This window comes from Leguminivora glycinivorella, chromosome 5 (assembly GCF_023078275.1).
Source record: "Leguminivora glycinivorella isolate SPB_JAAS2020 chromosome 5, LegGlyc_1.1, whole genome shotgun sequence".
In the NCBI taxonomy this organism is placed as follows: Eukaryota; Metazoa; Arthropoda; class Insecta; order Lepidoptera; family Tortricidae; genus Leguminivora; species Leguminivora glycinivorella.
In genome coordinates, this window is record NC_062975.1 from 8,195,932 (window position 1) to 8,340,110 (window position 144,179).

Here is a 144,179-nt window from a genome sequence, read left to right on the forward strand (position 1 = left end):
GGCGTAGTGGATGATTACTAAAATATTTTTTATATTATTTACCATTTATAAACCAAAATTATGAATAAAATGTCTGGCGCCTATAGGTTTTTTCCTGTTCAAGTTCGTATGTTACTTTGCTCGCACATCTTTCACAGGCGTTATTTAGCGTTAACATAATCTCCACGTCTTTTGCCTATTCGTCCAAGTTAACGTAATTTTCACAAAATTATGCTGAGTTTTAATTAGTGGGTTAAGTTATAATTAATCATATGAGTCCAATAGTCGTATCTACTTCGCATTAAAGAGTTTGGGTTGCTATGGTTCATATCGAGGGGTCCTTCTACTACCATTAGACGATCACAAGGCCAAATCTACGGGGTATTTTTAAAGGATGGTTAGTTGTAAGAATGTTTAGTCAAGTAAGTAAGTAAATAAGCGAGTGGGTGCAGAAGTTCGGTACAGAAGCCAACTGATCATGAATAATGTATTACTACCATTGAGGAATACTGTCGTATGCGTCACTGTCTCCCACACACACTTACAGCGTTCTATTCCTGCGAGAGAATACGCCAGTTCCCGTGATCATCGACAGCTGGCCGAGCCGAAGTGATAATAGTTGACGCTACGTGGAAATCGAAACGCAGTTTGACTCTTTCGAGCAACTACAGAAGAGCAATTGGCACGAAGCGTTAGCGATTGTGACGATGGCTAGATACCCTGGGTACGTAGCCAAATGCGCAAACGCTCACGATAATGCCTGTTTTATAGATAACTATCTCTATTGCTCTTGCGTATTGGCGCGACAGAGCCAGACTGCATTTCTGTCGGCGTCTGGCGTCGACGATTGCCATTCGGCTACGCCGGCTGATCACCTTAACATTAAACCAAGCGAGTTTACACTTTCTAACCATGATAAAAAGTATGTTTTTATTAACATGTTAGTTTCACATGTTACCGATAGATAATGTTGCATCTCAATTGACGCCTCGAATGAATTTTCATTTCTGAATTTAGAATGCTGTAGCGTAAAATGTGTGATTATTTAAATTTTCTTGTTAGGAAGTTATCATTCAAGGAATAGGTATTACATTATACTAAATTTGAAATTACAGAACCGGGCAGTAACATCGCGCCTTCACATTTTAAACAGTAATATTATTATTAAATAAATATTATTAGGACATTCTTACACAGATTAACTGAGTCCGACGGTAAGCTCAAGATGGCTTGTGTTGCAGGTACTCAGACAACGATATATTATAATATACAAATATTTATATACACAGAAAACATCCATGACTCAGGAACAAATATCTGTGTGCTCATCACACAAATTATGCCCTTACCGGGATTCGAACCCGGGACCGCGGCGTAGCAGGCAGGGTCACTACCGACTGCGCCAGACCGGTCGTCAAAGTAATACAAAATATAATACAAATTTTTTTTTATGTATGACAACACCTAAGTAATGATACTTACTCACGAAAAATTAACACGTTAATAACAGCCGTGCAGGGATGGATAATGGATATGTACGCTTTCATATTTAAATCAACAAGCGAAATTAGTATACCAGCGGGATTTATTTAGACATTAAAATGCAAATTATACGCATTTGTACATTTGTTCCACAGAATATTTTAAGTATGCGTTATTATAAAAGGCAATTTATTAAATATTATTTATAATGGTTCAATCAGGTAGGTGATGTCGCATTCAAATTATTTTAATTATTTATAAACGAATAGATTTGTATTTGCTATGGTTTTTATGTAGGTACCTATGCTTCGATTCTTTAAAACCTGGTTAACATTCGATTCGTTTCTTAAATAATCCCTTACGGTGATCCCCCGAGAGATCTCAGAAACTCATTCGACAACCAGAGTATGTCGCAAAAGGAATTTCTTCTGATGCTTGCTTGTATAATAGCTTAATAGGTATACTGGTAAATTGTGTATACTTGTTATTGGAGTTTCTGTCCCTCTAATATTATTTATGTAACAATATAACATTTGATTGAATTATGCTTAGTTTTAACAACATAACATAACTAGGTACTAATTATGACTCCAAAGTCAAACTTACCGTAGTTTTGTGGAGCACTGTATATTTACACTATATGTTACCTATAGTAAATCTACATCTTGTAGAGCAGCCATTCTCAAAGTATGCTCCGCGGACCCCTAGGGCTCCGCAAAGCCTCTCTGAGGGCTCCGTGTGAATTTTGGGTACCTGATATGCAACTTCAAATCCATAAAACCAAATATTCACCAATTGTTAAAAAATAAAAAACAGTTCCATGTAATACCTCATTAGGATTAGTTTAGATTTGATGATTGCTTATTAAAATAAAGATTGCAATAAAAATAAAAAAATTAAGGGTTCCGTCAGATGTTTTACTTTCTAAAAGGGTTTCATGGGAAAATAAGTTTGAGAACCGCTGTTGTAGAGGGATAATTCGAAAATAATTTTAAGTACAAATTAGGGACACCTACAAATTTAGATAGTTATAAAATGTAAACAAAAGTAGAAATAGCGTTCACAAATTCTATGTCTAGACAGACAAAAACCAATCTTTTTAAAGATTTACCAACTCTTGGCTACCTAACTCAAAATAACGTACGGTATCTATTACTCTCACTCTCACATTTATTGTATTTTTTCGTACAGTTACTTTGCTTTTTAGGGTTCCGTAGTCAACTAGGAACCCTTATAGTTTCGCCATGTCTGTCTGTCCGTCCGTCCGTCCGCGCATAATCTCAGTGACCTTAGCACTAGAAAGAAGAAATTTGGTACCAATATGTATGAATCAATCACGCCGACAAAGTGGTAGGTAAAATAAAAAGTTTTTTTTTTTATAAAAATAATGGTGATTTTTTTTTCCTTCCAATCCTAACGTGTAATATATTGTTGGATAGGTATTTAAAGATGAATAGGGGTTTCCAAAAGTGATTTTTTGATATGTTCATATTTTCGGAAATAATCGCTTAAAAGTTTAAAAAAATGTGTCCCTCCCCTCTCTAACTTTTGAACCATAAGTTTAAAAAATATGAAAAAAATCACAAAAGTACCTACACTGAGCGTGGCCCGACATGCTCTTGGCCGGTGTTTTTCTTATCCATTTAAGAAAAGGTTCCGATTAATAACGTTAGGTAAACAAGTTTATGGTACTTCGAATTCTAAGTCACGGAGACAAGGTTTTCACTAGCTACCTACCTCAAGTTCAGTGTGAAGCATCTGTCGTGACGCTGCATGATCACCTGCACCTGACTTCACATGCATTATTCATCGGATCACAGACAAGTGGTGAGCCGAGTTGTATGCACCTACTTGACGTACTCAAATCAGAACATCAAAGCATGAATGCAAAATTTCAATGACACAGAAGTTTAAAACGATGACGCCCAGCCGGCGTATCATGCTGCCAATTTTATCACTTATCCACGTGGATAAAGCATCCGTCACGCTTCAGCAAGTATGTTAGTGTGAGAGTGACAGATGTCTTATCCACGTGGATAAGTGATAAAATTGGCAACATGATACTCCGGTAGATTCGTCAAATCGAAACTTTAGTTCATTTTCACATTATCCGATCCGATATCGGATGTCGGAAGGATTTCAATGGAAATAACCTAACCACAAAATTAAAATTTTGAAAAAACCCCCGACCGCGACATAGTGGACCGATTTTCATGAAACATGGCTAAGAACACTCCCGACTAACTACTCAGCTTTCAGACAAAAAAAACTAAATCAAAATCGGTTCATCCGTTCGAGAGCTACGATGCCACAGACAGACACACACAGACAGACAGACAGACAAACAGACAGACAGACAGACATACACACAGACACGTCAAACTTATAACACCCCGTCGTTTTTGCGTCGGGGGTTAAAAATTGGGGTTAAAAATGCAAGATGGCGCCTGTAATGTATGGGATATCGGTCCTACATCCGATATCGGATCGGATAATGTGAAAACGCACTTAGGGCTGCTTTAGTTTCCAATGCGATTTACGAGATCTTAGATGTGAGTTTGATTACAATGCGTCATTTGACCGGCCAGCTTTGATTACAAATGCGTCATTTTTGACCGGCGTTCAGCTGAAAATAATGGCATGTCACCGGTATTTTAGTGACAGTGCAGGTCCCGTAGACAAATGGCATTTCGTCACTACTTTTAAAAAATCTCGTATCTCACGCTGTTTCTCAAAGTTAAAACGCAGTAAGTTCCCATACATACTTACTACAATTTTATTTTCATTGACAGACGAAAATACAACTTTTTTTAAAAGTAGTGACGATTTCTACGATGTGAAACGAAAACGAAACGCCGCGAAAGGTAGTCTTCTCTTTTGTCGTCGTCTACACAACAATATACCTACTACAACTACATGTTCTACAAATTATACTATATCGATACCTCTGGGTTCAATTGGCGTAAAGGACATTTTGGCCAAAATGAGTTATATATACAGTTTTGTTCAGAATTTCAAGCGCTATCGATCTGTGTAGTTAAAATTTCGATATCTCTTAAAAAGTTGCCTTTACGACCAAGATTTTCTACTATGGACTTGCAAAAATAGCTTTTCTGAAGGGGCGTAAATATCAAGTCATTAATTATAAATTATTATTTGTGTCGTAAAGGAAATCTACAAATAAAAATATAGTCGTAAGTCACCTTTATATATATTGTTGCCCTTTAAGCCCTTACTTTCTAAGGATCACTTTCTATAGTAGTGTGATAAAGTTGGGCGTAAAGGACAAGTTTTTTTTTCTTCGTCCTTTACGCCCAGCACTAAAAATATTTTATCCGCAACTGTAATCGATATCTTTGGGTTCAATTGTCGTAAAGGACATATAATGCAGGTTTCCAAGACAAAGATAAACCACTTTTTTTGTTTTTTTGACCTGTATTTGTGACGTGTATAAGAAAAATATGCAGATTACGAGTATCTTTAACCTAGTGTAGCAACCGTAGTGATAAACTAAACGATTTAGAAGATAGATGGTTGTAAAGGACACGTCCAAATGTTATAACGTCCTTTACACCCATGACTTGATAGGGTCGTAAATGACGGTCTTAGATGATTTTTATACAAAGTCGGGGCGTAATTGTAACCGAAATGGTACAAATGTTGTGCTAAGTTTACAATTAAAAACTGGAAAAATGTATCAAAACGTACTTAATATGGCATAGAATAGCTACATTAGTATAATGCAGTGTATTATTTATCTATGCTATCTTAGCAACAAAAAAGAACAAGACTATTTTATATCCAGTTTTGTAACAAAGAAACAATATTTGCTTAAAAACTATCTAATACTTTGGCAACAAATTCAAAGTTATTTTTTTAGTATTCGCCGCTGTCTGAATAGTTAGTAGGTTACGCATTCAGTCTTTAATTCTAGCAGGGAAACGCTTTCGTAGTATTATTATACTGCGGCGAGATGTAGGTAATTAAAAAAAACATTATGGTTATCAGGGTACGTGCCCAAATGCACAAACGCTCACGATAATATCTATTTCGTAGCTAAGTATATATACTTAGCTACGAAATAGATATTATCGTGAGCTAAGTATATATACTTAGCTACGAAATAGATATTATCGTGAGCGTTTGTGCATTTGGGCACGTACCCTGATAACCATAATGTTTTTTTTAATTACCTACATCTCGCATATATAGGTACTTAGCTCATCTCAGTATATATACTTAGCTACGAAATAGATATTATCGTGAGCGCTTGTCTTTATCGCTCTTGCGTATTGCACCAGACTGCATTTTTGTCGGCGTCTGGCGTCGACGATTGCCATTCAGCTACGCCGGCAGTAAACTTTAACAGTAGACTATACTAACATTTAGTGCGACAATAACAGGTGCGTTTCGCTAGCGAATGAGCGTTAGCGTTTGGTGACTTGGCTATGTACTCAGGTACTTAAAGCATTGACTGTAATATTTCTAGGATTGAACTCATAATTAAGATTATTCTTATTTAACAGGTTTAAGACTAAATAACAATCTTCTGTTTTAAATTATCAAAAATATGAATCAACATAGTAGGTAGTTTTGACTACAGTTTGTATACGCGTCCTAACTTGCGTTTATAAATAAGTACTTAACTCTTAGTTATTCTTAGAACTTCTTTCTACTTTAGACTTAAAATTACTGTCGTATTAATATATTCACAGTTGCTGATTAAAGATTTACGTGATTACCATTAGTGTTTTTATATTTACTTAAACTACGAAAGCGTTTCCCTGCTAGAATTAAATACTGAATGCGTAACTTATTGAGACAGCGGCGAGTACTAAAATAATAACTTTCCAAAATATGAGATACTTAGTTTTTAAGCAAATGTTGTTTCTTTATTGCATAACTGGATATAAAATAGTCTTGTTCTTTGTCTTTGCTAAATATTTAGATAAATATACACTGTAACACTAATGTGGCTATTCTACGCCATATTAATTACGTTTTGATACATTTTTCAAGTTTCTCAATTGTAAACTAAGCTAAAAACAGTTGCCATTTGTACCATTCTGGTTACATTTACGCCCCGAATTTGTATAAAAATCATCTAAGACCGTCATTTACGACCCTATCGACTCTAATTGTTCAAAAAAATCGTGGGTGTAAAGGACGTCCATAGCATTTTGACATGTCCTTTACAACCATCTAACTTCTAAACCGTTTAGTTTATCACTACGGTTGCTACACTAGGTGAAGGATACTAAAAATCTACATATTTTTCTATATACGTCACAAATATAGGTCAAAAAACAAAAAAGATATAAACATTTTTCTAAAAAAAAAGTTGTTTTTTGCTTCTCCTGAAAACCTGCATTTTGTCCTTTACGCCAATTGAACCCAAAGGTATCGATATATTGTACAATATACTATACGCAATAGGTACGTCTTACATCCAATAACGCGTACACAGCATTCCTACATCATGATCATTAGAGTGTATAGGGATAGATAAGTAAACACGCCGTTGTATCGAAGCTTAATTAAAATTTAATTGTAGCTTGATTTGACTATAATAGTTTCATTAGATGTGTTCATTAGGGCATTTTCAGAATTTGGACCCCCCAATTAGCGAAAGATGTTAACAAAAATTAACTCTCTGTCAGTTTTGTGACGATAATTAAACATGAAATTTCAAAGAAAATATTGTTTTTGTGTTAATTACATAAACTTTAAGCGATAATCTACATTCAGAATGTAAAAAAAGTAAATTTTTAGACAAATTTTATGCTTAATTGTCGTCACAAAACTGACAATGAGTTAATTTTTGTTAACAAGTTTTGCTAATTGGGGGGACCCAAATTATGAAAATGCCCATTAACCTTTTACATTAGTTAGCAAAATTTAGATAAGTAATAAAATTAAATTTATTTTGGAACACATCTCAAAATTGAAATTAATTACGTCGTGGCTTGCGTGGGCGACGGTCGCGCGATGGTCGCGCGACGGCGATGCGAACGCATACGAAATCAAAACCTTATCGATATGAAAGTAGACGATGCGATAAGACGCGACGGCGACCGTCGCCCACGCAAGACACGGCGTTAGCATTTTTAATTAAACTTTAATGTAATCTAAAATTTGTGACACCATCTGTCTTATAGTTAAAGAACTCGATACTATAAAGGTCGCATATTTATCGTCAAAAGTGCAAAAGTAAAGAGGCGTACAGAGTACTAGCTTTTTTTTTTGACATTCTTAATACTGATTGACTGAGTCCCACGGTAAGCTTGTGTTGCAGGTACTCAGACAACGATAGGTATATATAACACAAATGGAAACAGCGCGAAAAATTGACAGGCTACCCTAAAAACAGTTAGGCGATTTTGGTGCTGTTAGGGTGCGCGCCCACGGGCGACAAAATCGCTCGACGACTTACGTATTTATATGAAAAGTTGCGCACTTTCATACTAGCCCATGGTCGCGACAAAAAAGTCGCTCCGAAAAAGTCGACCGTGGGCACACCCTCTTAGGCAATACAGCTCACGCAATGCATATAATCATGGAACGTCATGAAAAATAATAATGTGCTTACCGCAGCTCAAAAAAGGTCAATAACGGGGTTCAATGAACATAAGCTTTCTTTGACAGAAATTCTTCCTGACCCCGAAAAACGACGGGGTGTTATAAGTTTGACGTGTCTGTATGTCTGTTTGTCTGTCTGTGTGTGCGTCTGTCTGTGGCATCGTAGCTCCCAAACGGATGAACCGATTTAGATTTTTTTTGTTTGAAAGCTAAGTTAGTCGGGAAAATCGGTTTCATGAAAATCGGTCCACTATATCGCGGTCGGGGGTCTTTTCAAAATTATAATTTTGTGGTTAGGTTAGTTCCGATTTAAATATATAAGTTGAGTCAGGCCCCCGTCACTCGCTCAAGGTTGCGCGGCGAGTACCTACGCGCTCCTGTTAAATGACTGGCAAGGGCCATATATTTCAGAAAAGGTACGAGTTACGCGATGAAAGAGACGCACTTCTACTTTGATAAAATTGTAGGCATTTAGCGTTGCGCAGTCGGAATTTGACGCAAAGTATAGTAGCATGAGTCGTTATTTCTTTAAACGGGTTTTTAGATGTGTGGTCTGTCTTTTTAATATTTATTCTGTGGTTGAGTTCTAAAGACCAAGACCAATCCTGTTAAATAAAGGAAATCTTTTGTTTACGGCACGCCGTATTTTTATAAGTTTGACATGCTGGTCTAGTCTGTGTGTGTGTCTGTCTGTGGCATCGTAGCTTCCGGATGGATGAACCGATTTTGATTTAGTTTTTTTTTGTTTGAAAGCGTTCGGAAGTGTTCTTAGCCATGTTTAGAATTTTAATTTTGTGGTTAGGTTATTGATGTAAAATAGTGCACTATAATATAATATGCTAGTTTCCTACTAGTCAAATCAGCTTCTTCTTATGAACTGTCAAAACGATTTGCTAATATGGAATTACTATGAAATAACTACTGAGGAGTGACGTCACGGTCAATTCATTTACTTTATATCTTTCTCTTTGACTTATTAAATAGAAATTATGTTTAAAACTAACTACTGTCCATATTTTTCTTCTAATTATGTGGTGCTTTATTTCGTGCACTGCATAAAATATTTTATTTCAAGTATAGGAAACTAGCCTATTGTCTTTACATTTAATCGCAAGCGTTCAACGCTGAGTAAATACATAAAAAATCGCGCGTTTTACGCCTGTGTGTGCGGGTAAATAATAAATTGAATCAAATAACGGGTTTCCCTTCCGTTTCCATACTGCGAAACCGCTGACGTATGTAATTGTAATTATTTTGCAGCATTGTTTTGGCTTGTTTGTTAAAACGCCATTCCATTTAACTGGGTTTTCAAGTTACACGACAGTTCAAAGGTTATTGACTAAACAAATAAAATGCTTTCAAATTGACGTGATGTTATTTTGCCAAAGTCAGCGCCATATTATATAAAAATAAAATACCTGTATCTACTTATATGTAATCGTTTGCTTTGATTTTGATGATAATACGTAAGGTGATTTGGTACAGTTTTAGATGTATGCACGTACATATTTGAAAAATATATTTTTCAGTACAGATGGTGTTTTTTTTACGCACTAGTGCGAGAAGTGGTTCATTATATGCTAGGTCGAAACTTCGGAGGCTCATCTGTACTGAAAAACGTCGTACGATACACGTGCGAAAAGGATATTCGTAACTCGTGTCGATTTAAAACACTCCCTTCGGTCGTGTTTTAATTTATCGCCACTCGTTTCGAACTTCCTTTTTTTCGCACTTGTATCGTAATGTACTATTTCAGTACAGATGGTGTTTTTTTTACGCACTAGTGCGAGAAGTGATTCATTATATGCCAGGTCGAAACTTCGGAAGCTCATCTGTACTCAAAACGTCGTACGTACGTCGTAATATACTATTAAGTAGTTGGATAACCTCTTTTTTTTTTTTTTTCTTAGCCTATTGGAGTGTCCCACTGCTGGGCAAAGGCCTCTCCCCTGGATAACCTCTTAGACCTGTAAATTCATATAATTATTTTAATTAAATAAAAGCTATGCAGCGTTATAAAACAAATAAATCCCGACGTTGAAACGTGAACAAACAAATTATTCTAAAAAATGCTTCCAGCGCACTGAATGGGTTTTGAATGGCGAAACTCGCAGCGTCCCCTACAAAATTACGTTAATTTACTAAAACGGTCCCACCCGCCCATCCTCTTAACCTAATTTATATTGTAAACGGACTAGCATGTACTTGCGTTACTTAAAGTAGCTGAAGTGGATTTTGCTACAATCTCATTTATGTCAATTTCGGAGATGAGCCTAATAGGCCTAGCAATGTATACATATACTCAGTTGGAGCGATCGTCAACTGTTGAGAATATCGCGCAGTACATCCTAATATTATTAAAGAGAACGTTCTCAATGGCAGCTTGCATGAGAATTTTCTCCTGAATATTTCCAGTAGGTAGGTAGGTAATTGTAAGAAATTTTGAGAATGTTCTGCAACTTGTACATTGGTAAGTAAGTCTTACTTACAGTGATATCATTAGGGTAGTGACCGACCAAAGGTTCGGTTTCGGCCAGTTTCGGCCAAAAAATCATGTTTCAGCCGTAGTTTCGGTTTCGTCCAAAAAACGGCTGAATCTTTCGGCCAGGCCGAAACTTACGGAAGACTTCCTTTTTTCCCAACGTAGAAGTCTTCCTTCCGCAGAAGTCTTCCGCAGAAGTCTTCCGCGACCACGGCCAGTGCAACCTGGCCGAAACGTTGGGAAAAAAGGTAAAAATAATGTTAATTAATCGCGTTCGACCCGTATGTGACTTTAAATATGTGTACAAAGCGCGAGAACTTAAAGCGAAACTCACACAATTGTACAGTTGGGATGGGATCTTTGTTCCAGGATTTTAAAAGTTCCTGATAAGGTGATAAGAATTCAAAAAATAACAAATGACAAATAGTGAACTCAAAAAATAAAAAATACAAAATACTTACAAAACTATGAGTAGGGTCTAGTTAAGATGAGCATAAAAACGGTTTTATACATTTTTTTTGGCGATTTTAACAAATCTTCTAAAGTTTCGGTTTCGGCCGACACTAGAGTTCGTTTTCGATTTCGGCCAGAAAACATGTTTCGGCCGGACACTACATTAGGGTTATCTGAAGATGTCACACAGATCTTGCTATCCGCTTGTGCTTGCCCGAAGCTGTATTAGCGCTGGCGAGATGCACGATAACTGTTTTACATCTTTCGACCTCAGTGTAAAAAACTTATTTGTCAAGAACCTTCTAAAGTATAAAGTTGGGCCCAATTGTATGGAAGATTGAAACTAAAGCTGCTCATTTTTAAGGGCTAGGTAAAGTGACGCTCAACTTATTGGACAATCAAAGAGAAATATTAGTTTCATTGAGTGGGTGGACGTGGCTGTGGGCAATTGAATTGAAATAAAACTGTTTTTTTGTTATCGAGGGTCTGCTTTCAATTTTCCGAAATGACTTTCAATTATTTATCCGTTTTAAATGCACTTGCTTGTTGTAGGTGGTTTTTAAAGACAATTGGTACGCCCCGGGTAGAACATTAGGTACCTACATATAAATACTTAATATATTTAGATATATTTGTTGTTTTCGATTATTCTACCATTGTAATTTTTCCTTCTCCTTGCACCATTTTTACATGTCTCTGTTTAGCCCGATGGTTGATTGGTAGAGAATGCCATTAGTAAAAGTCCGCCATTTGTACATTTTTGTTTTATTTGTGCAATAAAGTTTAAATAAATTTTTTTTTCAAATTATAAAATTATTTTTTTGAATGAAAAACAAACCCAAGTCGCTGCCACCGGGCAGTGTGCCCAGAAGGCTGGCCGCATTGCCACGTTGGATGGCAATGCTTATACATATACGTTGAGCAAAATATTGACCAGCCCTCTGGTCACCTGTGACGTCAATTAGGCGCGCCGCTAGCTCTTTGTATAGCTGACGCGCGCTTGGCCCCCATGGCCCCGGTGTTTCCACACCAAACGCCGCAAAAATGAAACTGCTGCCAAGGGTGGCATATAGATTGGTTTCTAGAATTTAGACTTATATTGACCGGGAATAGACCGTGAAAACCTTTTTGATTTTTGTCGAGTTCCCGATATTTCGACGCAGTTAAGACCATTGTCGTGGATAGGCCGTTACATGCATCATGATCACGGAAAAACTGATGATGATCACGCCCATAGGCAAAACACAGAGGCTCTCTGTTTACCTCTGTGTTATAGAGGTACAAATATATCTTATTCTTTTTCTATTCTTATTCATAAATGTTTCACTATCCTAGGAAACAAGCGCAACATGTTACCAAACATAGAAAATGCTATTTGTAACAAACCTGAGTATAGTCACCGGCATAGAGAAGTGATGATGAATGAAGTAACATTTCAAACAAGACGTTAATATGACAAGGTACAGAAATCATCACTTATTTATGCCGGTGACTGTATTCAGCAATCATATTTATGTAAATTGGTAGGTTGGTTGCTTTATACTCGTAAAGTAGGTATACTGAGTCGAGAGCCGGGCGAATTCAAGTAAAACTTTGGAGGAGTTCAGGAGTTCCTCTTCTGAGGCAATCTTAACTCAAGAGTAAAGTATTCTTTAATGTTTATATATTATTTAGCTCTTAATTATTATTTTATGACATGTATCTCGTCTGTTACATTTTTATGTTATTTATTTGCCCTACCTACGAGTATACCTACCCAATGTAAATGTGCTTAACCACAGATATAGAAAAAAAGATATAGAATCATTATATCTATGTTCTAAGGTTAATACGTATTTATTTTATGTTTGTAGATAATTCAAGGCACTTAAAAAGGCACTTCAGTCTGTAATAAATGGTCTGAAAAAAGTACAGAATCAAAAATTTACTTTATCCATGATTGGACTTAAACAACAAACACAAAAACTAAATTTATAATAGCAGAACCTCATATAGTTTAACGAAATTTTGTGATGCCGTTCAAGTTGGATGGGTCAATATTATCGCATAATCCTTTCACCGATCTAATCCATATTGAACATACTTTTGCTAAACATATTTTGACGGCGCTCGGCCGCCCAATTTCAATTTCCGGCCGGTAATATCGCCGGCACGCCAGCGCCATCCGGCGGCTTCATCTGATATTACCATCTAGCACAGACGAGAAAATTATAGAGAGTTGTGTCATAAAATCTACGGTGTTTGTGGTTCAAGTTGTTGCAGAAAGAGAATAGAATATGGAATGTAAGGGACCAGGGACTCGATACATTTACGCCTCTTCTCTTTCCGCATAGGTTACAAAATAAAATTAATGGTAAGTCGGAAAGAAAAAACGGCCAAGGCATTGGGCTGGAAACAAACCATCAACGGTGAATCGTCAAACCCGATAAATCGAAATTATTTTTCATTGAAATAGGAACGTTGTAAAAATTGCACATGTTTCGAATTTCGAAACCAAAACTCAACTTATTGGATTTGACTTACCCCGTGCATGGTGCTCTGCTATCGCGGCAGGTGCCTAGGGCCATCGGCCACCCGAGTTACGGCAGCATAAATAAATAAATATTGGGGACACCTTACACAGATCAACTTAGCCCCAAACTAAGCAAAGCTTGTACTATGGGTGCTAGGCGACGATATACATACTTAAATAGATAAATACATACTTATATGCAAATATCTGTGCTCATCACACAAATAAATGCCCTTACCGGGATTCGAACCCAAGACCGCGGCTTAGCAGGCAGGGTCACTACCGACTGAGCCAGACCGGTCGTCGGTCGGCATAGGTAGATTTTATCTGTTAATTTTCATAACATTTATTTTTCCGTATTACTACTTCAAATAACATTAATTAGTTTATTTAAAATTATGTTTCTCATACTATTTTATCTTACGCTTTCGCATCCCTCAGATCGTCTTTGATCATCCGTCAGTAGCCTCAGGACTATAATATGATAACAGGGTACGTAGCCGAAAGGCACAAACGCTTACGAAACGCTCGTAGATATCCATCTCTATCGCTCTTGCGTATTAGTGCGACAAAGCCAGACTTCCTTTCGCGGCGTTTCGTTTACGTTTCGCGTCGCAGAAATGCCTTTGCCAACGGTAGCCCGTATTATTCACGCATCTCTGCATCTACTAAAATGGTTGACATGCCCATAGATATTCAGCATTAGTACGGATACACCCTTTCGCATTAAAGAGGCTGAGTCTGTATAATGTAAACGTTTGAGGGTAAGGCTATCTGTTCAGTACTATCGCACCCGATTATGAGCCATACAGTTTTGTACTTTTGGGTTCTTTTGCAACATACACTTTGAGAAAAATATTTTCCCATTTTATAAGAATAAAAACCGAATGCGTTTTGACCGAGACATTTCAATGCGTAGAAGACAAATGTTTTCACTTTGCATCATCCCTGATATGATAATCCTGATCCCAGGGTATATTATAACTTTAGGGAATGGCATTATTACTTGCACGCATAGCACACATTTAGCAGAATATTGTTTTACCGAATATTACTTTGGTCGAATTTGATTTAGCATAATTTTATGTAGCATATTAATCGTATAGCATACTATTACAAGAGCAGAATGATTACACGCTATCAAAGAGATACTGTCCCAGAGTCACCGTTAGGTATGACGACGAGCGAAGCGAGGAGGAGTGTTAGGTATCTTGCATCCCCAACTCATCCGACTCACTATCAAAAAGCAAATTGCAACTTTATGCTGCCTAAATATTATGCACAAATAATAATCTGCGAAAGTACTGTTCGACTAGAAGACTATTATGCTCATCAACTTTATGACAACAGACGATTCGGTATTACAAAAATCTGCGAAATGATTTATGCCAAAGCATATTCTGCTGCGTAAGGTGTTTCTGCCAAACGTGACTTCTGCCAAGAACTATTATACGAACCAAATATACACGAAAAAAGTTTCTGCAAGACAATAGTGAACCAAGCTGTTGTCATATACCTACTATATTCGCATGAGCTGACTTTAGAACCAGTAGATTTACAACCAATTGAACCACAAACATGGTAGGCTTTACCAAACAGATCATATAAATAATACCTAGGCATAAGTCTAACGAATAAAGCAGATAGGTATTTTGATGACAAAATGTTGGAGGAATCATGTGACATTTTTTTGTTGAAAAGTGATAAGTGTCGATCAGTCTGGTTACTTTTAGAAAGTCGTATAGGAATCTGATCTACCTGACTTTTTCTGAAAGAGTCTTTACATGAATAAGACAGTAGTGGATTTTGCATTGTAATAATAAAAATATATAACTAGACTTGGCTTACGAGATAACCGCCATGTGGGATGTTGATTCGACGATCATTGTTCCGATAGTCGTTTCAGCGAACGGTCTCATAGCGAAGAGTCTCGACCAACATCTTAAGAGACTCTCGCTAGATGGCTGGATCAAGAGCCAGGTGCAGAAGGCGGTGATCTTGGACACGGCGCGTATAGTCCGACGGTTCCTCTCTCTGCAGCTCTAACCACCGGCTGCTTGGGCCCTGTCCCACTGCTGGCGGCACCCTAGGTTAGATTGGTTATAATGTGTTTATATATTTTGTATTGTTTTCTAAGTGGATTTGTATTTTACTTTTATAATCATATTATAAAATAGCCTAACTTAAGAAGGAAAATAAATAAAAGAAAATATATAAAAAAAAACATATTTATAGTTACTAGTCTGTAACCACCCTAAGATACAAACGAGAGCTATATCGTATTCTCTCACAGTGAGATTCTGTAACTAAAGAGCAGTAATTGTATCGATCAATTTGTAGTAGACTAGGAGCCAAATGCGATCCGATTGCACTCCAATCAGGCTGCGCCCTGGGGTATTGTCACAACAGCAGAGCTTACCGAGCAAGGGCTGCTCAATCAATACGTCTAGCAAACCAGGGTACGTAGCCGAATGGCACAAACGCTCACAAAACGAAACGCTCGTAGATATCTGTCTCTATCGCTCTTGCGTATTGGCGCGACGAGCCAGACTACCTTTCGCGGCGTTTCGTTTTCGTTTCGCGTCGGAGAACTGCCATTCGGCTACGGGGCCAGACCTGCGGGTCTAGCACACCAGCGTGATAATGATAAACCTTCTCACAGCAGCCGGCCTACCATGCTTCCAATTTTATCACTAATCCACGTGGATAAGACATCTGTCACTCTCACACTGACATACTTGCTAAAGCGAGACAGACGTCTTATCCACGTGGATAAGTGATAAAATTAGAAGCATGATACGCCGGCTGGCCGCGCGTCCTTTTCTCACATTTCGTGAGCGCGATAGGGACGCACCGATGCGATATTTATTATTTCCCTTACTAGCACGGAAACACGTGTTTTATCCTTTAATTCTAGCGGGTAAAAACGCATTAGTGGATAAAGTAATTTGACTTTGAATATAGTACTTGCTTTAAATTGATAAAACTGGGTGAATCTAGTGCTGAAGATGATATTTACCATCTGTCGAACTACTGGAAGCAGTGATACTCGGTTTTTGCGTTGTACTTTCCTCGCTACAGTGAGGGGAAAAGTTTTGTGTGACACATGGGTGCAAATGTATTTTACTTCTCGTGTGTTGAAAAACTCGCCAAGTCTAGGATCTCGCTTCGCTCGTGGTTCAACTATAGAATCCTTTCACTTGCTCGTTTTTCAATTCCACGTTAAAATACAGTTTTGCACCCTTGTATAACAAATAACTAACTATTCACTAGTGTGCTACGCCCGCTGAGCGTCTCGTCTACCAAGAGTTTTTAACTCGATAGCATAGTCACGGAAATTAACAATCATTGAATGGAAGTAAACAGCGTCCGTAAATTGTTACTCATTAGAACCAAATATTCCTCAAACCTCACCTATAGATTATGGACAGTAAATCTCTAGAGAAAAGGAAAATCCTAAAAAATGAGCTCATAAAGGCACGCCGTGCAGGAAACTATGCCATAATAAGAAACAATAGACTGTTCATAAACGGGAAAGAATCGACACCGAACGAAGAGGGCATTAAATCGACCAACCAACTAAACCACTCGCTCAACCAGTGCACCTACACTACAACGGACTCGATTGAAACAAAAAACATTGAAGAAAAAATCACAACAAATTTAAAACACAACATAACAACTACAGCAAACATGATGGACAACAATCATTCCTTTCGTACAAATATTCATCCAGAACACACAGAGCCTAAAAAATAAAACCTATATTATGGAATCGTTCTTACAAGAAAACAATATCCAAGTAGCCTGCCTATCAGAGACTTGGATCTCAGACAACCAAAAAGACTTGATTACAGTGGACGGATACAACTTTGCAGCCGCTTATCACCGACAACACCACCAAGGAGGCGGAGTAGCTATATTAACACAACAACATATAAATTTTGTAGAACTACCTGATATCGCTGACTTGTCATATGAATGTAAAGTAGAGTGCTGCGGTATAGAAATTCCTGAGCAAAATATGATAATTATAAATATATACAGACCAGATAGAGATATTAACGCATTTTTTGACTGTATAAACCAGATACTCTCTAAAGTTAAGCAAAAAGAACAAAAAAGTAATGTACTCATTGTTGGCGATTTCAATATTAATATGTCCTCAAATTCTTTAATTGCAAAAAGACTTTCTGATTTAATGTTAAGCTACAATTTATTGCAAATAGTCAACAAGCCCACCCGAGAATCAAATAACACACAATCATGTATCGATCTTGTGTTTACGAACTCTAAAGATTATACTATTGAAGTGGCGAACCACGGCATATCGGACCATAACGGCATCCTGTATAAGGTTCAGACTCAAACCGCGCGAAAAAAACAAAATAAAAAAACAATATGCTTCACAACAAAAAGAATATTTAGTGAAAAAAATATGGATATCTTTAAGCATGCATTGCTCAACATAAATTGGAATAACATACTTTCTGATAAAAACGATACAAATACCAATTTTAATTTATTTAGTACCACATTACAACAATTGTTAAATAAATACATACCTAAACAACGATTAAAATTAATAATATCAAACCGCGTAAAATCTTGGCTTACAAAAGGTCTACGCTTGTCGTGTCGGCATAAAAGGCAACTAAAAGTCATACTTAATAAAACTAACAATGAAGTAATTCGAAACCATTACAGAAAATATGACAAAATCCTTAAAAAATGTATCAAAGTGTCTTGTCGGAAAATAGGTTATGCAAAAAAGATGAAAATGTCTAAGAACAAAATGAAAACAATGTGGACCCTCATAAATAATATCACAAACAGGCAAAAGGATCGCGCGCATAAGAATATGTCATTAAAATTAGCCGATACAACCGTAACGGCCCCGGAACAAGTAGCAAACATTTTTAATGAACACTTCGCGTCGGTAGGCGAGACGGGCCCCGCGGCCGGCGGCGCGATAACGCGCGCGAGCCGAGTGCATACCCCCGCTACGAACTCAATATTTATCCAACCAGTCTCCGAAACCGAAACTATAAAAATTATTAAACAACTTAAAAATAAAAATAGTTTCGGTATCGACGAAATGCCGCCCGTTCTTATAAAACGCTGTGCAGCTGAGTTAGCGAAGCCACTAACGCAACTGATTAACCAGTCATTTAATCAAGGCACATTCCCGGACTCGCTAAAAATATCTATTATTAAACCCATATTTAAAAACGGGGACGTAACAAATCCAAACCAATATCGACCTATAGCACTTTTACCAACCGTGTCGAAAATATTCGAAAAATGTATGACCAACCGTGTATATAATTTTTTCGAAAAGTTCAACATCTTGGATAAGAACCAATACGGGTTTAGGAAACACCGCTCAACAACATTAGCTGTTTATCAATATGTGCTAAACATTTTAAGCCACATAAACAACAGAACTTATAGTATAGGACTTTTACTAGATATGACGAAAGCGTATGAAAAAGTATCACATCCAATTCTACTCAGTAAATTGTACGGGATGGGAATACGCGGTATTGCATATAATTGGTTCAAATCGTACCTCCAGAACCGTAAACAATGCGTGCAAATAAACTATTTTGATAAGGACCGCGAGGAGTTAAATATCGTGACGTCAAATATGCGCGACACTACGTGCTCAATACCCCAGGGAAGTGTTTGTGGATGCCTACTATTCCTGGCATATATAAATGATTTACCAAAAATACTCAACACTGACACAACCTGCGTTATGTTTGCTGACGACATTTCTCTTTTATTTAGTTCCAATAACACCGAAGAATGTAACACACAACTTTGCAACATTTTTAATTCCGTACAGGGATGGCTCGGGGAACATAATTTAGAAATTAACATTAAAAAGACAAACATTATTCAATTTAAACCTTCTCAAAAAAAACCCCTAGAGCTAAGTTTGGATACTAATACAAATATTATAGAAGAAGTCGAGGAATTCAACTTGTTAGGTATAACTATAGATTCTAGCATGAATTGGAAGGCCCACATACAAAATATTAAAACAAAAATGGCGAAATTTGTATATGCCCTAGGAATACTCAAGACTAACACAGACCTTGAATGTGCATTATCAGCATATTATTCATATGCCTACGCGTGGCTTAGGTACGCTGTAATCCTTTGGGGAGACAGTGTTGAGGCCGAGCAGCTTTTTATAATGCAAAAAAAGTGCGTTCGAATTTTGGCAAATGTGCGTATACCAGCCAGCTGTCGCCCACACTTCGTTAGGTACAAACTATTAACGCTGCCCTGTATCTATATACTACAAGCCGCTCTCTTTGTTCGCGAAAATCCTCATTTATTCGAACAAAAACAGGATAAGCCAACAACTAGAGCACAGTACAGAAACAAACTGCAACTACCCAAAACGAACTTACAAATGTATAAAAATAGCCCTCACTACAAATGTATATTAATAACCAATAAAATTCCAGACTCAATTAAACAAATACCTCAATATGCGATATTTAAGACTAAACTGCAAAATTTGTTATTAGATAAATGTTATTACTCAGTTAAAGATTTCTTTGATGATAACCTATGATTATTATTTTATTCTTTTAAACTATATTTTTTTAAATAATTATTAATATCTTAATTGTGAAATTTTAATTCTTTCTTTTTAATTAATCTTAATAATTTATTGATTCTGACTATGATTTATTTTTTAACTTTTATAAAATGAAATTTACTATTATTGACCAATTTATTGCACTAGATTTAGAAAAAAACATTGTATATTTTTTATTTTTAACCTAGATTAGTTAAGATAAGCTTGTTGTATGCCCTCACAGGGCGTCGTGGACTGACCTACCTACTGCATTACACCTGCATTTTAATGTATGTACATGACTTTACAGTGAATAAATGAAATGAAATGAAATGAAAATAGATAGAAGCTTACTTAATTAACCTCTAGTAAAAATTGCATTCTAAATAAGCCTCACTTTGTGCGGAATTTTTAACAGCGCGCCTAGTAGAAAGTTTTGGAAACACGGCTTATCTAAAAAAACGTTCAAAACGAGAACTTATAATGTTTTCGAAGCAATTTTACATTGGTATACCTAATTTGCGTTCCGGCGATCGAAATACATCTTCATTATTATATCAGCCTTTTATGAGCCATTTTTTAAAGTTGTCCACCCCACTTTTTTTGTAACATGGGTATTTTTTACGTGATTCATACTCAGAATCGAGAGCTCTTTCGATCCTGATAGGAGAAAAAAAATGTCCCAAGATTTCCATACATTTTTTCGAACCTTCAATTTTTTTTTATGGGATAGGAGGCAAACGAGCAGACAAGGTCGCCTGATGGTAAGCGATCACTGCCGCCCATGGACACCAGAAACACCAGAGGTGTTGGAGGTGCGTTGCCGGCCTTTAAGATGGGTGTACGCTCTTCTCTTGAACCCATACAAAACCATACAAAATGAGACTGCCATACAAAATGTATGAAAAAATGTTAACGGAATGGGAAAAAAACCTTGGGACACTTTTTTCTCCTATTAGGATTGAAATAGCTCGCGATTCTGAGTGGAATACACATAAAAATTTCCAAATCCAAAAAAAAAGTGGGGTGGACAAGTTTGAAAAAAATGGCCCTTATAGTCCACTGTTGAGCATTACCTTTCTTCTAAAAAGTTCGCTACTTATTTATTGAAATATAACTTTCGTGACTTCAACTAAAAACTCGCGCACGAGAACGTAACTCATACGAGACAGGTCAGGACAAAGGTCGACACAATGGAATTGCGATTATTCAGCGTAAACTGTCAGAAAAAGGTGGCTACTTAATATTTGTCGCCTTAGACACGTTCAGATCGGAATATCCCACTTACAATAGAGGTATTAGAGGTATTTACATACATTTTTTTTTATATATGTATTTACTTAAAGGGTTTGCAAAGCACATGACACTGCTCAAGTTTCAGTGCTACTCTTAGCAAGTAAGGAATAGAATTGTAAATATTACTATTTGTAATATTACAGTGATAGGTTGCCAGCCTATCGCACCCACAACAATTGAACACATTAGAACACACCGGCTGAACAGTTAGTTGTTAACTAATTGGGAATCACTCGACCGGTCCTCCCCAAACTTGTTGACCCGATTACCGATCAACACAAATTCTATTTAACTAACGTTGCGATAACTTGCTACACTATTCTCAAGCGACTAGATGGTTTCCTGCACAGCCGTTTCTGATAGTGCAGAACTAATTGTTGCATCTCGTGGATAATCTAATTAATACTGACTGCCTCCAATTCAGACGTGAAATGATGAGTTATTCTCACCACCTGAGCTCTCATGGGTGTCGTAGAAATCGACTGTGGGAATGGTATCCATTGTGGTATAGGTGGCAAGCCGTCAAGGTATATCACTTCTGCTGATTCAATCAAATATCTTTTAACAAAATTGACCTGATTGTTCGAACAAATTCGTCCTGTATCATCAATAATATTGGGTTTTATTCCGTTTACTAAAATACTTTTGTTTCAAACGGATAAACCCGCAACAAGTCGAACTTGTTAAATTCAGAATGCAAATTTCTCTCAGTGTACCCAGGAATACAGACGTCAGGGTTATGTTAATGAGGGTGGTCAGTGTTTGTAATTCGGGCATGTTTTTGTATCTGCTAGTTTTAATTATTTATAACCAGACAAAAATATCATCAACTACCATAATACATATAATACACGTACCTACCAGAGTGATGGCAGGAGGACCAAAATGTTGACCGTGGCCCAGCTATCGGATGTAAGTAGCGCTCGTTGGCTCGTTGGGTGGACGACTTTCGGAAAACTGTGGGGCACTTCTGGATGAGATTAACCCAGGACCAGGATAAGTGGCGTACACGAAGGGGGCGTATGCTCAGCAGTGCGATTAACGGCTGAAATGATGACGCTGATGGATACATATAATTATACTTACCTTTTGAGAGACAAGACCAAATAACGCTTTACAAAAATAACATCTTAGTTAGCTCATTAACATCTCTTAAGGGCCGGACCCTCAAATATTCCCAAGTATTATCAAACTAATTACATGGTCACTTAACGCAGCCCAAATCCAATTAGAATTTCATCAACCACGAGAAAATCCTCATTTTCCGAAACGCCACTTAGCAAAGCTAAATTGATAAAGGGTTCAGTGGCAAAATAATACGGGGAAGATAAAAAAACATTTCTGCGAGACAGCGGAGCACAAAGGGCTTTTGTAAAATAATTCTATTTGCTACAATGATACAGGCTATCTGATGGTTCAACTAGTGATGGTAGTTTTGCTCTCTAAGTACGTTCAAGATGATTAATATGGACACGGACAGGGTACAAAATATATGCATATAGCTACACTACAACCTGGCAGGCAATTATGGTCGCGCGATAAGTGATAAAATAGCAGGCACTATTTGTAAGTGCGATAGGGACGGCCTGATATTATATCGTCTATCGCGCGACCATGCTTCCCGTGCTGGTCGTGTAGGAATAAAGACGTTTAAACACAGTTTTCAGTACAGATGGTGTTTTTTATGCACTAGTGCGAGAAGCGGTTTATTTCTTGTCAGATCAAACATCGGAGGACCACCTGTACTGAAAAACGTCGTACGATACACGTGCCAAAAGGAAATTCGTAACTCGTGTCGATTTAAAACACTCCTTCGGGTCGTATTTTAATTTATCGCCACTCTTTTCGAACTTCCTTTTTTCGCACTTGTATCGTAATGTACTATTAGGCACTTAATCAGTGTCCATACTTATTACGTACCTCAAGCTCACAGTGACGCTGATTATTCTAAACGTTGGGATTCAGAGGCGGCGTATGGCGTGGGCGTCGTGGCCACGGCCTCGCGATTCAAGGGGCCTCGCGCCTCGAAAGCCCTAGACCTAAACACCTGAAATATATCTACATATAATATAATAAATCATCTAGCAAATAATAGAAAAACAGCTAGCAAGTAACTGGCACTAGTATCAGGGGGCCTCGCCAACTGTATCTTGCCCGCATCAAATTTAGGTCTTGCCCCGCCACTGGTTGGGAAGTGGTGGTAATAGCACACTAGAGAGAAAATAATTGAGCGGCCGCAGGGTCTCACGGATGAAGTTACGGAGCGGTGGATTGTCCCAATTTTATAAACCGCCTTTGGATATTTCTTTGGGTATCTATCAATGGTTATTGTTAAAGGGCTGATAATACGAATAGAAACGGATTCTACTTCGAGGCCTTGACTGATAACAGTTATAAATCCGAGATAGACAAATTTTGCTACAATTTTATGGCTATCAAGTATTACAATATACAAGGTGAAATCCAACGAACTACAAGTATCTAATGGGTCGGCAACGCACATGTGACACCCCTTGAGTTGCAGGCGTCCATAGGTTACGGTGACCGCTTTCCATCTGGCTGACCGTATACTATACCTGTTTGCCACTGACGTGGTATAAAAAAAACAAATTGGTAATACAAAATAATATTTCTTGGATCTATTCATCACAGCTAGGGATTGCAATCCGGTCCGGCGGATCCGGTAATCCGGCCGGATCCGGTGCTTTTTTTGCCACCGGATCCGGTGAAATTCGCCGGATCCGGTACCGGATCCGGTAATGTAACACGATATGTTAAAATAGTGCAAAAAAGATAATTTTACGGCAACATTTGAACGTCGCTCAACAGGTGATTGCAATCCGGTCTGATTTCCAATCAAAAATATTTTAGTACGTATGTTCTTTGCATTAGAAGGCCGTTTGGAAGTCAAATAATGTGCTCAAGCAACGTGTTACACTTTCCGTTTTGGAATCCGTAGTTAAATCTGTGGGATTGTTTGTTGGGATGCATAATTGGAGTGGTGGAGAGTGACAAATAACCATGGTCTGAGGTCGATCCTTCGCGTTTTCTGGCCAGACACTATCCGAAATCGAGACCTATGGAGTATATAGCAGCTAACCGCGACACAAAAAGGAACATGGATGGCACACTATTCAAAGAGGGGACGAAATAACGCAACCATTGCTTTCGGCTAAAAACCGCAAAATGCAAGTCGTGGCTCCGAGCGCCCTGGAAACTCATGGAAACGGTCCGTTGAGGATGGACTACGAGCGACCGGGTCAAACGCGGATCCAGCTTCGTGCCCAGGGGGGGGTCACGTGGTAAAGGCCCAGGCCCCAGAGGGGGGGTCACGTGGTCTATTTGTATGGCCAACCTAGGCTCCAGGGGGGGGTCATGACCCCCATGACCCCCCCCTGGATCCGCGCATGGACCGGGTCGAGCTGGAGCGAGACCACGAGGGTAGCTGAAGATGGGAAAGCGTGGCGCGAGCTCGTGAAGGCCCTTTGCACCTCTGTGGTGACGTAGGACTTCAAGATCAACAACATGTTTTCAGCATAATACGAGAAGTATGAGAGCATATTGCTACGAGAATAATAAAATTCAAAGCATAAAAATGAACATTTTTAAAAGGTGACCAGTAATATTGTTGATTCAGCAATAGCAAATAATACTTACTAAGGTCAATTACTCTTGCTGGCTTTAATTTAGTTACTGAAGTTTTTCTTAACCGATACTGGATATTTTTATACAGACTGAGAAAAGGTTAACGCTGACTTTTAATAGTTATGCTTACTTAATATGATTGTAATACTTTTTTTGTTCTTCTTTTCATGTGAGTAAAGTTAACTGTAAAATAACACAATACAGGTTTTTTAAAAATACTGATCTCATAACGCATGTATGTTTGTAGGTATGTTATAATGTCCGCTGTTTATCGTATCTTAAATTACTGTAAAACGTTACACTAATAATTGTTATCTTATCAAAGTTTCAAAAGAACGAAATAATTTGATTTGCGACTGATTATTATAGTAAAATTTACTTGTTAACTGGTAAACAAGTTGATTTCTAAGCCTTTTGACTGTTGGTTTATTAATCGTGAAGCAAAATACCATCATACTTGTCATATTATGGTGAAAACATGCAAAAAAGGCACTATTTGGGTACTTTTAGTCCTCAAGGCCAATCCGGCCGGATCCGGCCGGATCCGCCGGATTGGGGTCGAAATCCGGCTGGATCCGGCCGGATTGGGAATCAGACCGGATTGCAATCCCTAATCACAGCCAACTTTTACTATGGGATCATCTTCGAAAACATCACATCAAAATCTTACATCTCCATACAAATCATGATTCATTAATATGTATCATTTCTCCATACTGATCCCTTGCAAATTAGCATACATATTAATGACTCGATACCAGAATTCACACATTTTTTCTGCCGAATTCGATATAAGTCCCATAGTAAAAGTTGATCGTAATCATGAATATATCCAGAAAATATTATTTTGTATTACCAATTTGATTTCACCTAGTATACATACTAATATTATAAATGGGAAAGTGTGTGTGTCTGTTTGTCCGTCCTTCACGGCAAAACGGAGCGACGAATTGTCGTGATTTTTTAAGTGGAGATAGTTGAAGGGATGGAGAGTGACATAGGCTACTTTTTATCTCTTTCTAAAGGAAGCGAATCCGCGGGCAAAAGCTAGTAATTAAATAAACAAATATAGGAGTAGTTACACTTACCCTGACTGATCATCCCAGCCCCAAACTAGCAAAGCTTATAGTTATGTACTATGGATGCTACGCGACGATATACATTATTAGCAGAGGGCGGAATTGCTCATGGCAAAAATCAAACGTCATATTCAGCTATCGATAAATTCAGTCACCTTTTACATTTCTGACTTTAACATTAACCTCTTTGATTAGCTAGTCGACCATTTGATTTTGACCTCTTTGATTAGATTAAAAGTAAATTGAATGACATTTAATTACCATTTCTGTCACTAGTCCTTTTGCAACTAATTCACGTTTGAAAAAAATGGTTAATCCAAGACGAAAAACAGCCACCAAATGGATAAAGAAGTATCCTTGTCTTACTTACGTCGAAAACAACTCAACAATATACTGATAATTTCAGTTTAATCGATAGTCGATAAAATTTTACGTTCCAACTCTATTGACGTTTGATTTTTGCCATGAGTAATTCCGCCCTCTGATTATTAGACATCATCAGTGCCGGCTGGTGAAAATTTCTGCTAGGCAACACTTTACTACTAAGTAGTCATTTTTAGGCAAGCCGATGAGAATCGGCTTGTATGGACCAGCCGCTGCTGTTAGACATACTTATAAAGATAAATACATACATATGTATATCAACCTATTCTGGGAAGATATTAGCTTTAGTTCGCTGACAATATGCTAATCTTATGCTAATGAATTAATGAGAACACCAAGGATGATTAATTGATTAATCATTATTCAGATCGGCACACCTACATTCTATCACGCATTCCCGCATTCACGCAGACCCCGTAGCCGAATGGAATTTCTGCGACACGAAACGCCACCGAAAGGCCGCAGAAATGTAGTCTGGCTCTGTCGCACCAATACGCCAAGAGCGATAGAGATAGATAGCTACGAAAGAGATATTATCGTGAGCGCTCCGTGAGCGTTTCTGCATTCGGCTATGCACAACGCATAGACGGCGGTAGATATATAATCGCTTACGGGCAATTCCACGTAACTGTAATGTAAGTGACCACTTCATTGCAGGTTTTTTATTTATGATGCAAATTGAAGTCTTAATTTATCTCTAGATAAGCCTACTTTTAATTCTTAGATATATTGATATTTAAATTAGCACCATGAATAAAAAAACATGCAAATAATTGGTCACTTACATTACTCTGTTACATGGAATTACCCTTACGATCACTCAATTCGTCTGTTAGTTTGTCAATATTTAAAAACATGTTTTATGATTAAGCGTGTCACGGTGGTTGTGGTAATACAGTATTATGAAACAAAATTGTAGTATGTGTATAATAAAGAAACAAAATATACAAACCTTCACAGAAAATTTATACCTTTGTATTGTAGGCTAATTTTACAGACTTTTTTACCTAAATTTCTATAGGTAAGTTACTTGTATTTCATTTACATATATCATGCCGTTTTTGCGTGTTACATATCAGTCGTAGTCTTGCAACAACTTGGGCAACATAATATTCCTACAATTTGGACGAAACACGCTACTCTTTAACCTAACTCATTATAAACTTCAATCTATGTTTCTTATCTACTTCAATTGTTTTTCTCAAAGCCACCGAGAAATTGCGTCTTGTTTCATGGTATTTTGAGAAAGTTTTTCAATTTAGCAACCCGCTATCGTGTCTCGTGAACTCATTTTAAAGTTTAACTTACGGATGTCAGGCTAGTTTTCCGACGTCAAACGCTGGTCGACTGTGAAGTTTTTATCAATATTTTATTTTACTTTGAGTTTTAATGGGTTAAGCGGGTGTTTTAGTTTTATTTATTAAAAAATAAGCAATAAAATTTGGTAATTGAAAAGCAGGCTTCCTCGCACAACGTATCACCATTGTGAATATCTACAGAGAGACTATACCGAGCATAAACATTATGCTTAAACTTCGAATGTTATTTCGGCAACACGTTTTTATGTTCATAATCAAGCCCATCATATGCAGCGTGACGTCAAATTTATGTCATCGGCATGAAAGTTAGGGGCTCGGTTCATAATATAAGGCGCTTACATATTTTTATTCTTTTAACAGTGTAGGTAGGTGTAACTGAACAGGGCTGTACGAACAGGGTTCTCAGGGATTAGTGTACCGTCAAGTGCCACGATTCCCCAATAATTCTACCCAGCAGAGCCGATTAAAATTCAACGTCCAAAATGGCGAAATGAACGTTCCGACCTAAATCGAGACGTGGATTTAAATAAAAAGTTGCCTCGAATAAAGGGAATTCGAATGAGACTGGGGGACTCAAAGAAATTACTTTCAGATTTTTTACCTTTAAAAAAGCGGGGTTGCGAAAAATGAGCGATAGGCATTCTTTTGTATACTCTGCATTTTAAGATTTGTTCGATAAGAGTTACAATACTGTGGAGGTGGAGAGAATTTTCCTTTAGAGTTTATTAGACTTTAAGATAATACTAGCTTTTGCCCGCGGCTTCGCTCGCGTTAAATTCGAAAATTGCGAAATGCTCCATACAATCTTCCCCCCCTTCCCCTCATTTTAGGGAAATGGGGGGGTTAGAAAGAGAAAAAAATAGCCTATGTCACTCTCCATCCCTTCAATGATATCCACTCAAAAAATCACTTCAATTCGTCGCTCCGTTTTGCCGTGAAACACGGACAAACAGCCACACACACTTTCCCATTTAAAATATTAGTATGGATTATTCAAGTTAATATTAAATTATTACATTCTGAGGGATGTAAGTAATCTATTAACGTAGTTGTACGTAAGCCGTTTATTCTACCTTGCGGGAGTAGTGAACTAAGATTACGAGTATTTACAGTAATTCGATCAAAGTAATATAATTAATTATAAACTAGAGTAATCTAGCGAAATGATTAACGAGGCATGGTGCGGAATACGTACCTAATACCTTTATGCGTAGCCAAATGCACAAACGCTCACGAAACGCTCACGATAATATCTCTTTCGTAGCTATCTATCTCTATCGCTCTTGCGTATTGGCGTGACAGAGCCAGACTACCTTTCGCGGCGTTTCGGTTTCATTTCGCGTGGCAGAAATGCCATTCGGCTACGGGACCTGCGTGCGTAGCCAAATGCACAAACGCTCACGAAACAAAATGCTCGTATATACCTATCTATATTGCTCGTGCGTATTGGCGCGACAGAGCCAGACTACTTAATCTAAAAGATGTTTGCGGTTAGGTAGGTTGTGTATGTATGTAGGGTAGTCATAAAACTGTATTATATGTATAACGTAGTTATTTATATGATATAACGTCTATATTGCTATGGAAGAAATCCCTTAATGGGATAAGTTCGCCTTTGTACAAATGATGTGTGTGTTCTTTTTCATTCCTGTTATTATGTGTTCTTATTTTTGTACAATAAAGTGTATTATTACTACTACTACCTGTCGCGGCGTTTCGTTTTCGGGCTAGGGTGCGTAGCCGATTGGCACTAACGCTCACGAAACGCTCACGAAACGAAACGCTAGTAGATATCTATCCCTGTCACTCTTGCGTATTGGCGCGACAGAGCCGGACTACGTTTCGTTTTCGTTTGGCGTCGGAGAAATGCCATTCGGCTACGGGGCCTGAGCTGCGGGCGTAGCACCCTAGTGCGATAAACCCTATCGTGTGGGTGCATCCCTATCGCATCACAGAATATATAATAGTACAAGTAATCGCACTTAAAAATAGTGCGAAAGGGACGAAATGGCGTGATACGATTTATCAACGACCGTGCCTGCCCGCCTCTGTGCGTAGAGATATTGTATGCTTAGTTTGCATATTATGCCATGGCATAATATGGCATGCCATGTAAATAAATATTTTCAGCTATTTCTACTTTTAAATAAGAATAAACTATGTTTGTTAAATTTTTAAATATTAATTTTATTAAACTAAAAAACTTACCTTATTGGCAATGAAAAAAAAAATAAGCCAAATCATAGAACTTACTCTGAAACAGGCATTGTTATCAAATTGTTTAATAATTTTCAATTTTTCAATTTTCAATTTATTTATTTCCTTAGTAAATAATTATAACTTTACAGTGGGTATGTTGTACATAAAAATAGGGTAGGAAACAATTCCTCCGTACTAGTAAAAACTGTATGACGGCAGGAAGCACCACCTCTCCCGGATTAGGTACGTAAAAAATAATCTTAGACAAGACGCAATATACAAGACAATAGGTGTCTAGTATAATAAGGATAGTCAAAGCAAAGTGCTCATAATTTAGACGTCTTTCAACCCCATCTCAATTGTCACAGACTAAATTAAAATTTGACGCATCGTGATTCCATTGAATTATATTCTTGTTATAGACATAGAAATATATTGTAGACGGAAGTTTTTAAGAAGGATATTAATAACTTTGTATCACCTGTACAATCTTATGAAGCATACCATTTGCGGAAAGAGATAAGCGTAGCTGAGCATTTCTTTTTTTTTTGCCAATATATTTTTTTTTATTGTTTTAGGGAATTTTAGGTCAATTGTACTCAGAATCACGAGTACTTCAATCTCACTGGGAGACAAAAAGTGTCCCAGAATTTCCATATATTTTTTTTTACTTTCCTCTTTTGTTACCCCATACAACATGTACGGAAAATGATAACAAAATAAGAAAAAATTGTATGGGACAATTTTTTTAACTACTAGGATTGAAAAGGCTAGTAATTCTGAGTAGAAATAGCATATTCTTTTTTCAAAAATATCACACTTCATAAAAGTGGCAAAAAAAAAATGCTCCGCTGGGCATTTTCAGAATTTGGGACACCCCAATTAGCGAAAGTTATTAACAAAAATTAACTCACTGTTAGTTTTATGACGACAATTAAGCATAAAATCTGTCTAAACATTTACTTTTTTCACATTCTGAATGTAAATTATCGCTTAAAGTTTATGTTATTAACACAAAAACAATATTTTTATAGAAATTTCATGCTTAATTATCGTCACAAAACTGACAGTGACAGTTGTTAACAACTTTCGCTAATTGGGGTGTCCCAAATTTTTTAAATGCCCAGCTACTCTACTCAATCTTCAATAAATACTGTGATCTTGAAAACTTTATGAAAATTATATGAGTTTTGGGTGAGCAACTGGCAGTCAACAATCAGTCATATATGTTCCTAATGAAAAAGTGGTAGCATGAAGGTATAGGTAATATTCACAGTCAAATCGTGTAAACTGTTTTGTGGGACACTGTTCCTATGTTACAAACAAAACAAAAATTACAAAATAGTGTAATTATTTTGAAAAACACACTAATACTTATACATAATTGACATGTCTAGCGGAACCCAAACTAGGCTGAGCCTGTATAGCCTGTATAATGGGATCCTGGTGGGAAAATGTAAGGCAAAACTGTATATTCATCTTGTGTTGATACATAAATAATAATAATCTAGGGGTTTCTACAATCTATGGTTCCTGTAATAGGCAACCCATTAAGGCAAATTGTACCTTTCCGCCAATTAATCCATTTGCCAATATAGAAACTGCCATTCGTGAAGGCGTGTCCTTTGATTCGTATTAGACAAATTGGCGCGTCATCTTCAATTACTCGATATTGCTTTTATTTTACCAATTAAACGCAGGCGGGTGCACAATTAGAAGAAGACGAATGAGAGCTTTGTGTGATGGATAATAGTTCCAGATTATAAGTACGTAAATTCAGTGAAAATGGGAAATTTTTATATTGTTTTCTGTAAAAAAGTTATCCGTTTTTACTGCTCTGGAGTTCACGAAAAAAAAATTTTTTTTCAATACTGACTACCTACATTGTGTGGCCACTATGGGCAGTGTTTGTAAAAAACTAGTACCTACCTACCTGAAATATTTACACGTTTAAGGACCAGTTGCATCAACCACATTAATTGACAGACAGCATCGTCACGCAGCAGACGACTATGGGAATTCCCATACAAAAAAATTTAACGAACGCTTTAACGGTGACAGACGGTTTGATGCAACCGGCCCTAACAGAAGCAAATGAAACCGTCAGATGATCAGATCATCTATTATTAATCACACAATAGACACATTTTTTTCTCAAAATAATTTAAAAAAAAAACCACTTACTTTTTAACACTTCATTTCTTTATGATTCTTGATTTTCGGGAGGCATTAAATTTCGATTTTAAAATTAATGAAAAACACGCAGTACTTGGAGCAAAATTTCATTTTCATTAAAAGAGAAACTAAATAACCCCACGTGAAAATGAGCTTTAAATTAAATTCCTTCGATGCCAGTTTCAAAACTGAAGCCTTGAAAACGCAAGAAATGTAAAAGTTATTTGGTTTTACTCAGAAATATTTTCAATCTAAGTACATTTCTGAGGTTTTGCAATAAAGTGGATTTGTATTGTATTGTATTGTATTTTAAGGAGCAGAGTTGTTTCAAGGAATAAATAAATAAACACAATGTAAGTAAGTACCTCTAAGTAGGTTGTGTGAATCTAGAAATGGTGCGTGACATGAACAAAAGATTTCCCTTGGCAGGATTGGTCCTTGGGACCCAAGGATGGACGGCAACAGCTAACAAAAATTTTGATGTAAATTTTGAGGGGGACTGACTCCCAACTTTTCATGATGTCTTTATTACTCGGACAAGTTTGGTAGGTACGTCAGCAGTTCTCAAAAAATTTGTACAAAAATTAAGGAAAAAGTTAAACTTGTTTTTATTATCCCTATTTTTTAGTTTATTTATTAGTTTTATTTCGTCATTGAGGTTCTCTAGTACCTATATTTTCTTAATGATAACAATTATCCTATATACCTATATCTCACGAAAGTCAACTTATACAGAGTGGGGCCTGTAACAAAGGCGAAGAATTGAACTCTAGGCTATTCTCCTTATACTGATCAACATTTGTTCGGCGACTTTTAAAAATAACTTGTATTTTGATTTTATCACCCTTGAAAGTTTTTTCTAAGAGGTAATGTATTGCGAATTCTGTTAAGTCTAAAGTGTGACAGACAACGTCAATGACAACAATAATGGCGTACATTGAAGCTAATATTTATTTTGTATGTAAAATTAAAAATTTAAAGACTTCATAATTTTTAAAAGTCACTTAATAAAAAGTATAAGGAGAATAGCCTACAGTTCAATTCTTCGCCTTTTTTTTTTTTTTTTTTTAATTTATTTATTTAACTAGGGACTTAAAATCCTTAATGATTATATCAGCCCCATTGTACCTTAATCAATATTACAACTTATTTTATGGAATAGTCTTATATCTACTTAAATATTCTAGCACAAATAAATAAATTTGTTTAGCCCCAACTGACGTAGGCTCAGCTAAAATACACTGGAATCCACCCATATCTAACCTATTCAGACCGAGTGAACAAAACAGACCTAGTCTATCGCCTTCGTTCCGTACACACTCCGCCAAAACATGTTGAACGTCCTCTATTTTATTACAAGTCTCACAATTTGGTGATGGTGCTTTTTTCATCATGTACGCGAACTTGTTAAGCGGAATGTGCCCAGAACGTAACCTTAATGCTATCTTAATTAGTTTCCTGCCTAAATTTGCTTTTGTGAACCAAGGTATATGAGGAGGTTCACATTGCATGGTCTTGTACCACACACCTTTTTCCTTGCAACGTTCGTCAAAGTGTTCCTTCCAGGTGCATCGCGTTTTTCTACGGTATATATGTAGTTTTTCTGTAAACTCTGGAGTAACATATACCTCCGCCCCACTCGTGCAGGCAGCTTTGGCTAAGTTGTCAACCTCCTCATTTCCTCTTATTCCTACATGTGAGGGGATCCACTGCAGTCTCAGCACCATATCGGCAGGAATTTTTCTTAATTTCTGCAGCACTGTGTACGCTAACGCTGTGCCTCTGGTACCAGAGGCGCAGCGAGCTACGTGCTGCAGGGCACTTTTGCTATCTGTCAATATTACCACTTTCGCACTATTTGAACTAACTGCATATGATATGGCTTCTGAGATGGCAAATAGTTCAGCTGACATAATACATATTTCTGACATTATTTTGTAAGAGTTGTTTACTTTACATAACGGGTCATGGTAGGCAGCTCCTAAATTGCTTTCGCTTTTGGACCCATCTGTATATATTGTGTGCCAACCCTTGTATTTTTCATTCAATTCACATAAGGCGTTATTCCTAAGGTCACATGGGTGGTATGTCTTTTTAGGATGCTTTACTATACCTAATTCTGTAACAATTGAGTCTTTAATATTTATATTTGACACCCAGGTATCTAAACAAAACATCTTTAGAGGATTCGACTTAGCTATTCTTTCATCTTTAACATCATTGTAGACAGTCATTAAAAGTGGAGTTTTCTTTTTCTTCCAGTACCGATTCTGAGATGAAAGGTCCCACTCTGTATTACTAAATGTTGGTAACATAACAAAATAGGATCAATTAAAATTTGCTGACGTGGCTATGTACAAACTTTTTGAGAACTGCTCACCTATGGTTTTTTGTATAACTCGAAGATGATAAATTCAGTTCTTGTATAATATTGCTACCATTCTGAAGTAAAAATATGTGAAAGTTATGAAAATAACTTTTTCAGTACAGATGGTCGTTTTTTTACGCACTAGTTCGAGAAGTGGTTCATTATATGCCAGGTCGAAACTTCGGAGGCTCATCTGTACTGAAAAACGTCGTACGATACACGTGCGAAAAGGAAATTCGTAACTCGTGTCGATTTAAAAGTCGGTCGTGTTTTAATTTATCGCCACTCGTTTCGAACTTCCTTTTTTACGCACTTGTATCGTAATGTACTATTTTATATCCTCTTCTCGCTTAAAGGGCTAAAGCAGCTTTAACTAGGTACCTACTTAAATTAAATTTTGGTATAAAAAATACTTTGAGTCCCGAGGAAGAATAATTATTAAATTTCGTTTAAATTTTGTTGTGTGAGTACAAATTAATTGAGTGCCAGTGAACTAATAGTCACTTTCTTTTTTTTTATATACGGAATTTCGCTTTCGCTTTTTTCTTTCGCTTTCAATTTATTATCAGCTACACTCATAGCACGTGCTGGCACTGAAAGCGATGAAGAACATCGAGACAAGTACACGATATACGCGACAGTACCTCACTCGTCAGATACGCCCGTCTTCTTCTAACTATATGTATTAGAGTGGAACGGGTAGTGTCTCGGGCGAAATACTATGCTGAGTCGAGATAGGACCGTAGGTCTTACACAAGTTGAAGTATCGAAATCTGACTCGAAACTTGTTCAACAGAGACCGGAGAGGAGCGGATTAGGTATCTTTCTATCTTCAACTAAAACCTGCACTTGCAACTTGGTGGCGGTTTAGAAGTGCAGCCAAATGGCTAATAGTTAGTGTCGTACAATTTCATAACTATTAAATACATACAAGGTGCTCGCGAGGAACTTCAACGGCATATTCTTGGTCACATTTTAAGACTAAAATGTCATATAAACTTTTCTAGATTTCGTCTAGTTTCAGAGTTATTGCCAATTTAAAAAAAACATTTCCGTATTCTTACTCAGTAGAAAAGGTTTCTTAACGGCGCTAATGCGCAATTGTGGAGCATAGTCTCACAGTACTCATTGATAGATGTCAAAATGTGACAAGAAAAACTTCCAAATAATTAGGTTTTTAGAAAAATAAATGAAGGAACTCATTTTAATTGCCAACTTTATGGATAAAAATTTTTTTATGTAAAATACGTCCAAAAAAGTAAAAAAAAAAAAGCAAAAAATTTTTTTTTATTCAAGGCGAAAAATTTTAAAATTCATATAACATTTTTTCTTTCTTTTTGCCTCAGAAACGCGTGGTTCAAGTTATGCGGGTTCCTCGCGAGCACCTTGTATAAGCCATTCGCCAATGGCTGTGCCTACTTAGAGTATGTTTTTCTAATGACAACCACTTACGATACGTTGAACTTGAAACTCCAGATCCACGGGATCCTAGCGCTCACTATTTTTTTGTAGAATCAAAATTCACTTACATACATACATACATACAATCAGGCTTATATCCTATAAAGCGGTAGGCAGAACATATGAAACTACTCAACTTTCATTTCCAGTCTTGGCAATTAAGGGGTTGAAAGAAAATGAAAATGTGTCATCGCAGTGACAGGTTGCCAGCCTCTCGCCTACGCCACAATTTAACCCATATCCCACAGTCGACTTCTACGACGCCCACGGGAAGAAAGGGGGTGTTGAAATTCCTAACCCGTCACCACATGGGATTCAAAAAATGGGGGAAATTCACTTACCTCTATAAAAATGTTTCCCTAAATGAGTAAAACACGGAGACACTGGGTGAGACTTTGTGGGATCTCCGTCATCACGGCTCTTTGACTCCACGGGAGACCCCATCAGAGCTGGCGCATATTTCTCTCAACGTATCGCCCTGGCGATACAGAGAGGAAATACCGCCAGCATAATGGGCACCATGCCGCAGGCGGAACTTTTAGATGGAATTTTCTTTTTATAATTTGGTTTATTTTTAAGTAGTTATATTAATAAACTGAAATGTTAGTAGTTAGTTATATTTAGTTGTAATATAGTTATTTCTAAGTATTTTACAAGTTTCATATTGTTATTGTTTCAGCATTCTCATTATAATTAGAGTAAAATGTATATCAAAAACTTGAAAATAGTGGTATTATCGATAAGTAGGTATCAAAAAGTTTCATCAAGCATCAAAAATGATATACTTCAAATTTACAATTTCAGATAGGTACTGATTTTAGATTTAAGTCAGTAATTCAACTTTTTGGTAGATATTTTTCAACTAAGTGTACCATTGTAAGATTATTATAAAATACAACTCAAAAGGTAAAGAGAGCAAAAATGTCTTTTTCTAATTTTCCTTCAAACGCAATACATGAAATTCCATAAAACGTAGTCAATAATTTATAAGCCAGATAAGCTTCCTGCCGAAATGTAGAATTCTTTTTCATTTTATTCTTTTTATCTAAATCGCGGTTCTACGCTATCGTTATTTGGCTTAAAAGCCGCGTTTACACGAGTACGTAGCCCGGGGATTCAGAAACGGGTTCGAATTAAACCTATTTTATTTATTAATACATACATACAATCACGCCTGTATCCCATAAAGGGGTAGGCAGAACACATGAAACTAATAAAGCTTCAGTGCCACTTTTGGCAAATAAGGGGTTGAAAGAAAACGCAACTGTAACATTGCAGTGACAGGTTGCCAGCCTCTCGCCTACGCCACAATTTAACCCATATCCCATAGTCGCCTTCTACGACACCCACGGGAAGAAATTATTAATAGGTTCCTACTATACTATACTATATATATACGGTAGGTACCGTTGCCTACGACTACGTTCTCGTGGATTTATTTCCCAAAATGAATAGTTACTTATACCTACCTTTTTAGGGTTCCGTAGTCAACTAGTAGAACCCTTATAGTTTCGCCATGTCTGTCTGTCCGTCCGTCCGTCCGTCCGTCCGCGGTCGCCTTCAATACGACACCCACGTCCGTCCGTCCGCGGATAATCTCAGTAACCGTTAGCACTAGACAGCTGAAATTTGGTACCAATATGTATATCAATCACGCCAATAAAGTGCAAAAATAAAAAATGGAAAAAAATGTTTTATTAGGGTACCCCCCCTACACGTAAAGTGGGGGCTGATATTTTTTTTCATTCCAACCCCAACGTGTGATATATTGTTGGATAGGTAATTAAAAATGAATAAGGGTTTACTAAGATCATTTTTTGATAATATTAATATTTTCGGAAATAATCGCTCCTAAAGGAAAAAAAAGTGCGTCCCCCCCTCTAACTTTTGAACCACAAGTTTAAAAAATATGAAAAAAATCACAAAAGTAGAACTTTATAAAGACTTTCTAGGAAAATTGTTTTGAACTTGATAGGTTCAGTAGTTTTTGAGAAAAATACGGAAAACTACGGAACCCAACACTGAGCGTGGCCCGACACGCTCTTGGCCGGTTTTTTATTATATCTAAATGGGCTTACCTATACTCTTGGATACAGACTAGCCAAAGGCAAAGACGTATAATTAAAAACAAAATTTGATCACCATACAAACAATCATCTCCTTTTAACCCCCGTACAGGACGAAAATTGAAAATGTTGAATTAATTTTTCGCCAATTTTAATTTGAGTCCATTTTGATTACTTTTTCACTAAGTTTCAATTTCCTCAATATGACATATGATCACCATACAAACATTCATCCTATTTCTCACCCCATTGGGGTGGAATTATTCAAAATAATCTAAAAATCAGTTACGTCATCATTTGTCATATTGACTAAATGTATTTGAGAGAAATAGTTATTTGTAATACAAGGGGGCAAAGTTGTATTTTAACGCCGAGTGTGGAATTGAAAAACGAGTAAGTGAATGGATTCTATAGTTGAACCACGAGCGAAGCGAGTGGTTCGAGAATAGAATCCTGAACTTGCGAGTTTTTTAACACACGAGAAGTAAAATACATTTGCACCCGAGTGTAACACAAAACTTTTCCCCTCACTATAGCGACGAAACTACAACGCAAAAAATGCGTTTATCACTGCTTCCAGTAGTTCCACAGGTGGTAAATCATCTTTATTACTAGATTCACCTACTTTTATCAATTTTAAAGCATTTAATTTGACTTTATTCTAGGTCAAATTACTTTACCCACTAGTGGATAAAATGCGTTTTACCCGCTGGTATTAAAAGACAAAACACGTGTTTCCGAGCTAGTGAGGGCAAAAGGATAAAACCAGGTTTTCACTAATCAGCACCGTAAGTTTTTTATACAAAGACTTAAGACTAAAACGACTTTTTGTAATACTATTTGTAGGTCTACATCGAAGATAAATTAAATAGAGGGTATTTTCATTCCGTTGCGAGCGGCATGCCGGCGCTCCATTGATCTGTGAGAACGGGTATAACGCTTTCACTTGTTTAACTTATCAATTTGCAAAAATCGAAGCATTCCAATGCAGGAGTTCAAAGTAAAGTGTACTAACACAGAAAAAATAAAAGGTACAGATGTAGTGCGAAAAGATTTGCATTCGAATTGTTACGGAAACGTACGAACGTGTCATGCTATTTCAATCAGTGTCAGTACAAGATGTACTAACATTGACTGAACTAGCATGACAAATACGAACGCTTCCGAAGGAAACCCTTTTCGCACTAAATCTGTGCCTAATTTATTTGGTTTAGGTGGGCCATTTTTTTAAAGTTGTCCACCCCAATTTTTTTGCAACATGGATATTTTTAACGCGATTCATACTCAGAATCGCGAGGTCTTTCGATCCTGATAGGAGAAAAAAAATGTCCCAAGATTTCCATAGATTTTTCAATCCTTCCATTCCGTTACCGCCATACAAAACCTTGGGACACTTTACTTTACAAAGAGCTCGCGATTCTAAGCGGACAATATTAAGAGTTCCGAATCCAAAAAAGTGGAGTGGACAACTTTGAAAAAAATGGCCCAAGTATTGTATGCTGACTAATGACTGAACATTTGTCATTTGCTATATCTGTCTAGATGTGAAAATACTGTAATGGTATTGGGGGACCTAAAATACCATGCTGAAGGCTTTAGAGAATTAAATAAATTAGATTGATTAGGATGTAGATGAATCTAAGGAGTCTGAGCTACTATATGGGGTAGTTGTAAGGAAAGGCACATGGCGATTTATAAAATTGAAATATATTATCGCAAATTTATTAAGGTATAGGGCGTTCCTATCAAAGAAATCTATAAGGCATTCGTTATATAAAATGAAATCAATAATCTATGAATGCAAACTTGAATACACTACAGAAATACGTACTTGAGGAAAACAATTTAGGCCTTTATCACTTGAAATATTTATATAAATTATAAGACAAAAGTGTATACAATACAAGTCAACCTATAGCCCATACCTTTGCGGGGACAATATAATATATTAAATCAATGGCTCATGAAGTAAAGGAAAACCCGCTAAAACCCTTACTTCGCCTTATTAATGTAACGTCTACATACAATGTCTACATAACATCTATATGCTCTATTTAATACAACAATACAATAATTCGTCAGGAATCGTAATAACAGAATTTCCATAATTTCCAAGACAGTTTACTCTAAACACAGTTTGAGTTATAATAAATGCACATGATGTTTAATCTGTAGGATATAACAATATAATATCGGTCGTCTCGTTTCAATCCTTTACGAAATGTATTTAGGTACATTAGATATCTCAGGAACTCGAATCCTGGTTTCAACAAATATATATGGAATATATTTAACATAGTGGCGAGGCTCGAACTCGCACTAATATTTATCAATAAAATGTCATACAAGATATGTAACACAAAGCTGAAAGAAACTGAAGAAACATTATACAGTTACTTTAAAATACTAATTAACCGTCACAAGGTTATAGAATTTGTCCCAACAATAAATCCAGATTATAACGCAAGAATTGAACTTGCCTTGCACTTGAACAAAGATACTTAAAATATGTTGTACATACATACATACATACAATCACGCCTGTATCCCATAAAGGGGTAGGCAGAACACATGAAACTACCAAAGCTTCAGTGCCACTCTTGGCAAATAAGGGGTTGAAAGAAAACGAAACTGTGACATTGCAGTGACAGGTTGCCAGCCTCTCGCCTACGCCACAATTTAACCCAATTTATACCAATTTATATTTTAAAATATGTTGTGTTACTTAAAATACAACTTGAGACGCTGCCGCTGTTTGGATAAAAAGAGGTACTTAGCTCGTTTATCGCCGGATCCGGAACCACTGGCTTTATTTTCTACTATAACTACTAAATTAATATTTAACAATTATTACAATTATATATGATCAGGGAACAAATTGAACCAAAGCTGGAAAGACTTGAGTCTTTCTTGGAGTCTAAAATCAGAGTGTCCTGCGTCCTGCTACTCTCATCCCCCGTGTTGACTGAAATCCCTACTAAACCAACTTACTTATAGTTACGATAATATCAACTTTATTAACAATAATATAAGGATTGCGCAAACGCTTCTTCTATGGGACCTTATCCCTTCCAAGGCTCTGGTTGGTGCGCTGTCTCGCTCTCTCTTACTGCAGCGGTGCACGTTGTCTCTCTCGGCGTGGTCAGGGCATCAGAGGGAACCCCCGCTGTCCCTTTTGCAACGACTGGTACGGTCATGGTCAAATGCCTTGACACATGGGCTCCAGATGTCCTGGAAACAGTTTAACAAGGAGAGTAGACTTTGTATGGAATAATATACCATATTAGAGTATGATTACGTTATAGGTTTGGCGTACGGTGCATTGTGCGATAGCGGTTTTTCTGTTGTTCCAGTAAACTCATAAATAAATCTTATAATGGGTTTTGCTTTTAAAATTCTACAGAATATCTTTTAACTAAAATATTGGGTAATCCGAGAATGGGAAACTGCCTGCTTTCTATTTTTATTGCCGCCCTTTTTTTTTCGGCTAGCCATTTTAAATTTATTACTTTTAACCGATGGCAATTTTAATCACCTATTTATAACTACTTAGTAAAGCACGTATTCACGTATGTGGAATACGGGTTGCCATCTCAATACCTATTAGTCTGTCAATTTTGAGAGAGCTGAGCGAATCGAATGATTAATGAATAAACTTACACACGCCGCCTACCTAATATGAATAGAAACCTACTCGAAAATTAATTCATAAATAACTTTGACGGGCCGAATTTCTCATTTCGAGTGCATGACTGTGTGGGTCCATTCCCTAAATTCTTCTTAAAATATTAAATACGAGTGGTGAATATCATTAGAGTTCCAATTTTTATCACGTCTTATTTTATAGTACATATATGGCTGTTGGGCACAACAGGGCTAGCACATCACAATTCATTTTCTAATTGTATTGATGACATAAGACATAAGGAGTAGGCAATAGTTTATATGTTGCGGCGAAACAACCGTGTTGTAGTGCATCTCTTCTTACAGTGCGATGTATGTCTACACACTTTTTCATGTGACTGGAATACTCCTATGTTACTAGTAGCGCCATCAATCGTGTTTTACTAGTACTATAAGGACGCACTAAAGTGAACGATGCTTACTCGTTAGAAGCACGATCGGTGTTGCCCTCATTTTGTAGGCTTCTCTGTCTTTAATCTTATGGCGTTAAATTAGTTCCAATTAACTCCGCAGCCATTAATGTTTGACATGCCATGTATAGATGTCAGTATTATCATAAAATATCTGGGCAACCGAGCTTCGCTCGGTTCTGTTTCGTATCCTTGACATGTGTCGCCATCTAGTTCAAAAATGAATCGAGCGAAAGAATTCTCAGCCTTAACAACACAACTACTCCACACGAGATGGCGCGCATTTCGCCACAAAAACTCAAATAGTGTATTTTCTATTCGTTTTAGCGTTGACCTGTGTCGCCATCTAGTGTTTGCAATAAATAGTACTTACATCGACCGAAAGAATTCTGTCTTAACAGTACAACTACTGCACACGAGATGGCGCGCGAAGAAAAACGCATGAAAACTCGAAAATTCGCGTTTTCCGGGACCTAAGGATAAGTTAGACCGATTTTTCACCCCAAAAACCCCCACATAACAAATTTCTGCGAAATCGTTAGAGCGGTTTCCGAGATCGTCAGTGTAAATAAATATATATATAAATAAATAAATAAATAAATAAATAAATATACAAGAATTGCTCGTTTAAAAGTATAAGATTAAATAGATTCCCTCATAAATGAAATAGGTATACTCTGTCAACCAAGTCTGTCAGTAAATGAGAACAAAGAAAACTATATGCATCCTTTTCTTTAGGGTGCTAGAGAAAAGGATACCTATAGTTTTCTTACTTCTTATTTACTGACAGACTTGTTTGACAGAATATACATATTAATATCGTATTTTATTTAATCTTTAAATGAATGAGTCTTGCTCTAGCAAAAGGTTTTGAAGGTCCATTTGTTGGTAGTACTAAAATATCTCATTTTCTATGTCCTATGCAATAACGTCACATGCACGCTAACGTCATATGTAGGTATATTTAGATAATAGGATTAGATAAATAGGATTGTTACTATTTAAATCTAATATTTTCATTACTTATCTTCATTAGGTTAACTGGAAGAGACCCCTATCAGGGATAAGTTCGCCTTTGTACTTCCTCCTTCTTTTTTCTTTTATATTTGATGTCTTGTATATTGTTTGTTGGTGCTGGTGGTACAATATAGTACCTATTTATGCAACAGGCGTTTAAAGGAGGTCAAAAAAGACGAGCGGCATGGGTAACAATTTGAGGCGAAGCCGAAAATTGTTATTAAGACCCCACGAGTATTTTTTGACTCAGTTAAACACCGTTGCATATAATAGTTTTTCTACGACCATGCACTTAGTTTTTAATAGTTTTCTTGAATAACTTTCGTGAAATTTACACTGTTTCCTGTATTTTGACGCAAAGGTTTGCTCTGTCAGCTCAGCTGCCCAAAGCCTTCCCAAGCACGCGCGCAGTATCGCTATATCAATGCGTTGCCATGGGTACAGAGCCAAACAATGCGTTTTCAGTTTTTTCGATACTGCGCGCATGCGCGGACAGCCGTCGGACGCTGGCTTTGGGGAATAGACTTTTATGTAGGGTTTTAAAGATCTATGCACGACCCTGTAAATGACGAATAACAGTTCGGAGTAGAAAAAAGAGTTTAAGATAAGGTGGGGGAAGATTGAAGGGTTTTTCTGGAAGGATAACATGAAATAATATGTTCCGTATAACGAAGCACTATAGGCGGATTTTTATCATACCCCGCAAAAAAAACCCTTCAAACTTCACCCACCTTACCTTTCTTACTTACTTACTTACGTCATATTTAGAAATGATTACTAAATATGTAAGTACCTTATTTCGACCGAGTGACGATAATATTTGCTACTCGTAGTTTATCATAATCACTATCAACTTTTTCGTAGTGCTACACGCGTAATCGATTTCTAGCGTTTTCTCATTTTGTAGAGAAAAAAAAACTACTACAAGCTGAGCCAACACAGAAGTTTGCAAATAATCCGGCATTTTTCCTCTAATTATGCCTAAAATAAAGTAAAAAAGGTAGATGCCTTCATTTTTGATTAAATTCATAGACGATTTATCTGTAAAACAACGACAAACAACTACTTGGCACGAAACTTGGGGATAGATACAAATTTGTTTTGTGTTTGTTAGTGATCGGTGTTCGGTTCTTACTTTAACCAAAGGAGTGTTCGTCAAACTGGCATGTTCATCAAGGTGGTGGGTGTAATGTTTATGTTGGGTGTAGTTTGGTGTTTGTTACAAACACCAAGTAGGTATATGGAGCCAGACCTACAGGAGTGGCATAAACGAGGGAAATAAAAGGCATTTAACGTCGTATTATTTATTTCGTCTGTGTTCCAGCCGCCCAGTACAGATACGAGCGGCGTTTCGTTACCTTAAGTACACGTAGTAACGCTACTTTACCAATGTCGAAATACTGATATCATCGGGACGGGGCCCGCAACACAAACGTACAGCGGTCGTCGCTAAGAGAGACAATTTATAATCACTGATTATCTACAATGCATTTGATATAAATATTTTATTATATTACAAATAAAATTTCACTATTTAAAAACGACTTAATAATTCTTTCTATAAATATTATTGAAAGATTTAATGAGTTAACGTTTACTTTCATCACCCATACTTAATCCGACGCCTATAGTCCGTTCAAAGTATCATGATTATTTGTGTCAAGTCTAGTCAAGGTCACACTTTGTCGCTTACCATAAGCACAATATTCGTAGTCTGGCAAATAGACTATATTTAAATATTGTGGTGTCGTCACTTTCAAATCAATACGAGTATGTGTGAGAAAATGAGACGACACTACGATGTTGCCACGTTTTAATTTTTACTCTTTTTTGTCAAAGCGTAAAAATGAGACCTTTTGGCTATTTATAGTATAAACTACAGCCGTTATAGAACATATTTGTCCAAAAATATCTCAACTCTACTTAATATATTTACTATTGAGTCTTGTTTAGATATTTATGAGCATCTTGTAAGTTCCATTATTATTTCCTGTTCATGACACCGCTTTGTTAGTTGTCAATATTTTGACGGCAATTTTTAACTCACCTAATTGACCTACCAACAAATCGGTACTTTTTGTCAAAAAGTAGCCTTCTATATTCATCAGATAATTCAAAGTTACGGTGAACAGAGTATAGTTACATTTCTATACGCTCGTTATTTTTATAACAACGGTCCCAAATTATATTATACCTACTAATTTTATTTCGTTTGAACTACATCTGGGCAGACCAATAACGTATTAAAATTGGTATTTAATTATGTATATTCTACGGTAAAATCGATAATTAAATCAGTGTTTAAGGCTTTCTGTCACTTTTTTTTTTTAATAATTTGTTCTGCCATTATATATTCCCAAACAATAAAATTAACATCGAGCTAGGCTATTCGAGTATGTAGTTCATTTAAAAATATTGCTTTACCAACTCTATACAAATTGACATCAACTCCTTTACGTTCAGGTGATAAAGTATGATAGCATAAGAATGTCACTTTAAGAATTATTCTAATATATAGTTAAACATGAATTATAGTTCAAAAGGTCAATTTTATACAACTGTAATAAAAATAATCATACCAATAAAAAAAAATTTAAAAAACTGAACAGTGAAATTGAAGTTTGGGTTCCTAGACTGTATTTCTTTTACCCTACATGACAAAATGACGTCAATATGTTTGTATTTTATAACTTATCAGTATGGGCATATTGATTTCTTACATTGTTAGAACGTCTGACACCACAGGGGTGCTTTTAAAACTATAACGTAAATTTTAAGGGAAGATTATTTGTATCGAAATCTTTCACTTTGTCGCTTACCATTAGCACGTGAGTTGTAATATCTTTGTCAAATCATTGTTATCATAAGCGTCAAAGAGAGGTTTCTTTGGTTGGAAATGACACGTTTATGGTTACTTCAAGTAACCGTTTTTAAACCACCGATTAATGTTTTTTTTTTCAAGTAACCTTTTGAACTAGAACAAGTAAAGTTATCTGTTATTTCCTCTCATAGCGACCGCCGCTCTGAAGCCAACAGAAGCTGTGCGCCGCAGTCTACACACTACTGCTGCCGCGGCCGGCTACGGGCTGTCGAGCGACACTTCAAGCCAATCACAAATGTTAAAGCTACGTTATCGTATTAGTTACTCGTCAGTGCGTTGGACGTTGGACATGTGTTTGCACAAATGTTTGTTATAAGCACATTTTAGATTAGGTACGTTAATGTATGATTTTGACAAGGGGAAATTGTCAAGTTATTATACAAAGAAATGAGGAGTCAGAAACGATGAATGAGAAGCGCTGGTGGCCTAGCGGAAAGAGCGTGCGACTTTCGATCCGGAGGTCGCGGGTTCGAACCCGGCTCGTACCAATGAGTTTGTCTGAACTTATGTGCGAAATGTCTTTTGATATTTGCCAGTCGCTTTTCGGTGAAGGAAAACATCGTGAGGAAACCGAATTAATTCCAAAAAGGCTTAGTTACCCTTCAGGCTGGAAGGTCAGATGGCAGTCGCTTTAGTAAAACTAGTGTCTCTGCCAAATCTTGAGATTACTTGTCAAAGCGGACCCCAGGCTCCCATGAGCCGTGGCAAAAGCCGGGATAACGCAAGGAGGATGATGGTGAGTTAGAAACGGTGTTACCGACCGAGATATCAAGAAAATATTAGTTAGGCTATACAGAGGTGAATCGGATCAAATGGAGAATCGGGAATTTCACCGTATACAAAGAGACTTGTGTTACTTTTGGCATAAGAATTTGCTTCTTCTTCCTAGAGTTATCACGGCCTTTTGCCACGGCTCATCAGAGCCTTCTAAAGAACAGAAGATTGTCCGTTAGATCCGATTCACCTCGACGTACCGAAAGCTTTTGACTTATTAAACATTTATACTGTTTCAGAAATATACTTAATGTCTGTCATATCATATACAATGCAATAACACGTCCAATATCCAACAAAATGTACCGACGTACAAAGAGTATATATGACGGCATAAAGGTTATTTACAATCATGTCTACAGTATACAGAGATAGATAAACATTGGTATATTACTCGTACCATATTAAATATTATTGTAGTAGTTTATTCCGTGCACGAATCTCATATTAACCTTTCATAACGAAGCCCCAGGAACTTTAAATACTGTCTGACTTCATTATCTTTGAGGTTATGTATAAACAGGTGAAAGCTATGACAGGACAATGACAGATAGTTTGATTTTTTTTTATTCAAAACTATGGAGTGTAGAAAAAGAAGGTGGAAAACCTGTCACAGTAGAACTGTCTAAAAAGTGTCCAGTAATCGGTTCTCAATTATAGTTACCTAGTAATCTCTCCGATGGCGTTACGGGACCACCAAGTGATTGACATGAAATTGACGGAGTGAAGTACGCTGTCAGCGATTTGAAATTTGCCCACGAGGGGTTGGCAGCGCCACCTATTTATAGTTTTATAATTATGTGCACTTCTTATAAGTACATAAAGATATTCCTCCTTCTCTTTCAAAACAAGGTATATAGACATCAGCAGCGGCTGATCCATACAAGCCGATTCCCACAGGCTTGCCTAAAATTGATTACTAGTAAAGTACCTAATGTAAAAGTAGGTTTCTTTTTACTCAGTGTTGCCTAGCAGAAATTTTCACCAGCCGCCACTGATAAACATCATCTACAAACGATCACCTCTGCATACATAACCTCGGACATCCCCTTATAAATATTATTGGCCGATTATATAGTCTGTAAGCGACTAGGCACTGCTAGTAGGCAGTGATTTAAATGCAAATCAATTGAATCGTTTCCCTTAAGCATTGGATGCTAGTTCTACAATCTTTCTCGAAAACTATCACCAAGAAACCCTGATTATTCACGTCAGAATTTTAAGGATGAGGTACGATGGTACATTAAATACTCATTATGAGTAGGTTAATTAAAACATCAATCAATGATAATAATTAATATGAATTGATTTTCTGTTATTCCAAACTAGAGTTACACTAAGCTAAGTTGACAATGTTTTCGATAGCCCTGCCGGTGCAAGTGTTAGTTTAAAGGACAATTTTCTTTGAAAATATAACGTTTACTTAACCCCTGCACTGACGGGGCTATTAAAATCACTGGCAATTAACTTGGTATAACTATAATTGATATCGATTGACTCAGTTCAATATAATAAGGCTCTAAGAATAATTAATCCCACATATAGATAGGCGTTCTGTATAAAAAGCTATTCACTGTATTCTTATATAGTTTATTATGAAACCCCATCCTTAGTGATTGAAATTCGTGGACGAATATGTAAGAGCTACATTATTATTATAAGCGAGGTTCCAAAGTAACGTATCATTAAAAACGAGGGGCAGGTAAAAAATCAAGTATCAAAACTTTTTTGTGTCCCATATCAGTCGTGTTATTTGTGCAAATGGTTTATAAAACAGTTATCAACAACAAAATTTTGTCTTGAAGTGTTGCTCAAAAGTGTCTGGTAACCATATAGCTTCCGACAGACATATAAACAAGTGTATACAATATTATGTTTTCTATCAAAAATGGACCAATCATGGCAGTGATGATTACTGAATCAATGCAGTCATTGGTCGATTTCTCCCACTCTTATATGTCTAGCAGACGCTCCAGTAATATAATTGAACTGAGACTCTATTTTCAAATACCGAAACACCGATTTGATAATAACTGGAAACCGTTTCTAGATTATTCTAGATTGACCTAATTATTTTCAAGATTATGAATCTGACTTCGGAATTTGAACATAGCTCCTCTGATCTTGAGATTGCGACCGGAACTCGACCTAATGTATACCATTCCCTCGCAGAAAAGGCGATTTGTTTAAATGTTTCTTAACCCTATTTATATTAAAAATGTTATTGTTACTTGTCAATATTTTAGTTGATAATTATTAATTTTAATGTTTGGCTTTATTATGATTAAACTCTGCATCGGGTAACTGAATATAGCAAAATTTCAAAGTTTATAGTATAAGTGGATCGCTCATTCTCCGAGGGGACCCCGCGTGTGGCTCGCAGCCCCTAACTACTCTGATATGGTCTCAGTCTCAAGACAGTCCGTACGTCTGATCTATGATACTCTCTCCCTACTCGAGCTACTGGCTTGTGCGTTCTGTCGACGCCTCGGACAGTATTATTATTAATGTAGTTTGAACCTAAGTTCATCAGGAATGTTTAGAGCCTGCGCCGAAAGCGCGCACAAGCGTCTGATATGTGGGATGATGTGTGTAGCGCCTCGGGCCGCCCGCCGCAGATCCGACCGAAGGGTACAAAACTGGAGCGTACCTGCATATACGTATATAATTATATACAATGTACATTACAATACGATAAACACTATAGAGGCTACGGGGCGGAGCGTCGGCGGCCGGCGAGGCGGGTGCCTCGCGCGTCAGTGTACATTCTCACAATAATATACATCGTAACTCGCTCTATATATAACAAACATTACGAACGCGCACCACGCTCGATAAACAACATAATATACAGCAGAATCGTAGCACTCTTTCGATTCGATAAAAAAATTGACTAGAAAATCTCAATTCGCTATGAGCACTATGTGTGCGTGGATGAGGGAGGGGAGAAGATGTCGGTGGCGCGCCACGCCTCCGCCTCCTCCTCCGCGTCGTACTGCTGCAGGAACGGGTTGGTGGCGCTGCAGTAGCGCGGGCTCAGCGCGCCGCCGCCCGCGCCCGAGTTCAGCGTCACGGCCAGCCCCGCCGACGTGCCCGGGATGGCGAACCGCGGCGAGTCCCGCGAGCCCGCCTCGCGCCCAGGCGTCAGGTCCCGCGGAGTACTGTCTCTAGGAGTGCCATCTCTGGGCGTGCTCGTCCGAGGGGAGTCCCGCGGAGAGGCTCGAGGCGAGTTCCTCGGGGAGGCTCTCGGAGAGGCGGCTCGGTCGGGCTGCCGTAGGATCGAGGACACGGAGCCCCCGTGTTTGATTGTGTCCGCCGGGCTGTGGCTGCCGGAGCTACTGCTGGGCGAACCGGGAGAGGAGACTGTCACCTGACGGGAGCGAGGCGGAGCGGGCAGAGGCCCGCGGAGAGGCGACTGCGGACGATATTGGCCGGCCCTGACTGATGAGAGAACCTACACCAAAACACAACTCATTAATTTATGAAATTCGTCGCTATAAGTAGAGTTTATATGGTCCCAATGCTTTAGAAAACAGAAGTGACTAAAATTATTATTCTGTGCCCATGAGGATGGATTGACTAAATGAGTGCTTGCAAGAAGCATAAAGCAGAATAAGCATTGACATATGATTTTGCACCTTACTTTGTATATTTTACTTATCTGGTTTTATAAACATTAGCACACTAAATTAATCTTGTATAGGCTAGGGAATGAAAAGTCACAGAAAGAAATGCTTGGAACATAATATTTTACTTCGGAACTTTTTTCTTTAGAGGTGAATGTGAACATATCAAAAGACAGTCAATAAGCCGGGGACAGAGGAGGGATTGAACGTATTGAATACGTTTCGGTGTTTCGCTTATAAGTATCTCAAAAACTATACGTGTGTTACCGAAATAATCACTATATCAAATGAAAGCTGTTGAAATTCTCTTTAAGTTGTATTCTCAATTTTTGAATTACTTTTTATAGTTTTTGAGATATTGACTCTCGTGTAGTGTATACGAACATGTGCGGGCGGCGAGCGGTCGGGCGCGGGCCGAGCCGAGAGAGCTGGCGGCGGAGATGCTGCTGATGCTGCCACTTGAGGCCGATATGGACTGACTGAGGGCGGAACTCGGCCTGCCGAACAAGTATGATTCCAAGGCTCACAACCAATACTTCAAAACTAGTATCACATACACGGTGAAATAAAACGGACCGGGCAAACTTTGCATAGTGACTTTTGTTGATTATAAAACAATATTTATTATGAGACCAATGCTGAAATTGCAAAAAAAATTGGCTGTTTCATACATTTCGACTGTCATGATGCTTCTAATTTCCATGGAACCCAGCCAAATTTTTTTTTTCGCGATTTCAGCATTGGTCCATAACAAAAGTTGTTCATTATGACCTCAAAAGTCACGTTGCAAAGTTTGAACGGTCCTTTTTTTTCACCCGGTATGTATGTACGGGTCTTTAATTTCGACAACATATTCTTAAATATGAGACCACCATTTTATCGTATTTTGTAACGCATTCAGTGCCAGCGCATATTAAGCTCTGTGATATTCTGTGATCTGTGTGATGTTCTGTGCCACAGTGAATTTTTTCACCCGACAGTGACAATTGTCGTCCGAGAGTAACCCTTCCCCGTTTATTGCAAACGGGACTTAATTTCTCATATATAACTAACTATGTCTTAACACCTCCAGCGTTTCAAGAAAGGAGGAGGGTTAAAAACATACTTACTCGTATACGCGATTAAGTCCCGTTTGCAATTTTAAATATGTGTGTAAAAATCGTGAAAGTTTAAATCAGTACTGTTACTTTATCAATCAAATAATAGATACAGCAATGTTACTGTCAAGTGCAATGTCACTTTGGTGAAATAGGCCACTGGATGCGTACCCGATAAGCGATAACATTGTCGTAAGTAAAAAATTATCAACGACAAGAGTGCCCGCCAGACGGGTCCTTTGAATGTGTTATCATAATCATAATTTAATGTAGCTTGAGTTTTGGTTGTCAACCGATGATTATATCTATTTACAAAATCTGCTGAAATATGTATCTAGACTATCTAGAATCATATTTCTTTAATTCCACTACACAGAGAATGGGTCTATGTTCCACTATAACTACTTTTGCAGCCGTCATCGATAGATGAACTTGAAAGACTTAATCTATTTTGTAAAGTATTAAATTAAGTACCTAATGATTAATATTTTATTATTTTAATTATAAACTGAATTATTTCTGTGTGCATAAAATTTAAATTTCACTCAATGGCTCTAAGCTTATTAAATTGAAACTAGCTGAAGTTGAATTAGAATTGCCACTTTTTAAAATTACGATCGTACGATTCATTGCTATATCCATTCTCCATAATTTAATCGCAGGTAAAATTGTTGGTTTAAAAAAAAGCGGAAGTTGTTATGGGTTATTAAATGTATTGTTGATGAACGTGCCATATAGTTATGCATTTACAAAATAATTGCTAAGTGCTGTAGTATGACGCCGATAGTGCAGTAAATACCTATAAATACTGATAAAATGATTCATTTTTAACCCCTGACGCAAAAACAACGGGGTGTTATAAGTTTGACGTGTCTGTCAGTGTGTGTGTCTGTCTGTCTGTTTGTCTGTCTGTCTGTGTGTGTGTCTGTCTGTGGCATCGTAGCTCCCGAACGGATGAACTGATTTAGATTTAGGTTTTTTTGTCTGAAAGCTGAGTTAATCGGGAGTGTTCTTAGCCATGTTTCATGAAAATCGGTCTACTATGTCGCGGTCGGGGGTTTTTTCTAAATTTTAATTTTGTGGTTAGGTTATAGCATAGAGGAATAAGTAAGGGAAGAGTTGTAACTCCATACATCAGTAAATGCGAGTTATTTGTAGTGACATCTATCGTCATTCACTCGTCAATCACGCGCCAACTAGCGTAAAATATCAGTACTGCTACTCGACACTAGGTGCCGACAGTATTGCGTCTGCCAAAAATGTAATATTAAAACAGTTTACACCTTATATTATAAGCTGAAGTAATTGAAAGCAAAGTACTGATTAATACTATTGTAATATTAGCTAAAAATTGTTGAGCAATAGACTTTTTGTTCGTCGTGACGTCTATTGACAAGTAGCAGTACTGATAATTTACGCTAGTTGGCGCGTGATTGACGAGTGAATGACGATAGATGTCACTACAAATAACTCGCATTTACTGATGTATGGAGTTACAACTCTTCCCTTACTTATTCCTCTATGGTTATAGTCGTATTGGTGAGTTACCTTGGGGGAGGATGAGTGAGGCCGCTTGCGACGCACTGACTCTGTTTCCACGCAGCCCGGTTGCTGGCTCGCCGCGCCGAACTGTCTACAAACATACATGCGTTAAGGTACTGCTTAGCCCGGCACATGATGTGTTCACTTGATTGTGTAGCAGTGGCGGCTGGTGAAAATTTCTGCTAGGCAACACTGAGCAAAAAGAAACCTACCTTAACATTAAGGTACTTTACTAGCAATTAATTTTAGGCAAGCCGGTGGGAATCGGCTTGTATGGACCAGCCGCTGCTGTTGTGTAGTGTATGCTACGTTTCAGAAATCGAAGAAATCAGTGTGCGTAGCCGAATGCACAAACGCTCACGAAACACTCACGATAATATCTCTTTTGTAGCTATCTATCTCTATCGCTCTTGCGTATTGGCGCGACTGAGCCAGACTACATTTCTGCGGCGTTTCGGTGGCCAAATGCCATTTGGCTACGGGGTCAGTTGTCTAGTCGATAAGTTCAAATTAGTGAAAAATTTGCTTATCTTCCTAATCTAATTTTAAATTTAATAACATTTTTTCCTAATCAGAAAGTTTATTAGTACATAATAATGCAAAACTATGAACTTTCTTGTTATGTGTACAAAGTTACTTGAAACACCAGAGTAGGTTATTTTCTAACATTAAGAAACTAAAACACAGCTCTCACAAGCCAAAAGTAGGATTTTTAGAAGCAATATTTTGAATTTTACGTATATCATATTTAATTATCCAATAGACTATAGATTGAGCCCACACATATTTAGTGTAGCCAGTTGCGGTTGTCTATTGTTTGCCCGACAGTCATTTAACATAATATTCATTTGCCCGAATCTAACTTGCCTGAATTTCATTTGCCCGAATGATTGATGGTAAACATACCATAAAAATCATATGACATACTCGTTGTTTATCCGAATATTACCTTCCATAATCATACAATGCCATACTATTTGTTAGCCATATTATTAAGTGCAATAATATGGTTTCATAGAATATTCAAACGCCATAAGCAATTATTGCCATATTAATTGTTGCCCATATTATTACCTAACCTAACCTACTTTCTGATAGCAGTTTCATTTTCCAGGGGTCATAGTTCTAACCTAACCTAACCTACTTTTCCAGCAGTTTCATTCTCCAGGGGGTCACAGTTCTAACCTAACCTAACCTACTTTCTGATAGCAGTTTCATTTTCCAGGGGGTCGCAGTTCTAACCTAACCTAACCTACTTTTCAAGCAGTTTCCTTTTCCAGAGGTTCACAGTTCTAACCTAACCTAACCTACTTTCTGATAGCAGTTTCATTTTCTAGGGGGTCACAGTTCTAACCTAACCTAACCTACTTTCTGATAGCAGTTTCATTCTCTAGTCCTTCTAGTAAGGTAACTGTACACTATTCCGGGATAGTAAAATGTGGTACATTATTCTGGGATACTTTGGTTTTTGTCGCAAAATAAGGAAACTATCAGTAAAATCTTAATTTAAGGCAGTATTTTATTAACTATAGATCAAATAGAACCAAAAAAGTCGATTTTCGAATATCTATCATATCTTTTGAAGCCGTGAGGTACCTCCAAACGCGTCAGTCGCAACCACGCAGTGGTTTCTATGGGCGTGTTTGACGGTGAGCTTAACGCGGCAGCGGAACTTCTTAAGGGTTTACTGTGATGCGGGTAAGTTTAATAATTGTCTTATAGTTATTAAAAGACATTTATATCATCTTTTCAAATTAATTTCAAGCATATTTTAATTAAAATACCCGCTCCCGGAATAATGTACACCATTTTGACGCGGTGTACATAATTGCGGGAGTATCCCGGAATAACGGAAACACAGTCCGCAATGTTTTTATGTTTTATTACTATTTGCGGTGAAGTATATTTATATATTTGATGTAAATTTATTGAGTAAAAATTACAGATTATAGTGACATAATTACGGTACATATATTTTTTAGATTTTAGTCTCATAATTGAGTACGAAATGTATACTCGTTGAGTAATACGTGCGAAATATTGGAGTGTGGCATCGACATTAAATTTGTTTTATTTCACAAAATTAAAGCACAAAGGTTACTTATTTCGATGTTTTGAGTATAATTGTTATATAATCTTCCAATGTACTAAGAAAAAAAATTTGTTTGTCTTTTAATATAGCCTTCGTTTTGACTGCCGTAATTAAAAGTACACGACTTTATATGAGTGTATCTTATTCCGGTATGCCTATATAAAGTATATTAAAATATAAAAACACAAAATAAGGTATAGAGACCCGACTATTATGTTTTTAAACTTCCTTAGTTAGCTAAAAATCTTTATATCGCATATTGGTTTGAGTCAGTCTGTCCGTCTACGATTTAGCTCAATCATTATTACTACTAGAAAGCTAAAATTTACATGAGGATAATAACTAATAGGATAGACATATATAAATATAAAATAGTACAAATTAGTCATACAGTCAATCTGTGTAAGAACGGCCTATAATATTTATTTATTGAGTACTATTTATTTATATATACATACTTGAATAACGTATCACCACCATATATCTATACGGTGTAGCTCAGTGATCACCAGTACCAAAAAACAGAAATTTTCACGAGTACCGTGCAATTTTTATAACCGGCAATAGCTTCTGGATTGAAATTAAATTTTGAAAAAAAAAAACCCCGACATCGTAAAGCGTTTTTCATCAAACATGGCTAAGAACACTCTCGACTAATTCAGCTTTCAAACGAAAAAAACTAATCTAAATTGGTTCATCCATTCGAAAGCGATGCCTTAGACAGACAGTAAAACTTATAACACTCTGTCATTATATCATACAATAGTTATACCGTAAAATATCATATTTCCCATCCCACCCCAACCCATCAAAACATTGCCAATTATAAAAAATACACTCTGTATAAGCATCTATCAAAACGATATGTGCATTTATATATTTATGTAAACAATATTTTTAATTCGTTTTTTTACATTATGCTTCAACAACGTGGACTTTAAAGGTATCCCGTAATTACGTACAACGACTCCCGGAATTGAAGCCATACCAAAATTGTATCCCGGAATTATGGGCAAACTAAGGGTTAAGTAAAACAACGGTAATTTCTATAAATTAGAAGTTACGATGCAAAATAGTGTCTTAAATCCATCGTAGAAGACTTATCCTTAAAATAAAATAATTAACACGACTAGAAACTTCACATATTTTTTACAATCCTCACTCAAAGTAGGAAACGTCTTAAGTTCCCGTAATATGGGACAGTTACCTTACCTATTATAGTAGTTTTCGATTCTGCCAAAGCACATTATGGAAATTGACTTTTCTGGACGCTAATTTGTATGACAAATGATGGTATGGAATGTGGTAATTACGGATTTCGATGATTCTGACAAATGACATTATGGAAACTGACTTTATGGGAAACAAAGTTTCTGGCACTAGATTAATATAGTAAACAATGATTATGGCATAAGTTGTTATGAGAAACAATATTATGATTGTTGAATAGGATGGCAAATAAAATTATGGCAAATGAAATTCTGGCAAATGGGGGTATCCCGCCAGTTGCATGTGAGAAATAATATATAATACTTTTGGTTACGGTGACTTTTTCATCGATTTCTGAACTTAATTTGAGTAAACTAAAGCGCATTGAAAGTAGCTCCAGATTTCAGTCTGGGATTTTCCCAGAAATAATAATCATTACTAGTGATGATTTGTGCATGCAAGTTGTATGTTCAATTTTAGAATGATTTGCATCATGTTAGTAGTGTTCATATTTTGTCTACAGTGCGGTCAAATCTAATGGTTTGATGTATAAAGGAAACAAGTAATATGCGAAATGACATTACCTGAACGTTTAGGCGCCGGCCATATCTGGAGTAGACACTGAAGCACATGGATCGGTCTTTGATAGTCGAGGTCCGTAGGCGGTTGAGAGTGGAGCATTAGCGGGGGCGCTAAGGCCACCGCTAAATGTTGTGGCGACATCTTGTTGCGGTCTTGAGCAGCCACAACCAGCGCCAAGTGGTCTAGTAGGAAGACCAGGGTGGCGCGCGCGGCGCGGGGCAGGCATTCTACTATCGAAGCCATGAGACGGGCGTTGCCTTCTCGGTCATCCGGAAGACATACTCCTGTATGAAAATAATAATACTAGTAAATGAACAGAATGTTGTAGAACTTATTTTATTGCAAGACACAATCACAAACCATACCTACTAGCATAGGATGCATCCTCTCTGGCTACTTCACAATAACATCTCAAATATGAACTCACGAACGCGAGAACACAACTCATGCTAGCCAGTCAGCCGTTTCCTTCAATTCTACTACCGCTCTTACACACGCATACACTTCTACAGGAGTACGGAATACCAACCCAGCGCATCTAGCGTCATCTGGTACAAACACCGACTGAACAGCGGCTGCGGCAGCTCCCGAAGGTAGTCCTTGAGCAAGCTTGTGATGACGTTGATGTCGAGCACCGAGTCAGGTGCCAACTCTACTCCGCGCGCGTTCCTCTCGAACGACTTACGAAAAGTGCAATTCTTGGGTGAACCATATATGTAACTAGTGTAGTTCAGCAAGAACTGCACAGAATACCAACCCAGTGCATCAAGCGTCATCTGGTACAAACACCGACTGAACAGCGGCTGCGGCAGCTCCCGAAGGTAGTCCTTGAGCAAGCCCGTGATGACGTTGATGTCGGGCACCGAGTCTGGTGCCAACTCTACTCCGCGCGCGTTCCTCTCGAACGACTCACGGAGAATGCGCTTCTTGTTCGCTGACCCGCATAATCGATATAGGCCTGCAAAATTGTTATTGTTAGGATTTCAATACAAAAAAGGCAGTTGAGAAGAGCCCCCTAGTAAACACTAAACAGTTACCCCCTACTGTACTAGGGAACCATCTCATATTAAAAACTCCGAGCCAAAGCGTTTTACACTTCGTTTCACGATCATGACAATCCGTTATACCGGGTCTCCCTAAAACAAATGCCAAAATGAAAAAGGGTGATAAGACATCTCATTAGCTACCACATTTTGCGAATTTGACCTTAATGAAATGACATAGTTTTCTAGATATCTCAGTGACTACTACACTAGAAAACTGAAATTTGATACCAATATGTTGAGGTACCCCCCAATAAGGGTTTACTAAAATCGTTTTTTGAAAATATTCATATTTTCGGAAATAATCGCTCCTAAAGAAAAAAAAGTGTCCCCCCCCCAAAAATTTTTGAACCATATGTTTAAAAAATATGAAAAAAATCACAAAAGTAGATCTTTAGAAACACTTTCTAGGAAAATTGTTTTGAACTTGATAGGTTCAGTAATTTTCGAGAAAAATGCGGAAAACTACGGAACCCTATACTGAGCGTGGCCCGACACGGCTCTTGGCCGGTTTTTTTACTTATTTTCTTTATGTTTTGTAAATTAAACAGCTAATATCTCAAAAACCATGTCATTTTTATTAAGATCAAATTCGCCTAATGTGATAATGTGTGATAAGTTGATGAGGTGTCCTATCACCCCTTTTTGTTTTGGCGTTGGTTGCTTTTAGGGCCATCCGGTAGAAAACGGGAGGCTCGGCAAAAATTTCGTCGTAAAATTGTGTGAACGTGTAATAACTGTGAATATTCTTGTCCGCATTAGGTTAGGTTAGGGAAATAAATTCACCTATAATATCCAATCCTCTCCGCTCAATCTCCTCAACGCAACGTCTCACGATAAGAGGCACTGGCGGCGCATGCGCAGGTCGCACTTCCCGTGCCACCACCGCGTCGAGCTCAGCCCCGAACAACGGTGGCGGCGAGAGGCGTGGCGCGGCCGGCCGTCTTCGGAACAGCTCGTGCGGCTCCGTGTGACGGACGCGCACGTATAGCGTACCGCGGGGCTCCATCTGTAACAGAAGACAGCTGAGTAAAAATCCACATGCGGGCAGTGCACGGAGTCTAGCCGCGGCGAGCACTCCTATATGCCTGAGGATGGGTCTTCCAAATGACCTGAAACATGTCGCAACAGTCGCAATATAATAACGTGAGTACAACCGTATATTGATTAAATATTTGAATTATGTCTCACGAAAGTTTCACGTCTATAACTTCCTGTATCTTAGCCAATTGGTGATTAGGCAATCTCGCCAACAAGTCGGACAGCTCCGCGGTAACATGAGCACACCCAGTACGTTCAGCTGTATGTAGGTAGCTCTAACTCCAGCTCGAAAGATTCGTTCCAGTTGAACTGAAGCTGTCTCCACATACGCGTACCTTAATAGCCAGCTGATGATTAGGCGACCTAGCCAACAAATCAGGCAGAGTGACAGCACCGCGGTAGCATAGCTTGTGCCGATGCTGCGGGTCCCACGAGTACACCAGCACGTCCAACTGTCTGTTGTCCACTAGCTCTAGCTCGAAGGACTCGTCCCAGTCAAACTGAAGCTCGCCTGTACGGACCTGATGAAAAATATTTATATTTACAGATGAGAAAAAAGAAAATGAGAAAGAGATAAAGAATATTGAATTTGGGACTTAACGGTCCCCATATGGTAACCCATATTTGGTAAAATTGAACATGCTTCTGAAAGTTTTCTTGAAAGTTGCTCAAGTACAGAAGAAGAGAATTAGCAGAGAATGTGAAGTAATAATGTGTCTTCCTGATTCTTCACATGGAGGATGGCAGTTTCTGGTGGGCCAAATACCAAAAGGTGCCAACCATGTCATCAAAATGGATTCTGGTTCATCGACAAAAATATGATAAATAAGAACGGCCACAATCTACAGTGAAGAAAGAAGTAAAAATAACTCACCACAGTCCTCGCTTTATGAACTCGATCACACTCAAGCACGCAATACAGGTCCCTGGGCGCCACGGCGGCTGCGCGGGCGCCAGCGGCCCGACGGCGGCGAGCCGGGCGAGAGCCCGTGGGCGCCGGCCGCAGGTTCCGGCCAGCCAGCAGGTGCACCCACAGCATGCCCGACACGCCGCCCGACAGGCGGGACAGGCCGGTCATGGAGGCCGACAGCCCGCCTGAACCTGGCTTCTCCACTTTGTATTTTAGGAACTCTGGAATAGAGAATGTTGGGTTTTATAATGCGTCAAATTGGTGCATCTGGTTTTAAGTATAAATTTTATCGAGAGGTCATTTGCACCTATAAAGTAATTTTAGACTTTTTTTGTATTTGTACTTTTTAGAAATGGGTAATACTTCACCGACAAGATGATAACTCTTAAATTAAAGAACAATCAAAATATATGTCAACATTATTTTAATTTGACCCATTCTCTCAAGTTGATTTCTAGCTAAGTTTGTCAACATTATATAAATTTGAGCCATATAAGGTTGCTGATTCGGTCATTCAAAAGTAGCTACATCGTATGTCGTCCGGTTTTCTCACACATATTGATTTGATATCAGATATCAATTACATCTAGTAGATGTATCTAGCAGTGTGGGTCCATGGTATTACGTACCTACCTTAAAACAACAGTGACTTAAAACGGATTTCTTAACTCGGCTGGATTATTGCAACTGCATTAGTCCATAAAACAACAATGACTTAAAACGGATTTCTAAACTCGACTGGATTATTGCAACTGCCTTAGTCCATATATGCACATAACTTGTTTTGTAATTCCACCCCTTGTGGTGCCAGGCACAATTCTCTACTATATTTAATGAGTAAGAAGCGAGTTTTCTGCAGTGGGCAGAAAACGATCCAATGAGCATATATGGGTTAGACCCCAAACATTAACCAATAAATACTCACCATTGGGATTTATATCTAGATGGCGGTGATGTCTTGAACCAGGCGTCGGCACTGGGCTGGGGTTCGGGCAGTTGAACCTCGAGCCCAGTTCCAGTAACTGCCTCACGCGTCGCGCCGATGGAGACCCGCCGGCCGTCGGTCCGAGCTGCTGAGAAGACAGCGAGCGAGCAGGCAGGTGCCGCGGCCGCTCTACGCGCCGATTCGCTAAACCGAGGGAAGACCCGAAACGGCTGCCGCTTTCCATCTGAGAGTGGTAAGGTTTGTTGAGTTAGAAGAATACTCAATATCATTGCTTTGCAAAGGTCTCTTCAAGATCTTTATTCCAAAACAGGGGAAATTTTCAAGTAAAAGATACCACATTGCCACTCAATAAGTATGTATTAAATTTAAGGTTTATTGTTGTCAATACAGTTACCGACTGCGTGTCTTTTCTTCTTACATTTACTTAACCCGGGTGTCAGGTGCCCGACAATACCCTATTGGTTGACAACGGCCCTTACTCGTAAGGCTGGTTTTAGGGTGATGCGGACCAACCGCGCTGAGCGATCGACACGGCCAATTAGTATAAAGTTGTGATGTTACCGTCCGCGCGGATCCGTCCGCTTTACTCTAAAACGCACCCTGTGTGCGTAGCCGAATGCGCAAACGCTCACGATAATATCTCTTTCGTTATCTATCTATCTATCTCAAAAATGACAAAAATGACTATTGTTCGCTATCTATCTCCATCGCTCTTGCGTGTTGGCGCGACAGAGCCAGACTACATTTCTGCGGCGTTTCGATTTCGTTTCGCGTCGCAGAAATGCCATTCGGCTACGCCCTCTGAACTTAATACACATTTTTGCGGTGCAGATCGCTCCACGCGGTCGGCACGCGTGGCACTGAAACCAGCAGTTTTTGAATACTCACATTCTTGAGTGCGTCGTGAATGTTCTCCGCGGAGTAGTGCGTGGGCAGGCGCGGGCGCAGCGTCTCGTACAACGCGCTGGTGGAGGGCGCGCGAGACAGCCACGCGCGGTACTCGTCCGACGTGAACACTGACGGCGAAGATGGTAAACCTGTGGTGAGGCTCCAGTACAATACTGTACGTACTTAACTCTACTGCTAGGTTTGCTTAATTTTTTTAGTGAATCGTATAGACTCAACAGACTATTAACACTAACTTAATTTAAAAGTTATGCAGTAATATTCTCATAGAAGTGTCTCTTTGAGATTAAAATTGTTACATGGATAATGAGAGTCGTGCAATTAATTAAGCATGAGCATTAATTATTTATTAATTTATTATTAAAACAATAACAGATTTTTCTACATTATTTTTCAGAAGTCTTTGGAACGATAATGTAGGTAAGTATTAAGTTTCATTAATTACCTCTGGAAGAACGTAGATCTAAACGTGAAGACAATGGTTCCGGTTCATCTTGTAGAATACTTCCTGCACGCCTCGATAGCCCTAACCTGATAAAAAAAAATAGAATTAGTGGCGAGTCTTGTTTTTATTAATTATCGAGATATAAAACAATATAACAAGCAATTAATCTTACCGCTGGCCCGTATTCCTGACGTCCCTTGGTAATGAGTTAAACTTCGAACTAATATCCCTTCCCAGCGTGCTGCTTCTATACCCACTCAATCCAGAGTAATATGGCGTTCTAGTGGGCGCGGTAGCCTCCGTGTCCGACGAATAGTCTAAACTTCTGTTCCTCCTGCTCGTTCCGAACTTCGTACTATACGACGGTAGTCCTAAACCAGTCGTCCCGTAAGTACCTCCAAGGGTACCGAGACCAGATCCTGTCAAGCCTCCTCCAAGACCTGAACTCGTCAGGCCAGATCCTACTAGGCTTGAACCGGTTAACCCACTAAGACCAGTGGTGGATAGACCAGACGGAAGCCCAGGGCCTCCGAAACCGGAGCTAGTTAAACCACTACCGGTCATGCCACTGCCTGGTAATCCTGATGCTCCCATTCCGACTCCATATCTTTGATTATATCTTGATAAACTTGAAGCTGAAAATAACGAACAAATTTAAGTGCAATTTCTTGGTAACAATCTACATCAAAGCTCCTTATTTATATCAATTGAATTGGAACTTACCACCAGTAGCGGCAGAAGCCTTTAAGCTAGACCTTAGCAAGGAATGCCGACCAAAATCAGAGTGAGTTTCAGCTCTTGGTAACTGCTGTTCTGAACCAGATCGTGGAACTCGTGGATTAAATCGCGAACTGAAAACAATTAAACATGTCAGTCTTCATAATTAAAGGAATGACAAGCTGGTATGATGATGATTGTGTTAATATTTTTAAATTAAAGGAAAAATGGAAAAATCACACCTCCGGCAGGATTCTTGAACCTGCGACCTATGGCTTTGCCGCAGCCATCGCTCTCACCTAAATATTATAAATATAAAATTACTTATAATTTGATCTCGCCTTTTTTTCAAATTACTCTTTACGCTGCGATTGATCAAAACAGTTTGATCGAATCCCGAAAAAGGACTTAGGATACTTTTTACAATAAAGAAGTAAAGGCTGGTGTCGAACTTTTATGAGCCATGGATGCCTGCTGAATCTGAGCGAATTTATGTAATCCTAGGGAATCCTAGGGAATTTATCCTTTCCCTCAATTTTTAAACGCCTTAAGGTGGCGTGTGTTAATATTACCTTCCACTATCAGACGGATAGAACGAATGCACCTTCTCAGCAAGACTTTCTAATGTATTTGGATATGATCGCTCGTACGGCACAAAATGAGTTGCTGCTGACTTAGGCTGTTCCGTGATTACCGGTGGTGGTGGGCGATAGCTGGAAACAAACAAATATTTTGCTAATAATTATTTAAAATGCTAATCTGAATAAAACATGAAACTCAAAGCTACTAAGAATGCGTTGGAATTCAGGGGGGACGTATCTAGTTTCAGCCAACTACGTTACGCCCGGCCCAGCCAAGACATTGGTCTAAGCGCGACAGCGGTGAGCGGCAGCCATACGTGCGAATGAAAAGTGCCATCGCTGTGTCTCGCTCCAATGTATGGCCGCCGCTCACCGCTGTCGTTGCTGAGCCATAAGGGTTTCCCCAAACTTATCGACTCGGAATCGACTCTAGCCGACCAAAAATCGCTCGTTAGTGTGAAGTATATTACGCGTCGTCGTCGCTTAACGCATCCGTACGCATGTGCATACCAACGAGCGATTTTTGGTCGACGAAAGTCGATTCCACGTCGATATGTCTGGAGAGACCCTAGCGGTCTCATGCCACGGCTAACCCTAACTTTCATAGATTAAGTATCAATATCTGGGAGACCGAGCTTCGCTCGTTCTATTTTATTATATCACGTCTTTAGATAAAAAAAAACCGGCCAAGTGCGAGTCGGACTCGCCCACCGAGGGTTCCGTACCTACAAAACTATTAGGTACTTTTACATTACTCAGATAAGTCTAAAGACTGGGCTAGGCTAGAAGTATAGGTTCTCTAATGAGCATAATTGTGTTTAGCGCCACCTCTCGACGAATTCGCGAACTAATTAGCACAGCTTGCGTGAGGTCTTTTATAATGTTAACCAAATTCAACATTTTTTATTTTATTTTAAAGTAGGTGTTTTATGTAAAATTTCGTAGCTATAAATTTTAACACCTTTATTCATAAACGTACACTAAAGTTATCCAGCCGATAAAGTTCGTTTGTCCCTTTCTATCACACCAATACGTCGGAAAGGGACAACCGAACTTTATCGGCTTGATAACTTAGTGTACGTTTATGAATAACGGGGTGAGTATTACCGTATCTACTGTAAAAATGTAATGTATACGGATTAATGAATTTAATATAGATAGGTAATTATTGATATGTGGCAAAACGAAGGAAATTGTTTACACCTTCGCAATAAGTATCTAATGATATTTTTTTAATTTACCATGTTACTTCACGTACCTACTTAGGTACTTATTTTAAAAACTCTAAAAATGTCTATTGAGTTTCTGTCGCAGACCACCATGTGGCTTCTGCATATTCTGCGCTGTGATAGAGTTGCTATAGTAGGTATGTATACATACATACATACAATCACGCCTGTATCCCATAAAGGGGTAGGCAGAACACATGAAACTACTAAAGCTTCAGTGCCACTCTTGGCAAATAAGGGGTTGAAAGAAAACGAAACTGTCGCAGACCACCATGTGGCTTCTGCATATTCTGCGCTGTGATAGAGTTGCCATAGTAGGTATGTATATATTGTATAATAGGCAATAAGAGGCAAAAAACATATTGTGCCAAAATATTTAAAATACCTACAGTCATTTCCGAAACGTGTGAATTCATGTCAATACTTTCTTTTATCAGTATTACACGGAGTAGGTAAACGTTTCGTGGCAGCGGCAGCGCACACTGCAGAGAGCGCACGTGGACACCGGCGCGGCGCCACAGAATATATAATAGCACAAGTAAAGAAGGCCCACTGCTTTGATGTTTCCGAAATGCCGCCTTTTTAAATACCTACAACATTCTTACAAAGAAACGAGCCGCACGTGCGCGGCGTCCGGTGATAGGGTTACCAATGGATCCAAACGAATTAATACTCACATTAAATGTTATATTATTATATTCAAGTCTTGAGTACTTTCTAGGTATATACGCTGTATTTATATATTTTTGTTCAAGGTTCCACCATCACAAGCCTTATTGAACTTTTCCGTGGGACTTAATCAGTAGTAGATCTGTATAAGAATATCTTTTGGTATTTATTTTATTCAATATGTCTATTTAATTAAGTATTAGGTATTAGCCATTCCACCCGCGGACATCGCTTAAAAAACTAAATTAGAAAGTGCGAACGTGCATTCCGTGAGAATGTGCGCCACCCCTGAGTAGGCCGCGAACTCGCGGCCACTGCTCGCGGCCGCCAGGATATACTTGTAGCGCGGCGAATGCGTCTGTGTGCGTGAGCTAGGTATGCATACAACTACAACTGCTGTAGGCACCGCCCCCCCCCCTCAGCGCGTCCTTTGCAGCGCGGCGATAATCACCTAGCCCTAAGGCCCTGGTTTCTCTGGCCCGTCACACGCGCCCGGCGGCGTTTGGATGTGAGCCGCATGTGCCGCTGTGCCACACGCTGTCGGTCGCGGGTGCGTGGGTTTTCTGACCCTTGGTCACCCGTCGTCGGCGATGGAACTCAGAAGCTCTGGTAGACTGATTTTTGAACTGTTGTGTTGTGCTCTGATCAAAATGAATGCAAAAATACTTACATTGTAATTCTTAGAGGAAGAAGATTATCCATATAAATATTGATATTACCCAAAAAAAGAGACAGTCAAACGATATTTTTGTATGACACCGGCAAAAAGAAAGTGAAATTTTTAACTTGGTACTCAAACACTTGCATTGTAAGTAAAGTAAAATTTACATCATATATTCGATTAAGTATATCGAAAACAGTTCACAGAAGTACAATTCATCCATTGAATTACTATGTACTAACATACTAGAAATTACACCCCAAACAAAGTCTGTGCTCCGGCCGGTAGCGCGCGGCGCATGCGTGGGGAGGTACCGTGTCATAGAGTAAGACTTGACCAATAACCACCTAGACGCGACACTCTTAGTGTAGACTTTTTTTATACTTTTTGTAAAATACTAACCCCCTTATTCATAAACGCACACTAAAGTTATCAAGCCGATAATAGTTATTTGTTATACAAGGGGGCAAAGTTGTATTTTAACGCCGAGTGTGGAATTGAAAAACGAGCAAGTGAAAGGATTCTATAGTTGAACCACGAGCGAAGCGAGTGGGTTGAGAATAGAATCCTGAACTTGCGAGTTTTTTAACACACGAGAAGTAAAATACATTTGCACCCGAGTGTAACACAAAATTTTTCCCCTCACTATAGCGAGGAAACAACAACGCAAAAAATGCGTTTATCACTGCTTCCAGTAGTTCCACAGGTAGTAAATCATCTTTGTTACTATATTCACCTACATTTATCAATTTTAAAGCAGTTAATTTGAATTTATTCAAGGTCAAATTACTTTACCCACTAGTGGATAAAATGCGTTTTTACCCGCTGGTATTAAAGGACAAAACACGTGTTTCCGAGCTAGTGAGGGGAAAAGTTCGTTTGTCCCTTTTCGGCGTATTGGTGTGATAGAAAGGTAAGAAAGGGACAAACGAACTTTATCGGCTTGATAACTTTAGTGAACGTTTATGAATAAGGGGGTAAGTAGTTTAATTTTAGCACTATCATACATTGTGCTATGTTTAAGTTCTACTAAGTGAAACAAAAATACATTATTGATTTTTTTCATATACCTACTTTAATTGCCCTTGAAAAAAATCATAGGTTATTATTGTATGAAAATATCGATTACAACTCGTGTTAGAACTGTGTAGTATTCATAAGTATAACGTGAAATAAATTTAACATTTCTCTTTTATATATTACAAACAGAATATAATCACAATTACTATACTTCATTACCTACATGTCAAGTCTGTGCGATTATGATGCGATTAATCTATGATTTCGTTTAACAAAATGGCAGCGATAGCTTCGCGTTTGAGGAGCGCGTCCCTTCATTGAAATAATTACTTAAATAAAGATCGATTAACATAGCGTGTATACTAACCGATGAAATGTGACACGTCAGTTTTATTCGATTTTCCCGTATGGCTTAAACAGCATCTTGTTGCGCAGGAAGGCATTTTTACATATTTGTGTGCAGGCAGAAACATAAGTCCAATGGACTTATGTTTGTAGCGCAAACGTTTTGCTCGCAGTGTCCTCTCTAGTATTACCTCAATGAGTTCATCATTATCTTTAGTGAAGTCAGTCATTTTCCATATCAAGACGCCACCCGCCGTCCGTTGCTATTGTACAAAACGAATACACACCGTCGCGTGCGGCGTGTGACCTTCGCCCGTCGAACCACCCGCCGCCGACGACGTTTCAAAGAAACCACCCTCAAACATTTCCGAACAAAACATTCGAACGTCGTCAGTCGCGGACCCGCGTAAAAAACCACAACACGTTCTATGAACATTGGTCAAGTGCGAGTCGGTTTTCGACTTTTCCATACAAAGAACTCATGAGCGCCTGAACGACTGTGATGGCAAAGTTAACTTTTCGCACTTTCAAGACTTTACGTATATATCTCGGAAACGATAAGAGATAGAGCAAAATGGACTTCAGATTTGGGCTGTCGTTGGCACAAATTCTATGTTTTCGTCAACAGAGACCTTTTTTGGACCGATTTGAACAAAATTTTGCTCAGTCCACTTACAAACGGTCTTAAGCGCCTCCTTTTTAGTAGGAACTTAAGTCATTTTGGCAAATGAAAAAAAAATTGAACAATTTCTAAAAAAAAAAAAAGACAGAAATGAATTTCTTTCTACCTGTCCATCACGCTTACAAAATTTTAAGACGTTTAGTAACTGCTTGCAGCGTCAGTGAGTGAAAATCTTAATTTGAGTTTTTTCTCGTAAGTCCGACTTACGCTTGACTGTAGATTTCTAATAGGTTTTCCTGTAATCTACAGGTAGAGGGCTATCTCGTGTATTTTTTTGAAAATTTTACGCTAAGTAGTTTCGGAGATAAGGGGGGGGGGAATGGTCATTTTTTGTCTATTTTCTTAAATTACTTCTAAAGTACCAAAATTAAAAATTAAAAAAAAATATATTTCAAATGCTCATAAAATGCTCTTTCATTTGATATATAACACAATATAGTTTTAATAACTTTGATTTTTAATTTTCAAGTTTACCCCCCAAAAGTGACCCCTATGATTAAATTTAATTTAATTAAATTACATGTCCGTCTTTGGGCCACAGGTTTACATATGTGTACCAAATTTCAAGTAAATCGGTCCAGTAGTTTCGGAGAAATCGGCTGTAACAGAGGGACAGACAGACACACGAGTGATCCTATAAGGGTTCCGTTTTTCCTCTTTGAGGTACGGAACCCTAAAAAACTTATAAATACAAAAAAAACTGGCCCGGGATTCGAAACCCTGGCACCTGCGATGTGTTTGCGAACATTAGACCGACCTCTTACGACTGAGCTACACCCAGCCGTTGCGCGGTCGGCGAAATTAACGACCATATTTGGCGTTTACTAACGCGAAAGAAAAACGCATGAAATCGCGAAAATTCGCGTTTTCCGGGATCTAACGCTAAGCTAGATCGATTTTCCACCCCCGAAAACCCCTACAAAACAAATTTCAGCGAAACCGTTAGATATATATATATATATAAATAAATTTTGTTTTCATTATTTTCTGTGTTTTTTGTTATCTAAGTTTCGTGACGCATTGGTTTTACTGTAATGTCATGCAAACATTGCTCGTTTAACGGTATAAGATTTGTCTGTGAGTTACCTCCATGTCGAGTGGTCAGAAGGCGGTCGTGAGTTGTAGTACAAATCCAATGCGTTTGAGTCGGGCGAGAGCGCGCCCAGTTGCAGTCTACTGCGTTCCTCTCGGCCGTCGCCTACGGGCCTCACGCCACCGCCCGGACCCACTGCTGAGCGCAGTGTACCGTGACTGTAAGACCTGTAAAAAAAATTACATTTAATATATTGTTGAAGCGCTGGCTGGATGTCGTGACAGCGGACGTGCAAGAGAACAATCTTACAATTCAGGATGCCAGAGACCGGGCAAAGTGGAGAAGATTGAGCAGGAAAGCACAGACACAAACACTAGGTTGAAGAAGAAGATATATGGTTTAAGGTAACATAATACAAATTCCTAATTGGCGACAAGACTAAATAGTACGAACATTTCGTAGTTCTTCAAACAGAAGATAAACGAGTAAAGTCCGTCGACACGACCCTGGTGCCGTAGCTGAATGGCATTTCTGTGCCGCGGAATGAAAACGAAACGCCGCTAAAGGTAATCTGGCTCTGTCGCGCCAATATGCAATATCGATAGAGATAGATATCTACGAGCGTTTCGTTTCGTGAGCGTTTGTGCCATTCGGCTACGTACCTCTCTATCGTCGTCGTCCCTACAATCTCGATCTTGGGCTTGTACTCCGAACAAAGTGACAGGTCTGTTCCCGGTTTACCAGAACATTATCACTGTACTGCGAGTAAAGTCCGTCAACTTGATCCGAATTTTGGTCCGAATCCCTATAGTCGTCGTTGCAGCCCCGCTTGTGTTTTACTCCGAACGAGGTAGCAACAAGTCTGAGATGTACTCGAATACATCACTTACTGTGAATAAAGTCCGTCGACTCGATCCCGATCTCGGTCCCGGTCTCTGTCGTCATCGTCCCGGCAGTCCCGCTTGAGCACGACCACTGGCGGTGGCTTGTGTTCCGAACGAGGAAGGGACGGTGAGCCTGGCCCTGATTTACCTAATGACAATATTCGCTTATGTTATTATCTGATTATGATTACATTTGAAAACTCTATAATAATTTTCCATTTGATATTTTTAGTTTACATGTTGTTTGGCATTTTTGGGATTCGAATATCAGGTTATGTATGGGGAAAAAAATAAAAAAACGTATCTCCAGAACCGTAGCTCCTAGGACCTAGGTTCCAAAGACGAAAAGTAAGGAAATGACGCCACAAATCCCCAAAAAAAATGACAGGTCATATGCCAAACAGTAACACCCGGTATAATAGGCTTCTTGCCTCCTAGTCGAATCAGCTTCTTTTTAAGAACTGTCAAAACGAATTTGAACGACTTGCTAATATGGAATTTATATGAAATCGAATTGAGTGACGTCACGGTCAACTCAGTTACTTTCTATATTTCTACTACCTGACTTATTAAATAGAAATTAGATTTAAAAATAACTTCTGTCCATGTTTTTCTTATAATTATCTGATGCTTTATTTCGTGTATGGTGTCCAATATTTTATTTTAACTACAGTCAAGTTCGCTATTGGTAGGTATTGGTATTATTTTTACCTTTCCTCTGCCTCGTACAGAGCAGCAACCGCCTCGGTATCGACATGATAATAACCACGTCATCGAGCGACATCCGCCGCACATCGACGAGATTCACCGCCAGGATCTCGTCTCCAACCTTGAGGCAGCCGCTGTTGTACACGGCAGACTCCAGAGCTATCCGTGAGATGAACACGCCGTCAGTACGCGTGCCGCCGTCGCCCTCCCGAATGTATAGGCCCAGCGTTTGGCCTGGTCGCTTCACGATTTCCACTAGTTGGACTATGTGGCGGGCATCCTGGATTAGACAATAAAATAGTGGTGAGTGACCTACAATTTTTGAAAACAATAAAATACGTAGGTATCATAGTTTTCACACACAAACATACATGAATTCATGCCTGTATTACTGAAAGAGGTAGGCAGGGCATATTAAAGTACTCAAGTTTCAGTGCCACTACTGATGTGCCGACGGAAAGTTTCCAAAATTCTGAAATTTTCACATAGGAAAACTTCGGAAACTTTCCATACTTTGTATGGACAATTATATGGATGGAAACTTTCCATTTCATGAATTTAAATTCCTTTTATTTTTCGTGAAAGTTTCGTGAATTTTTCAAGAAATTTAAGATTGTTTTGGAAACTTTCCGCAACTTGCACATCACTAAGTACCACTCTTAGGTGGTTAAAAGAATACTAAATCGTGAGCTCATTTCCCAGACCACAATTGAACCAATATTCAACAGTCAACTTCTACGACACCCACTGGAGGAAAGGAGGTGGTACATTTTTTAACCTATCACCCCAAGATAAAGATGATGTAGATATATTTGCTGATAGTGCCGGTGTATTTTACAGGAAACTAATAAGGTGTATAGATGTGATATAAAATATGTCTCAGATCTCATTGTTATTAATATTTTTAATGTTTACTCAGTGTTTGTTTTTATCTCCAAAAAGTTAGCTATAATTACCACATTAAGTGTTTTGGTGTAAAAGACTTATGAAGAAAATTACACAAGTTAACCTTGTGTAATTTTTAATAAATAAATAAGGACATACTTATAACTACTAGTAACCTTAAAATTTTAAGAAAAGTTAATATTTAATGAAAATTACCTAATCGAAAGCAAATATTTAAAATACCGCTCAAATCTAGCCCTAAAACCCTAAAGCTTAACAAAGTGAAGTCAAGCTACAAAATAAATTCACCAAATCTTATTCACGGAAACGTAAACTCAATTCAGAGTGAAGCTATTTATCGAATAGATCTGTCCAATCGAGTCCCAATCTATCTCCCGCATTCAAATAGGCGTACAATCAAGCCGCGGGCTCCGCCGCAAACGCGAGTACCTCCCGACAATGCAGGGTTGTTCAGAAAGCATATTCACCGGGTACGCGTGATGTTAACCAGTGTAATCCTCAAAAAGGACTCTGTATCACCGGCAATATTAGATTACTCTTTGAACTCTTTGTAATACAGTAACTTTGTCGTTTGAAAGTATCCGGGGTCGTATGAAAAATTTTCAAAGTCAAATCAAAGTCGGATAGTTCTGATTTTTTGCAATCGAACTTGTTTACGCTGTTTTGGCCTTGGGATGAATAATCCGAAGTTGTCACTGCAATGTCACCGTTTTCTTTCAACCCCTTATTTGCCAAGAGTGGCACTGAGCTTTAGCCTGCCTACCCCTTTATGGAATACAGGCGTGATTGTATGTATGTATGTATGTATGTAGACAGGATTATGATAAAATTTACTAATAAATAACATTATTAGTTAATATTAACTACGTTCGATTAAAATTAACTATGTAATGTTGTGACAGTATGTATAAATACTTATATTTAATATGACATCATACTGTTGCACTTTGACTTTGACTTCGAAAATTTTTCATTTGTCGACTCCACGGATTTTAGAACCACGGTATGCCATAAAAAGTCCTAAGCATTCACATAACATAATATACTGCCAGATATTTTTGTGGCATTTTGTTGTCTTACATATTATTGCAGGTGGCTGCAATCACTAATGCAATCCAAAGACTTCACACGGAGAGTAAACCATAAAAATAGGTTTAGCAATAAGACAAAGCAATCGCAGAACTTTTACGTAAGCCAATCAGAGAGATAATTTCATCATTGTATTGTTATATTAGGCAACAGATTAGGCAGCGTTTTCGATCAAATCTATTTCCAGCATGTCTTATTTTCGACTTTATTAGCAAATATCGTCACATTTAATCCAAGTTTGATTAAACAAACGAGTTAATATCTAAGTCTTCCACAAAAAGCCATTCTATTTGTGGTTAAAAATTACATGATCCGTTCAGTGGTTTTAGAATGTATGGCTATCAAAGACAGATATACATACAGCTGTCGCGGTCTGGGACTTGCATGATAAATGAAAGTTCTAGTTGCTCTGGAGAGACGGTGCCACAAAATCCTTTGTGAACAACCTGGGCGGTCTAGATTGCGTTCGCAGTGCGAGGCATTCCCGTTATCTAGGGCACCGCCGGGAACAATACGGATCACTGGAGTACCGTTCTTTCACGGGGTTCTATGCTAGGTTACGAGTCGAGTAATCGGGTCAATGGAGGGTGACGTTTTAAGGTTAATCTCTGGCTGAACTAACGTGTATGGAAAAACTCGCTTTGAACAAGCTTAGGAAGATTATTGATAACGATTTATATTGAATATTTAAATGGACAGTTGGGCACACCATCATGCATCCATACATTGAGGGTGTCAATTGTAAAACGAAGTTCCCTCCTCCGGTCCATCGAAGATAATAAATTTATACACACGTTGTAATAAAAAGTCTCATACCATACGTTTAACAGCCTCTGCGTAGAGTATAACACTATAGTGTGATAAACTTTATCTCATCGGTGCGTCCCTATCGTACTTACTAATAGAGCGAAAAGGACGGCCTTACGTTATATCGTTCATCACGTGACCGTGCTTGCCTGCCTGGGAAAAAAGTCTGTTGAAAATGATATTAATTAAAGTTTACCTGTAACGCGAAGAATTTCTTGGCGGCTTCAATATTGTTCCGGCCAACTTGTCGTATTTCCAGTATTCGAACGATCATTTCACCGCGCGCTCCACCGCCTGAAACGGAGTTTGGAAAATGTTATTCAAATCAAATTATCCCCATATAAATAAATCTAAATCAACAATTCTTATTCACCTTAAAGGGATTTCCTTTGTGCGATTTTAAATATATTTAATCAAGCTACTAATCAGAACCACCGATTTGCAAAGTCTAAATTCAAACCGATCGTCCGGTTTCTTTTAACTTTTATTGTTCAAAATTCAAATGTTCGGCAGCTATGTAGTTCTTTTAAAAAAACTTGTATTTAACTTTGTTGTTCATATAGACTTACTGCATTTTAACTTTGAAACACTTTTTTAAAAGTTTATTTATGACATTTTTATTTTTTTTTGTAGAAACACAATACTAACACGTTGGTATTGAATAGGTATATTAACGGATAAGTGTATAATTATCGCGGTAACAGAAGACAATATTATGTATAATTATTATTTTAGATACCTTAACCACAGATCAAATAATACTAGTACAGATACCTAATCCCATACTAAAAATGGGCGCCGTCCTAAGTATTCTAGACCTGTAGGCTAAATTTAATCCACACTCAAAGAGCTAGATGGCGCCAGTAGCCACGCGTGGCCAACAAAACTCTTATCAGTATCCTACGTCGAAATAGTCATCAAACTGCAACATCTTGCGACATCTGTTTTAGCTTTCACGCACTAAACCTATAACGTCACATGGACGTTTAAAGTCGAACATTACTAGATGGCGTTGCCGTGCGGCTTGTATGTGTGCTCGCCGCGTACGTATAATATACTCGCTCTGTCCGCAACACATGCAAGCGGAATTGAATGAACGAGATCCGCGGTGAATGTGATGAATATTATTATGTAAGAAATACATAAGTATAATAGCTAAGAATGTACATGTAGTAAACATAATGAACAAAATGTAAAGTACGTATTTGATAAAACATTTTCGAGAGTAATATTTTTATTCATAAAATTGTGCAAACACTGCAAACTTAATTTAAACTCCGAAACTATTTATTTTCCGAAACATGGTATGAAATGTTGTCATTACGTCCTTTTAAGTTAAAATATGCTTCCCGGTACCACAACATAGTGTAATTTAAAAATACAGATATAAAATTAATACTTCGCAAATAAATTACGACTATAAACACATAAAATTATTAAAACACCAAGACCAGACAATTTAAGCCTGGCGTCCACTAGGCGCGCCGATCGAGCCTTGGTAACCCTTAGGCCGTTTTTACATTATCGTTTTTACATAAAAAAATCGTATTGTTTCTTACTACAAAAGGTCCTTTCTCATTGATAGATGTCGAAAAGTGAAAAGTAAAACCTTTGTTGAAAAATTTAGGTTTTTAGAAAAAAAAAACGTTTAAACTCTTTTTAAGTGCCAGTCTGAAAAAATATATTCAAAAATATAAAATACATAGTTATTTGTTATACAAGAGTGCAAAGTTGTATTTTAACGGCGAGTGTGGAATTGAAAAACGAGCAAGCGAAAGTATTCTATAGTTGAACCACGATACACAACAACATTTTCCCTCACTATAGCGAGGAAAGTACAACGCAAAAAACGCGTTTATCACTGCTTCCAGGAGTTCCACAGGTGGTAAGACATATCGTCATCACTAGATTCACTATATGACTATATTCAAGGTCAAATTACTTTATCCACTAGTGGGTTTTTACCTGCTGGTATTGAAGGACAAAACGCGTGTTTCCGACCTAGCGAGGGGAAAAATGCAAAAATGTAGTGTGTTTTTTGGCTGATGTGGTTAATAAATAATTATATTTGTACAATAATAATGTTTTAAAATGCTGTTGCGCTTCGCGCGACGCAAGTGCGGCGTCGCGTCGAGGTCTAGGCCCACTCCGCCGCAAATCGGCGACCGAGCGCGCATTCGTGTGCGTTCGGAAATCCTAGCCAGTCGGCAATCGTCGCGTCTCATACTTCCATATCGATAAGGTTTGATTTTGCATGCATCGCATCGGTCGTGCATGTAGCAAATGTCGGAAGGATTTCAAAGGCAAAAATCAAAGATGGCGGCTTCAATGTATGGGATATCGGTCCTACATCCGATATCGGATCGGATAATGTGAAAACGCACTAACGGTTAATGCTTAGGCCGTTTTCACATTATCCGATCCGATATCGGGTGTCAGATCGACATCCTACATCCGATAAACGCTTCCGATAGTGTCGGATGTACAGTCAACCAATTGGAACCCTAGGCCACTCTACAACCATGTCAAAATGACAAGCAGTAAGAGGTTTCTTACAATCTGATTTATAACGTTACTATGACATAGTTCTACAGTGGCCTAGGGTTCCAATTGGTTGACTGTAGGTCCGATAAAAAGCATTGTTCCAAATCAATGAAGTATGATTTTGTATCAAAAAGTATTTAAAAAATGTTTTATATTTAATAATTATAAGCACTATATTCCAAATATTATATTGTAAAATTAAAATAACGGCATAAAAAATACTCAAGAGTGTCAGGCAAAATAAATAATTTTACATTCAATTGTATCTACTAAAAGATGATAAAACTAGTATCCACAATTCGGACCGATGCATTACAAACTTTTTGTTTTCAATGGAAATTGTTCAACTAATTTGAATTTCGATCATTGGCAGCTGTAATAGACGACATCTTTGTCACGCACACTACTACAAACGTATACCTACATTATTAACGTACACAAACAAATATTATCGGCTGACAGCTGAATATTCTACGAACACGCGAGCGGGAGCGAGGCTGCGCGATTTTGGTGACGCAATCATAGACTAAAAAGTTAACCGCGCAGATGTGCCATTTTCATTGTTCCTACTAATGTGTTTCACCTCTAATAGATTTGCGAAATATATTTATTTCAATTTGGAAAATTATTAGGTAACTACTTACTACTTTATGAATTATGTTACTATAATATAAAAAAAAAGTTAATTTGTTTATTGATTGTTAACAGTTATTGAGTAAAATTGTATTTTTAGCACGCTCACTTTTTGCTGTTTTCTTTGGCCTGGTCATGAAAAAAGAGAACAATGGATACCTACGCTTTGTCCAAAAAAACTGACCGCACTATATATATATTATTATATATAAGTATATATTTGTATTTTAAAGAAGAAGATAAATCTTCAAGAAAAGAGCGTACATCCATCTTAAAGGCCGGCAACGCACCTCCAACACCCCTGGTGTTTCGGGTGTCCATGGGCGGCAGTGATCGCTTACTTTGTATTTTTTAAGTTGTAAATAAATAAATAAATAATTTTGACAGGCGGAATATAATAATGTGTCACATCTGATGGTGGACTTACTACTCTACGCGTAAATTACCGCTTCGCGCACTCCGCGCATTTGTCAGCTTGTGCAGAGTTTCCGTCTGGCAACGTCGCCTATAGTACGTAGTATATACATATATCTCAATGAACGGAACGCACACAATCGCACCGTTTCGTTGGCAGTATACTGTAGATAGTGACAGCTCCATCTAGTGACAATATGCAATAAAATTTAGGTAGCTCGATACTGTCGCGCGCAGGTTGTTCACGTTGTTGCGTCATAGTCAGTAGCAATATATTACGTGATATTATTTCTTTGAAAATTTCTAAAATAATGCATTAAATTTGTGTTGTCATCGATGTTTGTATTTAATTTATAATGTACTTAATTTATGACGCTTCAAATACCTTTAAATCTATTTGATAAAAAAATAATAATCGTCAATCGTGACACTTAGCGCCATCTATGATTTCTATTTGGAAATAATTTTGCACTGTTCCGGATGAGACCCCATGCCTTAACTAATGATAGTAATGATATGAAAAAATACCAACCTCGAGCGCCGCGGCCGTGGTCGCGTCGTGGTCATTCTCAACCATCTCAATCTGCCTGAATATCTCATTGCTAACCCCCGAGACCTGGAACGTGAAACAGATTTTAAATAATAAATAAAAAAATATACAAATAATTATACACAAAGAAAAGCAAAAAAAAAGAAATTCGAGCAGGGCTCTGCTCGAATCTAGAGCAGAGCCCAACTGGGGAAGTACCTCCGCCTTACAGAAGACCGCAGCCAAATAGCACTAGACCCTACTCATAGTGTTGTGTTCCTGCCGATGAGTAAGGCTGCCAGAGCTCAACGAGGGTGCGGTGTGCTGATGACGGGACGACTTATGGAACTGATTTGTTCTATCTATTGTCCTTTGAGTCGTCGGCAACCCGAACCTCCTTAGAACTTGTGCACTCCTTTCTTTTTGCTGTGTATTTAACACAGCAAAAGGGAATCTACAAGTTTCTAATGGGGTGGCAACGCGCATGTGACACTCTGAGTTGCAGGCGTCCATAGGTTAAGGTGACCGCTTTCCATCAGGCGGGCTGTAAGCTTGTTTGCCACCGACGTAGTATAAAGAAACATTAATGGCTCAGGAACAAATATCTGTGCTTATCAATAGCCTTGCCGGGATTTGAACCGAAGACCGCGGCTTAGCAGGCAGGAATACTGCGCGCTAGCCCAGACCGGTCGTCAAACTTTGTAATCGCATTATAACCCGAAGTCGTAGATGTGTAGAGGGTGCTACGCCGTAGCAGTGGCGTAGCAGGACGTCAGCAATATTTAATAGTTTTAAGTTCTAAAAACTGTTAAGAGCTTAAGGGCTCATTTACATGGTGCGAGAACTCGCATGCGAGTTTCATATCATTGCGTTATTTCATTGGTCGATGTAATGGGACTTGTGTACTTGGGACAGCGAGTATGTAACAAAAGACAGTCGCTCCCGTGTAACCTCGCGTTAACCCTGCATTTTATATGGAGTTTGACAGTTGACAGCCCAGCAACCTTGAGTTAATCGGATGGTGCAAGTGGCCCTTATTATTATTGTTCATATTTTTTTGTTTCTATATGTTATTTATTTATTTATTTAATCTTTATTGCACGAAAGAAAAACCTTGCAGTACAAAAAGGCGGACTTAATGCTTTAAAGCATTCTCTACCAGTCAACCTCGATATTTTCAACGTGCATCAAGTTTTTTTATGGTTATAACAGACCTTACAAACTTAGTTAATTATATCTATTAGCTGCATGTTGCGCATAGCTATACACATTACCTACACATTCAATAATTATATTACCTACAAGCTATAAGGCTTGTAATTCTGAAAATGTTCTAACATTTTCAGGAAAAGCTACACGCTCAGGTGCATCGCGGCGCAACATAAATCTTCACAGTAATTTGCACCATAGAATTATGGCCTTAAAGCACATTACTAAATGGCGCAATACACTAGCTTCATTCCAGGCGGTACAAACTAGATTTTATGTACAGTTACTTCTTTTTAGCGCTGTATTAGACACTGGGGTACTATATTATGCCATTTTATGTAGATGAACAAAAGAAAACGTGTTTAAAATATTAAATTAACTTTGATACAAACTAATGCCAATGCCGATTCTTGGATTAATTTCCAAGCGAACCCTGAAGCTAACAAAGATTTTCATTATTAAGACAATGTCTAAACACAAGCTTTAAAGCTGTATTTGTAACTGTCATTTTTGATTATTTGCGAACACTTCTGAACTCGTGATGTCATCTCGCCGAATAGCCTATATGTCTGGATACAGCATAAGAAGAAGAAACCTTACCTTACCTTACCTTTCTAAAATCTCTTTTACGCCGTTCTCCTGTGCACAATTATGAGACTGTTGAGGAGAAAGAGTGATTGGCGCACGGCGGCTGCGGCGGGCCGGGCGGTCTCCTGATGACATGAGACTGTTGAGGAGAGTGAGTTTATACCTTTCTAAAGTCGGGCTGCAGCACGCAGGGTGGTGCGTGGTTGGCGCACGGCGGCTGCGGCGGGCCGGGCGGTCTCCTGACGACATGAGACTGTTGAGCAGAGAGGGTTACACAATATAAGACGGTTTAGGAGAGAGGGTTACCTTTCTAAAGTCGGGCTGCAGCACGCAGGGTGTTGCGAGGTTGGCGCACGGCGGCTGCGGCGGGCCGGGCGGTCTCCTGACGACATGAGACTGTTGAGCAGAGAGGGTTACACAATATAAGACGGTTTAGGAGAGGGGGTTACCTTTCTAAAGTCGGGCTGCAGCACGCAGGGTGGTGCGTGGTTGGCGCGCGGCGGCTGCGGCGGACCGGGCGGTGCGCGACCCGGCGACGCCGTCAGGTCCGGCGCCGCGCGGCCGTTCTCCTGTTGACAAAAAAAAGTTCTGGTGAGAAGACAAGTACAATTTATTCTGGCAAAGAGAGCGAATGTCTATACAACAGAGACATTAGGTAAATTAATAATTAGTGAAGAGAGAAGATATCTTAAAAACAGTGATATGCAATATATTGTATCCCCGTCAGAAGCTGAATGCGCCTATCATGTAGATAATAGGAATGTCCTTGAGGTTTATTCGACTTGAAAAAACTAACGTTTCGTACTGATTCACCTTTAATGTGGATAAAATCGCAAGTTATGGAAAAAATACAATCGGATATCAAAATCAGACGTGAGCAATCCACAAATATGACGACCAAACCAAAGCAAAGTATTTTAGGTAATTTAAATTAGAAGAAACATGTAGAATTTGATAATGGGTGCACTTTGGTTTTGACTTGTTTAACATTAATCATCATAAACACACGTTTGTTCACGAGCCTCATTTTCCCAAGATTTATATTTGTATGAAGAGGAGACAAGAAAAATAGGGGATAGGCAGAAAGCTTGTACATGATGACCTATTTGGCAATGTGATCACAACCACATGCCTTGCAATTGAATGCCTTGCGAGTTCACTTGGCACGAGTCTGAGATTGCAAAGATTTATCGATAACAGATAAGTACTTGGTACGTATCTGTTATACCATACATATTTAGAAATAGTAGCCACATTTGTAAAGGCACTTTTAAAGACAGGGACACATTGAAGCAAACGTTATTACTATAGAGCAAGAGTTTTTCTAGAAATTTTAAACAAATTACCTATCTTAAACAAATGAACTTTAATATATGTCTATTAATATTTGATCAAGATACAACATGGCTCAGTATGTCAATAAGTTTTAGTTTAGTTACTAAATTAGTATGTATTTGTTTAAATTAATGTCACTTTGTCACTTTTCGATCGATATCCTAGCGCAGTGACATCTTAGGCACTGGTCCCACCGCGAACTAGTAAGCTATGAGCTATCGGCTATAAAAACGAACAAAAGATAATCACTCCCGTGTAAATAAAACAGATACGGCGATGTTTATAGTTACTCGCCCAGCGGTGAGCTATCAAAATCGCCGTGTCTCTTCTATTTGCACGGGGGTGCTTATCTTTTGTTCGTTTTCATAGCGATAGCTTATAGCTTACTAGCTCGCGGTGGCACCAGTTCCATACACATTTCTTCGAAGGATTGTTTAAATACTGCAGTTACATTTGATTTTCTTCATGCTTTTAGGAGTGTTAGGTGCTAGAATGGTAACAAGGATTATTAAACTACATACCTACTTATATAAAATGCTGTTATATACTATAATGATAACGTAAATCATACTATATACGTAAAAACTTTAACGTTTGCTTTCAGCGTCCAAGTATCACTCGATCTTAGTGTCTCTTAAAAACACAAAGAAATGTATAAACCAAAAGCTGAACTTTCCTACTTAATAATGTCGTGTCAAAGCGAAAAAGTCCTAATTAGTAAGATTAACTTGGCTTACGGAAGTCCGTGCCACCTTCACAGGCGGGGTGCATGAAACTTTTTAAGGATTCTTTGTAGTTTTTTCCTTGTAGGTTATGGAATACTTAACATTAATTCAGTAACACAATTATCGTATTTTAACTTTTATGTACCAATTTTTCAAAAGAAAATAAATATTATAGATCAAGATGTTCAAATGAGATTATCCTGTACCGAACAATCTTGTTCCTGTAAATTAGCATTCGTATAAAATATGTTATAGTAAAGAAAAAAGGATCAGACTGAAAATTTACGGCCATATAAATAAAATAAATTTTAATTTTTCACACACTTAGGTATCGAATCTCTATGACTATGACGCATTTTGTACGAATACGGTCGTTTAACTACAATAAAAGTCATAATTCTTTCCGCAGGTAACCTAGAGAATAAAAATGGCTTGATAGTGTGGGCGAAAACTCCCACGAACGAAACCAGAGTACCCAATCGTGACACGTTTAAAAATGTATCCTTTATTTTAAATAATTCAACACAGCCTTCCTTTTTTACGTCCCGGATTTTATGGCCCATAATCCGTTCCTTCGACTCGAGAGTATTTTGTTTCTCCGCGAATGCGTTTGGAATTTGGCGGTCGATCGAGTGCGGGGGTGAGGGGGAGGGGCCCTGACCTAGTTTGACCCGCCCCGGTCGTACACACGAGGTCACTGTACTGCAGTTGCAAGCTGAGCAACGCGGAGGTGACTGGACTAGCCGAAAACGTGGATCGTGAACCGATTTTACTATCGCCATTGTGGGAGAATTGGTTAAGTGTGTAGGTATCCCATTTATACCCGCCGGGTGTCAAGAAAAGTTGGGTGTCTCTGTCAGGAAAATGAGAATAGGTGCATTCATACGGAAGATTCCCTGTCTGTCCCAAATTGTTCCAGCCTCATATATGGCGTGTTTATGTGGGACATAAATGGAAGAATACTAAATATTATAGGGAAATTCTTCGTCTTTCACGTTCTGTATTTTAACAATACATCATTAAAAGGTTATTTTGAGCATACTTAGCTATTTACTATATATAAAAGCGGTTATCAAATCATTAAGTTAATTGACACGCCAACTGATTCGTTTGTTTCATTCCAAACCGCCCTAACCGTGCACGAAACGACAACAGACAAACAACTGGAAAAATCCGAGCGACTTGTACTGTACTGGACTTTTTCAACCTTTTCTGTTTACAAAGCAATTACGTGACCCCATGTAACGAACAACCACATGTATGCGTTCAGTAACAGCGGAACAACCGGCCCCCGCTCATTCTAAATTAAGACTTACTATAGTGTAACTACAGTACACATGTTCAAATAAGCGAAGCTCTCTGATTAAAATCCAGCTTTATTGTTACCAGGACGTCACAGCAATTGAAATACAATGTAGGCACTATTCGTCACGCTATCTCAGTAGCAGATTGCAATCAGAAAATGCAGTCGGAAATGGTAAATTGTCTTCCTGTATCGTACGGTTTCGGATATGAATTGGTAACATAGCCAGACATTCCATTTCGTTTTAATTGCTACTCAAAAAAGTACCTACACGATATCACAATATGGAAATTGATGAGAATTTTTGACATATTCTGTGCCAGCGCATGCTACGAGCTGCGATCGTAGCCTACGATTAATATTTATAATGAACTATTGATAATAATATTAATAATACATGTATGAACATAGAATGGTTAGGAGTTTTGAATGATTCACGGTTATTTTCATTAGACTTATATTGACCGGGATATAGACTGTGATTACCTTTTTGATTTTTGTCGAGCTCCCGATATTTCGACGCAGTTGAATGCATCATGATCACGGAAAACTGACGAAGGCGGGTGGATGTTAAAGTTGCATTGACAGCGCGCGATCTACCCTCCGTCGTGCGTCGAAATATCGGGAGCTCGACAAAAATCAAAAAGGTAATCACGGTCTATATCCTGGTCAATATAAGTCATAGAATGGTTTGTAGATGTAGTGAAAAACGACAATCAAAGCACCCACCTATTAGTTTATGACAGTAAAAGGCGACGTCTACAAATTTAACGAACTAACGATACTTCAAGAAATAAAATTAAATTTATTTAAAGCGCTCATGATTATTAACTATCAATGGCATACAATAATTTAGCATCAATACAGTCTGTGGCAAAATACTTACAAAAAGAAGGCAACGAGTAAGAAACCATAGGTACAATTATAACCCACGAAATGGTTTTCCGTTCAGTATTACCAACATCTCAACCCTCCTTCAGATCGAAGGAATAATAGATATTATGACTGATAGACTATTTTATATATTCACCTAAATACCGACCAGTTTGATCGTCAGGAATGTCGACGGCTAGAATCAACTACAGTACCTCACTACACATGACGGCATTATTTAGACGAAATATTTTTCATTGCGAATCAACTTAGGCGTTTTTGCCGAATTTACCTCGCCGATAAATTCTATACATTTAATGTTATGCAATTTTGTTTTCCATAACTCTCTCTCTTTAATAAATTGTCCGCATCATTTTATGTGACAAAATGATCCGGCTATACACTCCGGTATTTTTTTTCCGTTAAATTCGACAAGTCATTAATAGAAGCTACCGTCTAGCTATTTGTTAAATCCGACATATTTTTTTCCGTTTTATACCAAATAATTCAACTAATTAGCGTGATCGCTCGCAACCTTAAATTTAACATAAAAGTTAGTGTCAAGTGTCTAACGACTCATTTTAAAATAAATAATATTAGGATGTCATAAAGGTGGTGATTGACACTTCTTTAGTCATTATATTAAAATGTTAAATTAAAAAGTCAATAAGAGTAAGTGTTAAGACAATAGTTTCTTAGAGAACTAGTGTCTTAACACTTACTCTTATTGACTTTTTAATTTAACATTTTGCACGGTGCACGGTGTATACTTCGTATACTCATCCTACGTGAAAATTACATTTCACCCAAATGGAGTCTATATTCGGAATACAATTACGTTCAAAGGCTTTTCGTCACAGAGTCATGACATTAAAATTGAATATAACATGCTCCTCTGGTGTAAATTAGGGTAGGTATTTAAACTCGATAACTAGAACTCTCGTGTTTTAGTCGACGAGAATTTTAAAAGAAAACATCACCACCAGTTTACAAACATTACGGAGCATTTTTGAACCGTTTCGCTCAAATACTATTTACGCTAGCTACAATATTGGTCAACATTATCCTAGGTATTTAATAGATATAACACATACGCCAACGTCGAATTCACGGAATGTTTCAGTTTTGTTTACAAACAAGTATATAGATAAATGTTTATTGGTAAGAGGTCGATACTAAATGTAGTGAAAGGATAGCACGTGGTATTTTGACACGTGTGTATATTATGAAGGTGCGAGTACATTTTATACATAAACTAATTTGTCAAACAGTGTAAGCAAAGCACATGAAACTGCATTTTTAAGTGGTTACCAGAGTCGAAAAATGTGAACTTTTAGGTATTCTTGAATTGAAAATATTGCAACGACATTCAAAGCTAACGTACTTCGAAGAGTGAAATATACCTCAAAAATAACAAAAATATTTATATAACAACTAAATTATGAGTACATCTTCCTGCGGAAGACTTCAATAGCCTCTTGAGGAACTTTACACAAAGGAGGTTTTACAAGCAAGCATCCTTACAATTGGTCGTGAAAAAATCATAATTAACTTTTGTTCGAGCTTGTCAAAGTATGCAAAGAAAAAATAAATCGTGTTCTTTGTAGCATTTTCTTGGATCAGTATGCTAACTCTGTGAATGTAAACATTGGCATTAAAACTAACATATTCATATTTATAATTGAATTTAATGAAAATATTTCTTCACATTTGACTGCTTGAGAGCTGTTAGGCTCTGTTGGCAATTTTCCCTTCAAAGCGAAAAAAACTGTGCTTAGTGCTGAGCTCGCAATGACAGTGAATGCGTTGAAAACACGCTATTAAAAGTTTTTCTAAAACTAGAAGTCACCGTAACAATATTGAACTCAATGTATCGTAACGGATGTCTCGCCCCCGCGCCTCGTGCGTCCCATGCGGTCGGCTGTCAGAAGCGCCAAGCTTAGGTACTAACTAAAAATACAGTGCTAGGGCAGCTCGTGTGCAACTATAGAGGGCATTTTAAACTTACACAGTCACAATAAATGTACGGAGATATCATGTCATAACATTATTTAAAAACTAATTTAACTATAAAAGAGTTAACATTTGAAATCGACTTTGAACAAGTTGGTCCAAGACTGAGCAAGACGCTTTAGGGCGGCATACACCGGCTGCCGGGTCGATGGGCACGGTCCGTACTCCTAATCGATATCCACGTACTACCGCCTCAATGGAATGCGCGCGCCGGTGGCCTTACGTAACGCGCAACACCAACACCTGTTGCTTAGTACTACCACCCACTTATAACCTAACTAAATCTAAAAGACTCCCGCCAGTTTTACTAGGGCTTTTAACGGGGGATACTGGATTTGGCCGGTTGTTCGGAGTCAATGCACTGCAGCAACCTTCGCTGCACTCAAGGGTGCATAGTAGTGTAGAAAAACGATAATGATCTTCATTAGCGTATTGGGCGGTTATAATGAACAGATGGGTATTGTTTTATGAAACGTTTTACTTGGATAAAAAAGCTTATTGTTTGCATTTTCACTAGACTTTCTAGAATAAGATATATTTTATGGGCTTAAAAAATTAATTGTGAGACAGACAGGTATCTTATGTATTATTTTTGTTTCAGTGTATTTTGAAACAAGGTAACGGAGATTTAAAACAACGCTTTTGATTCTGACATATCCGATCCAAATCGAATCGAAAGTTGGATTTGAGTCGTATAAGACGAATGGTTATCAAATGGTATTTTTTTTAATTCTAATATTTTGCTTAAATAATTAAACTTAATGGATATTTAATGAAAATTTACTTATAAAATTCAAGTAATATTCGGTAGACAAAAAGAATATTAAAATCTGAATTAAGGACAAGGAGGCCGCTGGCCAAGTTTCTGCGGGCATTTTGCAAAACGCTACTAAATAAGCAAGGAAACGCCGGCCCAGCTCGGCTGCTTTAATATATCAAATTTTATGGTGTCTAATATCTATAAAATTGCCAGCTGCCCAGATTATGATCCAATCCAGCAAAAATGCATAAAAATCAGGCCACTTAGAACTTGCTAGATTGCTAGGTAATTTCAGGCAGTAACCGTTCGTATTTACGCTTGAAAATTAAGTTTTTAAAAAGTTACAGTTTGCAATGGAAAAGCGACAAATCAACAACAACAATATCCTTACTTTAAATAATTAGTTTAAATTCACCGTCCCCTTTCTTCCCAAGGGTATAGTATAGTAGAAGTCGTCTGTAGGGTATGGTTTTCATTGTGGTGTGGGCGATGAACTGCAAACCTGTCACTGTAATACCTATTTATCACAATTTCGTTTCCTTTCAACTCCTTAATTGCCAAGAGTGGTACTGAAACTTGAACTGTTTAATATGCTCTGCCGTTTGGGAATACAGACGTGAATTTATGTGTGTTTAATAGAATATAACGTAATATAGTGTACGAGTAAGTACAGTCAACCAAATGGAACCCTAGGCCACTCTAATACCATGTCAAAATGACAAGCAGTAAGAGATTTCTTACAATCTGATTTATAACGTCACTATGACAGTTCTACAGTGGCATCTCTACAACCATGTCAAAATGACAAGCAGTAAGAGATTTCTTACAATCTGATTTATAACGTCACTATGACATAGTTCTACAGTGGCCTCGGGTTCCAATTGGTTGACTTTACAGTCAACCAACCAACCAATTTGAATCATTAGGCCACTGTAGAACCTTTGCACAGTAAACGTCAATGTGACTTCTTATGGCAAATAGAACACGGTTTAAATTAAACAGGGTTCTAGAGCGGCCTAGGAGTCAAATTGGTTAACCGTACCTAACTTAAAAGAAATATCTCTTATAACAGTTATAACTCTATTAATAAAGAAAAGTACTGCAAAAAGTTATTCGTTATTGATATTATCATTACCGTTGTAATGGGAAAAGTTGAAATGATACCGACGGCCGACATTAAATTTGTTACTAGGCAAAATTTAAGAGGATAGACTATCGAATTTGTAGAAATAATTGTCCTCATTTTCATTTCTCCCTTATTTCTACTATTTTGTTATCCAATTTCTAATCCTTTGCCGACAATCCTTTCAGTAGTATTAAAAAATTTCATTATAATTTTTTTTCGATCGTAATGTTTATAATAATTATAATAAACTAAGATTGGAAAAAAAAATTGTTGGGGGATAAGTAGTTATGATAAAAAATACATTTCCTATAATGTCAATATCAAGGCTTAATAATCACTTAATTAGTTTAGTTACCTAACTGTTAGCTTTTAATAACCTAACCACAAAATTAAAATTTTGAAAGACGATTTTCATGAAACATGGCTAAGAACACTCCCGACTAACACAGATTTCAAATAAAAAAAACTAAATCGAAATCGGTTCATCCGTTCGGGAGCTACGATGCCACAGACAGACACACACACAGACAGACAAACAGACAGACAGACAGACAGACAGACACGTCAAACTTATAACACCCCGTCGTTTTTGCGTCGGGGGTTAAAAAATGGAATGAATACTTTTGTACGAAAACCATGTTTATTTATTATTTATTTTAAACTTTCTTGCCCATAAAAAAGTACAATTGGCGGAATTCATGCCTTTAGGCATTCTCAACCAGTCAACCATGAGGCGAAACAGAAATGCGTCAAGGTGCGTGCAGTGAGAAACAAAAAAATAACTAGACAACTGGTTATAAGAAAAACATAATTTACATACATACAAGTATACACATAGGTTACATACATAGGTTTCAGTATGGTTTTGTCTTAAAAACGTTCATTTGTAAAAAGGGAATCTGTTGAAATTCCATAATTTAATTAAACCTCCGAGTAATCCATCATTCGATTAACCCGATTAAACCCTTTTTAGACCCGAACCGACATAGTTCGCATTTTTTTTTTTTTTTTTATGAAATAGGCAGCAAACGAGCAGACGAGCCGCCTGATGGTAAGCAGTCATCACCGCCCATGGACATAAGCAACATCATGGGAGCCACTTATGCGTTGCCGACCTTTGAGAACCCTAAATACCTGCTTCTTGAAGAACCCCATGTCATAGCGCAAAGGAAACACCTCAGAAGGAAGCTCATTCCACAACTTGCACGTTCTGGGCAAAAACGAGCGGGAGGCCCGTTTGTTCTCTGCATTTATTTCATTTTAGAAATTTAATCCCTCTGTGACGTTATTACATAAGGCCGAAAGTCCACTATCATATGTTTATCATAGGTATGTATCCCTCCCTTTTTCTCCAACCAACGTGAAGAAAAAGGATGGCATGTTGGCTATGATCATATTTCTATGATAAACATATGATAGTGGACTATTGGCCTAAGACCACTTTGACTTAGGCCCACTTGCACCAACCACTTAACTCAGGGTTAGTAGGCTGTCAACTGTCAAATTCCATATAAAATGGTGGGTGAACCCTGCACCGGGCCTACAAAATAGTGCGTGATATGTTCGGTACTGTAGTAATAATGACTGTTTGGTGTAAATCTGGCCCTTCCCAAAAAAATCCTTTAAATTTTGGCTCCCGGTGGAAAAAGTTTGAACATTTATATTAAACTAATATCGGGTAGTTTTGCGTTGTTTACATCTCCGGTAACACTTTGCTGGGACGTCAGTCTTCCGCGACCACGGCCAGTGCAACCTGGCCGAAACGTTGGAAAAAGGTAAAGTTCTTTTTATTTATTATTATAAATGGGCTTACTCTTGGCCACAGACTAGCCAAAGGCAAAGATGTGGCCTACAATGGAGTGAGCTCGCCAAAGTTGTGCTAATTAATCGCGTTCGACCTGTATGTGACTTTAAATATGTGCACAAAGCGCGAGAACTTAAAGTGTTATGTTTTAGAATATGTTAGGGTAAACGTCACGAGAATTTCCCGTAACTTCACGGGAAATTAGGTCAATACGGATAAGTGGTCATACGGACTGTGTGTCTGGCCGTCACATTTGGCCTGTTTTAACAATGATCAGTTGAAATAAAACTATGGAAATGGATTATATCGCGTATAATGAATTTACAATTCATTCTGACCACGAATGCTGTAAAGTGTTCGGAACTTTGTAAATTCATTATACGCGATATAATCCGTTTCCATAGTTTTATTTCATGAGTAACTATCGCGATAACCGAAGACAATAGAATGATCAGTTGTATAAGTATATTGAGAGTGACGTTAACCACTAATCGTGAGATTCGTGATATGAGTAGATAGTAGCAAAAGTATGAAATTCGTTAAAACACCTATAACAATGACTAAAAGGGCCAGACACACCTACCCCCTTATTCATAAAATACTCTAAAGTTATCAAGCCGATAAAGTTCGTTTGTCCCTTTCCGACGTGTTAGTGCGATAGAAAAGGACAAACGAACTTTATCGGCTTGATAACTTTAGCGTACGTTTATGAATAAGGGGGTTAGTCCCTTATGGCACACTTACCCATTTTTTGGTTCTAGTAAGTAACTCTTTAGGGGCGCTTTTCACTCTCTACTTAAGGACTATGAATGTAATTTTCTATGACGTTTACACTATCAAGTAACGTATTATACATACATACATACATACAATCACGCCTGTATCCCATTCAGGGATAGGCAGAGCACATGAAACTACTAAAGCTTCAGTGCCACTCTCGGCAAATAAGGGTTCGAAAGAAAACGAAACGTATTATAACACGTCATAAACCCATGGTTATTTTTGTACATTATAGATAGACGTTACTCGTATATTAATTACGAGGGGTGATCCAAAAGTAATGATAACTGAATACTTTTTGCATCGGATTAAAATAAATAGGTATGCCGTTACTGTCCACAAAGACTCCTTAGTAAATAAAAAAAAAATAAAAATAAAAAATATGTATCTGTCAGAGAGTTGCATTTGTTTTTTCACGAGCAGTCGGAACAATATCGCAAAAATGGAGAAAACTGAGGTGAGAGCGGTTATTAAATACTTCTGTTTGAAAAAAATGTGTACTAAAGATATATACGCTGAATTAGTGGGAACACTGGGGGAGTCCGCTCCGCCGTATTCTACAGTGGCACGCTGGTCAAAGGAGTTTAACTTGGGAAGAACATCCACTCAAGATGAACACCGCGAAGGCCGTCCATCTGTCGCCCTTACTGGAGAAAACGTAAAAAAATTAATGATCTCGTTTTAACAGATAGAAGGATGACTATCAGGCATCTAGTTGAGCTCACAGGCATCTCGTATGGCAGCATTCAAAGAATCTTAACTGATGAATTACATATGAAAAAAAGTCTCCGCTCGTTGGGTGCCTAGAATGTTAACGGCTGAACAAAAGAAAATACGTTGTGAGATTTCGAAGTCTAATCTTGAAAAATTTCAAACTGATCCCGAAACATTTTTGCGTCGGTTTGTAACCATGGACGAGTCTTGGATCCATCATTTCGATCCTGAGACCAAACAGCAATCCATGACCTGGAAGCGAGCGTCGTCCCCTACACCGAAGAAATTCAAGGTAGCAAGCTCCGCTGGTAAGGTCATGGCTTCAGTGTTTTGGGATGCTGAGGGAGTCATAATGATCGAATACCTGGAAAAGGGAACCACTATTACGGGCTCCTACTACGCTGACCAAATACGCAGATTGAGAGAGGCAATCAAAGAAAAGCGGCGGGGTAAACTTCGAGCTGGCATCCTGTTTCACCAGGACAACGCACCGCCCCACAAGGCCGGTGTTGCGATGGCTGCCATCCGTGATTCAGGGTTCGAATTGCTGGAACACCCCCATATTCGCCAGACCTAGCCCCCAGCGACTTTTATCTCTTTCCACGGCTGAAGGAAGATCTTAGAGGCAACAAATTTTTGAATGATGGCGAGGTAATGGCCGCTGTGGAGGCATTTTTGGAGGGTCAAGAAAAAGATTTTTTTTTTAAAGGAATTCGTAGTCTGGAGAAACGATGGTCCAAGTGTGTAGACTTGGAAGGAGATTACGTAGAAAAATAAATTATTTTATTAAACATTTTATGTGTCTTTCATACTGATTATCATTACTTTTGGATCACCCCTCGTATTACCCTGTCGGCTCGGATTTTAATAAGTATCTATTAAGTCTGAATCACAGTGATTAACACAAACGACCTCCAAGTAACATGACCTAAAACCTTTAATTAAATGGGCGGTACAGACCTTATTTAACATTTACAACCGAAGCACAAATCAATGAACAAGGTAACCTTTGACTGACGACATGATGATTTATTTTTAAACGTACACTGTTACTAAGCTATTTCAATATTTTTCCCTTCACTAGCTCGGAAACACGTGTTTTGTCCTTTAATACCAGCGGGTAAAAATGCATTTTATCCACTAGTGGGTAAAGTAATTTGACCTTCAATAAAGTCAAATTAACTGCTTTAAAATTGATAAAAGTAGGTGAATTTAGTAATAAAGACGATTTACCACCTGTGGAACTACTGGAAGCAGTGATAAGCGCATTTTTTGAGTTGTAGTTTCCTCGCTATAGTGAGGGGAAAAGTTTTGTGTTACACTCGGGTGCAAATGTATTTTACTTCTCGTGTGTTAAAAAACTCGCAAGTTCAGGATTATATTTTCGAACCACTCGCTTCGCTCGTGGTTCAACTATAGAATCCTTTCTCTTGCTCGTTTTTCAATTCCACACTCGGCGTTAAAATACAACTTTGCCCCCTTGTATAACAAATAACTATAACACATTCAGGGCCGTTGAACCGATTTGAGGTTCTCTGTTCGTAGAATCTATCCAAGCTAAGTCAGCATCGATTGTAAAACGTCTCTGCCTTTGGCTGTGGCCAAGAGTACGTTTATAATAAAAAAATAACTCCACCTGCGCGACGATTAAATAAACGTCATGATTTTCATAGAATTTTGACAAATAAAATAACATTTGTACCGGTAGGGCTGTCAAAATCACTGCCAACTTAGGCCGTTTTTACATTATCCGATCCGATATCGGATGTCGGAAGGATTTCAATAGAAAATATCCAAGATGGCGCCTGTAATGTATGGGATATCGGTCCGACATCCGGAAACGCAAAAACGCACTTACTCGTAGCGTGCTATTATTGACAGGCCCCGTAGCCACTGGGTGCCTTTCGCTACATGATACCCATTTTCTTTCTTATCGGCTACGCTCGTAGCGCGTAGCACGCGCTGGCACTGATTGTGTTAACACATTCACTTCACACACTTGGTTGAAGAAATATCACTTTTCCAAATTTTACAATTACGGCCAGGAGGACACACTCTTTCGTCACGGGTCTACGACTGCTTTTATTTTACTTCTTATAATATTTCTGTTATAAATTACGGCTTAGCGCCAAATCGCGCTACACGAATTGTGGCACATAACTAAATTTGAATTCGTATACTGACCTAAATCCGAATTTTAAAGACTACAAACAGAGAGCGCGCCTATTGAGACTACCTACTAGTGTCAAGACTGACATTTCTTATCGAAGAAATGTCATCTACAGATCGTTTCCGTGGCTTATTAGCAGGGAGCGTACTTTTCGTGCCGATGACATCAATTTGACGTCACGCTCCATATAGGTGATCACAAATTGTTTTATTGTTAATTATTAATCATTAGTCATCAATCATTTTAAGCTATGAATTTCTTTGCATGGTAATTTAATGCAAGAAGGATGGTGCGCTTTACGTTAGAGAGAAATTCTCTTTTCTACGTATTTATTGTAATGTGTTGTTAACGATACTGTTTAATTAAATTTATTTATAAAAACAAATTTAATCAAATAATTTTATTCACGTTTCACATTTCAAGTAGGTATTATTTATGCCACATGTAAATGGACTACTGTATTTGAAGTAATTTGTATACGATTAAAATGATTGACGACTAATGATTAATAATTTACAATAAAACTATTTGGGATCACCCTATACGGAGCGTGACGTCAGATTAATGTCATCGGCATGAAAAGTACGCTCCCTGCTTATTAGTTAAAAAACATCCATTGCCCAGCAGTGGGACACTATATAGTCTATTAACACTTTCGCTACCAAGAACCCGACTGTCGGGCACACCGCTCGTAGAAGCGTAGCCGATTACATGGGTTTCCCCGTATGTAGCGAAAATGTCGTAGCGCCGCGTAGAGCCCGGTTTCGAAAGTGTTAATAGTAAAATGATAAAAATGTACCTACACGATTAAGTCCTGTTTGCAATATTTTTTAAGTACCTATTCATAACCCGTCATTAAAACCACAATAAGCCCGTCAATATAATCCTTAATACCTCAACTAATTTAAAATGCAACCCCCGTCTCGAAAGAACTAAGAATAGGATTATTGTAATACGGTACAGTCAGCCGCGTAATTTCAAGATGGCCGCCAAGGCTGACGTCTAGACGGCGCGGGCGACAGGCGGCCGTTATTAACTTGTCATTCACGGGATGACGTCGGCTTATTGATATTTGCGGTGCACTGGTATTCTGCAAATATGTGGTTCTTGTGACGTCGTTATTTAGGCTACGCTACACTGTTTGTCCGACATTGATTTTGTGCAATGGTTTATGATTCTTTTTTGATTCTAAAGTCATGGCAGATTTTTTTTGACAATGCTTTTTATGTACAATTTAGTGCTAAATGTGTGTTAAAATTATTCAAATCGAACCACGGGTCTTGTAGTAGTCAACATGCGTAAAAAATATATAAAAGCAAATAGCCGAATACAGAACTTTTCTCCTTCTGGGTAAAGAAGTCGATTAAAAATAAAGGGTCGATTTCGAAAATGAAAATGTGAAAATTGTTGTCTTAAATCATCTGAAACGATTACGAAACTATGCAACATTGAAAGACCATTTAAAAACTTTTTTTTTGTAGTACCTATACTTGTATAATTAAATAAACTTTAGATTACAAGAATAAACAAAAAAGGGTCATATAAAATTAGGTAATGAATATTGGTAATTGGTTATTGGAAAACTCTCGAGGCTCAATTACTTGGAACTTTCTTAGGGCTTAAAACAGACACGCCCAAAGACTAATTAAGAGATTGTTTGTTTAGTCTAATTTATCCCGGCTCAACCCCGATCAAATAATGATTTAAACACGAGTAAGAGGGTTTTCACATGGCCCGATCGGACTATAGAATTCGAACAATGGTTCAAATATGTGAGTAAGATTCCTCTGCGATATGATACAGATCAGTGAGTGGCAAAAGTGACGATTGTTAAAAAAAAAAACATTTTTGTCACTGACTTATCCGGGACATATATATCTACACACTTACAAGAACAGGTTACGTAGCCGAATGGCACAAACGGTCGATATCTATCTCTATCGCTCTTGCGTATTGGCACGACAGAGCCAGACTACCTTTCGCGGCGTTTCGTTTTCGTTTCCGTCACAAAAATGCCATTCGGCTACGGCACCGAAAATATCTGATCTCTCTTATGCTTAAAATAATATATACAGCGTTCACTTACATCTGAACTGAACGCTACAGTATCTATAGCTTTGATGCATGAGTTTGACTCGAGCCATAGCGCCCGCGCCCGCGGGATCGCCATTTTTAACGTTTAAGCACACCACAACAAACGTTGTGCATAGAGATGGGTAACTACCCAGGTAAATACCCGACGGTGGGTATTACATAATGTTTATTCAAATTGGGAACGAATAGGTAGCTATGAGATAAAATGTGATTTTAGTGTATCACTCCAACTATAAAAATCGTGTAATATCATTCTCTGACATACGGAAATAATTTCAAATGCTTTTAGTATAAATTATAAGTTTGATAAATTAAAACTGTAAATAAAAATATGTGAATAAAAATATTAAAAAAAAATCTTTTTCAAGCTTATAACTCATACATAGTATGTTTTATGACAAAAATGCATATAAACTTTTTTGTAGGAAATTGTGTCTACTTTAGTTCGTACATTCAATACTTTTCGATATTAATGATAGTTTCCATGAAATATGAAAAAAATACATTTTACCCCCCCTAACCCCACCATAACCCCCTCCAACCAGTACTAGGAAGTTTATCTTTATCGTATAAATACGACTAATTAATACAATCTAAAAAGCACGCATAAAACATATTTTTTTAATTATTTTTAAAAATATACATTAAAACTTCTGTAAACTTTATTGTATATTCGACTGAACAGTTTCGTTTTAAATTTTGTATAATAATTACAACCACTAACTTAGTATTTATCTCCATTTTAACACAAATCAGCATGTGCAACATGAAATGAATCTACCCGTCAATTTGGGTAGATACGGGTAAATACCGGGTAGATAGGTATTTACCGGGTAAATACCTGGGTGGGTAGATTGGGTATTTACCCACGACCCATCTACTTGTGCATACATACGCACACAAACAAATATTATTGGTCCGACGCCTGACGGGGGAAGTGGAAATTGTCAGAAGCGCTCTTGATGGATGAGAAATTGAGCTGCATGAAAGTGCTATATGATGTCAAGGCCGTATTTATTGCATTATTTTATCGCATTTTTTTATTAAAGAAGAATAAGGTACAGGGGGTAATTTCGACTGATGGGTAGTTTCAACTAATCGAAATAATTTTCCACGTTTTAGCCTAGTGTGGGAGTCGTCGATTAATTGCAAATTGTATTTTAAACTAATTCTCTTGGTTAATAAAATATTTTTAATTTTTTTTTTTTTTTTTTACAATAACTATAATCTGAGTAGAATGTGTCCACTGAACAGGCGCGCGTATAATTATGTATGTGACCAGGCCCCGTAGCCGAATGGCATTTCTCCGACGCCAAACGAAAGCGATACGCCGCTGGCTCTGTCGCGCCAATACGCAAGCGCGATAGAGATAGATATCTACTAGCGCTTCGTTTCGTGAGCGTTTCGTGAGCGATTGTGCCATTCGGCTAGCCACCCAGTAGGCCTAGCACATGATTGCCGCGGGAGTATGTCGCCGCGAGATAGATGACCCGTCTTCTTCTAACTGTATTAATGACATAAGGACGGGTAGTCTATCTCGCGGCGACATACTCTCGCGGCAATCATGTGCTAACCCTGCAGTGGAGACTGTATTTAAAACGATACGGTAGGGGTCAATTCTCCATACAAACGCTCTCGACTATTTCCTCCCTGGTTTTTGAAGATAGAGCAATGATTTTTTTAACACAAATTGTTATTATTTTTCTCTGTGTCGGACCGTTTTGATTTTTATGATATTCTGCTTTTTAAAGACTCTAGAGCCAATCAAAAATTTCCAAAAACGGCCTTTTTCATTGTGGCGCAAAAAAAGGTGTGATACTCAAGATTGGTAACAATTAACTAAAAAAGCTAAACGGTCCGACATAGATTATTTCATTGTTATTCAGATTCTCAAATTTCGTTCCGATTGATTAAGTTTTGAAAGAGGAAAGAGTCGAGAGCGGAACCTCGATATTAAAGATTTTTTTGAAATATTTTTGACTGAGTTGTTCTTAATGGACAATTTTTTTTCGATAAATCTAGTTAATAACACTTGTATATTTAACTAAAATTCCCAAGTAGAAAGGGGGACTCCTTTCCATTTTACCATTTTCGCTACTGTATCCTCTTAATAATGTAAAAGTTGTATAACATGAAAATAAATCGGTTAGTTGGAACCTTATTTTTTTAAGTTCTTTATTTTTTTTATAATCAATTTAATGATTCATCTGCTGATATATTTTTATCTGATGCCCAAAATAGGATCGGGTAATGTCGAAACGCCCTTAATCAAGAATAATCGATAATACTTCATCATGGAAAGGTTGATCGTGACAGACGTCTGAACATATTTTATTGATACCCGATCTTTATGAATATTATTTGTAAAATAACACGCACGAAGGTGACATTCAGATGCAAGTTGCGTGTGTGTGTCTGTTTGTTTGCCCGTCTTTCACGGAACGACAAATTGACGTGATTCTTTGTATAAGTATACATATTAAGTGGAGATAGTTGAAGGGAAAAAGAGTGACAAACGTCCACCCCCCCCCCCCCCCCCCTAAAATGGGGGGGGGGGTGGAAGTTTGTATGGAGCATTCCGCCATTTTCGAGTTCAACGCGAATGCAGCCGTGGGCAAAAGCTAGTTTTACATAAGTATCATAAAGTTGGAATTAGGTTGAAAGACATCATTTTGCGGTATTTCATTGTGGCAAATGAAATTTATCAACCCGGTATTACAATATTGCGTTGGACGTTTTGCAGTATTATAGCGATGAAAAGAGTTCGTAATATTAGACTTCCTTGAAAAAAGTCTAGCTCTTTGTCTCAAAGCTACTTAATTTATTCTGAGCGTATCCTTATTTGCATATAACGAGAGCTTCAGACAGATTGTTGCCATACTTTGTTTATCTCGAATAATCCTATTGTTTTAAAGGCAGATAAATAAATGCTTATAAAGTCGCATCCTGGTTTTCGGTCAACGGCATGATACTCAATATAGACAAAACAAATATAGTTTACTTCTGTCTGCGTGGAAAAAAGGACCAACCATTGCTTATTAATTGCAACGGACAACTCGTCCCACAGGTCGATGAGGTAAAATATCTCGGTCTTATTATAGATAGCAAACTGTCATGGCGGCCACACATAGACTGGTTATGCGATCGCTTGGCATCTGCCTGCTTTGCGTTAAGTAGACTACGACCTAGCCTAGACCCGGCTAATGTCAGAAAAGCCTATTTTGGCTACGCCCATTCCCTGCTTTCATATGGAGTTGACCTGTGGGGGGATGCGACCGAACGCATGAAACCATTCCTTATGCAGAAACGCGCGATCCGTTGCATGGCAGGAGTCTCTTGGGACCACCCTGCTCAAGAACTATTTAAAAAAATAAAGGTACTTACCTTACCATGTGTATACATCCTCGAAATCGCAAAGTATGTGAGACGTAATCTCTCGCACTTTCCTACACGGGGCGACACACGGGGGGCGAACAGCAGGAGGTGTGACGAACTGCGACCTCCCCGAACAAGGCTTGTGGTGTCGAGAAAGTGTATGCACACGGTAGGACCCAAGATATATAACGCATTACCGCATGATATCAAAAATGCTACATCTTATTACTTGTTTAAAAATAAACTTAAAAATAAACTAGTATCTGAAGCTTACTACTCCTTAGACGACTATTTTCAAGTGCCAGACTGAGCTATATAATTAAGCCACAATACGTCCATTAATAAAACGTTATCTATGTAAAAAAAATCAACTGGTTGGTTAACCAAACGACTGATACTATGTAACAGATTTGTTAGCATAAGTACTTATAATTAAGAGAATGACATGTAAAATATATTTTATCAATAAATGATCGTATCGTATCGTATCGTATCGTATAAGAATACAGTCTCGATCTCAATGAAAATAAAAGTACGTAATTCGTTACGTTTCGCTCGGTTCTATTTTATTACATCACATCTTTAGATAAAATAAAATCTTATTATTATATTAATACAAAAAAATACAAAAACTTAATTTCTGTGTGGTGACGGGTTAAGAATTTCACCACCCCCTTTCTTCCCGTGGGTGTCGTAGAAGACGACTATGGGACATGGGTTAAATTGTGGCGTAGGCGAGAGGCTGGCAACCTGTCACTGCAATGTCACAGTTTCGTTTTCTTTCAACCCCTTATTTGCCAAGAGTGGCACTGAAGCTTTAGTAGTTTCATGTGTTCTGCCTACCCATTTATGGGATACAGGCGTGATTGTATGTTGCTGATGTTGTTGTTGTAATTTCTGGCCGGGATTCCTGCGATGTGCTTGCAAACATTAGACCGACCTCTAACGACTAAGCTACGCCCAGCCAATGCGCGGTCGGCGAAATTAACGACCATATTTTGCGATTACTAACGCGAAAGAAAAACGCATGAAAACTCGAAAATTTGCATTTTCCGGGAACTAAGGCTAAGCTGAATCGATTTTTCACCCCCGAAAACCTGCATAACAAATTTCAGCGAAATCGTTCGAGCGGATTCCGAGATCGTCGGTATATAAATAAATATAAATTAACATAATATATAATATTTGACGACCGGTCTGGCGCAGTCGGTAGTGACCCTGCCTGCTACGCCGCGGTCCCGGGTTCGAATCCCGGTAAGGGCATTTATTTGTGTGATGAGCACAGATATTTGTTCCTGAGTCATGGATGTTTTCTATGTATACAATTATTTATATATTATATATATCGTTGTCTGAGTACCCACAACACAAGCCTTCTTGAGCTTACCGTGGGCCTCAGTCAATCTGTGTAAGAATGTCCCATAATATAAATAAATATACAAGAATTGCTCGTTTAAAGGTATAAGATAACGAACAGTAACGAACATGTTTATGTTTAACTGTCGATCGTCGCAGTCGTTACAAACATATTTTTTTTAATCTAACTCTCACCCCTAACATTTTGTGAGCTATTTATATGGCACCTTATGGCTTTCTTGTACACTTAATATGACTCATTGTGGACAATAAGAAAGGCGATGATTCATTCTTATCTTGTCAATGATTTATTTATTTTTGAATTAATCCTGTGTCGAGAGATGGCAGTCTATGAAAATGAAAATTTATTGGTAACATTTGAAATTTTCATTTTCTCATCTCTCGACACAGGATTAATTCAAAAATAAATAAATCATTGACAAGATAAGAATGAATCATCGCCTTTCTTTTTGTCCACAATGAGTCATATTAAGTGTACAAGAAAGCTATAAGTACTGTGACTACACATTTTACTTTGACAGCAACTCTATAAACTCGATCCTCTCTGCTTAAACTAAATATCTTAAATATTCAAAATGTTGCCATTAAGGCTACTTCACTTACGTTCCACGTCGATGCCATTACAAAGTTTCAAGGAGACTTACATCTTTTGCGGGAAATTCCAAACGCCTCTGGCGTTAAAAAGGGTTTGCTCTGATCTTGTATACTTTATTTTATAGGTTATGGCCAATTTAGGTTAGCAATCGGAGCGTACTGGGTTCAAGTATCGTGCAACATTTAGTACAGATCGTCAATTTTAAGTGCGGTGGTTTTCATGTGAATAAAGTGTATCAAATAGTAATGTGAATGTTAGAGATAAATAATGAGGGATGGAGCAGGACAACGATGGATGAATCGTGTGAAAGAGTGAAGTGAAGTAGAAGTGAGTGCTGAGATGACGAAAGATGGAGAGAGAAATGGAAGAGGAAGACGAGTTTTACTGACCCCAAATAACGTGAAGAAGAAGAGATACAATACAATACAATACAAATCCACTTTATTGTACAACCTCAGAAATGTACATAGGAACACATACATTACAATAAATTTGATTACAGAGGTAAACAACAGGCGGCCTTATCACTAAAGAGCGATCTCTTCCAAGCAAACTTCGTGTAGTGGAAACAAGGTATTCATAACTTTAACTAATTAGGTGCAAAAAAGAGAGATCAAATGATTTATGATTTATACTTGTATGGACATGTGTATCTGGACAAGAAACGCTGTCAATTTAATTCATTCGTAATATGGGTGTCTTCTGCGACCCCAGGATATCGGTGAAGCTAAAGGGCCTTGTATACAAGAGTATCATCCGACCAGTCCTACTATATGGTAGCGAGACCTGGCCTGCTCTCGGAGGGCATATAATATGCCCAGCAGCTACACGTCACAGAGATGAAGATGTTGCGATGGATGTATGGCGTTACGCGACTAGATCGCATACGTAACGAACACATCCGTGGCAGCCTCGAAATCTGTGACGTAGCGGATAAGCTGCAGGAAAGCCGCCTCTGATGGTATAGCTTTATTTGACGTTCATATGCGCATTGTAATATGCCTACTTGAAAAATAAATATTTCATTTTCATTTTCATTTTCATAGCCATATGCGCCGCAGACCGGTGGACTACGTCGGAAACAGATGTCTTAATCTCACTGGCCATGGCCCTAAGTCACGTGGCCCCGGTAGGCCTGAGAAGCGCTGGTTGGACGTCGTGAGAGCGGACATGCAAGAGAACAGTCTCACGCCTAAGGTTGCCGAAGACCGCCCGAAGTGGAGAAGACTGAGCAGGAAAGCGGACCCTGGCGCTAGGCCGGGAAAACGCTATGTTGAAGAAGAAGAAGATAATATTCGTATGCGCTTTTGTAAGTAGGTACGTGTACAAAAAATTGCAGAGGTAAAAGTCCAAAAGTAGAAAAAGAAAAAAATACTATTATTTATTATGTAGACATTTCTGTAATCAAGGAGATTATTACTTGCAGCGCTAGAGTCCACAGGGAACGGAGGAGTCACAGAAATACCTGATGTTGTTTGTAATGAGTTTTTCAAATCACGTGACGGTATGCATTATGAAACTTTGTTGTCTGTTACAGTAATGTAAAACAACACCGTATATTGAATTAGTATATTCTGAATATTATGATGTGTTTGGACTGTTAGGCTAGTACTAGTTATTCCTCAACCTTGGATGCGTCAATGTTACCATTTTCTATCTATCTATAACAGCCTTTAAAGCGCCCGTCTTCGGACATAGGCCTCCTCTCCATTCCTCCACGCTTGTCGGTTGGTTACAATTTTAAAGTAAATTAATGTTAAATGGAAAAAAATAGTACTTACTGAGAGTTGCAAAAATTCCATGAACACATTCATGAATTCATGCATGAAATTGCCATGCAGTTTTACGTTCGGTTTCTCACAGGGATCATACTGATTGTGAAGAAGTTAAGATAAACCAGGTTTTATTGCCATTTCCCATTACAGTATTCCTTTCATCATTCTAAGGGCCGGTTTTTTTTTTTTAAATTATAAATGGGCTTACTCTTGGCCACAGACTAGCCAAAGGCAAAGACGTGGCCTACGATGGAGTGAGCTCGCCCAGAAGATGCCGGTTGCATCAAACCGTCTGTCATCGTTAAAGCGTTCGTTAAATTTTATTGTGTGGGAAGTTCTATAGACATCTGCTGCGTGAAGATGATGTGTCTGTCAAATGTGGTTCATGCAACTGGCCCTAAATCTTGAGATCGTGGAATTGTGGAATTATGTTAAGGAATTATATCAGTGTAGGTTTAAATAGACCTGTGAAAAAGGGTGCAGATGTAGTGCGAAAAGAGTTTCCTTCGTATTTTTCCAGAAACGTTCGTATTTGTCATGCTAGTTCAGTCAATGTCAGTACATCTTGTACTGAGACTGACTGAAATAGCATGACACGTTCGTACGTTTCCGCAACAATACGAAATCTTAGGATCTTAAACCCTCTTACATCTGAGCGGTGTGAGTCTTGTACAGCTTATCTTAGGCCACAAAATTTCACTCGGAAACTCGGAACCTCTATCGTTAATTCGAGCTACCCCTATTCCACAGATAGCAACCATCCAAATACTGTCCTCTCTAGCAAAGCTCTTTGAATGTGTCGAGTAGAAATTGATTTCTCTCCTTAAACCCTTCCTGTGTGATTCGCCAAATGGGTTCAGATCAAAGCGATCAGTTAAAACCCAGTGAGTAGTAAATACATTATACAGCTCTTCATTATTTTTTTTACACTTCTACTTAACTTTATATGATACTTTGGTAGGTTGTGTGCACAAAGTGAAGTCCTTTCATGATTTATTTGGCATATTTTATTTAACCCCAACCTGAATTTGACGACATTAATATTCCCTCTCGCATAACACCATTAACTTTTTGCACGAAATAGCTTAACCACCCACGACTGATGAAAATTTTAAACTTCTAAAAGCCTGTCTATGGTTGTTAGAGGCTTCATCGTCAACGTGAAACAGTGTTCAAGCCTTTGCAATAAAGATCACGTCGTGGGGCTCTTAATGACGTCACAGTTCATTAAGAACGCCCCCGCCCGAGCCAGACTTCTCACGCCTACTTTTGCCCTACACGCCGTCGGCGGATAAATTTAACGATGTGAAAATCACTGGGTTTTATCGTTGATTACACTGGGTATCAATATACACCGTGTAACTTGAGAAACTGAATAATGTTAAAGGTGAATTCTTGATTGTATGTCAAGACTAAAATTTCATAAAAACTCTACTGAATTTCGTCACTCATTATAATCTATGACTGAGTTGACTGGGTAGATAATGCTTTGTCATTAATCCCGCCATTTGTACTTTTTACTATTGTGCAATAAAGTTTAAATAAATAAATAAAGCATAGTCCAATTTAGACTGCAATTAATGCTAGGGCTCATTCATAAGCGTTCGTTTCTTTGGTATGTAACTGGATAGTTGTTGACCACCTTCTACTGAACTGAACTAATTAAGTTTCTGTTTAAGAACCTAAGCTAGTAGGTTTCTTGTGAAACTTATTATAGCTTTCCCGACCGTGCTATATTTTCTAAACTTCTTGAAACGTGACTGCAGTAAGTATGTACCAGGAATTTTATATTATTTTTTTAGTTTACGCTGAAATTATTCTTATGTCAATGAACGCGAAGGGGTGTATAATGAAGGTAAGGTAAATCAAGGAATAGGTAGGTGGATTGTGTGAGATATGATTATGACAAGAAAGCAAAATATGGATTATGATATGCAGGACGGCAGAAAAATATGGAATAAAAAATCTAATTATATCCATCCTGAATGGGAAAGATTAAATTACAATCACAGTTATTTTCAATTGTTGACCAAATGTGTTGGAAGTAGGTAACAAAACCAAATATGAACTTCATTTGGTTTTCTTACTTTCAAGTTAGAGTCGGTGTCGCGTATTTCGGAATAAACAAAATTAATACTTAATTTATTTATTTATTTAAACTTTATTGCACAAAATATACAAAAATGTACAAATGGCGGACTTAATGCCAAAAGGCATTCTCTACCAGTCAACCATAGGGCCAAACAGAGATTCAATACAAATGGTGCAGAGAGAAAACAATCATCCTCCTTGCGTTATCCTGGCATTTGCCACGGCTCATAAATAGATATTTATAATAAATATTTTAAATATTACATATAATACATACAATGAAATACATATAATATTGATGGATATTATTCGAATTTACTAACAAGGGACAACGAATTTATAAATGGCGGCAATGTAACATAAAGTGCATTATAAAAACAGACACATCTGCATTAGCGTATGTACCTTCAGCAACTTTTTTCACATTAAGTACGGAATTGCGAGGTGTAAACAATATGGAAGCCGTAAAAGGTTGTATTGCTTCGTAATTCACCATCCACGCTGCTAATATCACTAAGTGACACACCCCATGCGTCACTCGCGACGTAGTGTAGACAAAGAGCCGAGAAACAAAACGCTTCGTCTCAGAGTATACGCTCTAACGCGTGACGAGTGCGGGGCATACTGGGGCGCAATTTAACTTAAAATTTACGTAAAATGTATTTATATTATCTTTAGGCTTTGTACATATTTACAAATGATTTCAGCTGAATCGGTGATAAGTATAGCGACAGTGCCGCTCGTAGCTTTAACATAATTCTTTATCAGCATAATCGTCAATATTTATGACAAGTTAAATGAGATTTTGCGCGAAGGCGACTCTAGTCGGTAATCATGTTTCCGACTTCTGTGGTTGTGAAAACTGACGGTTTAGCACAACTTGTGTTCTCGCGTGCGTCACCATGTTTAAAGACTAAAGTAGTGCTTGATGTCATGATTATTAACATCGCCACTTCAGTCACTTGTTTCTTCCTCAACTCAAATTAAGTCAAGCAAATGCAAAATTTCAAACTAAGATACCATCTACTCATTGAATCAGCATTAAGTATCTTAATAACAGCTAGTCGCAGCAGCGCCTTAAGGCTTGGTCGACAGCTCTGTACTCCAATACTGGGCGGAGGGAGGCCTCCCATCTGCGTTCAACGTTTGTCTCCTTTCAACAGAGCCTAATGAGAAGCGCCGGGATCTAAAATTTGGCGCCAACTCGAACTCTCAAGCACTCTAGAACGTGGAGAGCTCCGACTGTACTCGGAACTGGGGCTTGCGACAGTCGCATTAAAATCAAACGAATTCAAACCTTATCTGATGGCGAAAGAAATGACAGAGACAACAAATAAGATTGTCGATCTAGTCGCTCAGTGCCAAATGGCGGTATTGATAGAATTTTTACGATTCTATTTTTAAGAACCTCTTTTATGTCGCTTGTAACCCGATTTTTCAATTGCGTGGGATATCGGAAGATGAAACATCAAAAGTCTTTTAAACGCTGTGGAAGTCAAAGTAAGAATATGTTAGAGTTGAGATCAACATTTGCTATGATCCTAAAAGTGGCGACCGGTCTGGCGTAGTTGGTTAGTGACCCTGCCTGCTAAGCCGCGGTCCCGGGTTCGAATCCCGGTAAGGGCATTTATTTGTGTGATGAACACAGATATTTGTTCCTGAGTCATGGACGTTTTCTATGTATATAAGTATGTATTTATCTATATAAGTATGTATATCGTCGCCGAGCACCCATAGTACAAGCTTTGCTTAGTTTGGGTCTAGGTTGATCTGTGTAAGGTGTCCCCCAATATTTATTTTTATTTTGTTTAATTACATGTTATATCGGGTGGGCCCTATAACAGAAGCAAAAAATTAAAACTAGGCTTACACTCCTTATATTGACCAACATTTGTTCAGCGACGTATAACCTTATATGGAAAATTGATTATAATATTTATAATATACGATTATTGTCATAAGATGATTTTAAGATAGGCATTGTATTCATACCTAAACATTTAGTGCGGGGACGAGTAGCGCGGGTACAAAAAAAGGCAATAATTTTCATTTATTTAGTAGTGAATATGTTAACTAATAGATTAAACTAAGAAATTGTGATATTGAAGTGGCAGGTTGCCAGACCATCGCCCGCACCATGGGAACCACATCCCAAGGTGGACTTCTACGACATTAAAGGAAGAAAAGGGGGTGTTGAAATTCTTAACCGTCTGAAGATGAAAAAAACAATATCGTTTTTATAATTAGCGTTACTAGTTTGTTGCGTTACTACAATAATTGTTATTACTGTTATTAGTATAAATTAGGGAACAAATAAAATATAAAACATAACTAACGCATTGCATCGGAATAGATTTAATAATTTTAATTTTAATTTTTAATTTTTATGTTTTTTGACTTATATTATGTTATTTAAAGTCTGAATTTTATATTTATTTTTAATATTTTTTAATTTTTATTGACGATTTTTTAATGTTTAAATTCTGTGCTTTTATTGTAATGTATTCTTTTAGTATGGATCATTTACCTGAAATATTTTTTTTTAATTGAATTGAATTGCGTCATTTTACTCGTATCTTCGTAGCTTTTGTACACGCGTAGCACGCGTAGCGAAGCGCTACGGTTTAAAACTAAACAAACTAAGTTACTATTATTTAATAACATTGATCTAAATATACAAGGTGCTCGCGAGGAACCCATATAACTTTAACGGCATATTCTTGGTCACATTTTAAGACTAAAATGTCATATAAACTTTTCTAGATTTCGTCTAGTTTCAGAGTTATTGCCAATTTAAAAAAAAACATTTCCGTATTGTTACTCAGTAGAAAAGGTTTCTTAACGGCGCTGATGCGCCTTGCGATTGTGGAGCATAGTCTCACAGTAGTCATTGATAGATGTCATTGATGAGATAGAAAAACTTCCAAATAATTTGGTTTTTAGAAAAATAAATGAAAAAACTCATTTTAATTGCCAACTGTATAGATAAAAAAATTTTTTATGTGAAAATACGTCCAAAAAAGTAAAAAAAAAAAAAAATTTTTTTTTTTCTTTTGGCGAAAAATGTTAAAATTCATATAACATTTTTTCTTTCTTTTTGCCTCAGAAACGCGTGGTTCAAGTTATGCGGGTTCCTCGCGAGCACCTTGTATAAAAGAAGAAACTGACTGACTGACATATCAACGTACAGCCGAAACCACTGATTCTAGAGATTCCCAATTAGGCATGTAGGTTCATAAGGTGAGAAGCACTAAGAAAGGATTTTTCCAAATTCACCATTTTGTGAAATAGGGGGGGGGGCGAAGCTGCGGGAAAAAGCTAGTTAAATATAGTATGGAATAGGAAGACATGCTGCGTCAACCCTAAATGAATAGGATAAAGGTAATCGTAAGCCAATAATGATGATCAATGAATATAATTATATTTTTTAACATTTATAAGGTACGTCAATTGCATTCATTACTTGTCAATGTATCTAAATCGTCCTACATAAACAAATAAAAAAACTGTGTAGTGGTTGAAAATCAATTACCCATTTCGTTATCATCAGTTGGATCAAAAACTCTTTTACCCAGACATGGGAGTTCTCGGCAATTATAAGTCGATTTGTGGGCCCCAGTCCTTTGATAATCTACTACTGTGATCATCAATTGTTATTATGTAATTCTTAACACTATTATATTAGTAATTAAGGTCTTGTTTTATGTATAATAAGAAAGGTAATCGATAAAAACACTAACTTTAATATGGATAAAATTAAATGTGTATATGTCGCAGTAAGATAGATAAAGCCGTTATATAGTTATAACCCTAGGAATATAATTATACGTCGTAACATAGTTAAACGAAAGCGATTAATTGCTATCTTACTAGGAATATAACTATAATACTAAACTAGTTTAGTCATATAGTTATATGACTGGATTCAGTTTAGTGAAATGATTGTAGGCAGGAGTGCAGCGGTGCGGCGGAGGTATAGTTATAACCCTAGGGATATAAGGGAGCGATTCAGAACCATCTTACTAGGAATATAATTATAATACGGTATTTAAAATTGCAAACGGGACTTAATCGCGTATTACTATGTATTAAGTCCCGTTTGCAATTTTAAATATGTGTCAAAATCGTGAAAGTTTAAATCAGTGTTTTATAATACGTATAGCGGGACGATTTGGAATAACAACACCGTCACTGACGTTAGAACAAAGTTTATTTTGTATCGAACATAGTACATAAGGTTTGGTTACTAAACAAACGAATCCAAGCTATATTAGTTAAAACGTAACAGTTCCCGCATGCTTGCATGCTCCCGGTATTTCCCGGGAAATCCCGGTAATTTTATGGTGGCGAAAGAACCGGGACAAAAATTTAGGAACCGGTGCTCCCGGTTCTTTTCAAAATATCCGATTTATTCATTTTTTGAATTGTATCTGCATTTGGATTTGTGCGATGGCAGTTTTAATTTAATCTGACAAGATAAACATGATATTTATCGCAAATAGTGTAATTTGCAACATTGCTTGAAACCATGGTACTATTGTATTTCCTTATCTAACGTAAACAAACCACAGTGAAGAATTGTTTAGGGCAAGAATTTGTTAATTATTTCCAATTCAATGTGCTTATTCTCTCAAAACACATAGACGGACGGACAGAGTCGCGACATAAGGGTGTTTTTGAATTTTTTTGGTATACTTAGAACTATAAAAATAGTTCGAAAATTCAATAAATAATTGTGCACGAAAACGCAACCTTCACATGAACGACAACTGATGCCGAACGACTGCCTTGTGGTAGCGGGTAAGCCCCCGCCCCCGTCTCCACTGCACCCCCGCACTACACTGCTACAATTATACTACTGAACTTAATCCAGTTATATAACTATATTACTTAACTAGAGACGTATTATAATTATATCCCTAGACTAAGTTTAATCCAGTGATATAATTATATAACTAAACTAGTAACGTATTATAATTATATTCCTGGTAAGATGGTAAGGAATCGCTTTCGTTTAGCTATGTTACGGCATATAATTATATCCCTAGGGTTATAACTATACCTCCGCCGCACCGCCGCACTCCTGCCTACAATCATTTCACTAAACTGAATCCAGTCATATAACTATATGACTAAACTAGTTTAGTATTATAGTTGTATTCCTAGTAAGATAGCAATTAATCGCTTTCGTTTAACTATGTTACGACGTATAATTATATTCCTAGGGTTATTACTATATAACGGCTTTATCTATCTTACTGCGACATATACACGGTGACATAAAATGGACCGTTCCAACTTTGAATGACTTTTGAGGTCATAGTGAACAACTTTTATTATGGGGCCAATACTGAAATCGCATAAAAACATTTGGCCGTTTCATGGGCCATCTTTTTCAAAATTGTCCACCCCACTTTTTTTTGGATTTTAATTTTTTTATATGGTTTCCACTCAGAATCGCGAGCTCTTTCAATTCTAATAGGAGAAAAAAAGTGTCCCAAGGTTTTTTTCCCATTCCGCTACCATTTTTTCATACATTTTGTATGGCGGTAACGGAATGGAAGGTTCGAATAAATGTATGTAAATCTTGTAACATTTTTTTTCTCCTGTCAGGATCGAAAGACCTTGCGATTCCGAGTATGAATCGCGTAAAAAATACCCATGTTACAAAAAAAGTGGGATGGACAACTTTGAAAAAATACGTTTAATCATACGCTTCGACCGTCATAATGCCGCTCATTTCTATGGAACAGCCAAATTTTTTTTCGCGATTTCAGCATTGGTCCCATAATAAAAGTTGTTCATTATGACCTCAAAAGTCACTATTCAAAATTTGAACGGTCCTTTTTATTTAAACCTGTATTTGGGGAACTTTTTTTTTTTTTATAAATGGGCTTACTCTTGACCACAGACTAGCCAAAGGCAAAGACGTGGCCTACGAGCCAGTTTCAAGGTAGCCCCAATAACCGGAAAGCTGATGGGAAAACGTCTGAAGTGGTATGGCTTTGTACATTTGCCATTAGATATGTCTGACCGGGACGTGCAAAAATAACTAAACGCGCATTATCGCCTTGAAAATAGAGGCTTGTTTAGATATTTGTGGGTGCCTGGACGGTTCCGATATATATGATTTCATAAGTTTCATAACGCTGTATGCTATGCATCAAGAGGAGACTAACACAAAATTTTGGTTTTATATTGAATTTTTAAACTGTTAATCAGAAATACAGAGAATCCCTACTAAATTAGCAAGGGTAGACCCTAATTAAAACATGAAAAAATAATATAAGGCCAATTTGGGGAAAGTTCTTCGAATAATTAAATCAAAACCTATTTGAAATATTTTTAGCAATACAAAAATAGGTACTCATCAAATGCCTCAAGATAATGGTGTCCCAATGGAAACATTATTTCAAATTACATCTAATTGTGAACCATCTACAATACAAAACCCACACATACACCGAGACACCTACGTATTTATTAAGCTCGGGTATACAGCGTGTGGATTCCATACGCGCGTATAATGTATCGAGTTATAGTATCTGATCATACGAATTGTATAGGATAATCATTTTATTAAAAAGTGAGTACCTAATTTTTTTTTTTCAATCTGACCAAGCAGCAATGTACGCCGTCCAACTTAGTTTGAAACGACGTTATATCGTGATGACGATTAGGTGCTGAATTATTATGTATGAAAAATCTACTCTATTAAAAAAACCATGTAGTTAGGCTCCTTAGGTCCGATACTAATCGTTATAAGAAATGCGCCCGTATGGAATACACACGCTGTATATTATATACCTATAGACCATTTAATGTATTTACTCTAAAAAACAACGTTATATAATTATTCTCTCTGCCTACTCAGTTTATTCGTAAGCAATAATCTCCCGCAAGTTATTTAAATGGGCCTTATTGTTCGAAAAACACCACAAAGAAAAGTGAAACATCAGCTTTTTACAGCCTTTGTCGAAATGCGAAACAAAAGAATTTGTCTTGTAATTTGTTTTGCTTTAAGAAACCTTTCATTTTGTACCTGAAATGAAAGAGTTTTCAACTTTTCACGTTCTTGTTTTGTTTTTTAGACTAGAAAGAAATCGGTAAAACACAAGTGGCACGTTTGTGATTTCGAACGGGTGGCACAGGACAGGTCATTGTGGCAATCTTTGGGGGAGGACTATGTCCAGCAGTGGACGGCTGATATGATGATGATGATGATGATTAGTTTTGATCATTACATTAGCAGTTAATTTATGGTACTGTTTCGGAGCTTTTACTTAACTTCCTTAAGAATACAGAAAGGTTTGACAGTCTCGAAAACCACGAAACTTCCAGACCTAAAACAACATTTAAGTATGTCAAGATATTTTCTTCATGCACACATATTTTTTTGTTAAGCGGTGACAGAACCTTCTGAAACTTTATTTGATCCGCTACTTTTGATGCAGATCTGCACCTTGCTCAAACGTTATAACCTTGCAATTGTAAGTTTTAAGCTCCCAGGGTGCCTAGCCGAATGGCACAAACGCTCACGAAACGCTCACGAAACGAAACGATAGTAGATATCTATCCCTATCGCTCTTGCGTATTGGCGCGACAGAGCCGGACTATGTTTCGTTTTCGTTTGGCGTCGGAGAAATGCCATTCGGCTACGGGGCCTGATGTAGCATTGAGCAATGTTACCGCAAGTTCTGCTTGCTTAACGGGGACTGTACACATAGGTATACGAAATATTGGAATTCTTTGCGTTCATAACGTAAAATGGGCAGTCAAAATTCCCCTGTTATAAGCGAAAATGTTAAAATAGAATTTGACGATAACACGATTAGCGCTGAACGTAAAGGCAGCATGACGTCATTACAAAAGTGCACAACGTTATCGGACGCACACTATCATAAAATGCCACTTCCTTTATTAGGACGTGATAAAAATAACTTTGTGCTTTTGTAATAATGTTTGTAGTAAAAAAAAACAGTCTAGGACATTGTCTCTAACAATACGCAAACCGCATTTCAAAAATATTTGGTGATATTTATGTACCTAAATAAGTTTTCAATCGTTTTGAGCAGTGGTATTGTGTATACACGTCAAATGTCTGTGACATGATAACGTTAATTTAACCCTTGCACAGTCGAGGCTATCAAAATCACTACCAATGACATTGCCTGGCCTGATGCAAGTATTACAAGAACGAAATACAATAAATTAAAAAGGTTTAACACATTTAATGCCAGGGTGCATAACCGAATGCCACAAACACTCACGAAACGCTCACGAAACGACACGCTCATAGATAGAGTCTGGCTAGCCAAATATTGTTGACAGATATTTCCTTGTGGTATCACCAATTGTCTATGGTTTAAAAAAAAGGCTAAAAGTCTGCTGTCAATTTATGTCACTTGTTCAAATTGTTCGCGGGTTAAAGGGTAAATCTTAAATATTATAACAATGACGATACCAAGCGAGGTCCGCTATTTGCTGTTTAAGCTAATAAATAATTACAACCAAGAGCGAAGTCGACGTGAAGCGGCATATAATGAAAAACTGCAATGTTTACAAGTCGTAAACAATATAGTAGGTTGGTGATCTATTAATATTTTGATACTTTAAGTACTAGTTCTAACATTTGCCTATAACTTTGATTAAGTATGTGAATATAATAAAACTTAAATCTCATAAACAGGAAAAGAGTGTAAAGACAAGGAGAAACTCGAAGCTCTGGGAAGCATTAATAAAATAAAAATATTGGAACGTAACGACTTACTTACGAAAAACCAATATTTAGAAGAAATCAGTGAAGTGACTGGTCAGTAGTAATTTGATATAAAAAATAAAATAAATAATATAATTTAGCCTATATACGTTCCACTGCTGGGCACAGGCCTCCTCTCATGTCTGAGAGGGCTCAGGCTATATAGTCTCCACGCTAGCCCAATGCGGGTTGGAGACTTCACATAAATCTTTGAATTTCTTCGCTGATGTATGCAGGTTTCCTCACGATGTTTTCCTTCACCGTAAAGCTAGTGGTACATATTAAATGATATTTCGTACGTAAGTTCCGAAAAACTCATTGGTACGAGCCAGGATTTGAACCCGCGACCTCCGGATTGAAAGTCGGGCGTTCCCCATTACTTCTTGTAATACACGTTAATTATTAATATTTAAATGCCAATAACCATCGTAAAACTTTTAGGTTAATACGTCAAATGCTAACAGATTTTGTCAAATTTCTGTACATATGTATATTAGCAATTTCTATTGATTTTCAATATAAGTGTGCACAGAAAACAAAAATATTTTCTAGTATCAAAACTATATCTCCTACTATACCAAGTGTGACCAGCCCTAGATTTTTTGAATTTCCCGCCAAAAGTTGGGGCAATATTTCATTAGCCACACTCTATCTATCTCTATCGCTCTTGCGTATTGGCACGACAGAGCCCAGACCTTTCGCGGCGTTTCGTTTTCGTTTCGCGTCGGAGAAATGCATTCGGCTACGGCACCGGGTATCTGCTGAAGCGTTCACTTCGTAGCCACTTTTCGTTATACACAGGTTTTAACGTGTTATAGGCTAGGTTCGTCGAGTTAAACGAAGCTGCGTCCGCAACGATTTTGGTAGCCCTGCCTGTGCAAGTGTGCAAGGTTTAAGTAAACGTCATAATTTCATAGAACTATGACATTTAACATAATTTGCACTAGTGGGGTTGTCAAACTCGCTGCCAACTAAAGTTGGTACGACTATCTCTTCCCGTATAACGCATTGACACTCAGTATATTAAAATGCTTACACGCGTTAAGGCTCTAAAAAAGCTGTACCAACTTTAATGTGGCACATTAAAAGCAACCTGAATAAAATGTCGCTAAAAATACGTGGCATTCAGGCGTCTGTGGTAAATGTGCACAATAATAGCCGTCTAATGAGATTGTGGTTGCGAGCAGAGTATAAAAGACAGAAAGTACATTATACAAATATATCTAAGTATATTTGTATAATGTATGTAGGTATTCTCTCGTAGTTGTAGTACGGTTATTTGTAAAATGTACTAAAACTGTTACGGCCGTAACTTACGGCACGTTTTAATTTCATTCGCATACAGTCAAGAAGACTGATTCTTTAGCAGTTAACAGTTCACTTTACATTTGACAGCTCTTAGGGTCAGTTGCACCAATATCTGTCACCGTTAAAGCGTTCGTTAAATTTTATTCGGTAGGGAAGTTCCATTGACGTATGCTGCGTGACGATGATGTGTCTGTCAAATGTGGTTGATGCAACTGGCCCTTAGCATAAGTATGTACAACCAAATGTACAGTCAACCAATTTGAAACCTAGGCCACTCTAGAACCCTTTAACAGTAAAAGTCAAACAGACTTCTTTAGCAAATAAAGCACGGTGTCAATACGACAGGGTTCTAGAGTGGTCTAGGATTCTAATTGGACTGCACTTGAACAGCAAATTGCTAAAGAATAATTTCCTCGACCGTACATAAAAATAACTTCCGAATACAATATGTATCCAATCTGTCAGTGTCAAAAGTGACGTTTTTGTTTAAAGAGACGCCATTTTTGACACTTGTTTAGCCTAGATAAGGAATACTATACGTACAAACCGAGAAAGCCATGTCGGCTACAACAGCTAAAACCCTACAACGCAGGGTTACGAACGTAGCTCAGCGGTGAATGGGTCGTGGACCAGGGTTAGGCCAAGACAAGTGACAACGATTTTAATAGCCGCCTCTACAAGGGTTAATAAACTTCATAATTTGACGTTTAAAATAACATTTTGTTTGGACCGGAGATGCTGACAAAATCGTTGTCAATTTATCTTGGACTGACTCTAAATGATGTCACACCACTTTGCCACACTTTGTCATTACAAAAGCCTTGTATAGTTCGCTGAATCGAACTCTATACATTATCAAGTTATTAAAAAACTAAATTGGATTAGTGAACACGTGTGTGACAATCTTAGGTAACCCCTGTCTAATGTTATTTGTTTTGACATGTTCCGTCAGATACTTGACACTAACTTTTGCGTTATTCTATTCCGCTCACACTTCATTCATCCATACTTAATACTTGCATCCATACTAAATGGGAAATGTGTGTCTGTTTGTTTGTCCGTCCTTCACGGCAAAACGGAGCGACGAAGTGTCGTGATTTTTTAAGTGGAGATAGTTGAAGGGATGGAGAGTGACATAGGCTACATTTTGTCTCTTTCTAACGCGAGCGAAGCCGCGGGCAAAAGCTAGTAATATTATAGATGGGAAAGTGTGTGTGTCTGTTTATTTGTCCGTCTTTCACGGCAAAACGGAGCGACGAAGTGTCGTGATTTTTTTAAGTGGAGATAGTTGAAGGATTAGAAAGTGACAGAGGCTACTTTTTGTCTCTTTCTAACCCCCACTTCCTATAATGGAGAGTGGAAATCTGTATGGAGCATTCCGCAATTTTCGAATTTAACGCGAGCGAAGCCGCGGGCAAAAGCTAGTTATGTATGAAAACTAAAATACCTATATATTTTTTTTAGAAGTTGACAAAAAGGGATATACCACTACCAGGTGGTTCTTATTACTCAACCTAACGTCGTGTCAAATTTAGCGGAAAACAAAACAACGGTGTATAAGTAATAACAATCGAGTTCGTAACCAATTAACATTGGGTGAAAATCCACAATCGATGACTTTATTATGTAACATTAAGGCGACCATGCTTTCTGCGGCTACAACTCTAGTCATATCAATTTACTGTTGTAGTTCTTGGCTAGTTATGTCTACACAAGGCCCAAATTACTCTCAACTATGTACCACCAAAACCGCTCGTAGTTTATACGAGAATATTGTAATTTCCGTTATAGGTTGCTGAACAAGGGAGGTACTGTTACATGCCCTTTGAAATTTAAATACCTATATTACCTATCGAGGAAGTTTGCGGAGATATACGATACAATGTGCGTTAGAAAATTTTACACTGATATTGACAGTGTTCACATATTTTATATATTAAAATTATATAGGTACGTAGGTCATATACATATATTTTATACTAGCTTTTGCCAACAACTTCGCGGAAAATTCTATACAAACTTCCATCTGCCTTGTTAGGGAATTGGAGGGTTACAAAAGACAAAAAGTAGCCTATGCCACTCTCCATCCCTTTAACTATCTCTAGTTAATAAATCGCGTCAATTGGTCGCTCCGTTTTGCCGTGAAAGACGGACAAACAAACAGAGACACACACTTTCCCATTTATAATATTAAAAGTATAAAAGTATGGATTAGTATGGATAAAGACAATGTCGTCAAATATTATAAGATCTAGATACGATATGAATCGTATATTTCAGTTTAAAAACAGTCTTCTTCAGAAAACCCCTTTAATTTTTATACCGACATATCCAATTTAACGTTCGAATCGGGCCGACTGTCAGTGAAAAGATAATATACCCTTTCCTTTACCGGCCACTGTGCACTAATGATATTTTTATCGTGTAACCTAATTTCACGGCTATTGTAATGCAAATGTGCCTCAAAAGCATGAAATATTCTGTTTAGTAGTAAATAAATGCGTGAATGTAGAAAATGATATTAAATGTGTATGTTATGAAATTGAATTACCTAATAAAAGTGTAAAAAAATTGAAGGCCTGAAGAAGTTCTACGATTTTAAATCAGGAAAAACTCAATCCCGGATATTTACGACATAGCTATCTAGTGATAGAATACTAGAACCCAGCCTTTTAAAGAAATATCTTAAATCCGATTCATTTGAAATACACTATCTAGCCTTCGATAAATTATCAAATATCAATATTTATGTATCGTTTATAAATTGCACTGCCTCGGACGAGGTACGTCTACATAGCACGTTTACGAGGAAATTGCCTCGCGAAGTGCCTCGTTCTGTGTGGACCCGGCTAATATTTAGCATTCAAATTCAAAGCATTAACGAGTTCGCATACGGAGTAGACTTCAACGCGGATCTGCGCAAACGCATCATCTGTCAAAAGTATAACCACGCCTTGAGCGGGAAATTCAATCCATTTCCAAATGTACAAGAACATGATCTGACCAGTTTTGGCCATTCAAAATAAATTTACTTTGGCATTCGAATTATCCTGATAAAATCGAAATTTGCGAATGATTAATATTATAATGTCGCATCCTAAATGTGTAAAAAGAATTGAGAAACTATTTTACTTCTAATTGTTTTTACTTGTTTTTTAATTTGCCCTAGTTTCATTTCAAATAAATACTAAACTTTACACATTCAATTTTAAACTCGAGAAAAGAGAATTTAGTTTCTGATCAATGTTCATGTCATGTATTTTAAAGTGAATTTTCTATACAACAGATACTTTGAGTAAAGTATACTCACTCACGAACAAAGTTAATAGAAGAGCTATAGCTAACGTTAGTCTTGAGACAAGATGGCGAAAGATGCTGCAAGTCCCGGAATAACCTACTTACTCGCAACCCATTCTAATTAACACTAACTGATTTTAAGTTAGCTTTTTCGATAAACGATGACTTAAACTCATACTCAAATGTTTCACCGAGTATGATAATGTAGGTTTCTAATCTATTTAAAGTGTTTTTAATATTTTTTTTCAGTTTATATGCATGCATATGTTTATTCGAATTTTTCAATACAAAAATAAATCTAACGTGAAGCACATTAGTGTCCCGCAGACGCTTGGAAGTTGATCGATTTACTACCATGCACCACTTCACGTGACCCATCCGTCGGTGCTACCACCATTCTATCTTTGGGATCCGTTCGCCCGTAGGCGTCGAAAACTTGAATTATATGACAGTTTCAGAGTTGACGTTTCGCTACACCACAGAACCTGGTGCAAGAACGGCAGACCAGCGGGACGGGAGGATCCACGAGTTAGAAGCGATATCGCTGGGGTCGTCGAACGGGTAGAGAAAGCGGCGGCGTCCGGGCCGGGAGGGGCGACGGTTTCGGCGCGCGCTATCGATCGGATCGCATACCTTCCTGCGGCCGCAGCAGAGCATCCTCCGAGCGCGCGACTGTCCGCCCGGCGAAGACTTCAACCTGGTAAGTTTTCGCCACTGCATGGGTGCTGTTAGCGCGGCGCGTGCCGGCGCGGCCGCGGGCCCGGGGACTCGCGCATCGCGGCCGGGACGCGGGCGGAGCGCGCGAGCCTTCCTCGCGGAGTGCCCGCCGGCCGCCCGCGCATGCGCGCCGCCGCCCGCCCTCACACCACCCTCCTACTCCCTTTGCGATTAATAATTCCGGCTACGCTGCCAGTGCGTATGTGGGTTAGTTTTTTGGCGATCGATGCCGCTATTTGGTGCGAGCCGCTTCCGGTCGCTAGACCGTCGCGGTGCAGCCGAGACGAAGGCAGACGACCTTTTAATTGCCGACGTCCGGCGATAGCGCCGTGCCGCTAATGTAGGGATAAACGCATGGATTACTATAAACTGCTATCTCAGATTAGACATGAGTAAAACGTGCTATCAGTGAATTGGCAACATGGATCTGCTGGTTTATTTATTTAGATACAGTTACGACTAATTAAAAATGCTTAGGTATAGGCCTCGTATAATACACATTGGTTGTTAGACCACCATTTACCTAGAGAACATTTACAAATACCTATTTGTTATCTTAGTTTATTATTTTTATAATCAGATTGTATTAATTTAAGTGGTAATTAGAATGAACTCCTCACTCAACCTTACACATAATATTCTAGCAAATGTAATTAGCCTTAATTATCTTTCAGATCGTGTGATGGATAGTGTCCATAATACGAGTAAACTACATTTTAAAGGACGACCCGCAGACCGGGAGCAACCGCACAAGGAACCGAACGTTGTGAGCATCATGTTGGCAGCACCATATAGGAATATGAATGTTCGAAATAAGTTCGAATGAACTTGTAGTTAGACATTTTAGAGGTAGATACATATTCCCCTTATAACTTGACAAGTTAGTTACTTACTTCGTTTATGTTTTAACTATTTCGGACAAAACTACAAATTAGAATAAACAATATTTGATTGCTAATTGAGGCTTGGGGTGCGTTTATAATTAAGCTCCACACAAAACATGTGTCTTTTTTTTGATAAAACTAAAAGAAATAATTCACGCCGCATTGTAGAATATAACTAGGTCTTAGGAACTTTCAGAGCACTGTGTCACTGTAAGTAATATTCCAGACTAAGAATTGTGAATTAGCTTAAGAGTTGTAAGTTTCTCACTTGGGTTATTCATCAATAGCATATCTGTGCTTTTGAAACCGAGAAATCCGATTCCTGGCATACAAACTTGGCCGATAATGTGAGGTTAGTCTAATAGCACTTACAAAAATATATGGTAGCATTGGCAGAAAATAAAATTTGCCATTAAGTTCGCCTTCTGTACACTATAAGGTTTTTTTTGCTCCATTAAGTTTAAATAAATAAGACATTTACCATTTTTATAAGGTACATGTAAGATTTCAAAAAATCCTGAAATTAATATAGTCCTGCCACTCTGACGTTCACCAATTCAGCTGGCCTAGCCAAAATTACAATCGTTGACGCTAGACACGGAACGAAACGAAGTCTGGCTCTGTCGCGCCAACATGGAAGAGCGATAGAGATAGCTATAACGATAATAATATTGTCGTAAGCGTTTGTGCATTCGACTACGTACCCAGGGCCGCTTTGAGACCGTCCCGTCACTTTTCTACTCAGATTAATGGAATTTCAACGACCTCTCTGTGCGCAGTAAAAAAATAAAATCGTTAGCCTGAAACTTTTAGACTGCATCCATCACCCAATAACGGGAACTAAGCGGATCCTGAGTGGTCAGTTTTTATGGAATTGCCACTTAAAGTAATTAGTTTGAATGGGTATTACAAAAAAATGTAATGGGAATCCATTTAAGCCTGGAAAACAGCCCTAATAAAACCTATTCCCAAGAAAAGTAACCCAAGTGAATTTAAAGATCTGCGACCTATTAGTATCTTGCCTTTTTTGTCGAAAGTTCTGGAAAAAGCTGTATGCCTACAAATAACTGAGTATCTTGAAACTAATTGCATTTTGCCGCCAAAACAATCAGGTTTTAGGTCTGGACGTAGTACCGCAACGGCCTTGTTGGATGTTGTTGATGACGTCTTGACTGAAATTGATTCTGGAAATGGGACGGTTATGGTACTACTAGACTTTTCTCGTGCTTTTGACACAATAGACCAAAACCTGTTAATCTCTAAACTTGCCTACTACGGTTTCGATATGCTAGCACTCAAATGGTTTTCTAGCTATTTGAGTGGCCGGCTTCAGAGAACAAAATTAAGCAATGAGAATGGTACCAGTAAGATTTCTGAAGATTCACCCGTCTCTCGTGGCGTTCCACAGGGTTCTATACTGGGTCCAATTTTATATATTCTATATAGCGCAGATATAGTAAACTCCATCCAGAACTGCCGATATCACATCTATGCCGATGATCTCCAAGTATATCTCCCAATTAAGCTAAATCAAATTTCTTCTGCAGTAAATAGCATTAACACTGACTTGTCTCGAATAGTTCAATGGTCCAATAGAAACAGTTTATTTTTAAACCCCTTAAAATCTAAATTTCTAATATTAGGTACGGAAAAGCAACGGCGTCAAATTAAAAACTGTAATCCGATTATTAAGATGGGTTTTGACTCTATTGAACAAGTAGATGAAGCTCGAAACTTGGGTGTTCTCATGGATGGCAAATTAAGATTTCACAATCATGTTTTAGAAACTTCCAGAAATTGTTTTTACCGACTCAAAATACTGTACCGTGTCCGTAAATATTTATCTACCGATGTTCGAATCTATCTCTGTGAGTCTTTAATCCTCTCTAAACTTAACTATGCAGATTCAGTCATAGGTGGTTGTCTGTTGGGTCAAACCAAAAAACTAATACAGCGAGTACAAAATGCTTGTGCTCGTTTCTGTTTCCACATACCACCAAGGACTCATGTTACACCTTTCCTTAATAATAGTGGGTTAATGAACATGGAGTCACGACGAGCACTGCATTTCGCTTGTATGCTTTTTGGCATTGTGAAAACTTTAACACCCCATTATCTAGCAGCTAAGCTGGAATTTTCCCAACGTCACATAAGGGGTGCTAGTCGCCTTGCTTGTCCTCGGCACAATACATCTGCATTTCGTGGCAGTTTCAGGTACTCTGCCACGAAGTGCTGGAACAATATACCGCCACCCATCCGCAACTCAGCGTCTGTTCAATCCTTTAAAATTAAGTATAAAAAGCACATTCTGAATTCTCAAAAATTGTGTCTAAATTAAGTGCCGATTATATAACATCTCTGTTTTTGTGTCAAAGTATAAAATAATAGTAATAAGTAAAAATAAAAACCTGTTTCTCTTGATTAAGTGTCGTGGCTCATTATAATGTTTAGTTTACTTAGTACAGTATAACTTGTCGTTATATTATGGTTATTATTTTATGTTATTATATCCTGTAAATTATACATATTTGTTCCGTTTGTATGTAATGGAAGGGTTGCCACGGAAGACCAGCGTCAAAGTATCCAAAAGGTACCTTGACACCAAGCTGAGTGGAAACCTTTTCAGTGACGTTTTATTTCAATTTTTGTGACATCTTTTTGTAATTTATATTCGTTTAAGCGTCCTGAATAAAGTTTTTTCTATTCTATATTCTATTCTATTTAAGGACTTTAAAGGCTAAATACCTATATAAGGTCCACTTGTACCAACCACTTAACGAGGGTTAACCCAACCCACCATTTTATATGGAGGGTTCACCCGAGGGTTAACTCACCATTTTATATGGAACTAGCTTTTGCCCGCGGCTTCGCTCGCGTTAGAAAGAGACATAAAGTAGCCTATGTCACTCTCCATCCCTTCACCTATTTCCGCTTAAAAATCACGTCAATTCGTCACTCCGTTTTACCGTCAAAGACGGACAAATAAACAAACACACACACTTTCCCATTTATAATATTAGTATGGATTTGACAGTTGACAGCCCACTAACCCTGAGTTAAGTGGTTGGTGCAAGTGGGCCTAAATGGCGTAACTTTTTCTATGAAGAATATGGTCCCATAGTTACGTAAGCCGAAATGGTATCACGTCAAAAAAACCGCCAATTGTTGCTGACGCTTTGGATTTCAAAGTTTTTAGACACAAAAGATTTTTAATATTTAGAATTTATAATATATTTTCTGACGATCATGATGAGAAGATAAACATACTTTTGACATGTAAGTAGTAGTGTATTTTTTTAAAATCATGAAATAAAGAAAATAAATAATAATATAAACAAATGACACGAAGAATCCAACCAATACAACAGAGCCCTTAATTTGAAGATAGCGTGGCCGTGTGTTGACCGGATTGATTGTAGCAATTCTCGGAAGTATATTTACGAATATTTCTACTGTTTCAGCAAAATAATTTGCTAAAATTTACAAAATTGTTGCAAGTAAGCCCAAAGATTAATTCTAGAACGACTACTTTCGTTATAAAAGGTAATTGTCAAATCTAGGGTGAACAGGTGCATCTTCTGGGCGAGCTCACTCCATCGTAGGCCACGTTTTTGTCTTTGGTTAGTCTGTGGCCAAGAGTAAGCCCATTTATAATAATAATAAAATCACTAGCTGACAGGACTATTGTAGCCAATAAGCCTGACATTGTCATAATAGATTGATCGCAACCGACATCACCATCCCCCAGAAGGACGTCCAGTAAGTACCTAATAAACTTGGCTTATGAGATAACCGCCATGTGGGATGTTGATTCGACGATCATTGTCCCGATAGTCGTTTCAGTGAACAGTCTCATAGCGAAGAGTCTCGACCAACATCTTAAGAGACTCTCGCTAGGTGGCTGGATCAAGGGTCATATGCAGAAGGCGGTGATCTTGGACACGGCGCGTATAGTCCGACGGTTCCTCTCTCTGCAGCCCTAACCACCGGCAGCTTGGGCCCCACCCCGCTGCTGGCGGCACCCTAGGTTAGCTTTTTTATAATGTGTTTGTATATTTTGTATTGTTTTGTGAGTGGTTTTGTATTTTACTTTTATAATCATATTATAAAATAGCCTAGCCTAAGAGTTAAAGTGAATAAAGATAATAATAAAAATATATTCGGTTCAAAATATATTTGTGGTTTTGAAGTATTACAGTGATAAACTCGTAGAATGAAAACACAATAGACATTAATATTGTGGTTGGGTGGTGCGTCGTTTGCGTTGAGAAAACTGAGGCCTCTTATTTCGGCAGAAGCCTTAAAGCAGGTGTACTTTGCGCATTTCCATTCTATCATGGCATACGGCTCACTGCTCTGGGGCAATTCTACTGATGCAAAAAGAGTCCTTATAATGCAGAAACGCGCAATACGTACACTTGCCGGTGTAAAAGACAGGTACCCTTGTAGAGAGCTCTTCGGTTCTCAACGTATAATGACGCACTACTCACAATATCTGTTCGACGTACTGCTGTATGTTAGACATAATATATCCCAATTTGCACGCATAGACTTTCCGGGCAAACAGCTTCGATCTACAGGCCGTCTGAGAACAGTCCCCCGTCGCATGGCACTTTCAAGAAAGAACCCTCGAGTCATCGGCCCTACTTACTATGAGCACTTACCTGCCGATCTGAGAAATGAGCCATGTGACGAAGCATTTAAGCGCAAATTGAGAAACCTTTTGTTAGATAACCCCATGTACTCTGTAAATGAGTACATGAATTTGAATTTTTAATGACCGATGATATAATTATACCTATATTTCTCTGTTATATAATATTTTCTTGCTTCGTATTAAATGTATAGTGTGCACGGTAAAACGTCCCACTTTGTCAGTTTAGGCATATAAAGATACAAGTAAATCTCGCCTTAATGGTAACCAACAAAGTGGAACGTTTTACTAAACACACTCACAAATATCAATTACATGTTGCTATCTACATACACCGCGTTTTTATTGAATTCCGTTAACTTCGGCATATAGTTAGGTCCATTATAGGAAACAGAATAGCATAGTTAGTTTTTTCTAATTCGTAACTTCTACCGTAAAAATACCATACACCTGCGATAGATGTTACATCAATTGCTGTTAAGAAACGGGCTTTGAATGTTCAATATGCGATTGACATGTCATAGTTTTACTTCGTGTGAGTTAATTCTAAAGCCCGTTTCTCAACAGAAATTAAAGTAACATCTATCGCAGGTGTTGAAGGGTTTTTTTTTTAGAAAAAAAAAATTAATTAAGAAAACTAACCACGCCATTCTGTTTCCTATAATGGACCTAACTATATGCCGAAGTTAACGGAATTCAATAAAAAACGGCGTATATGTAATCATTACCTATATGATAATGAGTTAAAATATTCAATTTCATAGGTTACTTGGCTGACTTGGCTCCAAGGGTGAAATTATTCTAATTCCAAATCTCAATTTATTATAGAAGATCATTAAAACATTTTAGTAACTTTTCGTATCAGTATTTGCTTTGCGATTTTTACTTATTTAACATGGATTCGCGAATATTTGATTTGCTTTTATCAATTTTATTTATCACTTGATTTGACTTTTATTATTAAGATATTTTGCTTTTCATTCAAAATACTCTGAACATCACTACATAGTATAAAACAAAGTCGCTTCTTGCCGTCTGTCTGTCTGTCCATAAATATGTATGTTTCTAATCTGATCTTTAAAACTAAGAAACGGATTTTGATGTTTTTAGGTGATGCATGCTAATTAACTCTTTCAACGATTTTTGGTTTGATCAAAGTATCTCTTATAGTTTTTGAGATAGGTTGATTTAACTGTAATTTTGGCAGGTGTATAAATTGACATAATAAGTTTATTATATTTGCTGCTACGGAACCCTTTGTGCGCGAGCCCGACTCGCACTTGGCCGGTTTTTTTATTTAATAGAGCGTTAAAGTAGAAAGGTTTGTACCTAACTATCTTTTGCCCGCAGCTTCGCTCGCATTAAATTCGAAAATTGCGGAATGGTCTATACAAAGTTCCAACCCCCATTTTAGGGAAAGTGGGGTTAGAAAGAGACAAAAAGTAATCTATGTCATTCTCCAACCCTTCAACTATCTCCCCTTAAAAAATCACGTCAATTCGTCTCTCCGTTTTGCCGTGAAAGAGGGACAAACAAACAGACACACACATTTTACCATTTATAATATTATACTAGCTTTTGCCCGCGGCTTCGCTCGCGTTAGAAAGAGACAAAAAGTAGCCTTTGTCACTCTCCATACCTTCAACTATCTCAACTTAAAAAATCACATCAATTCGTCGCTCCGTTTTACCGTGAAAGACGGACAAACAAACAGACACACACACATTCCCATTTATAATATTAGTTTGGATATACAGAGTGGGGCCTGTAACAAAGGCGAAGAATTGAACTCTAGGCTATTCTCCTTATACTGATCAACATTTGTTCGGCGACTTTTGAAATAGTTATTTGTTATACAAGGGGGCAAAGTTGTATTTTAACGTCGAGTGTGGAATTGAAAAACGAGCAAGTGAAAGGATTCTATAGTTGAACCACGAGCGAAGCGAGTGGTTCGAGAATAGAATCCTGAACTTGCGAGTTTTTTAACACACGAGAAGTAAAATACATTTGCACCCGAGTGTAACACAAAACTTTTCCCCTTACTATAGCGAGGAAACTACAACGCAAAAAATGCGTTTATCACTGCTTCCAGTATTTCCACAGGTGGTAAATCATCTTTATTACTAGATTCACCTACTTTTATCAATTTTAAAGCAGTCAATTTGATTTTATTCAAGGTCAAATTACTTTACTCACTAGTGGATAAAATGCGTTTTTACCCGCTGGTATTAAAGGACAAAACACGTGTTTCCGAGCTAGTGAGGGGAAAATAACTTTTTCCCCTCACTAGCTCGGAAACACGTGTTTTGTCCTTCAATATCAGCAGGTAAAAACGCATTTTATCCACTAGTGGGTAAAGTTATTTGACCTTGAATAAAGTCAAATTCACTGGTTTAAAATTACTAAAAGTAGGTGAATCTAGTAATATAAAGATGATTTACCACCTGTGGAACTGTTGGAAGCAGTGATAAACGCATTTTTTGCGTTGAAGTTTCCTCGCTACAGTGAGGGGAAAAGTTTTGTGTTACACTCGGGTGCAAATGTATTTTACTTCTCGTGTGTTAAAAAACTCGCAAGTTCAGGATTCTATTCTCGAACCACTCGCTTCGCTCGTGGTTCAACTATAGAATCCTTTCACTTGCTCGTTTTTCAATTCCACACTCGGCGTTAAAATACAACTTTGCCCCCTTGTATAACAAATAACTAGTATTTTGATTTTTATCACCCTTGAAAGTTTTTTCTAAGAGGTAATGTAAGGCGAATTCTGTTAAGTCTAAAGTGTGACAGACAACATCAATGACAACAATAATGGAGTACATTGGAGCTAATATTTATTTTGTATGAAAAATTAAAAATTTAAAGACTTCATAATTTTTAAAAGTCACTGAACAAATGTTGATCAGTATAAGGAGAATAGCCTACAGTTCAATTCTTCGCCTTTGTTACAGGCCCCACTCTATATATGGATAGGTATAAATACAATTACCCGTGCGAAGCCAGGGTGGGTCGCTACTACCTATATTACATATACATTTGCAAATTACAATTATTAAAATCTTCTCGTATCATGGTTATCTCTTGATTCAATTCTGAAAGATAAATAGTCCTTAGGTAATTGAAAGGATTTTTACCAGACATAAAGAAAACCATGTTTAAAGTAACAGAAACATAGAAAAGGGAAAATTAAAAATAAACCAACTCCTCTTATATTGAACAATTTAAGCATGAGCCCATTCGTTATCTAGATTACAAGGTTGACGGATTGACTAGTCAATTGTTTTGTTACTAATATGCCGATAAAGAACTACGTTATTAGACGAAAGAAGACAGATTTATACACACTTAAATAAGATAGTATATTACGATACAAGTGAGTTACGGATTTCCTTTTCGAACGTGTTTCGTACGGGTCAGGTCGAAACCTCGGAGGGCCACCTGTACTGAAAAACGTCGTACGACACACGTCCGAAAAGGAAATTCGTAACTCGTGTCGATTTAAGACACTCTTTTCGGTCGTGTTTTAATTTTTCGCCACTTGTTTCGAACTTCCTTCCTTCCACACTTGTATCGTACTGTAATGTACTACTTCAGTACAGATGGTGCTTTTTATTACTCACTGGTGCGAGAAGTGGTTCATTTTATGTCAGGTCGAAACTTCGGAGGGCCATCTGTAGGTATTGGAAAACGTCGTACGATACACGTGCGAAAAGGAAATTCGTAGAGCTTCCTTTTTCAGCACTTGTATCGTAATGTTCTATTTCTATTAAGCGTACGAAGATACTTCATTACGTTCATAAAATATGACTGTACGTGTACCTGACCTACAAAGTTGAGCGACATAATTTCAGATTTATGACTTCAGAAATAACAAAACTTGTTATTATGTGTTATTCTTAAACTTTGTCCGTGATGTTGTTAGACCAAATGTGTAAGTATACCAACTCCGTATAATCGTAGTTGTCAGGCAAGAGGGCGATTTGCTTGATTCCGGAATATTAAGGCTATACAATGTTGACAACGCTCCTTGGTGGGGAAATTTCAATTTAGCTTGTGGCTATTTTGCGTAATGGAATCTGACCTGAAGTAATCAAGTGATTTGGTACTAAGGAGTTTTTAAATTTATGAATATAAACATAATAATTGGTTACCATCATCCTTCTCAATATTAAGCTCTTTACTTAGCAAGTACTTATTTTCTTTTCATTGTACCTACGGGAATATTTTAGCCTCCTAGACCATTTTTCAACTTCATATGCCTACAGAATGAATTTGCGAGCTTCATCGATGTAGGGATGTAAAAGAAAAACAAATCAAAATAATATTTTATAAAATAACTTGATTTGTTCCCTACTTCGATAGATGGCAGCACCATCTCTCTCGCTATATCGTAATCCTGCAAAAGGATTCATATAGGAGGTGCAAGCACAAATTGCTCGCCCTTAGAGTTGGTCAAAGGCGCCTAGCCTTCAGAGATAACATACACTAATAGGCTTGTGTCGTTCACGAACTATGAACTGTTAGGAATAAAATCCCATCAATGACCGAAATGAACTGAATCTTTCCGTGCTCTGAGAATCGGTCTTTGCTCATTTAGTTCAGTATAAGGATCGACGAGCGTGAGCGGTTTGGATCGAGAACGAATGTGTGACTGCGCCGACCGAGAGCGAGAGCTACTTAGCAGAGCAACAAAAAAAGGCAAGTTTTCATAATAAACTTTGGTTACTTACAACCTTTCGGCCCGGAATTTTACTATCTGTGGACTATTCGTATCATTCTGACACTATTCGGTCCCATTCGTTCTGATCTTTCCGACCGCAGTGGTCGCTGGTCTGGCTGAACTAAATGAGCAAAAGACCTAAAAGAGCGAACTAGTTCGTGGGAGCGATTGAACGAGATCGGAGCGCTCCGATCAACGAACGAAACGGCACAAGCCTATACACTAAAGAAATTTCGATGGGTACCTCGGCGGTCGGGGTGGTGTAGCGGTTTATCACGTCAGCCGCGTTAGCTGGAGACCCGGATTCGATTCCCGGCTTCGCCACCAGTGGGCATGATCGCTTTTTCTTTAGTGTATGGTATCTATTTCAGTTTGCGAGCTTCATTTTAAAATTTCTATCCCAGTGGCAGAGCATCGTACAGTGTATTCTCAGTTTCCCAAAAAGCGTCATAAAATTAAACCAATTCAGAAAACCCTATAACTGTAATCAAAGATACACTTTCCAAAACTTTCGAGTTATTTATTCGTTCCCAGGCACAGTGTGGGATCAGTACCGTTACCATGGGCTGCCCAAGTGAGAACCGTATTACTTTACTCAGAAAGTAAGTGAGTTTACGATTGTTTACAATATATTGTGCCTAACTTCACGCCAAAGAAGCTGCTTCTATCCCTTTCTAAGTTTATCAATAAACGGAGAAAGAACTATAGGCGAATGCTACGCCTCTGGTGTTTACGCGATGGAACTAAAATCATAAGTAAATGTAATTTACCTATCGAAATCTGTCAATATAGGGTCTACTGCAAATTTCGAAACATACGCACTGAGGGATTCTTCCTCTTTCACTTTATACTGATAAGAGTAAAAGAGACTCATGTCCACATGCGATAACTTCGGTATTCGGTAGTAGGCCTCAAACCATTTTGACGTGACATTTCTGTCAAGTTATACAAAAATCACACGGAATTTTCACAATTATATTTGCAGTTTTAAATAAAATTATGACTAACATTATTGCATTAATTTATAATATTACGTGAAATTCAAGATTAGCTAAAATTGAATAAAAAGATAAACCAGTGAACAAATCAAATAAGGTAATGAGTTATTTTTGGCCATCATATTGTACTATTTACAATTGAGATGATTATAATGCTCAAAGCAGTTTTTGGTTTCAGAAAGATGACGGAAGCTATGATTGAAATCAATATTTCCGAACAAACCCGTATGGTATTCAGTCAACATGGAAGATGGTTCAATTGATATTAATACTGTGGCACTCTGGCAGTTACGCTACTCAAAACCTTAGGGCAACAGAGGGGAGCAGTACCAATTTATAAGTGTTTTTGTTCCGCGATGCACTTAATGGTATTATTGGCCATGATCATCACAGGTATATGTATAGAAGTGCTCCAATAAAGGAAAAACCTCAACTCCTAAAAATAATTCTGTTACTAAAATAAAGTATTTCATTAATTGACTTTGTTTATTTGTGATGTTCTTGAGTAGTAAAGAAATAGAAATATTTTTTACAGAAAAAGGGTACATAGCATCTTATATAGAATTAGCTTTTGCCCGCGGTTTCGCTCGCGTACTAAAAGAATTCTTATTCAAACATATACAAATAATAAAATTTTCATTTGGATCCGTAGGTTTCTATGCAGACGTTTGTCTGCGTTTTTTTCAATTACTCATATTACTATTGTTTTAAAAAAAGAAATGCTTGCAGTGGTTGCACAAATGTTACACAGCAACCACAGCGTAGGTAGTAGGTACGAGTAGGTATGTATTCTATATACACTGAGGAAATTACATATTGTATAGTCTGTCCGACGGTTTAAGAGCTAAATGCCATAAAACTTTTTACAATGGCATACAATGGTTAACAATAGATGACTAACTAGCTTATCTTTATGGCTTTTGGCTCTTACACAGCCGGACGAACTATACAACAGAACTCACATAGCTCCGTATCTGGGCACTATTGTCGGTGGGTAAAAAGTACTTTCTCGCATTATCGCTTACAATTACCGATTGCCGACCGATTACCCCTATCCCTATCCCTAACCTTACCCCTATCCCTATTAGGGTTTGTTGGGATTTTCCGCCAAGCAAAGAACCGGGAAATGAACTTGAAGGCTATAGGCATAAACCCTATAATTTATGAATTTATTATGCACACTATTGGCGCTTTGTAAATAATTTGTAATTGTTCAAAAATACTTCTTTTCATTCATAAAACATTGTATTGTGTAGTTACTAAATAGTCATAAGTTTAGCATTTCAATATGTGCAATATTACTTTTATGATTAACAAAGTAATTGTTATTCCTGTAATTGTTTCTTTTGCTGTATGTTGTATTAAATATTGTATGTTTGTGCTGATTGCTAAGTTGCCAATGCTCCCAATAAATTAAAAAAAAATAGCTTTGTCAACTTTGACACTAGGACTTAGCTGAAATGTCAATCGTTGACGCTGAACCATGGACTTTAAATCTATGCGCTAAACGCCGATCGAAATTCAGTCTAGCTCTGTCATGTCAATACGGAAAAGTGATAGAGATAGCTAAGCTACGATAACGATGTTAATCATAATCGTTTGTGCATTTGGCTACGTGCCCTGCCAAAAAATTAGATACAATTTTTACTTGTTTCAAAATGCTTTTTCTACTCACTTTTGTATCAAATTATAATCTTCATATACACCCCATAATGGCTTATCGCCTTCAAAAGTTCTATACCTTACCTTTAGACTGTCGTTACCTATGTCGATGTCGTTGTAATTGATGTTTGATATGTACGAAAACGCTGAATTTTAGGTTTTTAGTTTTCGTTTCACATCAATTTATTAAATACTTAGCCTGTTACTCAAGAATATTACAAAATAAACAAAGTCACAGAATGAGATACTTTATTTCAGTAATACTTAGGATAATTTTTTTGAAGTTTTTTCCTTTGGTTCACTTCTAATATAATTATACCCACGAGATATGGTGTTATGGTGACTACAGGTACAAGTATTGTGCATTGAGGAACTAACATGCCCATGAATTGGTACTGCCTGCTGCTGTAGGTAATCAGTTGATTCTTAACTGCCTCAATCATTATCAATTTGAACAATCTTCTACGTTGGGTTTGCTGATTACCATACGGCTGGCATGGAAATATTGTTTTCAATAATATCTTCTTTTTCTGAAAGCAAGCAATATAATCATCTCAACTGTAGCTAAACAGTACAAAATAATGAATAAATATAACTCATTACCTTTGTAAAAGTATCAAACTCTGGTTTCATCACTGGTTTATCTTTTTATCGAACTACTGACTAACTGGTACATTTAAGCTGTTCTTGAATTTCACGTAATATTATAAATTAATACATATTAGTCATACTTGTATTTAAAATTGCAAATATAAACGAGAAAATGTTGTGGGATTGTTATATAATTTGACAGTAATAATGACACATCACAGTGAATTGGTGGTTTACTTTTACGCTAGTGACTGTCAATGATTACTCACGTAAAGTATTGAGTTTTCACTAGAGACTGTCAAATAGTTCTGGTTCTATTGACTTCATACAATCAGAAAGAGAGCGCCTTAGCTGTAAAGTTAGGAACGTATTGAAAACTCGGAGTAAACACGTTGATAACTTATGGTACCGATGAAAATTTTAGTACGTGAGCGTTTCCGCTTGGAGCGCTGTTCAGTTTTTCCATACATTTTCCGTAACTCTCACTGAAAACGTAACGTATTTTTTAACTCAAAAAAGTCATGGTAAGGCTACAGACCTCATTTTTGACCATGGTCTTTTTTTTTGTAAAAACCGGTAGCCTAGACCAAAACAACGCTACGACTAAAATTCCAGAATGTCAAATATGACTAGTTTAAACGTCCCATATAAAATCCCCATAGAGTAATTAAGCACACCATTATTTCTAGATCCTATGGAATTGCTTAAAGCAATAATTATGGCATATAGGGAAGCTAATCACCTTTCAGTAAAAAAATAAAAGAAATGCTAATATACAGGAACTTCCGAGAAAAAAAATCAAAATCGAAAATGACTAATTTGGTTCTAATACCGATATGAATGATGTTAGGACCGTGCTGATTATTCCATACGATAGTAAGTATATTGCTAGTTCTATAAGTTCTCTTAAAAGTGTTTTTTGATAATCGATACCGTCCTCAGGATATTTTGAGTTTTAGTCAATTTTCGGGTGCATTTGCCCTAAATTTCAAAAAATAATTTCTCGTAAACTAGTCATATTTGACATTCGGGAGTTTTAGTCGTAGCATTTGTTTAGTCTAGGCTACCGGTTTTTACAATAAAAAGACCATAGTCAAAAATGAGGTCTGATCCCACACTGTGCCAGGTTCCCACTATGCACATTAACAATTCGCGTAATAATATTGATATTTCTGCTCATAATTTGTCCAGTTTCAAGAAGAAGGTGCGGGCAATTACTGTTTTCTGGTTAACTGTATTAATTTTTCATTTAGTAGATAAGAAGCATTCTTGCGTATGTACTCAACTACCTACTGCGTAATTTTATTTTTCCCATCACTAGCTCGGAAACACACGTTTTGTCCTTTAATACCAGCGGGTAAAAACGCATTTTATCCACTAGTGAGTAAAGTAATTTGACCTTGAATAAAGTAAAATTAACTGCTTTAAAATTGATAAAAGTGGGTGAATCTAGTAATTAAGATGATTTACCACCTGTGGAACTACTAGAAGCAGTGATAAACGCATTTTTTTGCGTTGTAGTTTCCTCGCTATAGTGAGGGGAAAAGTTTTGTGTTACACTCGGGTGCAAATGTATTTTACTTCTCGTGTGTTAAAAAACTCGCAAGTTCAGGATTCTATTCTTGAACCACTCGCTTCGCTCGTGATTCAACTATAGAATCCTTTCACTTGCTCGTTTTTCAATTCCACACTCGGCGTTAAAATACAACTTTGCCCCCTTGTATAACAAATATTATTTTCCCCTCACTAGCTCGGAAACACGTGTTTTGTCCTTTAATACCAGCGGGCAAAAACGCATTTTATCCACTAGTGGGTAAAGTAATTTGACCTTGAATAAAGTCAAATTAACTGCTTTAAAATTGATAAAAGTAGGTGAATCTAGTAATAAAGATGATTTACCACCTGTGGAACTACTGGAAGCAGTGATAAACGCATTTTTTTGCGTTGTAGTTTCCTCGCTATAGTGAGGGGAAAAGTTTTGTGTTACACTCGGGTGCAAATGTATTTTACTTCTCGTGTGTTAAAAAACTCGCAAGTTCAGGATTCTATTCTCGAACCACTCGCTTCGCTCGTGGTTCAACTATAGAATCCTTTCACTTGCTCGTTTTTCAATTCCACACTCGGCGTTAAAATTTTTATTTTTTGAAAGCTGAGTTAGTCGGGAGTGTTCTTAGCCATGTTTCATGAAAATCGGTCCACTGTGTCAGGGTTTTTTCAAAATTTAAATTTTGTGGTTAGGTTATACTTTAAGTACCTACTTACTGGAAATTAATTTGTCAGTAATGTAGGAAACTTTAGGCCTGAAAATTATATATATCTTTTTGTAAAACTTATTTGTAAGTGATTGTTTGTTTTCTAAATAAACTAAAATAAATCATATTTTGTGTTACTACATTAGAGCGTTTTCACATTACCCAATCCGATATCGGATGTACCTTTGTAGGAAGCATTTATAGGCACCTTGAATATACCTAGGTATACTTAGGGTATCGGTCTTACATCCGATATTGGATAGTGTGGACCTTTATACATTAAGTACATCTTTCAGTAGGTATGTGACCATTGACCATTATAGTCTCATTCTTCATTCCTGTTAGTCTTAATTAATTGCACAAGAGTCGCATATTACGTGATTTTACCTGTGTCACGAGAGCAACGTTTACAAGTCTAAGAACGCAAGGCGTCTGCCTACTACATTCACAAACCATTTCACCACGAAAGCTTCACCTCTAGTATATGTTTGCCTCTAGATCTGTGTGATTTCAGTCATTTCAGAGACCAAGGTAGCGATTTTTAAGTTTCTTACGTTCGAGTTAAAAAAAAGTGTCATTGAAAATAAAATCGGCACAATTTTTTCGCATGATCTCTAAAGTCCTACTTTTGAAAACTTTGAATTTGGAGCTCACGATTTTGTCACTCAAACATTATTGGAACCGGCGAAATGGTATTTTTGAAATACGACAAGCGCCAGAGATTGGGAATATGACCTTGGGACCTTATGTGTTCGAGGGCCTTATATACCTACATATCTCGTGACCTGAATTGGAAACATGAACGACTGAATGTGCACTATTAACACTTCAAGCACATGAAATGGCACAAACGCTCACGAAACGAAACGCTCGTAGACATCTATCGCTCTTGCTTTTTGGCGCGACAGAGCCAGACTAACTTTTCGCGGCGTTTCGTTTTCGTTTCGCGTCGCAGAAATGCCATTTGGCTACGGCACCTGGCCACTCGTTTTTAATTGTTTTAGTAGAATTAAAATAGTCATTATAGAAGATAATATTGACCGAAAGACACGAAATCTAGCGTGAATTATTTAATCAACCCGCTGTACTATTTACTGTTTGCTTCAGTTTTTCATACTTAATATATTTGAGTGTGCGGTGCACGGGAAATCGCCCCACTTTGCCGATTGCTATAAAGCCACTTTGTTTATTCATATAAAGATACAAGTAAATCTCGCCTTAATGGTAACCGACAAAGTGAGACGTTTTACTAAACACACTCACATATCCTTGGTATTTGTGAATGGCCAGCCTCAGAAACCATGTCAACCGCCACTCGTGATCCGCTTAGCGCCGAGACATGCCATTAAATACGTAAATGTTTTCTTCGCCGCTTTGCCAGGACTTGTTCAGGTAATTTTGAAAGAGTTAAACCGCGCAAAGTGAATAGGTACTGAACATAACAAAGTATCGAAAATTAGATTAAGTACAGACTTATCTATACAGATTTTTTATATATAAAACTCCCGTGAGAGAAAAATATTTTTAAATATGTATTTAGAGTATGCGTCTCTTGAGAAAGATCCTCGGAAATGGATCGAAACATGTCAAACGTTATATCGACTTAACACGTGAGTAACGCTTAAAATATTTTTAAATACCTACAGATTTGTGTAAAAATGTTTCTTATTAGCACTAGGCACTACCTAAAATAGAACTAGATAATTATCTAACTACTATATAGTTACTCTCCTGAGGTTCAGGTTCCCACGATACAGGCTGTGGCTGTGGCCATCGAATTTTTCTTCTTGATTTTTATTTTTGAAATAAATATATTGTTATTGTTACTTATAGTTAAGCCAAGCTATGTATTAACTATAGTTAGGCCAAGTTATCTATAAGTGAATACTTAGGTAGGTATCCAAAATATCACATAGCTACCCCAATCGCTGCATGCCAACTTAGCTTGGTCCAACAACCACTAATTGTCTCTAACTAAACAGAAAATGTTCCACGTGTTTCTGATTAGTAAGTATAATAACAACGCTGAGAGTTTTGAATGATTCACGGTCATTTTCATTCCATCCATCGAGTGTGGTTGCGACCAGTGGTAACGCTGAAAGTGAACGCAGCCGACGCGCGCGAAGGAGGTCAGTTTTCCGTGATCATGATCGCAACTGCGTCGTCTACGCAACTTTGGCATCCACCCGCCTTCGTCAGTTTTCCGTGATCATGATGCATGCAACTGCGTCGAAATATCGGGAGCTCGACAAAAATAAAAAAAGGTAATCACGGTATATATCCCGGTCAATATAAGTCTAATAACAACGCTGTTAAGTATAATGTTTTGGCAGTTAAACGCACGTAACTCAAATGAGACCTTTATTTGGAATCGATCGAATGAGGTGTTTCATTAATGGTTGGTGTCTCGAAGGGGTGGGTAGTTCTATAATTAGTACGAGACTCGGCCATAGATTATATTTTTATATTATTAAGCTAGATTGAGTTGTTAGGCCAAATAGTGTGTCCACATGAGAGGGTAAAGTTGGGGCTGGTGTCCCTGTCGCACTTATTGCCACTGTCAAAATCATTTCAATGACGTCATCACTGTCATTATTTGGGGATACCAGTCAATATTCAAATTTACTACCAAATCTACTAATACCGAATTAAAGGTTTTTTTTAATTGCGCAAATCTTTGGTTTTATGGCTTCATAATAATGACTTACCAATTCGTTACAAGGTATTAATATCCTTGCCTCGATATAATACAAAAGTAATTTAAGAAGTTTATAAACTTAGTTATCATACAGGTAAAATACTTGTATTTATGGTGTATAAAATTGACTCATTGCGTATCAGTTGGCTTTATACTACTACTATAGTAATCTCTTTAACACTGGTCACACGTGCGAGAGGACATTCAAGATTTAACACGCTTACACCAGCCCCAACTTTGACCCTCTCATGTGGACACACTTTTACTAGTCTAATAAGAACGCCTTTCTGCGCCGGTGATACAGTTCAATTTAGTATGGCAAAACAAGTGTGAGCTCAGTCCCTATTGAAAGTCCATGGACTCGGCACTGACTTGGTATGAAAGAGTAAGTAGCCTTGATAGCTCGATGTAGGTAGGAATGTACCATGTATGTACCTACAGTGGTTGATGGTTTTACATAGTGATTTATCGTTGATCTTTTATTAGGCTTGTTGTTAGGCATAGGTACGAGCAGCTATTGTTATTGAATACAAGTATATTTCTTTGCTGTAAATAATTTGTGGATTCAATTTATGCATTTTCCAAAGATAAGCATCGACTAAGTAGGTGTAGTACCTACGAGATACCAATGAAAATGCTACAAAATAACATTTATCTACCTGGTACTTACCTAAAAACAAACATAGGTACTTGACGCAGCTAATATAAAGTACAGCGGGACAAAATAAATCTCGACTGGGGGGCAAATGTAAACACGTCCATTTTTTCCATATTTTACAATGTTTGCATTATGAAATAGAGTGTCCACCGGTTATATAATATGGTAGGTAGGCGTGTTCAGTGGATACATGTCGAACTCAACATCATAGTGTAATAATGGAAAAAATGGATTAGTTACTATTGCCCCGCTGAGTCGAGATTTGCTCCGCTGTACCTTATGCTTAAGTATTTGAGTGCGAAAAAGAGAGGCAATGATAGGTTATAAAAATACAAACATCCTGATACAGCAGGTACTTACCCCCTTATTCATAAACGTACTCTAAAGTTATCAAGCCCATAAAGTTCGTTTGTCTTTTTCTATCACACTAATAGGTCGTAAAGGGACAAACGAATTTTATCGGCTTGATAACTTTAGTGAACGTTTATGAATAAGGGGGTTAGTCTCTAGCGTTAATGTCAACTCACGATCCCTATAGCTACTCCATTTTCCGTACTGGGACGATTTTCAAAACCTCCAAACTCTGATACAGTTATACTTCAGTATAAGGTGCTATAAGTACTTATATGTATATAAACGGCCTTACTTATGCGCCGGGAGTGTTAGACACACAGCAAGTTGACAAATTCTACAGAACTTCAGTTTGCTTAGGACCCGTATCGTCAAACTTCGCTGTCAGTCTATCGGAGTTTTGGTAACGTTGAACACTGTGCCTTGGAGGACTTAGTGAGCATCTCGCATATAACGGCGAAATTCAGAGATACCATATATTATAATTAAATAAAGTTCCGTCTACTAACTATACCAGAACCACACCTCGGACACTGGCGATCAAATATACGAGGCGGCTGTACCTAATAAACTAAAGGTCATTCTGACTTCCAATGAATTGTATCCAAGGGTTCCCAAGAGGTACTTGGTTGGATACAAAAGCGGGTAGTACCCATACATTTTTTTGTACAAAAACCTTAGGAAAGCTTTTTGCACTTTCTCGAGCATTAACGAGTATGTGGATTCATACGGTAGCCATACAATCGACGAAGCCTCTAATTTGCTTCTAACCAAAGCGTTATACACGAGCTTGATGGCCAGTGGATCGTTAAACTCCCGCATGTTACGGACTACAAACCCTAGTCTTCGATAGCAGTCGGCCACAAGAGACACTATGTGCTCGTGGAACGTGAGACGCGTATCGAAGACCACGCCTAGATCTTTAACTGAAAATACTCTATTTATAGTCTCTGATCCCAGAAAGTACTGCGCAAGTATTGGAGCCTGTGAGCGGCTGAAAGTACAGACACAACATTTGGCAGAATTGAAAAGAAGCCTGTTTTCCATACTCCACTGATACACCAGGTTGATGTCCGCTTGCAACGATTCACAGTCAGTTCCTTGCTCCACCCCGTAAACTAACTTTAAATCGTCGGCGTAAAGGAGACTTTGAGATGACTTCAGAACTGACTGGAGATCATTAATCATGATTCCGAACAGGAATGGTCCCAGTATGGAGCCCTGGCTGACGCCCGATCGCGTATGGTATGGAGCCGATACAAAGCAACCATGTCGGATAAATTGCTGTCGATCACGTAGATAACTTGCAAATAATTTTAGCAATCCAGTAGAAAAACCAATGCGGCTTAACTTTTCCAGCAATACATCATTATCTACGCGATCGAAAGCCTTTCTAAAATCAAGATACAGCACATCAACCTGTATACCTCTATCAAGGTGTTCCGAAATGCTATCGACTAAAATCAGAAGATTCGTGTTTACAGAGCGATTCGGCCTAAAACCGTGCTGCGCATCACACAGAAAAGGTCTAGTCTGTACTGACAGAGTTTTATGGAGTATGGACTCAAACAATTTGGCCAGCGTAGGAAGAACAGCTATTGGCCTGTAATTGATATGAAACAGGCGCGTTCCTATAGCACACAGTCTAAGCTCGTGTAGGTGAACGCGTACTATGCTTGTTTGAGTGAGATATGACAGGTCGACTGTTCGCATTTTTGACACGCGGTAACTGTGAGGTAACCGAGAGGGGGTGGGCGGCAATTTCAGCGGAGACGGGAGTGGCCATACTGTATGAGAATACTCTTTATTATACTGTGCCAGAACTATAGCCAGAATACTTACCCCAGATGACATCATGTAAACCTTATTTCATTAAGTTTAAAATCCTAACAGTACCAGTTTCTATATTCTTGTTCTTAGTGACCTTATCAAGTACAAAACGACAAATGCGTCAAACCATTTGAATAAAGAAAAAAAGCGACTGGAAACAAGAAGGAAGGACTAACACAAAATTATAACCACTCTTCAGCTTACCTGGCCTGGCTGAATGGCATTTCTGCGACGCCAGACGCCGGCAGAAATGCAGTCTAGCTCTGTCGCGCCAATACGTAAGAGCGGTAGAGATAGATCGCTACGAAAGAGATATCGTGAGCGTTTGTGCATATGGCTACGCACACAGGCAGTTCCTCTGTTCAATAGATTTCCATAAGAGTTGAAGTCAGTCACTAGGTACTTTATATTTGTTTAAAATCGTATCAGTTTGAGAAGTGTTTTTAATCAGTGGAATGAGTTTTTAAGTACCTACAAAATAGTATAAACAGATATGTATAGTTTTTTCTTTATTGAACAGAATATCCCGATAAATATAAGTCTTATGGAAATAATCGTGAATCATTCAAAACTCTCAGTTTTTTCTTCTTTCTGACATATTATTATGTATGAAAATCTATTGAACAGAGAAACTGCCATCGAATTAAATTTCATTAAGGTACAGCGGGGCAAATCTCGACTGGTGGGCAATTGTTTCGCTTAACTTCAAACTTGGTTAAATCCATTCTGCTATAAGATTGATTATCTTTCAGATCATGTTAATTTTTTTATATATTCAACCTTAAAGCAGAATGGATTTACCCAAGTTTGAAGTTAAGCGACACAATTGTAAGTAGTCCATTTTTCCATTATTACACTATGGTATTGAGTTCTACATGTATCCACTGAACACGCCTACCATATAATATAACCGGTGGACACTCTATTTAATAATGCAAACACTGTTAAACATGGAAAAATTGGCCAGTTACATTTGCCCCCCCAGTCGAGATTTGCCCCGCTGTACTTTAGTTATTTTATTACGTTTAAGATGAGCTATAAACTGAACAATTTGTAAAATTTGTAGACATATAATAATTGTAATTGTGTTATTGTTTCTATTGTGATTGTAATTATTTAATTGTGATATTATTTCTATTGTGATTGTATAAGTATGCTGATAATGGGTGACATTCAAACGCAATGCTGTTATATGAATAAATGCCTATGACTATGACAAATATTTAAAGGTGAGTTCATATTAAAATCTAGGCATTTTATTACTTAAAGAAATTAACAATACAAACTAACAATAAAATTATAATAATTTATTAATTAAACAAAACTTAACTAACTTATTCTTACATATAGTAGATTATTATCTAAATATCTACAAAATGATGTCACATGCAATCAGCATCGCATTTTTTTTAAATTATAAATGGGCTTACTCTTGGCCACAGACTAGCCGAAAGCAAAGACGTGGCCTACGATGGAGTGAGCTCGCCCAGAAGATGCCTGTTCACTCTTGATTTGAAGGTTGCCGGGTTAGGGTTATATGAGCTCGGAAATGTAGCCTGTTACGTATATTACTCGTGTGTCATTTTTAGGGTTCCGTAGTCAACTAGGAACCCTTATATTTTCGCCACGTCTGTCTGTCCGTCCGTCCGTCCGTCCGTCCGTCCGTCCGTCCGCGGATAATCTCTGTAACCGTTAGCACTAGAAAGCTAAAATTTGGTACCAATATGTATATCAATCACGCCAACAAAGTGCAAAAATAAAAAATGGAAAAAAATGTTTTATTAGGGTACCCCCCCTACATGTAAAGTGGGGGCTGATATTTTTTTTCATTTCAACCCCAACGTGTGATATATTGTTGGATAGGTATTTAAAAATGAATAAGGGTTTACTAAGATCGTTTTTTGATAATATTAATATTTTCGGAAATAATCGCTCCTAAAGGAAAAAAAAGTGCGTCCCCCCCCTAACTTTTGAACCATATGTTTAAAAAATATGAAAAAAATCACAAAAGTAGAACTTTATAAAGACTTTCTAGGAAAATTATTTTGAACTTGATAGGTTTAGTAGTTTTTGAGAAAAATACGGAAAACTACGGAACCCTACACTGAGCGTGGCCCGACACGCTCTTGGCCGGTTTTTTCATCAAATCGGCCCACTTTGTCGCTTACCATAAGGACGTTTTGACCGGTTACTCGTATAAAGTTACAAACAAATCTCGCCTATAATATTATTTTCCCCTCACTAGCTCGGAAACACGTGTTTTGTCCTTTAAAACCAGCGGATAAAAACGCATTTTATCCACTAGTGGGTAAAGTAATTTGACCTTGAATAAAGTCAAATTAACTGCTTTAAAATTGATAAAAGTAGGTGAATTTAGTAATAAAGATGATTTACCTCCTGTGGAACTACTGAAAGCAGTGATAAACGCATTTTTTGCGTTATAGTTTCCTCGCTATAGTGAGGGGAAAAGTTTTGTGTTACACTCGGGTGTAAATGTATTTTACTTCTCGTGTGTTAAAATACAACTTTGCCCCCTTGTATAACAAATAACTATAGTAGAGACAAAGCGGGACGTTTCACTAAACTACAATATGGTTTTTTTTTATCTAAAAATTCAACAGCGGGTGGACAGTACCTATGTCCGCGTAAACAAACTTCACAGATATTTAAGGACTATACATATTACATAATTACTGTTAAATGTAGTAGAGTAGGTTCCTATTTATTAGAGTAAAACCAATCTCGAACTAAACGTCTTTGCCTGTGCACCTGCACTAAGAGACACTAATTTAAAGTGCGGTAAACACTTTAGAGCGGCATTTGTGCAGTTTTCAAGCAAAAGATACATTGTCGATAATGTATAAGAACGAACTAACATATAATTTGTATAAAGATACAATTAATAAGCATATTCTGTCCTTATGGTAAGCGTTATTTATAGCTCTAAACTAGTAGATCAGATGAAGGTAGGGCATAGCGAATGATATTCCGCTTTGTGTGGTAGGGCACAGAACAGCGGATATATATCATCTCGCTCGAATCTAGAGCAAAGTCCAACTGAGGAAGTACAGAAGACCGCAGCCAAATGACACTAGACCCTACTCATAGTGTTGTGTTCCTACCGGTGAGTAAGGCAGCCAGAGCTCAACGAGGGTGCGGTGTGCTGGTGACGGAAGGATCTACGGAACTAATTGTTTTGAGTCGTAGGCATCCCGAACCCTCCTTAGAGCTTGTGTACCTACTCCTTTTTGCTGTGTACTTAACACAGCAAAAAGGAGTGTACAAGATACCAATGGGTTGGCAACGCGCATGAGACACTCGGCGGCCAGGCGGACCGTATGCTTGTTTGCCAACGACGTAGTGAAAAAAAAAATTTTTATCTTATTTCAAAGCTACAATTTCTGAGAATTCGGAGTAGTAGACTCTTTACGCGATCATAATAGGCATAAGAAAACTGAGAATCATATATAATTACTTAACGCATTGCGCAAACGACTATAAAAATATTATGATGACAACACATCCTGTTAAAACGGAACTAAGTTACTACACTACATAGGTAAGTATAATTAGACTAACGACTGTTTAATAGGCCTTAAAGCGTTTTCACATTATCCGATCCGATATGGGATGTCGGAAGGATTTCAATGGAAAAAACCCAAGATGGCGCCTGTAATGTATGGGATATCGGTCCGAGATCCGATATCGGGTCGGATAATGTGAAAACGCACTTACTCGGCACCCAATGAATTCTGCGCAGACATTAAGCTCTTTTAAGCAAAATGCTTATGTATAAAAAAAAACTTGTTAAAAACTGTTTCTTATGTGGAAAAAGTAACACACACAGACACAACACTAATAATATATGAAGTCTACTTATTAGCTACCTATTTACACTTTGCATGTTCTTTTCAGAAGGATGAAGTTGCTTCAGTATTCACACTCAGGTCTTTCGCCCCTACCACGATGCATAGGAATAGGTGCATGTCCTTCGGCTGACAATCTCATCCATGTTCCTACTAATAAGTTTTATTTATTTATTTAAACTTTATTGCATAAAAGAACAACTTAATGTACAAAAGTCGAACTTAATGCCATGAGGCATTCTCTACCAGGCAAAGCAGAGAAGATTGTAGGCGGTTTGGTTTAATCACATTTCGGTATACACAGCTTCGTGTCCCAATCCCTGAGAAGTCCAGGCTTGCACCAGCATCGGCACTCAGGTGCTTGCGTGCCACGTGGCCGTGTGGAAGCCCCGAGGCGGACAGGAGGGCTCGAGACCGCAGCCCGGGCCCCCAGGGTGATACTCACCTGGTGGGCACTGCACGGGTTCTGGGTTATCTGGAATTTACGTTCGGAATTTA

General features: G+C 37.8%; 1 protein-coding gene across 1 annotated transcript; it reads right to left on the bottom strand.

The window, feature by feature from the left end:
- Nucleotides 1-46,691: 46,691 nt before the first annotated feature.
- LOC125226382 (rho GTPase-activating protein 100F) lies at nucleotides 46,692-118,537 on the bottom strand. The gene is made up of 21 exons (XM_048130354.1): nucleotides 118,437-118,537; nucleotides 79,980-80,099; nucleotides 77,733-77,820; nucleotides 73,810-73,898; nucleotides 70,815-71,091; nucleotides 70,110-70,251; nucleotides 69,273-69,446; nucleotides 63,572-63,712; nucleotides 63,006-63,133; nucleotides 62,455-62,917; nucleotides 62,283-62,368; nucleotides 61,820-61,968; nucleotides 60,911-61,154; nucleotides 59,950-60,206; nucleotides 59,411-59,596; nucleotides 58,821-59,043; nucleotides 57,749-57,949; nucleotides 56,994-57,275; nucleotides 53,115-53,195; nucleotides 50,854-50,966; nucleotides 46,692-50,297 (listed from the first exon to the last, which is right to left on the bottom strand). Exons 1-21 carry the CDS (start codon nucleotides 118,521-118,523, stop codon nucleotides 49,764-49,766), a joined length of 4,065 nt encoding a protein of 1,354 aa, XP_047986311.1. The 5' UTR covers nucleotides 118,524-118,537; the 3' UTR covers nucleotides 46,692-49,763.
- Nucleotides 118,538-144,179: the final 25,642 nt, after the last annotated feature.

Bases quoted from the DNA above. Each gene is read 5' to 3' on its own strand.
- LOC125226382 (XM_048130354.1), bottom strand. From the start codon at position 118,523: ATGCAGTGGCGAAAACTTACCAGGTTGAAGTCTTCGCCGGGCGGACAG. The intron at 71,092-73,809 runs GTAAACTTTAAT...TGTCTAATCCAG, and splicing joins AGAAATTCTTCGCGTTACAG to GATGCCCGCCACATAGTCCA. The intron at 63,134-63,571 runs GTAATATTAACA...AATTGTTTTCAG, and splicing joins TATCCGTCTGATAGTGGAAG to TTCGCGATTTAATCCACGAG.